At 37.7% G+C, this 144179-nt stretch overlaps 7 protein-coding genes and 2 long non-coding RNA genes across 11 annotated transcripts in view; 1 reads left to right on the top strand and 8 right to left on the bottom strand.

The window, feature by feature from the left end:
- Window positions 1-8828: 8828 nt before the first annotated feature.
- LOC109183781 (pectinesterase-like) lies at window positions 8829-10817 on the bottom strand. Its single transcript, XM_019333842.1, has one exon. The coding sequence runs from the start codon at window positions 10716-10718 to the stop codon at window positions 9054-9056; it is 1665 nt and encodes a 554-aa protein (XP_019189387.1). The 5' UTR covers window positions 10719-10817; the 3' UTR covers window positions 8829-9053.
- Window positions 10818-25758: 14941 nt separating this feature from the next.
- Window positions 25759-39271, bottom strand: LOC109183776. Its single transcript, XR_002054629.1, has 3 exons — window positions 39119-39271; window positions 32323-32325; window positions 25759-25771 (listed from the first exon to the last, which is right to left on the bottom strand). It is a non-coding gene; the product is annotated as an uncharacterized LOC109183776 (long non-coding RNA).
- LOC109183775 (60S ribosomal protein L8-like) lies at window positions 36259-38298 on the bottom strand. 2 transcript variants are annotated; one of them, XM_019333838.1, is made up of 3 exons: window positions 37753-38298; window positions 36480-36817; window positions 36259-36377 (listed from the first exon to the last, which is right to left on the bottom strand). In XM_019333838.1, the coding sequence occupies exons 1-3, from the start codon at window positions 38190-38192 to the stop codon at window positions 36373-36375; spliced, it is 783 nt and encodes a 260-aa protein (XP_019189383.1). In that variant the 5' UTR covers window positions 38193-38298; the 3' UTR covers window positions 36259-36372. The 2 variants fall into 2 exon arrangements, with proteins under 2 accessions (XP_019189383.1, XP_019189382.1); XM_019333837.1 differs by having other exon boundaries at window positions 36261-36817.
- A 9542-nt stretch (window positions 39272-48813) lies between the features above and the next one.
- On the bottom strand, window positions 48814-62481 carry LOC109183853. Of its 2 annotated transcripts, XM_019333909.1 has the most exons (3): window positions 62354-62481; window positions 61171-61843; window positions 48814-48966 (listed from the first exon to the last, which is right to left on the bottom strand). In XM_019333909.1, exons 1-3 carry the CDS (start codon window positions 62454-62456, stop codon window positions 48864-48866), a joined length of 879 nt encoding a protein of 292 aa, XP_019189454.1. In that variant the 5' UTR covers window positions 62457-62481; the 3' UTR covers window positions 48814-48863. The 2 variants fall into 2 exon arrangements, with proteins under 2 accessions (XP_019189454.1, XP_019189453.1); XM_019333908.1 differs by lacking the exon at window positions 62354-62481 and having other exon boundaries at window positions 61171-62345.
- Window positions 62482-65807: 3326 nt separating this feature from the next.
- Window positions 65808-68275, bottom strand: LOC109183818. Its single transcript, XM_019333880.1, has 8 exons — window positions 68165-68275; window positions 67746-68016; window positions 67564-67660; window positions 67354-67481; window positions 67165-67252; window positions 67089-67094; window positions 66884-67010; window positions 65808-65846 (listed from the first exon to the last, which is right to left on the bottom strand). The coding sequence occupies exons 1-8, from the start codon at window positions 68273-68275 to the stop codon at window positions 65808-65810; spliced, it is 867 nt and encodes a 288-aa protein (XP_019189425.1).
- Window positions 68276-68898: 623 nt separating this feature from the next.
- LOC109183854 (mitochondrial phosphate carrier protein 3, mitochondrial-like) lies at window positions 68899-72301 on the bottom strand. The gene is made up of 6 exons (XM_019333910.1): window positions 71845-72301; window positions 70735-71096; window positions 70526-70569; window positions 69575-69789; window positions 69368-69492; window positions 68899-69259 (listed from the first exon to the last, which is right to left on the bottom strand). Exons 1-6 carry the CDS (start codon window positions 72145-72147, stop codon window positions 69217-69219), a joined length of 1092 nt encoding a protein of 363 aa, XP_019189455.1. The 5' UTR covers window positions 72148-72301; the 3' UTR covers window positions 68899-69216.
- Window positions 72302-72759: 458 nt separating this feature from the next.
- On the bottom strand, window positions 72760-88504 carry LOC109183855. Its single transcript, XR_002054645.1, has 3 exons — window positions 88493-88504; window positions 76842-76845; window positions 72760-72844 (listed from the first exon to the last, which is right to left on the bottom strand). It is a non-coding gene; the product is annotated as an uncharacterized LOC109183855 (long non-coding RNA).
- Window positions 88505-115034: 26530 nt separating this feature from the next.
- On the bottom strand, window positions 115035-115610 carry LOC109183817. The gene has a single exon (XM_019333879.1). It carries the CDS (start codon window positions 115608-115610, stop codon window positions 115035-115037), a length of 576 nt encoding a protein of 191 aa, XP_019189424.1.
- Window positions 115611-131659: 16049 nt separating this feature from the next.
- The window catches only part of LOC109183836 (protein transport protein Sec24-like At4g32640), a 20694-nt gene continuing 8174 nt past the window's right edge, over window positions 131660-144179 (top strand). Inside the window, exons 1-14 of the mRNA XM_019333893.1 lie at window positions 131660-131953; window positions 132156-133059; window positions 133834-134052; window positions 134568-134642; window positions 134774-134872; window positions 136053-136164; window positions 136510-136637; window positions 137816-137935; window positions 139533-139613; window positions 140020-140097; window positions 140358-140450; window positions 140638-140692; window positions 142736-142812; window positions 143991-144062. Of these exons, the coding sequence (XP_019189438.1) occupies window positions 132220-133059; window positions 133834-134052; window positions 134568-134642; window positions 134774-134872; window positions 136053-136164; window positions 136510-136637; window positions 137816-137935; window positions 139533-139613; window positions 140020-140097; window positions 140358-140450; window positions 140638-140692; window positions 142736-142812; window positions 143991-144062 (2049 nt within the window). The 5' untranslated portion in view covers window positions 131660-131953; window positions 132156-132219. The remainder of the gene's footprint in view (window positions 131954-132155; window positions 133060-133833; window positions 134053-134567; window positions 134643-134773; window positions 134873-136052; window positions 136165-136509; window positions 136638-137815; window positions 137936-139532; window positions 139614-140019; window positions 140098-140357; window positions 140451-140637; window positions 140693-142735; window positions 142813-143990; window positions 144063-144179) is intronic.

The raw sequence follows: 144179 nt of genomic DNA, 5'->3' as shown, positions 1-144179 counted from the left end.
CCAAAATCCAAATACAAGCCAAAATCCAAACACAAGCCAAAATCCAACCATAAGTCACAATCCCAATACAAGCCAAAGTTTCACAAATCCTTTTTCCCAAATTGCCGAACTGGAAACAATGTTGAATGAGGAGATTCATCAAGTTGATGGACTTGATTTGGTGTTGGTGAGTGAATACCGAAGAGTCCTAAATTGGAGAAAATTGAGACTTGGTTCCTACCAAGATTTGATGACAAAAGGACCGAGTATGCAAGAAGAAGAATTATTTTCCTTGAATTGGATTGGTAATTTTGATGTTGGCCATGCAACTTTGATGTCTACGGTGAATGGAATATTTGTGAATAAATTGAAAGCTAAGTTGGCCGAAGCTACTGTTGATGTCACAGTCCAAGGAGATATGCCTACCGAAGATGACTTCCTAGTTGATATTGATGAATTTGTCACAAGGAATGTAGAAGAAGAAAATGTCACATGTGGTGCACATTTAATGGACAGTGGTTTATATGATGTGAGTGTTTTGAATTTCACTGAAATAAGCCAAGATCAAAATGCCATGCAAGCTAGCCAACACACGGAGGAAATTCAATCCATTCATGCAGAAAGTGGACAAGGTAACACGCACGTGTTACACACACCGGAAAGAGAAGGATATCAAGTGGAAAATCAAGCACAATCTCACATGCTTGAAGTCAATTCTGCTCAAGAAGGAGCAATGTGTGTTCCCACAACCCGAGAAAAGCAAGACATTGATGGCACAACCTCAAAGGAAAAATTGGAAAATCTGGAGAAAGTGGTACTAAGCCTTGTTGACCGAATGGAAAGCATGTTTCAAGGCATCTACACTCATGTGGATAATGTTGTCAATACTCAAGGTGGAAAATTCGAAACATCTTTTGATGAAAATCGGAGGAGTCAACAACATTTGATCGACACCCACCAAGCACTTGAGAGACAAGTTGGAGGATTGAATGCAAATGTCAAGGGGCAACTCAATGAGTTCTACATCCAACTCTCTCAAATCCTCAAGAATTCTGGAAAGGCAAATGAAGCAATTGCCGTGAGTCAAAGCCAAGGAATCCTCAATGTTGTTCATCAACATGAGAAGCAGATTAGTGATGTCCACATGGATCTCATCTCCGTCAACACCAAAGTGGGCTGCCTTTGGGGATCATATGAAAATATTTCCGAATCCATTTCATCTCTTCGTGAATCGGTTCATACACTCCTTGATTACGCCAAAAAGGGGGAAGAGAGATTCAGTCATTTGGAAGGCATGCTTGAGATGATGATGACTGCCATGGCCACCCAAAATGTTGGCACAAGCAGTAGTAGAGGTGGAAGAGGCAGATCTGCTGGCAGAAATGTTGCTAGAAGAGGAGGACTAGAATATTGGTTCGGTGGTGGTGAAGCTGGCAGTCCAGGAGGATCAAGTAGCACAAATACCACTAACCGTTCTTTTCGTGACATTGTTTGTGCAGGAGGAAATATTGAGCAAATTAATTGGTATAACCGTGCAGCTCTCTATTTGGAATCCACACCAAGAGATGGTAGAGTTGAAATGCCAAAGTTGGTGACTTTGAATGATCTACCAAAGGGTATGAAGAAGAGTGGTCCAAGTGATCAAAATTTGTGGGTTTCAAACGAGAATTTCAGAAGAATCCAAAGTTATGCTAGAGCTTTGATGATCATGGTTCTAAAGGACTATATCAAAGTCAATGATGCCGAGCTACAAAATGGAAGAAGCCTAGAAGAATGCATCATATGGTATGAAGAAGGTATACTGCCCGGAAACAACATCATCGAAGCATTCAACTATTATTCAGTTGGGCAGGTATGCAACAATTATGCCATTAGTGACAATTTCATTGATGTTCAAAATCATATAAATCATGTTCTTAAAGAGAAGAGAAACAAAGTCATTAGATGATTTGTATGATTGTCACACTTGTTTTTGTATGGTCCACGGGAACATGAACCCATGAACAATTTGGAATGATTCGAAATTTCTGTTTATGATGCTACTAGTTTTCCTTGTTATTTATTGATAGTTTATTTGTCTTGAAAGGTAACATTTTTAGCTTAGTTTGTATCAAATCGCATAAATTGGAAAAATGCAAAAATTCATTATCATTAAAGTCCAAAAATGCGAATAGGAATTTTAGTTGCTAAAAATACCTTTCTTAGAGTCAAAATCAAATGTTAAACTCGTCTTGGCTATGTCTAAGTTAATAAAATCTTTTGAAAAATAATTGTTTTTAAAAGACAAGCCAAATGACTGAGTATAGGTTTTGGCGTCATCAAAAAGGGGGAAAATTGACAGGAATATTTTTGTAAGTTTTGATGAAGCCAAATGTACTTTAGATCCCCTTAGTTTTTAGGTCTTTGAGTACAAGCATCATAAATCAGAAGAACGAATCAAAAGGAATCTACCATAGGAAGAACAAAATTAATTTGAGAAATTAATTTTGGTCCTACGAGTATTCATCCGAGAAAGAAGCATAAAGGAATGGCATTCCAAAGAATGACTGAATGAGCCTAACGGCGAAATGGTAGAAGTTCTTACTCAAAACAATTACACCCGAGATCGATTCCTCCCCCAAGGACTTATTGTTACAAGTCAAATTTTCGGACAAGCACAATGTGCAAAAGAGCAAGTCAAATTTTCGGACAAGCACAATGTGCAAAAGAGCACGATGTGTGCTAAGGAGCACAATGTGAACAAGCAGTGCCCAAAGAGCAACAATATGGCAAAGAAAAATCAAAGGAACAACATGCCACAGCACAATGTGGCAAAGATGATTCTCTACCCACATGCCACAGCACAATGTGCACAATGTGGCAAAGAAAAATGCAAGATGATTCCTTTGGAAAAGTCAAAGGAGCACAATGTGGCAAAGATGATTCTCTACCCACATGCCACAAGAAAAGTCAAAGGAGCACAATGTGGCAAAGAAAAATGCAAGATGATCAGAAATAAAGGAACAAGAAAAGTCAAAGGAGCACAATGTGGCAAAGATGATTCTCTACCCACATGCCACAAGAAAAGTCAAAGGAGCACAATGTGGCAAAGAAAAATGCAAGATGATCAGAAATAAAGGAACAAGAAAAGTCAAAGGAGCACAATGTGGCAAAGATGATTCTCTACCCACATGCCACAAGAAAAGTCAAAGGAGCACAATGTGGCAAAGAAAAATGCAAGATGATCAGAAATAAAGGAACAAGAAAAGTCAAAGGAGCACAATGTGGCAAAGATGATTCTCTACCCACATGCCACAAGAAAAGTCAAAGGAGCACAATGTGGCAAAGAAAAATGCAAGATGATCAGAAATTGAAAGAACAAGAAAAGTCAAAGGAGCACAATGTGGCAAAGATGATTCTCTACCCACATGCCACAAGAAAAGTCAAAGGAGCACAATGTGGCAAAGAAAAATGCAAGATGATCAGAAATAAAGGAACAAGAAAAGTCAAAGGAGCACAATGTGGCAAAGATGATTCTCTACCCACATGCCACAAGAAAAGTCAAAGGAGCACAATGTGGCAAAGAAAAATGCAAGATGATCAGAAATTGAAAGAAAAATGCAAGATGATCAGAAATTGAATCAATTCTCTACCCACATGCCACAAGATCAGAAATTGAATCAATTCTCTACCCACATGCCACAAGAATTGAATCCAGACATTCAATTCGAAGGAATTTATTCCAAGTCTACCCACATGCCACAAGAATCCAAAATTGCCTGAAAGACATATTCAATATGACAACAAAATAATATTTTGAACAAATCAATTGGAGATAAGATATTATTTTGTCAGGCAAGTTGACAATCAAATCAAAATTGAAGACCTACTATTGTCAACAATATCAGGCTATGAAGATTCAAATTTCAAATATCAAATTATCCCACTCCAACGGATATATTTGATTGCCTATAAAAAGCCATGAAGACTTGAAGACAAAGTGTGTGTGGAGCAGAGGTGTACAAGATAGACACAAGATAGAAGTGCAATACACACGAAAATTCAAAAGTGCGAGTGCTCAAATATTCTTAGAGACTTAGTCTGAATAGTCTCAAATCTAGTTGGAGAGAGATACAATTACCTTTGTATTTGTAATTGTAAAAAGAGTATAGCTGTGTGCAAAAGTTTAGAAAGTCTATTCACCCCCCCCCCCCCCCCCTCTAGACTTTCTACCACCCTATCGGGACCAACATATATATATATATATATATATATATATATATATATATATATATATATATATATATATATATATATATATATATATAAGATGAAGGACATTAGGAAAAGACATTTTTATCCTCCAACACCCCCCGTAAGCTGGAGCATGTAGATCCTACATGCCCAGCTTAGATACAAAAGAGCGAAAAAGAAGGAGAAACAATATTCTCATCCTCATCTAAACATCTGCTACATTACTGAATAGCCCATGAGTATACTCCCTTGCTAATTTGATATTTCAGCTGCTATAGTATAGCCCTCAGGGATAGACTTCAGCTCATTCAAAGCCAAATCATGAGGAATATCCTTCACCTTAAGTGGATCAACATCAGCTTTGCAGAAAACCTTTCAGAGGTCCAGCAGCAACTTGTGCAAGAACTCCAGCTTGATGGAATTTTCGGTAAGCCTCCAGTGCTATTGGATTCATATAATCAACAAGATCAGAATCCTCAATAGCATTGCTTTGCATAATCAACTTCCCAAGATCAACAAACCTCCTCTCTGATATATACATCCCAAAGACATTAGTATATGAATTATACCAGCTCAATGTGTCCTTATTAACCCCTTGTGACATTTGGAACATAGCAGCCTTCATAGACAAGGTTACATAACCTTCCCACCTTGTCAGAGCTTTTTCATTTGCAAGGGATGCAGCAGGGACACCACCATCTCTAGCCTTATACTCATCATCAACAGTAATTGGAATCAAATTTTCAGCAGACAAATTCACAATGATAGAGACATAGCAAACATCCCTCAGCGATGTGTCATCCAAATCATTATCCTTCATCATGTTGTACAAACCCTCAGCAGTTAGAGCCTCAGATATATAGTCCTTTATTAGCAGCAAATGGTTAGCAGTTTGCATCCTATAAAATTGATCTTCTAAAACAGAACACATCTTACTAACAGCAATGTCCCATAAATTCTCCACCTCCACTTTAGATATCAATCCACCACCAGTCCTCAAAACACGATCCTCAACATCATCACATATAACTGAAAGGTAAGTCACAAACATTCCAGAGGGGCAAACTGCAACATTGCTGCTTAACTGGAAGAAACGGATTGAAGTTATCTGGTCAGGGAACAAAGATCGAGGAGGAAAGAACGCCAGGCAGTTTGCCACATCAGGTTTTAATGAGCATTTTGTTATGCATATTCCCTTGACCAGCTTCTCTTTTACATCTTCTCTACCAAAGTCAAAAGAATCATCTTGCAGACAATGAGCAGAAGAATCAACCATAGCAGAGGGAATTACAAATGATGGAGCTAACAATTCTTGACCAGAAGCCAATTTGACACCCTTATAATTTCCACTGCTCTTGTCCTTGAGAAGAAAATGGACAGGCATCCGAAGAACATATATACATCCTTTCATAGCAGCACGACGGCAAAAGGCTTGTGAAAGTTCTCCATGGCCATAGATTGGGTAAATCATAGCACCAGGGGCATTAGAAAACCTGCCAACTGAAGAGTGATAAAGAGCTAAACGGTTTATCCCGTCCCTTGTCTTGAGAACATCTTTACAGGCATCCACATTTTCTTGATCATACGTTGCCATGGTTATTGCATAGAGTATAATCGATTTTAGCTTGGACGAAAGCCCCATTCTGTTGAGGAACTCATAAAACGGACTCTCCAGATCCTCCTCGGATATCTTGTTACTTTGAGTGTCATCGCCCCCCAAATGCGCCTGCACCAGCTTGAAGAACCTCATCAACTGATTCTTCTAAGGAAAACTCAAACTACGGTCGTTGAAAATCGCACTGCGCGAATCAGGCACATTGGCCAAATTGCCATCTCCATCATAAATGAAGATCGAGTCCACGCACTTCAAAGCCATGGCTCTCTGAACGCATTTTAGATGGAGAGATACAACCGCTGTGACTGAATCTGAAGATTGTTCCATCTGTTTCTGACTGAGAAGTCCTTCCTTCCCCTGCGGGTCGGCTACGGACGTCTGCTGCTCCAAACTCGGAATCCTCTGCAGATTGATCGGAATCCTCTGCGGATTGATCGAAATCGACGGACGAACTCCTTCCTTCCGCTGAGGAACGGCTGTGGAGATCGCCTGAACTGGAGATCGACTCGGAAACTCCATATCTTCTGGATTTTGGCTTCTGCTGCTACTCTGCGTAGCAATAATCCTCTGCGGATTAACTAGCATTTGGATGAACTGGTTATTCAGGTGTCGGCGTTGCTTCGCTTCATTGACTTCTCCGGCACTGGAAAATGCAGCAGCGTGGGTGAGCTTCCACTGCTCTGATACCATGTTGGCATAAGGGTTACATGAATGAAGCTATGGAGAGGAAGAGGAAGTAGATTGAAGAAGAAGGAGAAAAGTATTATTCCAGTCAACTCTCTCACTTTACACGTTGGCTTATATATGTATATATATATATATATATATATATATATATATATATATATATATATATATATATATATATATATATATATATATATAAGATGAAGGACATTAGAAAAAGACATTTTTATCCTCCAACAGGAGTCCACAATGAAAGGCGAAGGCAGCAAACCAACGAAGCATGGTAGCTTGACGAAGGAGAAAACTCGTTCCGATGCCCTTTTTGATCTTTTCTGTAGATGAACCTCGGCAAAGAGAGAGTCCGAAATGCTTGAAACGATGGTGCTGTCGGACAAGAAAGAACCACATGCAAAACCAGCGGGGATTATGAGTCACCTTTCCCTCTTTTCGGTTGTTGGGTGGTTGGTAGCTACTGGGGTAGACGGTGGCGGCGAGTCAGTGGAACTCCTCATCCGATCGCTCACCTTCACCAACGGTAGCGTAAGAAGAGGACTTTGTGGCAATAGCGGTGTCCGAGTTTCAGAATTCCAGTAGAAGGGATAGCCGAATGGAACTTCCCAGAACTGGCCTGGCCTTCGTTTTCTCTCTTTCTTGCTGATGGATGGGGATGGTGGACGGCATGCATGGTACTTCTAGAAGCGGCGATGAAGCACGGTGAAATTCCAGCATGATGATGGAGGTTTGATGTTGAAGGTGGGATCTGACGATGATATCTGCATGCAGAGCCTTCTTCCTCAAGAATTTCTGGATTCGGATGCTGCTAACTACAGAATTTTCCAAATAAGTTTTTCCTTCAGCTTTTGCCTTCATCTCCTACATCAAGAGAATAAAAACAGTTAAAGTCAAACATGAAGCAGAGTGGTGTAGGGGTTTGGGTACCAGCCCGGCGGCCTAAGCTCTTGGATTCAAACCCCTCCATAATCCACAATTTTCCAGTAGGTTTTTGCATGCGCCCAAACCTCTCCAGAAGTCACAATTTTCCAGTAGGTTTTTTGCTTGATGTGTATGGAGTATATGTACTGTATAAAATATATAAAATATGTATAAACATTATATGAACAAGAAGACGCCATATAGAGTAAATGGACCACTTTATTAATAATGGTTCTTGAGTTTGCATTGTAGAGAGAAGGAGGAGAGAATATAATTTAAGAGAGAGAGCCGAAAGATGGCCAAATGGCCTCCCCAAGCCCAAGGACCAAAAGGCCCTTAAATAGGGCCAACCGAGGTGGCGGGTTTGACCCTTCTCGGGTTTGACCCGTCACCTTTGACCCCCAACCCGTAGGCCAAGACCCGAACCGTGAGACCCCGACCCGACTATAAGCGATGGCACGAATCTGGGGTATATAACTTGTGATAATAAAATCAATCTCTCATATATTATCTTGTATTTATATACTTTAAATTACCGTTTTAAATAAACAAATTCAATATTATTTAGCTATGCATGAAGATCTCCGATATAATATTACATTGATATACATACTTTGAAATACTTATTTAAAAATAAATAAATAAATAAATAAATAAATATATATATATATATATATATATATATATATATATATATATATATATATATATATATATATATATATGATTATTTTCAAATACAAACTTCCCTTAAAATACAAGCCCACCTTAAAAACAAATTGTGTGTATGCAAGTATATTAATGTGTGCAGCTAATTCCAAATATTGTTGGCAATGTGGCACGTGTGCATGTAAGTATGTTAATGTGTGCACGAGATTTGATGCATGTAAGTATGTTAATGTGCGCGTTGTATTTTAAGGGGGGGTTTGTATTTAAGGAGGTTTGTATTTGAATGCAGTTGACCCTGTATATACTACAAGAAAAATGCACACAACAGTTTTTAACAATAGTGTTTTTCTTTTTTTGTTTTTTTTTTTTTTTTAAATCAAGAGTGACAACTGTTGACAAGAATTGAAAGATGTAAACCATACTAGTTGCAATGAACTCAATTGAAAGAATGTTGGCTAGAATTGAAAGATAGAAAATTTCATTGACCAAACCAACAAAAACAAAAATTATTACTTCGTGTACAATTAACTTCATGATTTACCAGTTCACATTATAATGTGGGTCACAGATAAATATTTATTTTTAGCATACTAAATGTTTACTTTTAATGTATTGGAAGTTTATTTTTTGATAATATACTTAAAAATGAAGGTTCAATACACAAAAAATGAACCATATGTCAATAGTCATCTTATATAGTCAATCCATAGTATAGGAGTTACTTCCAAATTCTATTCCTTCACTTTCACTCCATAACCTGATAAACAATGAGAGACTATTTTCATAGTATGGGTCTCCATAGGAGTGTTCAGATCAAGAATTTTTGAGTGGGTAGAAGTTGCGAAAAAGAATAAATAAAAAATGGAGTACAAATTGTATTTTGCATGGTATAATGATTGACAAAGGATCGGAGCCGTTGTTGCTTCTAACACCTTCATCATGCCGAGTCATAGGGGATACCGGTGGGCTTGATCCACTGGTCAGCCTGAATATACTGTCCGGCTGAATACTTGCTAACCTCTTGTGGAGAAATATTCTTCAGATATCCCTTCCAGTTAACCCTTTTGGAGGTGTCAGAGCCCGGTCCACGATTCTGGTACTCCGCGTACCAAAGAGTATCGAGTGCAAAATTTCCTTTCCACGGTGACCACCCTTCAGGCGCAATGAACCCGTCAATGAATGATTCCGCGATGAGCGTTCTGGCGTACTGTTTCCACGGGCGGCCGAGGAACACCCGGGCTGGTGGTTGAACAGTTTTCAACTGGGGCGCGGGGCAAATCTCGCAATTCTGGAGGACAATGCCACCCACCCCGCGGTGTTCCATCCTTCCTTGAGCTGTGACCATGCATTCTTGGGTTGCTAGTGGCTTTCTGACAATCATCTTGCAGTTTTGGAACACTGCAGAGGCGTCACCAAAGATAAAGTCGATGGTGCCGCTAATGCTGCAGTCCCTGTAGTACTGGCGGTAGGCGTGGGCGTAGAGAGTGTCTTGGTAGCCATCGATGGCGCAGTTGGAGAAGATTGCATGGTCGGCCGAGACCCGGAGTGCCACGGCTTGATGCTTCTGCGCTCCGGCGCTGTTCTCGAACCCGATATCTCTGGCTGTGAAATGTTCTCCCTCGATAGCAACGGTGGCGGTCTGGTAAGTGCCAATGCCATCAACTTTGTTCTTGTTCTCGGTGATCTTGGTCTTGGTAGGGCCATCGCCGATGAAGACAACGTGGTTCATATTCTTTGGAACAACCACGTACTCATTGTACACTCCAGCTTTGATCTTGATAACATAGGGAGCATCGTTATTAGGTGGCGCTTTATTAATAGCGTCATTGATGCTCTTAAACTCCCCGCTGCCGTCCTTCGCCACCACAACATTGGGTTTAATGGAACCCGCGTTGGCATTTAGAAGCCGGCGAGCGGTGGCGTCGATAAACGCCGGGAAATTAAAACCATCGTTGTCCGACAACAAGCGGCGGCGTTTCTTGGCTTCCAACGTGCTAGCGGCTTCAGTTAAGTTAGTTATTATGGCGAGGCCATTGCTGGTAAGCTCGCCGGCAGTCTTGAGTAGATGTTTCATTTTCTCGCCGGTGTCGCCGGTAGTGTTTTCGAAAGCGTCCCGGCAAGTCTCCTGTTGAGTAATGGCACCGCTGAGCCAAACCTTGAGATCATTGGCGTATTCTAGGATATTGTTGACGTCGAAATCACCTGCGGCTTCGCATGATTTTTCGAGATCGCCGATGGAATTGTTCAAGAGGGTCTTGCAGAGATCAAGCGCGTCCGATGCTCTTGGATCTTTAGCGGCTTCCTTGAGTAGAGCTGAGCGAGAAATGGCGTGGCTTATATTCTTCATGGTGACATGGAAAGCCGTTTTAATCAGTTCTTTGGGGTCGTTGGTTTTTGCTGCAGCGCCGGATAAGCTGGTCTTGCATGTCTCCTTGTAATCTGTTGGGGCGCAAATGGCTTCCACCTCCTTGGTGGAAGTTGTTACCTCGGATGAGCCGCCCATGTTGGTGACGGAGATAGTGGCGGCCACCACACAAGCCACCAACAGAATGGATGCCACTCCGGCGATGGCTACCTTTTTATTTTTGTCCCCATCGCCCATTTTTATTATTATTATTATTATTATATATTGAGCACAGACCAGGGGAAGGAACTATTCAAAAGCCATAGAAGGGCTTTGAAAAGTTGATTTCCCCTGGGCTCTGATGATTTGAAACTACTGCAGGCGACACTATTTATAGCGTCGAGAAATGGACGAACTAACCTATAATAATGGGAAGCCAGATATCATTTTTTGAGGGATTTAAGGTTACAGTTTCAGAAAATTAAAATCGATCATGTAAAATTAAATAAAATAAATCCTTGTGCTCAGATGATATGTAGTGACTATGGAGGGGTTGTTGACTAGTATATTTGAATAGATACTACAATGTAAAGTACGAGGTTTTTAATGGATAAAATTGCATGCATATATGAGTTGGTCGACCAAGCCAGGTAGTTTTCATCTATGGCAATCATTTTATATGTTTGTTGGTTTCACGACTACTAGGTAACCGATCTACAGGTCAATATTATCATAATTAATGTGAAAATAGTGTGAGAGATTTTATTGTGAAAAAGTGGAAGTCGAATCATTTGCAATGTGCCTCAAAGGTATTTATTCATATTTCATAGCCAACTAGCCTATGAAAATGTTTACAAATTTAACTTACGCAAGCTTCCTAAATCAAGTTTTAGTTTTCTTTCCGAAGCATGAGATTCCCTTTCCTAAAGTGACTGGGGGATATGGTAACAAATCAGCTAATATCCCTGGGAGGCCAATTTGAATTCTCAGTTCGCTACTGGTCATCAGGCTGTTTCTCTTAACTTAGCCCGCTATTATCCACACTTTCCCATTTTCCCACGTACAACACTTGTGTTTTGGTTAGGTCGTAAGTACGAGTGGAACAAGTCCGATCCTATCATTTTATAAGTTCAAGCATAGCAACAAAAATGTGCCTTATATTAAATTAATATATATTGTTATAACTAAAATTTAAATTAAATAAGGAAATAATACTAATGTCAAATAACTTGAAAAAAGATTCACAATTTTTTAACAATTATACCTACACATGAAAACTGTTGGAAATTTTAGCAAAAATGGCTATTTTGAGTCGCTATTTTGTGATACAAATATATGTGGGGTCCACTACTGATTTGGGTCGGGTCAAAATGGTTTCGGGTTCTTCGTAGTTAGACGAAGAAATTGATATATTGTACGTTCAAAATGAATAATAGGTGAATGAGAAATTGATTCTCAAATTGAACCTATTTGAGAGAAGTTAAAATTTAAGGTTAAATGCTAATCAAGATTAGGATTTGATTTGTGCTATTTACGATTCGTTGCAGCACTTACGATTTGTACCACTCAGGCAGTGTTTAAATAGTTAATTAAGCACTATGCATGTGCTGGCAGCACATCTCGTGCAGGCGGTGCAGCTTAAATTGGTAAGCTTTGGTTTAAGCTTAATTTTGAAAGCTTAATTTAGTGAATTGGGTGCATTGGAGAATGAGCACCATTCGTGCTCATATGTAGTAACAGCACGAGTTGGTGATTATGCACCGACTTGATGCTATATGCACGATTCTGTATACAATGATTCGTATTGCACCGTTTCGGTGCGATTTTCGGTCCTAATTCGTTAAATTTATTAGTTTGTATGAACTTTTCGATCACTCAAATATTTTGAAACAGATTATTGTGGTCGGTACGAATTTTTTGAATATTATTTTCGTAATCGCAAATATTATTACGATAATAAGTATGACTGTTTCAAACGTTATAATCTAATAATTTAATATGGATGTATTGTGCCATGAATACTAAAATTCAATTGCATTCCCCTATATAAAGCTAAGCTTGGGCAGTGATTTGAACACCAAGAAATAAGAAGCTAGAAAATCAGTTTTCTCTCTATTAGCTTTGTCCTATCACTTCCCAAAATTCTGCCCATTCTCTCTAAAAATAGCATGTGTTCAAGCTTGTTGTTCTAGTTCGCCGGGTCCTAAGTTTGAGTGCTCAAAACTTAGAATCGTAGTACGTTTTATCCTGGGAAACCTAGGCTGCAAGACTCCTAGTACCTTTGGGATGCGACAAATAAGATTTTAATGAGAGAGTGCTTCGCTCGACTCGTACTAACCACCTACCTGTTTATCCTTTCGTCCCTGTGGTTGGAGGCTCGTGTTCGATCCTTCGTGTGTTATCTTTTCAAGTAAGTGGGATTCTGTGTTAAGCAAATAAATCCATTGTTTTATATATTTGATATATATAGTTGCTGGTTGGAATTATAATCTAGAAGATTATACTAGATTATAAATTCCATTTTGTTATATATATATATATATATATATATATATATATATATATTTATACGGGGTATGGACCCGTGTATTGATGTGTATACTGTATGTATGTAGTAGCAAGAGTAGAAAATGTAGAATAATAGCTCAAAGACCCTTTTATTCATTGTTGTTCTTGTCTTGTTCTAGAGAGAATTGAGAGGATTCTAAGTTAGAGAGAGAGAGTGTGTGTGTGTAGTGGAAAGGGAGAGAAGAAGCCCCATACAATGAAGGGCTAAGGCCCTTTATATAGGCCCAAGAGTTGACCCGTAGACTTTGAATATGACCCGAACCGTTTAACTCTGACCCGACTACAAAACGAGAGCACGGACACATAAGGAAGTCAAAATCAAGGCATATTCCATATCAACTAGCCCCAGTTAATTCCATGACGTCGATCTTTTGGTCTCCTAACACTAAAGTGCTTCCCGAGCAAAGTGACCTCCCCGATCTTGTTATCGTTAGTTCTTTTGGTCTCCTAGCACTAAAGTGCTTCCTGAGCAAAGTAACCTCCCCGGTCTCGTTGTCGTCAGACCTCTAGGTCTCCTAGCGTCCCTACGCTCGGGCGCTCTTGGTTCGTAAACCGAGCATAAAAGGGGAAAACTCCCTATTCAGCTGATTGTTATTTTTTCAAAATGCATCTTGCTATCGCTAGACCTTCGGGTCTCTTAGTGTCCCTCCACCTGGGACTCTCAGTTCGTAAACTGAGTGCAAAAAGGAAGAAATCGCCCCGTTCAAGTAATTCTTGGTTTTCAAAACGCATCGTAGCGATTAATGCGGTAATCAAAGCCAACAAAACGCAATCGGCTAAGAATGGCCTTGTAGTCAAGTAATTTAGGTCAGGGTTTGACCAAGCTCAAACTAGTTACGACCAGTTAGCTCGAGTGAAGGGCATTAGGATAAGCGTTCCCGCTTGTGATCAATACGATCTGTTGAGGTCCCTAGACCGTGAATAAAATCAATCTCTTGATTGATAAGACTTGATCATTAGGTCTCCTTGCAAACCCAATCTCTTGATTGGTCAGTTCGATCCGTAGATCTTGAGTAAACTCAATCCCTTGATTAGTCAAATGGGATCTGTAGATCGCAAATAAATTCGACATCTCGAAGCCTGTTGCAAATCCGGTCCTTAAGTCAGCAAGGTTCAGACAACCCCTTATAGCCTGCAAGATTGTGCTTAAAGGTTGTGCTCTTTTCTCCTTAGCTAAAAATTTTTCCCATTGATTTTTTTTAGCCTAAGGCTTTTAAGGAGGCAATCAGCGTAAGTCACGGACTGTATAGTCAGGTTTTCCACCCCGAACCTGTAACAACCCAAAATTTCATTTTTATAAATCCGGTATTAAGAAATTCCAAAATAGTTTTTTAACTCCATTAAAAACTTTTTGCGATCAATCGGTGGTTGAATAAAATAATTTCGTCACATTTTAAAATTAATTCGACACCGAAGAAATGGATTCTATTCGAAAATTTCTAAGTTTTCGGGTACTTCGCGTACCAAGATTTAAATCGAGAATTTTATCTGAGTGAGACCCGGAGAATTCAAAAAGGATTTTAGAAAAGTGTTCATCCAAATAACTTTTGAGAAAATCCACTTTCAACCCCAAAGTAATAAAAGATAGCATTTTTAGCCTATGGTTCATGATGCATGGTAGACCACAAGATATCCAAAATCCCTTCTTGATTCATCTTTTAGCTTGTGGAATTACCCCTTTGCCCTCAACCAATCATTGTGAATCATCCTAGGGTTTTGAACCCTTATAAATAGAATGGTGTTGGACTCATTTTCTCCTGATCTCTTCCTTGGCTGCCAACACTATAGTAGTAAGCTTTTCTCCATTCATTTTCTCCTTCTATAAGTTTCTCTGCATATCATCTCTTCTTAAGGTTTAAGACTTAGGCCTTGTGTGGTTGTTTGAGATGTTTAGGTGGTGAAAGAAGTAGAGATCCTGGAGTGAAGTGGGACTGAAATCCAAGAAGATTAGACTACAAGAGGTATAACCCCATGGATTCCTCTTTAAATTTTGGCTCTGTGAAGCCTTAGTTATGAATAGAAACTATGAGTTATAACCCCATGGATTCCTCTTTAAATTTACCCTGATTTAGTGATTGAATTCTATGAGAATTTGTCCACAAAACATAAGAAAGGAGTAACTTCGATTGTCTCTAATGTGAGAGGCACGAAAGTAGAATTGACACTGCAGAAGTTGTCAAATTGGTTTGACTTACCATTGGATGGATTGGATATGTATGATCGAGATGATTGGGTTACCCACGCTGGGTTGACACATCAAGAGTATTTGAGATACATGACCGGGAGTAGGGAAGAGTTCCCTATGGAATATGGTCCCCAGAAACCTACTTTGACTGGAGAAAAGAAATTGCTAGTTTTGTTGATAGAAGAGTGCTTGTTTCCGTGTAGGAACAACTCTACGGAGATTGGTAGTTGGACATGTACCATTGCTTTTATGTTGAGATTTGGTCGTGCTATTAACTTTCCAGTTTTGATTCTTAAGCACATGGCTTACTTTAAGGCAAAGAACAGGAAGAACCTGCCCTTTGGCATGATGTTGAGTTGGGTTTTCAAAAAGATGAATTTACCTGAGTTGGGAGAAAGGATCCAAAGGACTACTAGGTCGGCTCTGAATGCCGTCAATCTGAGATACTACGAGTTGTACCAAGTAGCTGAGAACAAGTATTTGACCCTAGCTGATATCGCTAAGCAGCCCTTGGACGAGAAAATGACACTTGTGGTTAGTTTGAATGTACCACAAAGGAAGTGGTCGAGTGTTGGAATCGAATCAGGACACATAGCTGAGGCTAGTGGAGAAGGGGTTGCAATGGGAACCGATTCAGGAGTTGGCATGAGTCATGAAGGAGCACCATTTACAGCAACTCAGCAGAGAGCACCACAGGAGTATATGAGTGGGCCTCAGGAACCTACTTATGAGGATCTTTATGCTATGATCAACAACCGTTTTGACAATTTGAGTGCTCAAGTGAGCTATGGTTTTTCCAACTTTGATCAAAGGGCCGCAGTCATGGAACAAAGGATGGGGATTGAGAATGTACAGAGATGGACTCCCTATGGTTGGGATCCGAGCTACATGCCACCAGGCGACTCCTCGGGAGGCTTTAATCAAGGTAACTAGTTAAGCTCTTAAGTTCAGTTATAGATTCGTTGGTGCAGTTGTTTAGATTTTAGATGAGATATATAGGAACTCAGAGATTCCTAAATCTTACCAAAGTGTTCCAACAGAAATCCAATCTTTTGGTTATATTTTTTTTTTTCTCTTCGAGAACTTGATCCACCCGTTTCTTCTAAGTTTCGGGACGAAACTTCTTTTAAGGGGGATAGAGTGTAACAACCCAAAATTTCATTTTTATAAATCCGGTATTAAGAAATCCCAAAATAGCTTTTTCACTCCATTAAAAATTTTTTGCGATCAATCGGTGGTTGAATAAAATAATTTCGTCACATTTTAAAATTAATTCGACACCGAAGAAATGGATTCTATTCGAAAATTTCTAAGTTTTCGGGTACTTCGCGTACCAAGATTTAAATCGAGAATTTTATCTGAGTGAAACCGGGAGAATTCAAAAAGGATTTTAGAAAAGTGTTCATCCAAATAACTTTTGAGAAAATCCGCTTTCAACCCCAAAGTAATAAAAGATAGCATTTTTAGCCTATGGTTCATGATGCATGGTGGACCACAAGACATCCAAAATCCCTTCTTGATTCATCTTTTAGCTTGTGGAATTACCCCTTTGCCCTCAACCAATCATTGTGAATCATCCTAGGGTTTTGAACCCTTATAAATAGAATGGTGTTGGCCTCATTTTTTCCTGATCTCTTCCTTGGCTGCCAACACCATAGTAGTAAGCTTCTTCTCCATTCATTTTCTCCTTCTCTAAGTTTCTCTGCATATCATCTCTTCTTAAGGTTTAAGACTTAGCCCTTGTGTGGTTGTTTGAGATGTTTAGGTGGTGAAAGAAGTAGAGATCCTTGAGTGAAGTGGGGCTGAAATCCAAACAAGAAGATTAGACTACAAGAGGTATAACCCCATGGATTCTTCTTTAAATTTTGGCTCTGTGAAGCCTTAGTTATGAATAGAAATGAGTAGAAACTATGAGTTTTTGATGTGTTCATGTTTGGAAGTAATTTAATATTTATTTGGGAGTTTTTGAGATTGTTTTGGGTTTGTTTGGATGAGTTTTTGCAGGAGAAACATCAGTGGAACGACCCTAGCCGCGGCCCATCAGGAGGGCCGCCGGCTAGAGCCGTGGTGGCACAGGACTAGGGCACGGCCCTAGAAGAGGGCCATTGCCTAGTCCCGATGCTTTAACGAGGGCTCATGGGGCGGACCATGAGGAGTCCCGCCCCAAGTCCCTGAGTTTATTCTGTGAAGGATTTTGTGCAGTGGCCGGGCCCTTGTGGCTCAAATACGTGTCGTTTCGGACCGAGTGTTACGGGCCCTTGTAGCTCGGCTCTTCGGGATCGTCTCGACGCACGTTTTGACTTTGATTTCGTTGAATTTGGATTAAAAACGAGTATGTTATGAAAGGAAATTGTGAAGAATTGTTACATAGTGCATATTTGCTAGTTTTACTGTGTATGAAGAATTATTTGATTATTGAGATCTGATGATATTTTATTGAGTAAAGAAGCATGATCATTTGAGAATATGATTTATTATTAAAGCATGACTAAATTGTGATATTTGATCAATGACAAACGAAGCATATTTTGTTGAGTGAATTATATAGAAATTGTTATGTTGCAAACCGAGCATGATGATATATTTTTGACTACTCCATGTTAGTTTATACATGATTTAGAGGCATATTATAGAGCATTTTGACATTTCATATGTGTCATATTTCAAAAATGCATAAGGGGTCAACGTGAGCCCGAGAATACTTTCAAAAACCATGAGCATGTGATATATCATTCTTTGATGCATTGAGAAGTAGTAGAATTGTTGCATGCATGAGCTTGATGCATGAGAGATATATTTATGTATCATCTATATAGGTGAGGTTTTGGAGGGATACCGTTTGGACTATGTTCCTCTCTGGAGATATTTATGGACATTACGGTCCCAGTATATGTAACGCGGAGTATCCCACGTTACGAGGTTGGAAACTTCCCGTCAGGCTTTGAATCCTGGTTAGGGGGTGTGCACACTAATAGTTCGATACCTGATTCCACAGAGTTTGAACCACGAGATTGGTTCCGTGGACGGTAGGAGATATTGGGTCGGAATTATGCCGTTCCCGATGGGATAATTCACACTTTTGTGAAACCCTAAGCCGTCTACGAATATAAGAGAAAGAAAGAGAGTCAACAGAGACTCAAGAAAGAGAGTCAACAGAGACTCAAGAAAAAGAATCAATAAAGACTCGAGAAAGTAACAAAGAAACCTCCACAGAAAGTACTCTAATTTATAAAAGAGTGTATGAGTATATTGTTGCATTAGATTGCATATGAGTAGGAGTATATTGTTGCACTAGATTGCATAAGAGTATGATTATATTATTGCACTAGATTGCATGAGTATGAGAATATTGTTGCACTAGATTGCATATGAGTATGAGTATATTATTGCACTAGATTGCATATGAGTATGAGAATATTATTGCACTAGATTGCATATGAGTATGAGTATATTGTTGCACTAGATTGCATAAGAGTATGATTATATTGTTGCACTAGATTGCATAAGAGTATGATTATATTATTGCACGAGATTGCATATGAGTATGAATATATCATTGCATTAGATTGCATAAGAAGTATGATCATAATGTTATACGTGATTGCACGTGAACAGAGCATCGTAAGAGATTGTATAACGAGACGTTTGACTTAAGATATTCCTTGGAGCATGACTATTGTGTGGTATTAGAAGCTCTATTCATCAAGTTATGTGATGAGAATGTGAAAGTATGAGAATACCTGTTATATGGTATTTTAACATGATTCAATCCGTAAGCATGAATTGCTTGTTAAGTTATTTGAGAAGTTTATAAGTTGTTGAATCTATGTGAACAGTCTTGTACATACATGAGCATGCCAGCTGATACTATAGGGTGCAAGCATCTCGAAAGAATATGATAAATCTTAAGATGATTTGATATTAGCTTTTTGCTATAAAGAAATCAAATGTTTTCAAAGTATATGCTAGAATGCTTTACAGGGTTGAGTGTGGTTATACTTAGCTTCGTGCTAATTGGTGTTTTCCTATTTGTCTATGTGTTGCTTGCAAAACCCCTTTCAGGTGGGCCCAGTAGTGTGAAGAAGTCAAGTTAGATTAGTCTCGTAGATAGAGATATCTAAACTCTAGTACCTTTGATCTTATGTATGGATTTTAGACTTTTGACTTTGTGTTTGAGGATTGATGTAGACTATTTGGGGTGATATTTTTCCCCCTTACTTTTCTAGTATTTATATTTAGTTCCCATGCTTAATCTTATTTCTAATTTTACCCCTTTTAGCCTGTGCAATCACCAAAGAGTTGTGATTGTGGCGGTGACACTCCCACTATATATCTTTTAGTTTTTCCGCTGCTTAGTACTGTTAATGACTGATTAGAGTTATAATTAAGAGTTAGAAAAGTGGGGTGTTACAGAACCCTTCCTCTTTATCTCGACGTAAGGGCACAAACTGGGGGAGGGCTACTTGATTGGGAATATACCATGGGTTTTGCCTCCCTATATGTCCATGCTCTCATTTTGTAGTCGGTCGGGGTCAAATAGTTCGGGTTTCGATCCACGGGTCAAAGTCAAACCCGTCATGCTTGGGCCTATATAAAGGTCTTTAGCCCTCGATTTTAGGGGCTTCTTCTCTCCCTTTCCATTAGACACTCTCTCTCTCTCTAACTTAGAGTCCTCCGAACTCTCTCTCTTCAACAAGACAAGAACAACAATGAATAAAAATTTTTTTGAGCTATTATTCTTCCATTTCTACTCTTGATTCTACATACATACAGTATCCACATTAATACACGAGTTCATACTCCGTGTGTGTGTGTGTATATATATATATATATAACCTTTAAACTTTCAGCTACCTTTTCAGCTAGAGGTTTGCCAAACATAGCCAAACTAAATGTTCATAATTTTCTCAATTATGAACATTTAGTTTATAATTTATAGGTGATGAACACGTACTTATCACATACACAATGAAGAATAAAAAAAGCATCCAAAAAATTTGGCATTTGTGAACATATCAGGATGGACAATTCATCGTGAACCAAGGCTTGCAATGTACTAACCGGAAAAGCTTCCCTTTTTATTTCTCAACACCTTCCCTAAAGAGCACTATATTTGAGTTCTAGTAGGGGAAATTTCAATTTTGGTCCTATGATTATAGGAGTCTTGTTAATTTCAGTTATTGACTTTCAAAAATGTCAATTTATTAACTTGACTATGTAATTTTTATCAATTTTAGTCACTCCAGCTAAATTGCCGATCAATTTCACCGAAAAAACTTAATCCTTCATTTAGTATATAATCTGAGGGACAAAATCATCTTTTCGATTCTTAATTCGGACAACTTTTCAACATTAGGAGACCAGACTAGAAAAACATAGAAAAGAATACAAATGATCGCTAATTAATCCTTCAACACTGATCACTACTCGTTCCCGACTGCCCAATCGTTCTCAGGACTCAATTGCAGCTTCCCCACCGATGGACTCCACCAATGAATCCTCTAGGTCTGCCACCCGCAGTCGCCGTGGTAGGAAGTAGGAACCCAACTCATATACTTCCGATAAGGACAGTTCGGATAAAGGCAAACAGAAAGAACACGAGGTCAGGATTAGGGGAAGGGATAGAGATGCTGAAAGGAGCATTGGGTTGAATCTAGAATCTAGGGGAGGTGATGATGATGAAAATGATAGTGAAGGAAGTGTTGGAATTTTGCAGCATAAATTTAACGTCTGCAAACAGTGCACTTCAGAGTTTGCTCATGAAACTGGGTGCTGGGTTGGATGAGTTGCTTCCAAGCGTAGCAATGGGTTCGGACCACATTTTCAACATTAGGAGATCAGACTTAAAAAACCGATTTTGTCTCTCAGATTATAGACTGTTTTTCAGGTGAAATTTAGACGATAATTTGGTCGGAGTGACCAAAATTAATAAAAATTGCATACTCAAGATACTAAATTAATACTTTTAAAAGTCAAAGACTGAAATTAACAGAAAATGCTTGCATGATCCTCAGACAACTTCTTCCGCAACATCTCATTCTTAGCATTGGTATATATAGATTGACTTGACAGCGAACCTTGCAGTTTGAGCAAAATTGCATCAAACTATCACAAGAGTCACTTAAATATAAATATATATATATATATATATATATATATATATATATATATATATATATATATATAATTAAAAGTAAAATCCTCCTATAAGTAAATGTCAAATGAAAATTAAATAAAATCTATTAATTAGTAATATTGCATAATTGGTAATATTATGTATGGTATTATATTCTATAATATAATTGATAATATTATTGTTCAAGTATAATAAAAACCCTATGTAATAATGTAATAATAATAAAATTAAATTAAAATTAAAATAATAACAATAATAACTACAAGAACAACAATAACAATAAAAATAACAACAACAACAACAACAACAACAACAACAACAACAACAAAAATAACAATAATAATAATAATAATAATAATAATAATAATAATAATAATAATAATAATCCAAACAAAACTATATACAAAATAAAAATAAAATAAAATAAAATAATTAAAAAAAAAAAAAAAAAAAGGCAAAGGTGGCCCCCCTTTGTAAATGATGTGGGGTAATTTTGATCTCACATTGAAAATGTTTGGAAAGAGGAGCTCTTGAGCTCCTCTAAGACCTCTAAGTGGAGCAATGCTCCTCATACAAACATATAATTGCTTGCCCATCAATGTGGGCAAGTATTGAGAAGTCCAAATGCTTTTTTCTTTTCCTTTTTTTAAAGTATTATTGACCCGACAAATTATGCCGTGGAACTGTGTCCACTTTGCAAGGTTGACACAATTCAAAAATTGTTCATAATTATGAATATATAGTCAACAAATATGAACATATAGTTCTATAATTATGAACATAGTGTTGCAGTGAAGAAAAAATTTCTAATAAGGATATATTCAAGAAAACCTTGTCTACTAGGACTATGTGGTCCAATGGTACCTGGGTTGGACTTCCAATAGGAAGGTTGTGAGTTCAAGCCTCAGTGGAGGCGTTATTAGCTCTTTGTGTTTCAGTAAGTTAAAGTATATAAACAGATACTACAATCTAATAGAGGTCAATATTCTCAATTGATTACATGTCTACAACGAGGCATGTCCCACTAGTTCAATCCCAGTCCTTGAAGTGAATGGCGTGTGCCATATCATAATAAAAATATACTACAATCTAATAGAGGTCAATATTCTCAATTGATTACATGTCTACAACGAGGCATGTCCCACTAGTTCAACCCCAGTCCTTGAAGTGAATGGCTACAAAGGGTCGTAGTTGTGGATATGGACAATAGAATGAATTATTAGAATATCATATCGGAGTTTCGATCGTACTTCAAAGAGATTTGCCTCCTCTTATTCTAATATGATAAAATTCCTTTATTTTAGTTATGATAATATATTTATGCATGTGTGTGTGCGCGCACTAGTCATATATTTTCCAAAAAATTATCATTATTGCATAATTAAGCTTAGATAGATGAGAATATGTCATATATATGTCTTTACATCCAATCCAATTTATGTTTAAAATTTGAGAGCATAATTGAAACATAAAATATTGTGACAAGATTTCTAGAAATCATCATTTCTTACATTGTATGGTGAGTGTTCTAAATTCTAATTGTCATGTGACGCTTGTTTTTGTGTCACAATTTGCTCTCTTATGCTTTATGGCTATGTGAATCATCATCATGAAAGAAAATTTATTATAATAATTATTTGCTATAAGCCATGAATGTTGAATTTATCGCATATCTTATAAAATAAAATTTATCTTGATATGGTTTTCAAATCATGAAAATATATATAGTTATGCTCATCTTGGTGCATGCTATCTTTAAATATCACATATATGGAGAAAATTGGGTGTAAATCATGATATTCTATGTAATGCTATGATATTCTTAATTAAATATTTTCTTTGTTTCATTAAAGAAGCAAATGAATATATATCATCACTCTTGATTGAATCCAGAACAAATGAGGAAAAATATGTCTTGTGGATAGTGCAACCACACACAAAAAGAATAAGAGATTTGTTACTACAATATTTGGTAATACAAAAATGATTTAGGGCAGGCCCGGCTCTGGGCAAGGGCAGGCTAGGCCCTTGCCCAGGGCCCATGCTTGGAGGGGGGCCCACATAGCATGTATTCCCTTTTATATATAGTTTATATGTAGAAGTTATTGATATACATTTGTTTAACATAAAGCTGAAGTTGTCTAGTTGGTTAGTGCTTAGACTGAAACCCAAAGGACATGGGGTCGAATTTGTCCGCTCTCACCTTGTTTAATAAATTGTCTCTAATTTGTTGAAAACTGAAATCTAAAATGCCTCCTTCTGCTTTATTATTATTTTTTTTTCTAGTTAATGCTAAAAGTTTTCCTAAAAACATATAAATAAATAGTATTTCTAAAAACATATAAATAAATAACATTTGTCATATATAATATGCTTTCTATTTAAATTATTTTACTCAAACAATCATAAGTTCATAACTATTCTATATGCTATTTATTCAAATTTTTTTAGTCAACAAAACTCTCTGATTTGTGAGACTAGATAACATAATGTTTTTTGAAAACAATATCATAATGTTGAAAAGTAAAAGATTTTTTTTTAATGAGTATCTAGTTAATGGAAAAAAAAAATTATAAAAACATATAAATAAATAAGATTTGTGCTAAATTAAATGGATGGTCATACGTTCGAACCCCGGTGGGGATACAGATATTAACTTGTAAACAGTTTATTCATTTTTATAAATTATTTCTTGGTGAAAGTACCTAGAAATTTTTTCATGATTATTATTGTGAATGTAAAATTGTTAAAAATATGTTAATCTTATTTCAAGTTATTTGATATTAATTTTTTTTCCTTTATGTAATTTAAATTTTATGTATGAAATATATGTTAACAATAGGTAGGGCCTATTTCTTTTGTTATGCCCCGGGCCTATAAAATAATAGGACCGACCCTGATTGAGGGCTCCGTAGAGCCAACATATTATTGCATGGAGGAACAACATTTATAATACATAATGCCTTAGCTTGTTTCTTCTGTAAATTTGTTCAAGTTTTAAAGATATTCGTAATAACGAATATCATGTTGAGACTATTAGGACTCTATGTATTTGAGTTAGATTATGATTCCCAATCCTAGTCTCCCTATGACTCTCTTGTTATATATACATGTAATATGTTGCATCTCTGGAACGGACCGTCTCTAATCTTTCCATCTCTTCGGTCACATCGATCGTAAATTCCTTGTCCACCGCTCACCACTTTATCATCATCAAACTGACCTACAAAAACTACATGTTTTGGAGAGCTCGGATTGTTCCCTTTCTTGATGGTCATGATTTAATTGGGTTCATTGACAGTACGAACCCATGTCCGCCGGCTTTACTTTCTGGCGGCGAAGACGACGCAGTGGCGCAACCCAACCCTGCCCATCGAGCTTGGGTTCGCTAGGATCAAGCCCTATTATCCATGCTGATGTTGTCATTCTCTGATGATGTCATGCTACTCGCCATCGGTCACCGTACCAGTTGGGCAGTTTGGACTGCCGTCGTCGGCGCCCTTGCGTCGTCATCTCGGTCTCATGGCTTAAACCTTCTTGGCCAGCTACAGTCTCTTCACCAAGGAGATTCATCCGTTGTTGACTACATTGGAAAAGCGAGGGTATTAGTTGAGGAACTTACCATCGCCGGTCGGTCGTTAACGGTTGAGGAAAAAAATCTCTATATTCTTCAGGGTTAAGGCCCGAGTTCCAGGGTCTCACACCCTCTCTCAATGTTCAGGGTCAACCCGTCACGCTCCAAGAACTTGCTGATCTTCTTGGTGCGGAGGATCGGAGTTCATGATGGGCGGTGGTTCCGACGGTGGTTCGCCGGCAGCCTTGTAAACACCCATTTTTTCTTAAACTTTAAAACATAGAATAAGTGGTCTAAAAATACGAAAAAGCGGAAGTAAAGACTAAGTAGGATAAATAAATCCAAAGTCAAAACTAACAATAGAAAGAGGAAGTGTCAATGCCACAGCTACCCGTCCACGAGTAACTGCACAGGCTAAAGGACTACATAACTAACAAGAGTCAAAGCTTTACACATCAAAATAAGGGGATATGCACTCCCCAGTGTCCAAGCACCAACAAAATAAAGTAGTCAAGCTACACCCAAAAAGAGAGGGATAACTAGAGCTAACATCATCTAAGCCCTAGAGCTACACATACTACCACTATCTATGTGAGCTCTTATCATGCATCAAGATCACCTGAAAAGAGTTATAAAAGCACATAGGAAAATAAACCCGTTAGCATAAAATGCTAAGTATAAACCACTCAACCCTGTAACATAACTATAGATATAGATTTTGGAAAAAGGTTGACAATTAAATACAATGAATACCCGCACAAACAATAGGATAAACCAACAATAAACTTCAGTAACGATACAATATAAATAAACAAATATACTCATTCAATATATGCAAGATCAACACACTTTTAAGATGAACATTATGCCAAAGGTATAGATACCAAGTAAGAATCATACTAGCATGCGAATATACATATACAACAATATAACATGCTTCATTTCTCAAATACTCAACTTTCATATACTATGCAATAATATAAAGTCATACGATAGATGCAATAGTATAGATATATAGATACTCATATTCTCGATAAAAGATATAATACTTTTCTGCGGAGGACCTCTTTCACATCTCATGAATATCTTTTCTCATCTTTCTCAATCTTTCTCTTTTCTTTTCTTTCTTTCAAAACTTGGGTCTGTGAGGCAGGTACTCCGCCGCGGCAAAGCCCTAGCGACGGTGCTTCCCACACACCGCCACATTCGCGCACCTATGGAACCTCAAATTGGTGGAGAGGTAGTAAAGGAACTTAACGAATCATGAACGGACATATCCGGGATGGCAAACAAAGACCGGCCTAATACTCATCTCGCCCACAAAACCAAATCTCTAGGTTCTTAACCTTTCTTTCTTTCTTTCTTTCTCTTTGGAATCAGGTATCGTACTTTCAGTGTGCACACCCCCTAACCGGGATTCCAAGCCCAGCGGGTAGTATCCAACTTAGAAACTCAAGATTTTTCTACCAAGCTACTTCATTTGTCAGTGCTTAACAGATATTTTCTCTTTTCATCCGAAAGGACATAGTCCAAACGGGAGCCTCCAGAACAACGGTTTTCCTCACTTCACATAGATAGCATACATATATCTCATGCAACTTCTCTTTTCATATTGACAATTAGAATGGCATGCAAGCTTTATAAAATAATGTAGATATAGGTTTCCAAAATACATATACGGGTTTTGAAAATATCAAAAGGCAATAATATAGGCCATCTAAAGTATGCAAAAGCTTTTAATATGAAAACATAGGTTTTATGTACCAAAGATTATGAAATAGTCCAATATGCAAATGAAACCATATGATCATACCAATCTCAATACTCATGAACTAGATACACCACTAGTCATTTAATCAACTCCTCTCATAACTCAAATCCAACATGGTACACAACTTTCATGCTCAACAGTACTCAATAAACATTTAGTAAAATTATGAATCATGCTTCGTTTGGAAAAGTGGATTTTATTCAGAAATCACATAAACACATTTCATACTAACGTGTCGTTACGAGCCCAAGTCTTCGAGCCACAAGGGCCCACGATTCTCGATCCGAAACGAAAGTAGGCTGAGCCACAAAGGCCCTGCCCTTCCAGAACACCCAACGGAGCTAGGTGACGGAGCTAGTGGAGCTGCGCCAAGCCACGGTGCTAGGTAGCGGATCCCCTCTGGGTCTGCCACCTAGTTCCACCGGGTAGTAGAAATCACCAACAGATCCCTCCTAGGTCCGTTGGTAGTTTCGCTAGGCCAAACTGAAGCTTCTGGCAGTGAGCTTCGAAAGACCAACACAACAGAGATCAGACACATTTCCATATTTCAATACAACTCCAAAGCATCTTCAAACATTTAAAAACAACATGATAGCAACACAAGCTCATAATACACACATGAACATATAATCTATCACATTTTTAGGCATCAAAATACCAACAAACGCATTCATATCATCAGCAACAATACAAGATTAAAATGATAGGTTTTGGGAGTCCTTGATTTATACCTTGAGCGTATTCAACCCTAGTAGGAATCCCTCCTCTCCTTCAACCAATGTTTCCACCTTCACCTCCTAGATTTCTCAACAAGAACACATAGAAATACATCACACATACATACACAAACATAAGCTATAGTCTAAAAGAATATGCTAGAAAGGGATGGAAGATGAAAACATGGAAAGATAGATGAAGGAAAGTGAATAGAGATGGAGGAAAGATGATTTATTACAAAAGCTTCTTCTTCTTCTTCTTGAAAATTCTCTAGAGCTAAGAGTGATAGAGAGGAAATGGGAGGGATCGAGTCTAGACAAAGGGAATAGTGATGCTTAAATAGGTACAGCTCAAAACCCTAGGTAACCAATGCTAAAAATTTTCGGCCAAGAGGGGTTAAAAGGTCATTTCACGATTAAAAATCTCGGGTTATAATTTTGGGTCAAAAGTTGGGTCAAGTTAGGATTAAAATGGATTTCTAAATTATTAGAAATGAAATGGGTTCAATCTTACGAATATTTCTAAGCAAAAACACTTGAATCAGTTTCACAAGTTACTCTCAAGTTTCACTCAGATTGACTTTTTGGGTCAAAACTTTGTACATAAATATACTCAAAAGATAAGATTTTTAAAATATAAGTTTTTTTGGATGTTGAATTACCTAAAATGAAGGGATTAAAAATATTTAATTCGTACACCCATTTGAAAAATTAACGTAGGAGTGAAAATAATTTATTTTGGAATTTATAAAATAGAATTTGAGAAAATAAATTTTGGGTTGTCACAAGCCTTCAAGGCGCAGCATGGAGGGCAGCAAAGGGGACATGGCTCCCAGCCTCGTTGTGGAGGCGGTCTAGGTAACGGGTAGAACAACGGCCAAATCGGCCAGTTGCGCGGTGGCGGCGGCGGCTGGAATCGCGGTGGTAGGAACGGTAATTGGCAGCCTAAATGTCAGTTATGTTCAATGATTGGTCATACTGCGGTCACATGTCATCTCCGGTATGCCTAAGATCCTCAGGCTAACATCATTTATCAAGAACCTCCTTCGGATTCTTAGGGGTCTCATACTTGGTGTCTAGACACGGGTGCAACTAATCATGCTACTCCGGACATAGCTTCTCTTTCGGTCTTGGAGTAGTACAAAGGTAATGACACGTTACATGTCAGTGATGGTATGGGCTTACCTATTAGTCATATTGGTCATGCTACTTTTAACACCCTTTCTAGATCTTTTCAATTATCCAATATCCTTCATGTTCCTAGTTTGTCTACATCTTTATTATCTATCCATAAATTTGCGTTGGATAATAAGGTGTTTTTTGAGTTTCACCCGTCTTTTTTTGTTGTGAAGGATATCAACACCAAGGAAACTCTTCTACGGGGCAATAGCTCTAGGGGGAGGGGGGCTTTACAAGATTCCTATTCCAAGTTCGTCTCCTACTGTGTTTCTCTCAACTCGTGCATCCATGTCAATTTGGCATAATCGTCTAGGTCATCCACACCAACGTGTTATTATTCAAATTCTTTCTTCTTGTTCGGTTAGTGGATAGAAAAATAATATTCTTTGTGTTTCGGTTCTATGTAATGCATGTCAGCTAGGGAAGTCTGCACGTTTTTCCTTACCGCGTGTTGAGTCCTCTAGTTCATGTATTCTTGATTTACTTTACACAGATATTTGGGGACCAGCTCCCATTCTTTCTAATAATGGATATTGTTACTTCGTTATTGTTAATGATTACTCTCGTTACACTTGGTATTTCCCTATGCCTCAGAAATCTGATCTATATGCAATTTTTGACAAGTTTCGTGTTATGGTTGAGCACTCGTTCAATCGTAAAATTAAATTCATACAATCTGACCTAGGAGCTGAATACAAAAAGTTACATTCCACCCTGTCTCACCTAGGCATTATTCACAGACAATCTTGTGCATACACTCATGAACAAAATGGTCGTGTCGAAAGAAAGCATAGATATCTTGTTGAAACAGGTTTAGCTCTCATGAGCTGTGCTTCTGTTCCCTCTAAGTATTTGGATTATGCTTTGGAGACTGCAGTTTATTTAATTAACAGGATGCCATCTTCTGTGTTAAATAACTCCAGTCCTCATCTTCTATTGCATAAATCCCCTCCGTTTTATTCCTTTTTTCGTGTCTTTGGTTGTCTATATGTTATCCTTACTTGCATCCCTATAATCGTCACAAATGTCTTACAGGTCTTCCTCTTGTGTCTTTCTTGGTTATTTAGAGTCATTTAGGGGGTATAGATGCATGGACCTTCAGACTAATAAGACATAAGTATGCAGGCATGTTCGATTTGATGAAGGAGTGTTTCCTTTTAGTAAAAATGTTTTGCATGCACCACATGTCGATTTTGTTATTGTCCCAATCCAGCCCACGGCTACGGTTCATATTACTCAGCTTGAACCGGCATCGGCTCTTGCTGCCCAGCCGGAATCGGTCCGAGACGAGTCTGCTGCTCCCACCGAAGTAGCTATTGTCGCCCGCCCTCGAGGCTGCCCAAGGGGGCGATCTACGGTCCGGACGCACACTTTGGCGACTCGAAGTCATTCTGAGGCTCCGCTTTTAACTCTCTCTACTAAGGTTTGTCTTACTGAACCTACTTGTTATACATAGGCAGTTAAACATGATGAGTGGCGCAAGGCAATGGATGATGAGTTTAATGTTCTTCTTCAGAATGAGACTTGGTGTCTCGTTCCATCACATTCAGATATGAATGTTATTAGGTGGAAATGGCTTTTTCGCACCAAAAAGCTGATGGATCGATTGAACGATACAAAGCAAGGTTAGTAGCCAAAGGGTTTAATCAAGTACCTGGACAGGATTTTGTCGACACATTTAGTCCAGTAGTCAAACTCACCACAGTTAGGTTACTCCTATCTTTGGCTATATTCTCTGGATGGGCTATTAAGCAGCTTGATGTACACAATGCTTTTTTGAATGAGAAATTGTTTGAAACTGTTTATATGAAGCAACCACCTAGATATATTGATAAGCACTTTCCTAATCATGTTTTCCTGTTAAAACGTTCTCTATATGGATTAAAACAAGCTCCTAGAGCTTGGTTTAATCGATTGCATGTGTTTCTGATGCCAGCAGGGTTTAAAGCTTCGAAAACATATGTATCTTTATTTTACTACTCACAAGGTTCAAGCTTCATTTATGTTCTGGTGTATGTTGATGATATTCTTGTAATGGGCAATGATCAAAATCTTGTCAGTACAACAGCATTATCTTCTACATTCAAGATTAGAGATCTTGGCGAACCTGGTTTCTTTCTTGGGATTGAAACTGTTAAATATGGTGATGGAATTTTACTTTCTCAACAAAGATACATGACTGATATCTTAAAACGTGCTGGCATGATGGACTATAAACCATTAACTACTCCAATATCCGCTTCGAAAACCATTGTTTCTAGCGTCGATTTATATGATGATGCTACACAGTATAGGAGTTTGGCTGGAAGTTACAGTATCTTACGGTTACTCGTCTTATCCTTTGCAGTCAACCAACTCTGTCAACAAATGCATGCTCCTACATTCTCTCATTGGGAGCAATTGAAACGTGTATTGAGGTATGTAAAGGGAACTACTACTTATGGTCTACGAATACGGAAGTCAATGTCCAGAGAATTACATGATTTTTTAGATTCTGATTGGGCTGGCTATCCTGAGGATCCTAAGTCAACTAGTGGGTACGCTCTTTTTCTTGGTTCTAACCCTATATCATGGGTATGTAAGAAAAAAAAAAGAATTGTTGCTAAATCGTCTACTGAGGCTGAATATAAAGCTTTAGCAGATGTCTGTGCTGAGGTAATTTGGATCCTCTCTCTACTGCGTGAAATTGGCGTGACTGGTGTGTCTACTCCCAGGATGTGGTGTATAATCTTGGTGCTAAATACATGTGTGCCAATCATATTTTTCATGCTCGTACTAAACATGTAGAAATTGATTATCACTTTGTTAGAGACAGAGTTGCGAATGGAGATATACAAGTTAATTTTATTTCAACTAAGGATCAACTGGCAGATATCTTTACCAAAGCTCTACTTGGTCCTATATTTTCTTTTCTTAGAGACAAGCTACAAGTCACTACTGTACCTTGTGCTTGAGGGGAAGTATTAGGACTCTATGTATTTGAGTTAGATTATGATTCCCTATCCTAGTCTCCTATGACTTTCTTGTTATATATACATATAATCTGTACTATTGTAATTACCTCATTCAATACAATTCTATCAACTCTCATCGAGACTATAAGAGAAAGGAATCAAGAATTCCTTCAAATTACAAAAGCAATATCAGGGAAGAATATGTGTTGAAAAATTCACTACTCTTTTCTACAGTTTTTATTGCGCAAGAATGAGTATCATTGATGTCAATCTTACTGTAAATTAAAAGTTTATTGATTTGAAAGATTTTAAGATTTGACATGATCGATTAGATCATCCTGAATATATGATGTGATGATGACGGCTTCTTATAAATTGAAAAAAAAAAAAGAATTTTATAAATCATTAATAATCTCACCATTTATGCATTTATGTAACCTCCATATGATCATTTGAGTAGCATTATAATGTTTATCATATCAGAATATATATGTTATATGTTACTAGGACTATGTGGGCTAATGGTATCTAGGTTAGACTTCCATTTGGAAGGTTGTGAGTTTGAGTCTCAGTGGAGGCGTTATTGGCTTTTTGTGTTTCAGTAGGTTGAGGAAGTATATGAACAGATACTACATTGTAATAGAGCTAGTAGCATTCAAAAAAAAATGTTATTGAATTGCATTAATTTGACATATAATTGATTTTCTCTTTTGTGAGTAAACTGTTTGGCCTTGTTAATATGACTAGCAAATTATTTAACTATCTTATTAAGGTGCTACTAACTCTATTAGATTGTAGTATATGTTCTCTGTTCAAACATACTTTCTCAAGTTAATGAAGCACAAAGAGTCAATAACGCCTCCATTGAGGCTTGATCTTAAGGTCTCCCACATGGGAGAAGTCACTACATGCCATCTGAACATAAAATGCTTGGCAATTACTTTAGTTTTAATTAAAGCTATATTGACATTTTATGAGGTGATGTCATTTTGGTTTGCCAATTTTTGCTCTTAAAATATGTATATGCTTTCTCTATTTAAATAAATAAATAAATAAATAAATATATATATATATATATATATATATATATATATATATATATATATATATATATATATATATATATTGTTGGTGATAATGAACCAAAATCGATTTTATATCGTAAAATAATATTTATATATACACACACAAGTATATAAAATATTATTTGATATATATCCGAAATATATATATATATATATATATATATATATACACACACAAATATATATACACACAAATATATATATGACGGAACCAACGGTTATATATACATATATATCTACGAACAAGATATACCAATATATATCAACCGAAATTGGAACTAATAATCCTCATATTATAAGTCCAATCCAACGAATATATCAAAAGAAGGGAGGATTTTTGCTTAGAAGCATAATCCAAAACCGAAAGAATGAAAGATGGCTCGTGTATGGGTATAGGGTTTATAGCGTGAGTGAAGAGACCACTCTTTCCTTAAAACCTTATTTGCCACCTCCCACAACTGCTAGGAGCGTCGTGGCCTAGGTTTCCTAGGATAAAACGCGCTACATACGGTTCGACGCTTGAGCACCCAAACGAACGAACCCGGCGAACTAGAGCAAAGCCTTGAACACAATTAGCTTTAAGAAAGGAGTAGAAGCAGAAGAATTTTGAAGCTTGAAAACAAATTTTCGTGTAGAGCTCTTGTGGTTTTTCCTTGGTGTGTAAAGCTTCTACCTTCTACCCCTCCTTATATAGGAGTGGTGTACTAAATAGCATTTATCATGGCGTTAATTACACGTTGTGTAACATCTGAAACAGCAACCCCCATTAACAGAATTAAATTCAAAACTGGAGCTCATCACCAAGTTTCGGCCTTGGCTAACTTAACCTGCAAGGCCAGCCAATTTCTGGACGACATTCGTGCCCGTAGGTGCCGGCGCACACGAGCCCGGGCTTGAATCAAGCCTTTCCGAAGTCATCTCTAGTTGGAATTTGATTTCCACTTTGACCTGACCCAAATCAGAAGTGGACCCCAGTGATAATTGTACCACAAAATAGCCACTTAAAATGCTATTTTAATGCTATTTTTCCAACATATATATATGTATATATATATATATATATATATATATATATATATATATATATATATATATATATATGATTGCATATATTTTTTTGAGTACCTCATATGTTGCGAAATTCTTTAAAATTTTAAAAAATCCAAATTCTTTTAAATTATAGCATAGTTCAGCTCGTTAAAATTGTATTTTTTATATTATGTGTATACACCATTGAATAGGTATTGGTACAAAAGAGAATAATGGTATGATGTGATATAAAAGGAGGCTTGAAACTCATGGATTTACACAGAGACTCATAATTGATATTTGATATAATATATTCTCCCATAAGAAATAGCATTAAGTTTCGCTAATTATTATCATTGGTACTTGGTAGTGAATAATAAGCAATTGATGGACGTGACTGCATACTTATGGGTCAATGGACGAAATATTTGAAAAATTCATGATGAATTTAAAAGCTCTCAAAATGAGAGAAAGTGAAAATCACAACATGAAAGTATTAAGGCCTTTATATGACCTAAAACAATTAATGATTGACTGGGTATTTTTTACTTTTGAAGAATGGGAATGAAGTTAATATATTATTATGTTCTTAATAAAGAGTTGTTAATGAAGATATTTATTTATTAGAAACTCTCATTGTCCTATAAGGGGACAATAACACAGAACATAATTCGAACCCCTAACCATCTGTTTAGAATCAAACACTATCCACTAAGCTATGGACACATTAATATAAGTGTTCGCATGCCGTAAATCTTGACCTTTATAGTCAACAATATTTGTTTCTAAGTTCCAATAAAACTTGTAGGGTACAAAAATCACCCTAAAGATAAATGATAACAATTTTTTAATTAAAATAAAAGAATTGAGAAATAGAGAAAATAGTGAATAAATTATAAATTTAATGAGAATGTATTGACAATGATATATTGGTTGACCTTCAAAAAAAAAGTATTGACAATGATATTTTTATTTGTTTTATTACTATTAATAAAATAGACAAATATAGTAATTGGTATCAAACCCCTTATAGTAGGGTACAAAAGTCACCCTAAAGATGAAGATTTAAGAATAAAATTGGCTGTGTTTTCAATTAGTTACAAAATAATTGTCCCCCATTATTGTGCCATATAAAAAAGGGAATTCTCATTCCCCAACATTAATGGGTCGTTTAGTTGGATGCAATTACAATTCAATTACAACATAATTTTTTGGTCACCAGAATTACAGTGTTCAGTTGGAGGGAATTGTAATTTCATTGAATTGCAATTTCCTCATTTTGTTATGTTGCAATTTTCTCATTTTGTTAAATTGTAATTTTCTCATTTTGTTAAATTGCAATTCATACCTACCCTTGTATGATTGTAATTCAATGAAAAAAAAGAAAGGAAAAAAATAAGAAAAAGACTTTTTTACCCTTGATTATTCTTATTAATATTATCTCATTCATAATAAATAATAATTACGGACTATATTCCTCCTTACCAAACAATATAATTTGAATTCTTACTTTATTTTCCCAACGAATTACAATTCCCTACTCGTACTCTTCCAAAAAAAAATAAAAATTAACACTCCTATGAAAAAGCATTATGGATTTTGACGATTGATTGCTACAATGAAGAAGGAACATAGTAGAAGTACGTATTCCTTAACAACCTCCTCAACATTTTCCATTCTTTCGTACTAGTGATGTAGTTTTGATTTGCATGATTTGTAATAGATTTGGGTTTACCATAGTGATGATTGAAATTGAAATGTGTATTTGTTATTATATTAGGAATAATGTTCAAATTGGCCACTGAATGTAACATGAAAATGCAATTAAGTCACTGAACGGGAAAAAAAAATGCGGAAGATAGCAAAATACCACCAAATTTCAACAGGTTACCTACTTACGTGGAATGTGAATTGGCATTTTAAATCATTGTTAATAATAAATTTTAAAATAAAAAATATATTAAAATTAAAATAAATAAATAAACCTTTAAGGTGGCCCCCCCAACCCCACCTCCTCCTCCTTTGTCTCCGACAAATCTCTTCGTCTCTAACCAAAAACGAAAAGATCTATTCTCTAGTGGTAGACGAAGAGATTTGTCTTTGTCTCTAACCGGAGAGAGAGTATGTCTTCGTATCAAGACAGATCCTTCGTCTCACGTCCTCCCATTCCCCCTCCTTCGTCTCTGCCAGAGACAGGGGTGGGGGAGAAGGGGTGGCTGGAGACGAAGGAGGTGGGGGGGGGATAGGGGTGGCCGATCGCCACTCCAATGTTTATCATATTATTATTTATTTATTTAAATTTAATTTAATTAAAATTTAATTTTTCAAATTTTAATTTACATTTATTATTAAAAATTATTTAAAATCCCAACTCACACGTAAGCAAGCAACCTATTAAAATTGATGGTAACCTACTATCAAATGAAATTGTATAATTTAAAGTGTTCAGTGACTTAATTACACTTTTTTTGACCTAATTGCACTTTCAGGTTACATTCAATGGCCAATTTGGACCTTATTCCTCATTATTATCATCTAATATAGTATATTTTCATATGGTCTTACTTTTATGGAAGATATATAAAGTTTTGATAAAGATTATGCAACATCAACAAAGTAAAAATGACAAGTTTCCAAGAAAAGCATAACCAGTTGGAAGCACAGCATCAGAATCTGAATCCTTAAACATAACTTTGATAGAAAACTCAAGAAAAATTATACTGTAACTGCTTTAAAGCCACACTTAATGTGTAAATCAGGCCAGGGAAAACAAAAATAAAAACTAACAAGAATTCTGAATAAGAAATAATCAATCTAAGAACCTTTGTCAGACTTAGCAGCAGTAGCTGCAGCTTGACCACGAAGACGACCAGTCCTCCTTGCAGCAATGAGACCAACTTTCTGCCCGGGTGGTGCATCGCGACGAACAGTGCTAGCATGACCAATGTGTTGATGGTTACCACCACCATGAGGATGCTCCACAGGATTCATAGCAACACCACGAACCTTAGGCCAGCAATTCCTCTTAACACGGAACTTGTGATAGGCATTACCGGCTTTAAGGAGGGGCTTCTCAGTACGCCCACCCCCGGCAACTTGGCCAATCATAGCACGACATCCACTAGGCACAATCTTCTTGGATCCTGATGGCAACTTAATCCTGTCAAGGAGGAATGTGTCAACAAATCTTGATGAAATAAATACATCAACCCAATATTCAACACTAAAACAAGCAATCTCATGCTTAGCAGTATAACAAGCACACTTTCCCAGCAAAGCACTTCAATTAGTTCAACAATAGACAGCCTAGTCTAATTTCCATTTACAGTTTCTCCAAAGTCCAAACTAATTAACTACTTCAGCAATGGCTTGATTCAATATAGACATAACACTTTTCAACTCCAAAAGAAATAGAACTTAAGGGACAACCCCAACCAAGATGGCAAGAAAACCACGCTCGTAACCCCTTGCTTTGAGCCGGTAAGCTAGGGGTAACCTAGGCTGAGTCCATTGCTGGCTAGGGTAACAAGATGGAGTTTACTCACTCAAAATGGTTGTGGGGTTTCCCCCATCATCCAAAAATAAAAAAGACATAGTGATTAATGAAAGGAAAACCATCCCATAATCAGGGGTGCTTGTATAGATTGGGCATTGATACAACCAAATACTAATTTAGACATTATAAAAATATAAATACTTTTGCATCAAATGGCAAGTGACTACAATTTCAAAATTCATTTCCTATAACCACAATCCATATTCCAGTTTGTCATCAACATCCATAAAGGTGAATATTATGTTTAATCCACCCAGAATCACAACTAATCAAAGATCTGGTGCAGTTTTTGTAACTGCAAATCAATGTTCATCACAGCCAAAATAATACAAGCACATAATCAAGGGAAAGCTTATAAGGCAGTCAGACAAACAATCTAGAAACTCAAAGTACCATGAACTAAACAAAGCAGAAGATGAATTTTGCAGTAAACTGAATTCAAACCCAAAAAAATTACTGTATATAAAAGTTCGCATAAAACAAAGAGCCAGATTATATACGTGTACAGGCAGAATAGAAATCGCGGAAATAGCGTATACCTAGTGGTTCCATTGTCGGGGTTGTGACTGATGACAATAGCGTAATCGCCGGAACACCTAGCGAAGACACCGCGGTCACCGACCTTGTGCTCGACGTTGCACACTACGGCACCTTCGGGAATGGATCTGAGAGGCAAAACATTTCCGACGATGAGATTGGCCTTCTTACCACAGTAGACAAACTGGCCGGTGTACATCCCCTCGGCGGCAACGAAGAGCTCCTTCTGGTGCTGGTAGCGGAAGGGATGGCGGAAAGTGACGCGAGCAAGCGGCGCGCCACGACCCGGATCGTGAATAATCTCGGACACCACACCCTTGAGGTACCCATTGCGCTCGCCGAAATCCAAGGACCGGAACTTGGCGGGTCCTTTGCGGTGGTGGGTGTGGGACTTGAATACGGAACCCGCACCCTTACGCTGCGCTCTGATTACACGACCCATCTTCCGCCGAGTGTAAAAGGAGTGAAGGGTTTGGAGAGGAAAGGAGATGAGACTGTAATATACGGAGGAAGATGGAGGATGCCCAATTGCTAGGGTTTTAGAAGAGACTCGCCGTAACCCTAGTCCCTATGCAAGAGATTTTAGTATAATTACATTTCGAGCTATAATGTTCTTTCATTTGAATATTGTAACTTATAATTTTTAATAATTATAGTTTGTACTGATGAGAATGATTAGATCGACCCTTTTATTTGGTCATATTTACTACATGGATTCTCAATCTTTATTCCTTTGTTTCTACTCTTGATGTGGCAAGAGCTGATAAGTTATCTCCATTCTGTAAGTAAAAAGAAATCAATATCAAAATTTTGAATAAGAGAATAAAAATAGGGAGTAAAATTTGAGAGTCCAAATAGTATTTTTCATAATAAATATGTCGATTAAAATATATGTGAGAAATTAACAATTGTTAAAATTAATCGTTAATTTTAGTGATATGACACAATATAAGGTGAGATTTGATTTTATTTTACTATTCCGTATTATTTAAAGTAATTAATTTAATTATAATCAAGCTTTACAAAAAGCATTTTAATAAGGTTAAAGTGTCATCCTACACCATTAATATCAAATTGTTCATGTCGCACACTGACCTTTCATAACATATGTTTCGAATCATAAACCATTAATTTTTTTTCGCCTAGAATTCTTTACCATGGCGTTTGGTGGAAGGGATTCCCTTCCCACTTAATTCCCACCTAATGTGGAACTTATTTTAGTTTATCTAATGTGGAACTTATTTTATATCAATTCCCCATAATTTGAAGTATTAATAACTAAATCCCTAAGCCCTTTTCGACGAAGTTCTCCTGTTCGACGAAGCCGGATCGAAGCTTACCGATCCTACTTCGAATTCATCCGCGTACAAGAGTGTTGAAGATGTCATCTTCCTCGAATTCATCATGGGTGAGTGCAAATATGGAGTACGAGCCTAGTATTTATTGTAATTGTGGGTTGAAAGCTCATATTTGCACAACTAGATACTCGGACAAACAATTCTTCTGGTGTCAAAGATGGAAGGTAGGGGTTTTCAAATTTTTGAATTAATTTTTGAGTTTTCAATTGTTTGAATTTTTATTTTTTCAGGTTTGTTTCGTTTTATTCATAGGTTTTGATTCAGTTTTTTTTTTTTTTTTCATTTTTTCCTTTCAATTGTTCAAAAACAATGATTTAGGGTTGTTTTTTCCCTGTAAACTTAATTTGATGTATTTTTGCTGTTTATTTTTTCATTTTATTGGTTTTATTGAATTGTTTGATTATTTCAATTTTACTTGTCCGTGACGGAAATGGTTGTGGGTTTTTTCTTTGGAAGGATCAAAGTTCAAGAACGGGGGAATGTGAGCATGAAGACATAAAGAAGCTGGTATTGTCTTTGGGGTGTAAAATAAAAGGTGTGAGAGACCTAATTGTAAATGAGTATAGTGATATGAAAAAAGAAACAAAGTGTTGAGGAAAAAGTGTGTTGTTTTTATGATTGTAATTGTGGTGCTTGTAGCAAAAATGTTTCATTTTGACTGCACATTCAAGAGACACACAATCAAGATAAACAAATCATCCATAACAGTTAACATTGAGCCACATTGACCATGCAGTGGTTCTCTAACATGTCCAAAAATGCAACAGCCACACAATAAAGTGAGACATATCATCCATAGCAGTTAACATTGAGCATAGAATAGTAGCCAAAATTCATCCATATGACAATTAACATGAAAATTAAGTTAACCAAACCATCTTTATTGATGAGTAAAGATATTCAATACATTAATCATTCACAACATTCATTAGTAGGCAAAAATCACTAATCATTCACTAATCAGTAGCCAAGATTCACTAATCATTCACTAAGCATTCACTAATCAACAACTAATCAATAGCCAAAATGCACTAATCATCAACTAAAAACATACATATATCATTTGTTACACAAAAATAAGTTACTCCATCAGACTATGAAGTGACCTTCATGATTCCAACTCCTTCACTGTGTGCAACCTACAAATAATAAAGAAAGCATTATCAAGTAATCCAACACTCCTAACAGCAATATACATGAAGTGTTGTGTTAATCTATTTACCTGACATTGCAACAGTGCTTTCCTGAGACAATATTGTCCCTCTTACTCTTCCTCTTCCTCTTCCCCTCACAGCAATAGATGACATTCCTCTTCATCTAACAACAGAAGAACTACCAGATTCTGCTTGTTAACTTGACAAACTAGGACAAAATCTTTTGTTATGGCCCTTTCCCTTGCATAGTTGACACGTCATTATTCTTCATTTCCTTGACAACTTACTCACATTTGTACTCATTTTTTTCTTGTTCTTTTCATTCTCTTCAAGCTTTCTTTTTTTTTTCTTTGGTCTGCCAGTCATCTTCCTTGGAACTAGAGCATGTGTCTTATCTCATTTTGTTCTTGGCCAAAACATTTCTCCATTCAATGGTAGGATTACATACTCATAAGTCTTCAAGTATAGCTCCTTACTATACCATTCATGGATGTACTCTTCAGGTCAATGTCCTTTGTGAAATATGGCACAAATGTCATGAGCACATGGGATACCAATCAACTGCCAAAGTCTACAAGAACATGTTCTCAATTGTAATTTTACCTTGATTTGAAATCTACCATTTTTAATCTCATAGCCCTCAACTCCATTGAATACCACTTGCCAACATGCACTCCCAAGTATGTTTTCATTCACCTTCTTCATCACAAATGAGTCATAATTTCCACTCCGTTTTTCAGCACATGATTTCTTCTTTGCAATTTTCTTCATCACATATACTCGTATGTCCTCTTCATCACAAATGAGCCATAAATCCCACTCCCAAGTATCTTTTCATTCACCTTCGAATTCACTCCCAAGTTCATAATTTGTCTCAACTTCACTTCCCCCTTACTCACCCCTAATTCTGCCTGAAGTTCAGTCTCTCCATGTTTACCCCCTAATTCTGCCTCAACTTCAGTCCCTCCATGTGACAAGCCAAAAATAATTTTTCTAAACTCTATTTTATAAAATTCCAAAATAGCTATTTTCACTCTTTCAAAATTTTATTTTGAAAACGGTGTTTGAATTAAATATTTTAAACCAAGTTTTAAAATAAATTCAGCACCAAGATTTATTCTATTCCAAAAATCCTAAAATTTTGGGTATATTTATGTACCAAGTTTTGACCCGAAAAGTCAATCTGAGTGAAACAGAAAAGGAACTTGTGAAACTTGAACCAAGTGTTTTAACTAGAAACTATTTTTAGAAAATCTATTTTGACCCCAAGTTATTCAAAATCATCTTTTTAGACTATGGTCCATGATGCAAGGTAAACCACAAGCTTTCTACAAAACCTTTGTTGATCTATGCTAAAAGCCAAGCTAAGTTACCATTTTAACCTCCACAATCATTGGTAATCTTCCTAGGGTTTTGGACCCTATAAATACCTCCCTATTTCATTGTTGTTTCCTGGTCTCTTTCCTTTCCTCTCCACCCTTGAGTTCTCTGTTAGAAGAAGAAGCATTACAGTAAGTCTCCCAAGCCTTATTCTCATCCATTCATTCCATCTTATCCTTTGGTTTTCATCTTCTTTGCTTCAATCTCTGAGGTTCCATCTTTGTGTGTTGTTTGGGTGGTTTGTTTGTGGAGTTTAGGAAGTGAAGGTGGTGGAAGTTGAGTAGAGAGGAGGAAGGGATCCATACAAGGAAGAAGAACAAGCTCAGGTATAAATCATGGACTCCCAAACTATATTTTGACTTTGTGAAATGCTAGAATGAGAAATAGATGTGTAGAAATGCTAGATAAATGTTGTTGTTGAGCTATTTGTGAGTTATTGTTGATCTATGATTGATTTGTTGAGGTTTAGAAGTGTTGGATTGCACTGGTTTTGTGTACAGGTGAAGAAGAAGGTGTTTGGTGCACCAAATCACCCAATGGAGCTTACCAATGGACCCTGGCTTGGTCCGTTGGTAAGCTCCGTTGAGCAGCGGACCAGGGAAATTGACCTTGGCACGGTCCGTTGCCTTGCACCGCGGCTTGGCAGAGCCATGTGGCGAGGCTACCCTAGCCCCGTCACCAAGCTCTGCTAGGCCAAAGCCAGTTCAGGTCGGGCCCTCTGTGGCTCAGCTACACGTTGTTCGGACCGGGACTCGTGGGCCCTTGAGGCTCAGACACTCGGGCTCGTTACGACGCACTAGTAGAAGTTAGTTTCGTTGAATTTGGAGTTTTAAAGCATGATTTATAGTTGGATTTTGTTGTGAGAAATGAATGCTCAGTATTTGTAGTGTTTTGTAAATGTTATATTGTAAAGGAAAAATAAAGACATATGAGTTTTGTTAATTTGAGTTGAAAAGCATGATCAACACTTGATATTTTTTTATTGAGAAGCATGCCTAAATACTTGTTGGTATTTTGTTGAGAAGTTTTGCTAAGCATTTGAGAAATTGGTATGAGCAGTGTATATTTTCATAGTTTACAGAGAATGAGAATTTGAGTAATTTCCAGTAAAGAGCATGCTTAGCTTTTCATTTGAGTAAAGTGCATCATTGACTCTAAGTAAGCCTAAGTTCTATTTCAAAAACCTATATCTATTTTGGAAAATCATTATCTATTTGCATTGAGAAGTTGCATGATATTTGATTTCCAAAGTTGTGAGAAAGAGAAGTTGATTGAGAATAATGTGCATGAGCTTGCATAAGTAAAGTTTGTGGTATGAGAAAGAAGTTGCATGAGTTATATATATATATATATATATATATATATATATATATATATATATATATATATATATATATATACTATCTATTGTGAGGAAAATAGTATTTTCGGAGGCCCGTTAAGACTATGTCCTTTCGGAAGAAAAGAGAAAGAAAGAAAGTTTGAGAAAAGAAACAAATATTGTGCGCCGACAGATTTTATGAAGTAACGAGGTCGATATTCCCGAGTTACTAGGTTGGATACTACCCGCCGGGCTTGGAATCCTAGTTAGGGGGTGTGCACACTGACAAGTACGATACTTGATTCCACAGAGTTTTGAGTAGAGAACCAAGAGGGTGGTTCCGTAGGCCAGATGAGTATTAGGCCGGCTAGATACCGAGCCCGGACAGGTCCATTCACACATGGTGAAGTTCCTGCCTCGCCCGCGAGTAAAGAAGAGAAAGTGAGTCTGTGTGACTCAAGAGAAAGAAGAGAAAAGTGAGTCATTGTGACTCAACAGAAACCTCCAAAGAAAAAGAATTCTTTTTATGAGAGAGAGTATATATATTTATATACTTATAGCATCATGACTTTTCTTATCATATGACTTGCATGATTTGCATTTAGAGCATGTTGAGATGTACAACTTTGTTATTGATTGATGAGTTGGCATGATAGCATGAGATTGTATATTGAGCTATGTTTATAGATATTTGTTGAAGCATGAGACTTGTGTTTAGATTGAGTACTTGAGAAAGCATGATATTGTGATGTTTAGGTTGCAAGCATATAGAGTTGTTTATGAGTATGTTGAGATTGTCGTTTAAGTGTTGAAAGTGTTTAAGATTATGTGTGCTTGCCAAATGATTTTTAAAATCTATGTCTATAGTACTTTACATGGTTGAGTGGTTTTATACTTAGCATTCGTGCTAACGGGTTTATTTTCTACTTGTTTTTATAACCCCTTTCAGGTGGGCCCAGTAACTGATAGCGCACGAGTTTAGTTGTAGTGCGTAGCTGAGATAGTAGACTCTAGTGTAGTTTCTACTTGATGTTTAGATGACTGACTGTTTTTGGCGTTATTCAAAGAATAAGATTGATTGCGGGGTTTTTTCTCCTGCGGCATATGGAGTCGTATGTTGGCCAGTGTGTTCGTGATTGGGAGTGCGGTCTACTGAAGGGGGACACGATTACTTTGCACAAGCTTAGGCTATGTTACATGTCGGAGATTGTGAGTTCTGAATATAATGTGCACAGGCAGCGCAATCTTTCTCGAGCGTACCAGTCCATATTTGCTCCTCTTCCGCTCGTGTAGATATGCGGCCTATTTAGTTACTGATGTTCGGCTTTTTGATGTTGTGTGCACACGGATATTGATAACTGTGCTCATTTTTGGGTTTTGGGTTAGTAGTTGTTTTTCTTTGGCATTGTTTTGGGAGTGTATGTTGTTCTCAACTGGTGTTGTCTGCACATTCATGTGCTACTGTGGCCTTGTGCTATTTACTCAGTTTTTCCTTATATTGAACGCTTATTAATTTAGCTACTTGGACGGTATCCTCGTTACTACTCCCTAGAATGTTTGTGCGAATATGTGGGTTCACCTGTGCACTGGTTACGTTATTTTTGGATTTTGATTCATTTAGCTACTTGCACGTTATCCTCTTTACTACCCCGTAGAATGTGTATGCGCATATGTTGGTTAAAGTGTGCTCAGATGTCTGCTGTTATGTTTTTCTTGAATTTCGAACACGTTTATGTCTTTTGTTCGTTGTGTTTGAGTTTATTTTGTCCCACCAAAATGTGTGCGCATGCTTATTTTCTTTGTGTGCATGGTATGTACCCTTTTGTTTTTAATACAAAATGTCTTATTAATAACAAGTATGCTTCATATAAATAATGTAGTACGGTTTATAATTGTAATCTGCATTGCATTGTTCAGTATTTTTGAAATAAAGAGTATTCTAAGCTTCGTCTTGTGCTAGTTTATCTGGACATGTGCAATTGTTGTGTCCTAGGAGGTCGCATATATTGCACGTCCTTTTTTTTCTTTCTTTTGATTCTTTGTGATTGCTTTCTCTTTGTTGTTTTTGAGTCGCTTCCCACTTCCTTTGTTCTTTGCGACTTTCAGGGGTTTTATTTGTATGTCTCCTGGTCTGCTTGATCCTAGTAGTGTTTCAAACATAGATTCATTGTTGCCACTCTCTTGTGTTTGCTGCCTCTTCGTTTGTAGATCGTTTTTCAATTGTTGCAATGTTGCCAACATGTGGTCCATTTTCTTAGGCCACCCACTCACTAATCCCATGCAGTTGTAGAATTCACTCCAAAGTTGATTGGCTACTTTTGTTGCTTCATTTGTTGTGGCAATATTTGTTCTTTTTGCCCATGGTACACTGTACAGTGAGTGTGCACATGCGTCTCGTGTCCATCGTGGAACAATATACTTTTGTGAGATTGATACATACCCTGTTGCCTTCATAACAGCTAGCACGTGCCTGCATAGTATACCAACACGGTTGAATTTCTTGCATGCACACTCTATTTTCGCCACTTTTGAAATTTCTGTTAGTTCAAACATTTTTCCACCTGTTTCCTCAACTTTGTAAGTCCATGTATCACCTACGTTGTTTTTGTCGGTGATGTGACACGTGAAACTGGCCTCCCATACTTCTTATTGGAATTCATAGAATATGTTTATGGTGTACACTTTAGCAACGTGCTTCTCAATACTCAAAGGGGTTTTAGTTTCATGTACGAACCTCCATTCTCTGCGTTGAGTCTTTTCTGTTTATGTATCTTTTCTCCGATGACACTGTTGTATTGCGCTATGAATTCTACCAAGCTGCAATAGTGGTTTGTAAATTTTCCAAAATAGTTGTTTTCTGATTCTGATCTTGATGTTGTCCTGAGCAGTCCTCCCATTAGTATGTCGTTGAAGTACACATGTATCCATGATGTGCGCGTCTCATACAACTGGCCAAACCACCTATGTTCTTCAAGATTGTAGTCTTTCATAAGTTTTTTCCATTTTCTCTCGAAATCATCTATGGTCAACGTGTCATCCCATATGGTAATATTCAGTGCTTTCTTGAAGTCCATGTTATGCCACAAAGAAACCCCTACCTTTTCCCCAACTTTTGTCATAATGTGCCACATACAGAATCTGTGCCTTGTTGTTGGCATAGTTTGTGGCACTACTATCTTTAGTGCTGGATCTTGGTCAGTTATATTACATGTTGGTGTGTATTCCATCGTAGTTTTGAACTTCTTTACTAGCAACTCATACGACTCTACATCTTCTTTCACAATCAAGTCCGCACCAAATGTAATGCATCTTTTGTGGTTATCCACCCTTGTGAAAGGGACGAAAACTAACTTGTACCTGCAATGTAAGCACGGTTGGAATTAGTATTGAACACATTTCTTATGGTTGTACTACTTGCATCTTGCACGCTGCTGACGCACGCGTGTTCATTTTTTTCAACATTATCCTCTTATGCGCACACGATTATTACCATGCATGCACAGACAGTGGTCATCATATTTAATGTAATACGAGATGTACCTGTTTGTGTTGTACGTAGCGTCGAATGACATGGCATCGCCGAAGCATGCATAATTCCTCCGAGATTCAACGTCTGTCCAGAATAACCTAGATAATTAAGCTTCTTCGTCTATGTCGAAATCAAAATAGAAGTCCGGGTTTTCCTCTTTTCTTTTAAACATGTCTTCTATCACCATTTGGGCATCTACCTTAGCTATATAGGCCAATAGGTTGCGCCTAAAATTGCAGAAGTCAATGCATGTTGCTCCTACATCCGTAAAACCTCCCACCATTTCTTTGAATAGTCTGAAAGCTTTTGTGGGACTGATGTTTTCCTTTGCACAGTGAGCCAAAAAGGTTTTGTGGCCGATGTGAAGTTGCCTATTTATCTTTTAAAAAGGTTTTCCCTGTTCTAAGCATAGGCAGTGTGTATGTTGCAGCTCGATTGCGTGGACTTTGTATTCGCCAGTGTCACACTTTGTCCTTACCATACGTGCCTTACAGCCTATCCTGTTGGACACTCTCCGCCATCTCTTTCGTTCATTTGAGCTATTTTGGGAGTCTTTCCTTTCGGCCTTGTAACCCTCTCGTGAGCACAACATGTATTTAATTGACACTTCCCCCATTTGATTTCTACGCTTTGTGTCATGCCTAACATCAAATCCTGCCTCCTTAGCGTATGCTTGGTAGAAATCAATCCCAACCTCTACTGATTCGAATCGCTGTCCTTCGTACGGTGTCTTCTCTTTTTAGGTTGCAGGTCTCCAGTATTTTGCACCATCTTCGCCTATTCCCATTTCACATTCTTGTACACTGTGTCTACATTGATCTTCACATATTCATCACAACAAATACATGTTAGAGTTGTTCTCCAATTATAAATTACGTGCTCTAGCATGAAAGTTGTATTAATGGTGTATTTAAATATGTGCACGGTATACTCTGTCTGTTTCGATGGGTGTTCTCTTCTGTTACTGTGTATGTCTTTTTCGCAGCCACTTTATATGGGGTCTCGATTTTGTGCTCGATTAGCCTAAACTGTGTGCATGACCTCAGAAACGCGTACTACGTCTATAATTAATGTCGTATGACTGTATTAGTATTACGGTGGATTCTAGATTTGTGCATGGAGGGCTCCAGATGCGTGCATGAGATCTATTTACACTACGGTACGACACAACCCTGGCCTAAGTGTCTAATACTGTGTATGTCTGTTGTGTCAACCTTACGGGGGTTTCTATTGTGTGCGCGCTAACTACTTCTTTGTCTGTGGCATTCATTCACTACCGTTTAGTTTTTTATGTGTTATCGCCAAAAAAGGTGTGGGCTGGTATGTGTGCACCACACTATCCGTCTGTGTGCAAGGGTAATTACTGGCGTTTTTTGCTACCAAAATCACAGTGTTCATCTCTTTTTCATGAATAGGGTTTCCCATTACTTTTATTTGCATACGTTTTCCCCAGTACATTTTTATCATATTCACACAATGATTGAATCATAAATTTACTTATCCACATACTATTCAATAATTACTCACACTCTATCCTACACCTATTGTAATGAAGTTGGGATAATTACCTGGTAGTGATGGCGACGTATAATCCATTTTAGCCTCTGCTACTTCTCATTCGTTGCTTGCCGTTGATCGCCGGAGTTTCTCCTTTGTAAGTTGTTTGGCGTTGGCGTGGTGGGTGGGGTGGGAGTGCCGTGTATCATAGAATATATAATCCTTCTTTAAGTAGTCTATTTTAATTTAGGTTAAATATCAAAATCCTATTTTTACCGTAATTAAGATTCCATAAAATTGTCTGATTTGCCCTTTTAATATTTGATTATGATGCTGACTTATTTTTTTCCACTTAAATCTAATCCCTTAATCTAATCTAATTTAATAGCCCATATTTGTCCATAGGTTTGTATTTTAAGGGTGTTTGCATGTGAATGCTACCTCTCTCTCTCTCTCTCTCTCTCTCTCTCTCTCTATATATATATATATATATATATATATATATATATATATATATATATATATATATATATATATATATATATATATATATATATATACTAGTTTTTCACGCGCATTGCGCGATTGAGATAATGTCCAATGTTTATGTTTTTATATAAGTACTTTAAGTATATCAATGCAAGATTATATTAGAGTTGGTCATACAAATAGATAATCAAATGTTGAATTTGCATATTTAAATAGATAATATAAACGTGCGAATGTAAGATAATGCAATTATGATTGATTATAATTGTCACTAAAATAATTGATTGTAATTTTCTAAATACATAGTCTAAAAATAATAGTGTAAATAATGCTAGTCTAAAAATAATAGTGTAAATAAAATCTACATTTGGTTTAATAAATTTCTCTAAGCCTTCTTAATCCTCTTGAAGGGGGCATTGTCATTCTCTTGATCTTCACCTTCAGTACACATCCTCTTCTTTTGATTTGGTAGTGCGCCATGTTCAATTGTGTTAATTGTAATATCATAGTGGGAAGCATCATGCAATGAGATTATACTGTAGGAAGAAGTGGATCTGCCTTGTTGTGTATATGCCTGAGATCTTAGTTGTACAACGAACTCTTGATCTTGTAGGCGCTTGTTGATATTTAGCAGTGGTAGTCTTTTCCCCTACATGTTTCATTCATTATGAGATGTGTGCCATATATTCTCATGTGATAGAATTAAACGAAATATTAATATATTTGTAGAAGGTTCATGAATAGTACATCTTGTTCTAGTTCCATAACTTGTTTACTTGAATGTAACAACAATGACTCTGCAAGTAGTCCGAATATTGATGCCGCAATGTGCCCAGTTTCATCAACAATTTCCACATCCAATTTGCACCTGTGCATTTTGTAGTTCGTATTTTTGGAATTGGTATGAATGAGTATAGTATTTAATCTTGTGTGTGTGTGTATTTTTTGTTAAATTGGTTTGTAGAATTGATACTAACCTTGGAGTACCCACCGCTCTCTTTTTTCACCACAATGCATACAGTTAAATTGCTGGTCACTTTGTACTAACCTTTTTTGTGCATCTTATATACCAAGTGTTGTTGTTGTCAAGGTTAATGCTGATTTTGCCCTTAATCCAAGCAGGTCGAGACTATAAAATGAAAGTGATTGTTAATTTATACTCCCTCCGTCCCATTTTGTTTGTCTGGTTCGTTTAACGAGGCTTGACTGAAGCTATTTTTACTTCATTTTTTCATAATATTAAATTTATTTTTAGTATATAAAATTTATATATTTAGAAACTACATTAAAAGTACTATTAAACATAAAAAATCAAATTTAAAAATAATTAAAAATTACTAAAGAAAATAAGCAATGAAGAAAGAGTTGGATTGACCAATGAATAGTAAACAGGACATGCAAAATGGGACAGAGGGAGTATTAGTTTTGAGTAAATATATTTAAAGAATGCTCAATAAGTATTTTACTTACGGGATTAATGGATGGTGGAACGGTCGATATTTTTTTAATTTCTTCTTTTTCTGGATTTGCAAGTTTGATTGCAGCATTGTTGTAGTCTCGACATCTTTTCAATGCTTCAAGTGTGTCACAATGTTCTTTCGCCCTACATAGACATTTTTAATAATGTGTTTTTCAATATAGCTACGCAAGATAATGATATATTTTGCATGTACATAAATTATTACAAGTATAGAAGTATACCATTGTTTTAGGTGTTCTGCTCTAGGTACCTTTGGTTCAACCACTATTGTTGAATGGGTTCTTGTGGATAGAGAAATGCCTAGTTTATTCAATGAATGAGATAATATAAGATTAGGTATTTAAAACATTTTAAATCATATTAATAATGAAATATGATTTACCTTTGAAGTGAACCACTGTGATGTAATCCAAAGATATTACAGGGTAGTTTCCCGCTTCAATTTCTTGAGTGATTTGAATACCCTCTTTGTCAACAAATCCTCCCCAAGTAGTTAATATGATTGGCTTCAACCTGTTTTTTTTTTTTTTTTTTTTTTTTTTTTTTTTTTTTTTTTTTTATTTGAACATTAGGCATTTTAAAGGCAATATAACTTATGGAACTATATCCCTTAAGTATAGTATAGTATAGTATATATATATATATATATATATATATATATATATATATATATATATAATTTAAGAGTATAAATGGAGTGGAGGACTTACTTTTCATCTACAAAAATGAAGTCATTGATTTTTTGATTTTCATTAGCTGTTGAGACAAATTCTTTTGGTAGTTTGTCAATGACAATTGCTACAATTGCTGTCAATAGAGGATGAAGATAAATAATTTAGAATATATATGATTAGAATAGATATTGTTATAATGATATAGTAAAAAATAAACTTACACATTTCTCTAGAAGTTTTCATGCATTGATAAAATTCTTCGAATGGTGTATAAACTTGTTCAATTGGAGCCACTGTCGTGTCAACATTGTCAATTGCTAGTATTCTGGTCCTAGCATTTAGAATCCAAGTGTAGTTGTATTTTTGATCTACAACTTTGAAATCAGATCGCGGGGGTCTCACGGTGGCATTTGAAATATTGTACCATGAGTTTGGTTCTAGAACCATATCATACATTGGAATGTCATAATCAAACACTGTTGCTTGAACTCGAGTTCCCTACATTTAAATATATCATTTATGATTATGCATTTGATAAATGAAATAATAATAATAAGAATAATAATATATTAATAACAACAACAACAACAACAACAACAACAACACCAATAATAATAATAATAATAATAATAATAATAATAATAATAATAAGATAGATTATGTTTTATGAATTACTTACACTTTCATTTTCAAGGACAATGAGCATGTACTTTTTCCCCTTTGTTGCAATAGCAAATTTTGGTTCATTTTTCTTAATAATACGAACTTTACAACTCCATTTTTTTGTTTGCATATCAATATCAATTAACTTGAATTCAGTTGTCATGTTTAATATCCTGCTGCCACAAGAGTAAAGAGTAATAGAAATTCATAGATTAGGTAGAAATTTTTGAATATTTGATTTTTAGAGTTTGGTATTGTTTTCAAAATAAATAAATAAATAAACAAATATTAGGATTTAATATATACGGAGTATAAAATAACTACTATACTCAAACGGCGACACAAAAGAAGAAAGAAGAAATAAAGAAAAAAAAAGGACGCAACAATCTCCATTCTCCATTTTCTCTTTTTCTTGAAGGCAAGATGGAGAATGGTGGTGAGGCGGTGAAGAATCGCGGGAGGTCAATGGAAGTACAGGTGGGGCTGGCTGATCGCCAGTGTGATATGACTGGGAGGCTAAACAGAGAGGGGAAGGCTTTAGGTAGGTTAATGGAGGTTGGACATAACTATACAGAAACATACCTGTAGGAATTTCTGTGCTGTAGAAAAATTTAGGTGTCTCCGACTTTGATGCTGTGCTTCAGAATAATTTAGGTTTGTACCTCTAACCAGTGGGCAATGGCTTAATATACTGGTGTTTTGGGTAGACTAATGGTGTAGTTAGAATTGTATACGGATTTGTGAATTAGGTTTTTCTATAAGGATTTGTAAGTTAAAATTCTATAAGGATTTGTGGGTTAGAATCTTATAGGGATTTGTAGTTTTATAAAAATGAGAGTGGTTGGTTTTTTTAATTTTTCCCTTACTCTGAATTTTTTCTTCTTAAGGTAATGTGGTATTTATTATTTTCTGTTTGTACTGTGAATTCTTTGTTCTTTTGGATTCTAATATTGTTTTTTTTTCTTTGAGAGTATGGATTCTAATATAGTATGTCTTTGTTATTGCAAAATTTATGTGTGGCAACTGCATATCGTCCAATCAGAGAGATTTTAGAAAAATAGAAAAAGGTAATTAGTCCCATTGTGTCACTTCTCAGGATTTGTGAATTACAATTCTATAAGGATTTGTGACTTTGAATTCTATAAGGATTTGTGAGTTTGAATTCTATAAGGGTTTGTAGTTTTTTAAAAATGAGAGTTGTTGGTTTTTTAAAAGGTAATTAGTCCCAACCTGTCACTTCTCAGGATTTGTGACTTTGAATTCTATAAGGATTTGTGACTTTGAATTCTATAAGGATTTGTGTGTTTGAATTCTATAAGGATTTGTAGTTTTTTAAAAATGAGAGTTGTTGGTTTTTAGAATTCTAATGAGGATTTGTGTGTTTGATAGAACAATGAAGTAGAACCTTTGATAATTACACCAAAGTGACCTTTTAAACTGAGCAAATGTTGAGAATTCAGGGAAAACTAACAAGAGAGAAAGCTGAAGTCTTAATAAGTCATACTCAGCTAAATTGATATCCTGGTTTCCTGGTTTTGGGCTCATTAACATGCCTTTTGTGATTACACTGTACACATTTGATGGCCACCATTTTATTAAAATAGTATGCCAATCTGTTCTTCAGTTTTCTCAGTGGTTGATGATGAATGAGTATTGGAGCTGAAGAAAGTGATGAGGTTCTAAATATGGACTTGGAACAACAAATATCCAAAGCAATTGATCCAAGTTTTCTTCTACAGTTATGTTAAAATCTAGGACCTTTTTTGTTAGAAAAGCAGCAAAAGAAGAAATAAAAGGCTTCAATTGGAATATAGTTACTGAGCATCTTAATAAATAATGCAGAAGGTTTTAGCTATTCTGTTCACATGACTAAGGGTGTTAGGATGGATAGAGGGGAAATGATATAATGAGCCCTTGTGTGATCAAGCATGTAGAGTGTCGGAACAAAAAGTAATTGCATTTGTCTTTGTGAATTGTGATTAACGTGCATCATAACTATGATCAATATTTATGATTGTAATGTTCATCAGCTTTGAAGTAAATGCTCATCTGACTTGTGAATTATTTATGAAGGCTCATATAACTAATTCACCCTAGGTTCATGGAATATGCAGTACTAATTCTTTTTGGATGAATGCTGACACGTGATCCACATGCCATTACATTCTAAGGTTATTGTTCACAATCTTAGTTTCGAAACATTGTGAATTGTGATCACTGTGTGAAGACCACATCAATTAATTTCGCAGCCTCTCATAGGATAAGCCTCACATGACTAAGATTCAATAATAGATGTATAACACTTGAGTTAACATTAACTAAACTATTTATGCTTCAGATTAATAAATTAGTGTTGTGGTAGTTCACTTTTTAAATTTAACATGCTCCATTGTTCATCCCCTACTTATAGATTGTTGGAATCTTGCCCTACATTGTGCTCAAGGATAAAGGTTAATATTGTGTAGTTTCTCATTTCTTCTTGTGCTAATTCTTAAGTGTGTTTTGCCTCTCTTCTTTAGGCCTTGTGGCAAATTCTATGGTTGAATCCTTTGCCTCCAACTAAATTCAACAAATATACTACCGATAGATTTACTACGAAGAGGCATCATGTGGACTTTCTTCAGCACAAGGTTTGTGTTGTGGCCTCTGAGCTCCTCTCAAAGGTATATGCCCTTATGTATGACCCTATTCTGGAAAATATTCCATACTGTAGTAATTGGTACTATTTCTTGTCGTCATTTTATTTTTATTTTTATCAATATGAAATGTCATGTGCAATTGTTATTTTAACATGAAGTTAATAATAATGTAGTTGCCAAGTATTCATTGCAATCCTAAAATCCAATAAAGTGGTAATTGGTGTTTTCTGTAAATGGTAAATCTCTGCAGATTCTTAATGGTTCATATGTTGCAATTTTTCGTTAGATATTCACAGATGTTGATGAGAACATGTAAAGTAGATAGAGCGATGAAGCAAAACCTTTGATAATTACACCAAAGTGACCTTTTAAACTAAGCAAATGTAGAGAATTCAAGGCAAACTAACAAGAGAGAAAGCTGAAGTCTTAATAAGTCATACTCAGCTAAATTGATATCCTGGTTTCTGTGGTAAAACAAGCAGGAAATTTGATAACTTTTGGAGATGGTTTAAAATGAAACTCAACAGTGATATTCTTTTACTCAATGTGATTGTTTATCTTTACTATTCACTTTTGTGTTCATATATGTTGCATTGATATTTACATTTAAAGAGATAGAGTTGCAATTGCTTCATCACTTCCATTTCTTTAAATGCCAGAGATGGGAGTGATGGGGAGGTGACAAAACTGTGATTTTTCTATGAAGTGTGAACATTTTGGTAGATAACATTCATTGGAAACCTATATTTTGTTAGTAAACTAATGAGACTACTTCAGTATCCAGTGGATGTGAAGTGTCACCAAAAGAAAAAGAGGAAGATTGTGTTGGATATGAGTATATGACTGTCATTGATTCTTTCTGATCTTAAATTTTTTGGTGGCATTATCCTATATTTACAATGTGTACGATTAAATTTAGAGGGCAGGCCATGCATAGATCTTATGAATGTTGTCTAAAGCTTGTTTAAGAATTGAAGTACATATACCAATTTTTAATTTGTTTTCATTGTCATATATTACTGAATCTTTTATGTTACCTTTCATCATTCAAGTAAATAGAGAAGGTAAACTGTGGATCAAGTGTGAAAATGATTCTCTACCAAATATAGATTGGGTTCTTAAACTTGCAAAGGCAGCAGTTCTGAGACACGGGGTGAATGGACTTGTAATTGATCCATATAATGAGCTTGATCATCAACGTTCTCCGAGCAAGTGACATGCCTCTAATATGTTCCACCTCTTAAGGCAGCTTTAATATTCTTGACTTGGCCTAGAAAACTACGCCTAACAATTAATCATATTGGTGATTGAATTGGGTTGGTGTGTGTTTAGTATTTTATATATAAATCATATATTTTTTTAAGTTTATTTATTAATAAACACTTAATCTTTTTGACAATGTGAAACTTTCCTACAACGGAATAAGTTTCTACATATCCAATACATATATCTGTATATATTTGCATTAGAACAATCCAAATTACAAGATCTATGATCAAAAAACAAAAAGGGCATCACCAGTCCACGGAGATCATCCTCAGATAATGCATTCAACTGATTAAAAGCATCTTCCAAAATATGGTCTATTCTTATTCTGAGTCTATGCCTTGCCAAAACAGCATGATTCCCATTCCATTCTCTGGAAGAACCAAGCTTTGACTGGGATTTATTAAAAACCATATTAATAGCTAACTCAATAATTAGGCATGTTTTTCATAAATTAAAGTAGAAATATCTTGAAGAGGCTAGATCTAGTAAATTGAAGAAGAAAGTTACAACTGAATCACCACTCACGGTAAAATTTTTAGCTCTGCTGATAAATGGCACCAAGAAGGGAGATTGTTTTAGTATATCATTAGCTCTAGTATTTTCTATCATTGCCTGGGAGGAAAGTATTCATATTCAAATAAGTGACTACTGAACTTTAAAAGAAAAAAATTCAAAAGCAACAAAGAAAAACATAAATCAATTTTCAACTGTTAACAATTTTACCATAGAGATGAAGTGTTCATTGACACCATCAGCATGGAAGTCAGTATGAGATGTAAACTGCCTTCTATTATTCCAATCTTGCAACTACATTATAAACTTCATGTTAAAATAACAATTGGACAAGACATTTCATCATATTGATAAAAATAAAAATAAAATGACGACAAAAAAGAGTACCGATTTCTACAGTATGGAATATTTTACAGAATAGCGCCATACATAAGGGCATACCTTTGAGAGGAGCTTAGAGGCCACAACACAAACCTTGTGCTCAGTAACTATATTTCAATTGAAGCCTTTTATTTCTTCTTTTGCTGCTTTTCCAGTCTTCAGCAAAAAATGTCCTAGATTTTAACGAACTATAGAAGAAAACTTGGATCAATTGCTTTGGATATTTGTTGTTCCAAATCCATATTTAGAATCTCATCACTTTCTTCATCTCCAATACTCATTTCATCATCAACCACTGAGAAAATTGAAGTACATATTGGCATACTGTTTTAATAAAAGGGTGGCCATCAAATGTGTACAGTGTAATAAAAAAAGGCATGTTAATGAGAACAAGTACAAGAAGTATATTTGGCGTACTTCCTTTACTTCCCATGCTTGATTTTCTGAGAGATTGGAGAGCTTCCAACAAAAATGCAGCAACAGTTGCAAAATCAATAGCCTGGGGAGTTCAACAAATTAAAGGGGACTATTTAAAAAAAAAAAAAAACTGAATAATATGAAAATATGAAAACAGTTTGATTGATTGTGAAGTTGAAGAAAAAATTCAGTTGAGCTAACTATATGGTAGAAACTAATAAATGTTATGGCTAGATTTCAAACTTTGTAGAAAAGACATCACATTCAAGTCTTGATTTACATTTTTAATTATATTTGATTGGATAATGGGGCATAATGTACTATTGTTTAACAAAGTGTGCCAAACATCTTAAATTGAGATGAAGGCTTTGAAGCGTTGAGTTGAGGTGTGTCAAACATACTGCTACTAAGAATGTTTAACAAACAGAATGGAATTACAGAACTTGACAGAGGGAATGCACTAAACTAAAGAATTAGCATCATGTATCATCAGAAAGTGAATGAACATTAAGCGAAAATGGAAATCATATCCAGGTAGATGTGAAAAGCATAGCTAACCATATCAAATGAGTCTGGCTGGGTAAAAGCAAGGCTACCAACATCCAATAGCCTGATGGATAATTATCTTTGACACATAATGCCATCTGAACAAAGAAGATAAAACTTCATACAGATAAAAGAACTTAATATAAATAATCTTTACGTAAAAATCACTTAGCATCATCAGGTTAAAACAAAAAAAAAATGATTTGTAACTTTGTGTATTTTGAAAATAATAGCAAAATAAAAATGGCATTCTGTATACTCCAAATTCAAAACACATGCAGCATCTAGCTAAAATTTATGGCATGACATTTTTGCATCGTGACCACTGTTCGAATTTTCTTATATTACTCCTAACTAACCACACAATAATAGGTAGATGAAAATGCAAAAAAAAAAAAAAAAAAAAAAAAAAAAAACTATTCTCCACAATATAGATAGATAGATAAAACAACTTCACAAGAAAGCATTATAGTTTTATTCAATACATATGTAATGTTTTACAAACGATCACATCAAATGTGCAATAGACTAAACACGCTGAATTTTGCTTAAAATTCAGGTGTCACTCTAATGTCCATATTAACTCTTCTTGTTAAACTTAATCTAAAGCAAAGTTTTCTCACATAATAACTAATAAATTGCAGAGTCCAGATCATATAGTTTATTCACGGTTGAAAACACATAACAACAAAGAAAGAAAGTACTGCAACAACCTCATTCATGGTAATCAAGTTTTGATATACTAATAATAATAATTATCTACTGTACTATAAATATTGGATCCATAGCAGTAGTTCTGTTACATTTAAATAGACTGCAGAGTTTTAGTTATGCTCAAAATAGTGACAGTGTGGAGAAATAATAGTTTAAGAAATAACCTAGTAGGATAAATTGTTTGGCCGACAGGCTTCAGTCAGAATTTCTTCATAAACAATGTTATCGGTGACATTTGTAGAACTTGTATCCGATGATTATTGCAAATTAACATCTTTACACAATTTGCTTTTTTTTGTTCTTGATAAGGCTACATATAATTGACCGTGAGAAAATACTGGTTGTCTCAAATAAATCCCTACAAAATCAAATGTTTGCCCCGGTGCCTTATTTATTGTCATTGCAAAACACACTTTGATTGGGAACTGGTGGCGTTTAAATGGGATTGAGCATTTTTCATCCTTTGAGGCTTCAAGTGGGATCCTTGGTATGAAAACATGTTTACCGAAGTGTTCCCCAGAAGCAATGACACAATGTATAACATGATCATGAAAGTCATCGCATATTAACCGTGTACCATTACATAGTCCTTCTGTAGGATTAATATTCCTCAGCAACATTACAGGGCAATTCTTTTTTAGGATCAACTTGTGAGGAGGTAGACCAGGTACCGAGATAGTATGCAAGAAGTCAGCAAAATATGGGGGGAAGTAGAATCAAGCAACTCATCATAACTGACATAATATTTTTCCTCTCCAGGAAATCTAGCAATTAAGGTGTTGTTAATTTCATCCAAGTATTCATTCTTTGGTGTCAATATACCTCTCTTCATGAGTAAATAAGGATCACAACTGAAGTTCATTAAATCTGGGAAAACTATGTCAATTAATGAATTGTAAGATTGTAATTCATTTGTATATGGGACAAGGAATGTTTTTGGAATTTCAATTGAATTGTCAACAACATATTTTTCTGTCCCATTGCCCACGCGCATTAAGTATTCGCAAAAAGATGGATCTTCTTTAGCACGCATGTTTTCTGTCAAAACCAATCTCTCAACCACTGACCAAATTTTCCGTGATTTTACCAAACTTGCTTCTATGAAATCCCTTTTGCTTCCCGATCTTATTATAGGTAACGTTTGGCGAAAACCACCTCCAAAGACTACAACTTTTCCACCAAAGATTTTGTCACAATTTGTGATATCTCTCAAAGTTGTTTCAACATTTTCTATGTCTACAATTTGCCATTGTTGCTTCGTCCCATGTAATCAACTTGCACTCTCTAAGAAGGGCGACTTCGGCACTTTGTTTCCCGATATTGAATACAAATTTATCATCTCCATTAATTGGTATTTTAAATCGAAAATGAGCTGTTCGGCCTCCTGGTAAAAGAGATGCAGCTACACCAGATGTTGCAGTTGCAAGTGCAATGTCATGGTTTGATCTGAGTTTAGCCAAAAGGCACCTGTATAGAAACGTTTTGCCAGTTCCCCCAGGGCCATCAACAAATAATACTCCTCCAGAACTTGAGTAAACCCGCGCAATTATAGTGTCAAATGCTGCTCGTTGACTTTGATTCAACTTCGTAATAGCAAGTAAATCAGCTTCATTAGGCAACAAATTCTTTTCTGCTTGTATTTCTTTGTGTATTCTTTGTTGTTTTGTAAGGCCAATATGATAAGAAACTAAAGCAAAGTCATTGATATTTTTCCCCAAAGATTCAAGTACATCACTTATCATATGCAAACACTTATTTTCAGCATCAATGATATTCACAGATGAGGAAATTAGGTCTTCACAAAGATGTTCCTTGTATTTCATCCACAAACCACGTGGAGATGGAATATCACAAAAGACTAACACGTAGCAAATAACCTTCAAAAACTTGTAGGTATTTGCCAACACATAGCTTGTAGGCATTTGCCAACACATAGCTTCCTACAGACATTGATCTATCACCCGATCACTCTGCAACAGTCCCAATTTCTCTGCCGCTTCTCTAAAAGTTGTAGTCATAGATTCACCAACCATTTTTAAGTGTTCATATGATTTTGGTGCCCTGACATTCATCAACAACATTCTCAAATAATATCTCTCTCCTTCAGTGGGATTAACACTTACCAGCTGACCTACAACTTCTCCTCCTTTCCTTGGATACCAGTATTTATCTTTGTTTGACCAAACAAAGTACTCAGGAAACTCAGCATACAATAAGTTCAATCTCTTAGCTGTTTCATTAGTCATATTCATGAAAAAAATTGTGTTAACATCGTCTTTGAGCTAAGTTGATTATCCACAAGATCACTCAAAGCTTGTTTGCCATCAAACCTCATGTACTGGTAGTTCTCCAAATGAATCTGTAAGTCTACTACGCATGGTTTTATTTCAACAAGGCTAAACCCATATATTCTCCATGCAGCTTCAGGAGGTGATACCCATCTTGCATTTTGGTATTCTTTTATTTCATCAAAGTCAATGATCTCTTCTCCAGAAGATAAATTAAATGTAACTCTATCATGACCTTTATATATATACTTGTATATGTACTTTACACACTTAATAGTTGCACAAACTTCAACATTGATATGACAATCAAAGTTAGATAACAAATATGAGTTATATGGTATCACCCATTTGTTGTCCAATTGGTGGCCACGAACGGTAACAAACCTTGAACTGTCCCTGCGCTTATAAGTAGGATATGAATTATCTCCCAAAACTGTTGCATCAGAAAATCTCTTGGGATATTTACTTTTGCAAAGTGAAACACCGAAATTTTCAACCATACATGGATTTTGAGGATTCAGAGAACCACATGGTCCATGTATCATGTGTTTGGCCACTAAGGAGTGCAAAGAAGGGTTTTGAACTGCGTCAGGTATTTCTGCACTAACAATTGCATCAACATCCCTACCCGAGTAAAATTTGTGGTTTTTCCCTAAGATTAATAAGAAATGAGCATGTGGGAGACCACGCTTTTGGAATTCAATAACATAAGTGTATGCTATCACCACTCCAAAAAGTTTTTTCTTTATGAGGTCAACTTTCAGTTCTTCCAACTTAGCACGAACCACTCTTGAAATCAAATCAGGCCTATTTTGAGATTCATCACAATATTCAAGCGAATTTTTAATCTCAGGCCAATTTGGGTTACACGTCATTGTCAAAAAAATATCTGGCTTACCATATCGTTGAACCAATGTCATAGCATTCATATATCTTTTACGCATATCTCGTGGGCCTTCCAATAAAAGAAACCGGTAAAATTACTCTGCGTCCCACATTTGATGCATTTGTTTCCCCACATGCAATGGTATCCACTAATCCTTGCATACTTTCTGTTCGAACATCACGCTGCTGTGTTCAAAAATAGTCCAATCTCTGTGTCTCAATTTTGATATAGGTGTCAACAATGAATTGTTGAAAGAGTCTTCCTGAATGTAGGAGCATAGATTGATCATTTGGTCGAATTTGAAAACTATAAGCATAATATTCTCTGCATGAAACAGTGTTCTGCTTGCTCTGACTAACAAAGTTTTCGTTCTCTTTGTTTAACAAAGCTTGTATTGAAGAAAACCCCCGATGCTGGAGAATACCTTGACAAACAGAATAATTATTTTGATAAGATTTAGGAACCTTAGATATACCCTCATGCCAACCACTCTCTCCGTAGGGGAACAACAGAGGATATTGCAAGGGATCATAACAACCGTAATTGTATTTCACAGAATGTGATTGGCCAGTTTTTGCAAAAACTCTAATATCATGATTGTTCTGACCACTACCATCTTGTTCATCTACCCAAGTTGCTGCAACTTGAGAAGAGGTAGGCATGTTGTAAACACGTTGATCTAGACTTGCATTTGAACGAATCAGAATATTACAATCATCAAGACTTGATATATCCTTGAGATTTCTGAAGAACTGTGAATACGGATTGCTTCCAAGTACGTCAATAAGGTTTTCAACAACACTTGCATTCATTCGTTCTGCCCCTTTGATTCTATTCTCAACCTCATGGTCAGTATCATAGAAATACAATTGCAAGTTTTTAGGAGGTTGGTCCCCTGGCACCAAATCATTGATAAAATGATACATTTGTCCTTGAACCTTAAATGTATAGATCCCTTTATTCCTCCTAGATAATTGTTTGTCGTAGTTGTGTATGCCTAATGAAGTAAATGCAAATGTGTTGTTATACCTTCTAACACATGCTTGAAAATGACGTGACACTTCATCTTTCTCACAAAACAATTGTTTCAAGAGTGAAGGCATTTCATTAGACACCAAAACAACTTGACCAGATGAGCAACAAAGTCCAGGTGGTTCATATTGGAATCGCCTTGCATTACAATAGGTGCAAGGAGGACAATCTTTAAGAGCAAAAGATTGGTCTGGAATAGAAGAAAGAGTGTCGTTTTGTTGCAAACATTCCTGATTAGAATTATTGAGTACTATTTCTAATTGCATAATCAATTGCATCAATCAAAGGCATGTTAAATAAGTTAGCTCCCTTGTATATACGTTCATGAATTAAACTCATACAGAAGGCATATTTTAAGAATTAAAAAGCATACCAGTATTGACAGCATGAAGTTGCGAAGACTGGGCTTCCCTAAGTTTGGCTCGACGCTTTTCGTTTTTCTCATCTAACATCTTTCGTTTTTTATCAGGATCCATTCTTGAGTATGCATTTTGTCGTTTCAAGTTGCTCTATGCTCGTTGACTCTCTGCATCGCTAGATTCAGCAATTCCAGAATGCCCAGACTCCATAAAGAGAGATGCTAAAAATATGAAAAATTCAAAAAATGGTCATAACTATAAACAGAAAAAACCGACAAAGCAAATTCTCTCATCAGTAAGAAATTTGAGTATAGGACCTGGGATTACTGCCCCGGAATGAAACTTGAGGATCACACAACCTAACCCGAAACACAACATCACTAACACTTCGGAAGGATCACGAGGGTGATGCATAACATCAATGCCAACAACAGGTCGATCAACCCAAACCTTACCTTTTGGAAAAAGAAAATCCTCTGTGCACAAGTATTCAAAATATTTTGCTTTGAAGGTAATACCTTCTACCTTAACCGTTTTGGTTCTCAAATATACAATACCGGCCATATCTAAGAGAATACGAGAAACAATCGTTAGCTTGGCAGGTTATTGATGATGGAGATTCTTAAGAGATCGAGCAGGCAGGCCAATTATACCTAGTACTGCTACGCAAACAGGCATGACCTACTGTTGTCTATGCATCTGAACTTCATCTAAGCTGGAAAGGAGGAAAATTATGGATTTCTCTGCTTTGCAGCATCAAAATGAAGCTTTTAGAGTGGTGTTTTGATTGGTCTCAGTTTTGGATGGGAGATGACATATCATGTTGATTGGTCTCAGTTTTGGATTTCTAGAATTCTGGGAATGAAAGCATATACTCTGGAAAAGGGATGAAGTCTCTGGATCTCTGGGATTGCAGCAAGGAAAAATCAGAAAAGGGAAAGGAGCTACTGTGTAATGGGACTGTCTTGCTGTTGGAGGGTATAGGGGAAGGAGCTAATATTTCTTTCTTCATCAATAACATTAAACAAATGTGCTAAACCAATAAATGTAAGTTCTCTACCTAAAATGTCAAAAGCAAACTATCCCCATGTCATGTCTAAAATCTATAACTGCTGCCTTAATTGACATACAATAAAATCCCTGATAAAAATGTTTAGAATTATATATAGCCACATAATTATCAGATTTGAGCTGTTTATCATCATATTCTGCAGATGCAATCATCACCCATGTCCACAAAAATTACAATAAATAAAATAAAATAAAATAAACAGAAAAAAGTATATAATAGAGTTCTATCTCCCCTCAAACTCAATTTCATGAGAGGAAGGGGGAAATATTAATTGAGACAATGAGATTAGGGAAAACATTATCCATAACCCCATTTTCATGCTACCAAATTTAAAGAGCAATAATTTAATCTAATGGATCTTGCAAATCAATGTCTACAGGTGAATTTGAGGAAATTTTATTTCTTCTCTTCAAGTAGATTACACCAATGAAAGTAATTCAAAAATCATAGGCACAATGTGTATTTGACAGGTAGGATCCAGAAAATGTGAGGAAAATCCCAAAGCCTGGTTTCCAAAGAGTACATAATAATCCATTTAATAAGTCAAAGAAAGATCTATTTTCCAGTAAAATAAGGCTATCATGCAAACTCATATTGAATTCAGAATTCTAGTGAAGATAGGATATTGAAATGGCACACTGATACTACAATGAAATGTTGAAATTGAATGTTTAGTGCCTAAAGTTTGCCACTTGTATTACTGTGTGCCTAAAGTTTGCCACTTGTATTACTATTCCTAAGAAAGATCATGAATAAATAATTTCTACACAAAGATTATAACCTAGCCGCTTGTACTACCTGCTTGATTTTATAAGCCTAAAATCAAAGGAGTTTGCATCCACGACTTTCTTGACACCCTGAAAGCAAAAAAGAAATTTAGGATTAAAATTAAAAAGAAAGAGTCAAGAAGAACATTAAACATAAGATATTAACTAAGATTAATAGTGCAACTCAGTTGTTTCGTCTCGAAGGAGTTTGCTGCCCAAATACAAAGTAATTACAAGCAATATTCTTGTAGAAGTATAAACTGCTCATCCTACCTTTGCATTTTTCTCAAGTGTCCAACAAAGTCTTACTTTGAAAGGGAACACATATATATAAACATAAAGAACAAAGGAGTGAGTGTGGGAGAGAGTTCTTACACTGAGTTCAACGTAACGCGATGATCTGTTTCACTTGCTTGGTTTAGTTTGGCAGATTTATTTTTCACGAACTTAACCCCTAACAAAATTGGGGATTGATTTACAATGCAAATCATCCAGAATGTTAAAAAAAAGCCAAATCAAACCAGAAGGTTACATACCAAAGTCATCGTCAGAGCGAAAAAAAATAATAATAATAATAAATCAAACAAATAAAACAAAAATTGAGTTGAATTGTGATAGCACTCACAATTTCTCGCGCAGCTCCAATGCATATTATATTAAATCCAACGCATATAATGAACTGTTTCACATCAATGAACTGTTTCACGGAATAACTCATTCCAAGTTAACATATATTCTACTCTAGTTAAAATTCTGAACTAACTTCAAGAAGAAATCACTGCATTTTTAACTACTTCCTCTAGCAATGGAGATTCCTTAAGCTTGTTCTAACTCAAGATATACAAAATTGAATAAAAATGGAAAATCCAAGACTGAGTTTAGACCATTATTATGAAGGTTCGTATAATCACTCAATGTGAGGAAAACCCCACAGCCTGGTTTCCAAAGAATGCATAATAATCCATTTAATAAGTCAAAGAAAGATATATTTTCCAGTAAAATAAGGCTATCATGCAAACTCATATTGAATTCAGAATTCTAGTGAAGATAGGATATTGAAATGGCACACTGATACTACAATGAAATGTTTCAATTGAATGTTTAGTGCCTAAAGTTTGCCACTTGTATTACTGTGTGCCTAAAGTTTGCCACTTGTATTACTGTTCCTAAGAAAGATCATAAATAAATAATTTCTACAAAAAGAGTATAACCTAGCCGCTTGTACTACCTGCTTGTATTTATAAGCTTAAAATCAAAGGAGTTTGCATCAGCGACTTTATTGACAGCCTGAAAGCAAAAAAGAAATTTAGGATAAAAATTAAAAAGGAAGATTCAAGAAGAACATAAAACATAAGATATTAACTAAGATTAGAATGCAACTCAGTTGTTCCGCCTCGAAGGAATTTGCTGCCCAAATACAAGGGGAATGATTAGCATTACTCTATACAGTATGAATAATTCAATTATACATATTCCAAGTGAAAAACTATACAATCTTTGTATAGTTATGTTATAGATTGCTTAAAATTACATTCCACCAATAATAGAATAAATTACCGAAAAAACACACTTTAGTTTGATATGTAATCTATACCTAGAAGGTCGTGTATGCAACTGTGCCTTGCTTTGTTAATCTGAATTGGTTCTTTTTACACTATCTTCATTAAACTGAGAGGCAAAAAGAACAATGAATGCTGCCAATGTTGATCTCAATTGGTTCTTTTTACACATACGTTAAATTCCCCAGAATCTATAAACAGTCATCGAAATTACATCATAAATAAAATTTAAAAAAAAAACATCAAATAAAATTAATAATAATAATAATAACAATAAGGTTTGTGAAAACATGATATGAGTCATTGTTAATAACCTAAGAAAGAAGTCTCCAGAGGAAGAGAATCTGTACAGCGACGATTGGAGAAAATACACAGAGGGATTCCTGATATATACATATTTAGGAGATATGAATGAATGCTGAGGGGAAAAAAAGTACAATTTGGGAGCATACCGTCGGAAGAACGTCGCAGCATACCGTCGGGAGAACCTCCTTCTGTTCTCCTCTTTGTTCTCCTCTGTGCTCGAAACATTGAAATTTCTTTGAGGTTTGGTGAGATATATTTAACGAAGGTTTGGTGAGATGTACTTAACGGTGAACTAACAGCAATTCTTAAAATTTTAACGGAATTAGTAACGGTGTGTGGGTATTAAAGAAAATTTTAGTGTAAAATTTTAATTTGACCAATTTTTTAATCAATCTGAGTCATCTGATCAATCTTTTAATCAATCTGAGTCAATCAATCGATTAAAATCTGGGGTGACCGCCATTTTTTCTACCCATTATAGGCCTAACTCTCTTGGGCTCTTATTAGTATATATATTAGTACTAGTATTTGACCCGTGCGCTGCACGGTATGTAAATTAAAAAGTATTTATTGTGTGTATGTTATGTTACAAATTGTGTGAACTAATGCGCTTAAAATTGATAACATATAAATGAAATATGATTGGAAATTCAACAAAAACAATATGAAAATGGTATATTACAAATAGTTGCAAGGTCACGGAACTAAGAAATGAGGACTTTACAAAATTACAGATTATTGAAAACCTCATGATATACAACATTAGTGGTTTTAAGTACCTCCTTGTCTGCTGTATATTGACTAAGGTAACAACTAATAGGTTTTAATTATAGAGATTACCTCCTTGTCTCTGTATATTTCACTGATAGTACGGACTTCCATATCACCAGATAGGGAAACTGAATATGAGCTGCATTCCTTAAAACTTGATTGCGAAATAATACTGCGCATTGGAGTCTGTTCCTGACTGATACAGTGAAATATAAAATTCAATAAGAATTAGGGACTAATTGAATAAGTAGTGCAAGAATAAGCATTGACTAACCTTTTCCTAAAATATAAAATTCAATAAGAATTAGGGACCAATTGAATAAGTAGTGCAAGAATAAGCATTGACTAACCTTTTTCTAAACTCCTCAAATGGTGGAGATTCCTGATTGAACAGCAGTTGTGTTACATCATAGGAGCTACAAATCTTAACATCCCCACCTTTAGAAATTATGTTAGTACACATTAGACAAACCATTATTGGTAAATATGGACAATACTAATATAAGTTAGGCAGAAACTCAAATTTGTTATGTACTTACTTTTTAAACACACCCTAGCCCTACAAAATTGGATCAACACCAATAAGGGCTCTTGTGAAGTAGAATTGTAGAGTGCCTCGATCTTGCCTACGTGTTCATCCCACAAAGTACACATCAATTGTATACCACTGCAAAATGTTAGATAAGAGATTAGAAGAACAGAAACTCTAAAAATAGAATAGAAATAGAATGAAAATAGGAAAAAAATACTCAGTGTCTTCAATGGTGAAGTCAATCAGCCTAGAGTTCTTCCCATTAATCAATTTCTCCTGTGGGCAGTGAATCTCAATAACTCGATCAATCACATCTACAAAATAGTGGATTAGAGTATAAAATAATATTAACAGAAACGATTATTCAGAAAATTAAATAAAAAGATAGCAATTGATTACCAAAGAGGTGTTTCTCATCAAGGCCTTCATTAGACTTGATCTCCCTAAACGACTTGAGACGATACATTTTCATAGGAAATTTCGCATTCTTTAAATCATTTACCATAGTCTGATAGTTGAATTTTATCATGTACTTCTGTGGGCTGGTTTTGTATGAGTAGAAATTAGTGATCACACAAAAATTCTTTATAGCGTAAACTGAACCTTCAGAAAAATAGCTTAGGTACTTTTCCACATATTCTTTGGGTACATGAGCATGCAGGAAGGAACCCTGTGTATATGTAAATAACATAAATAGGAGCTTTATTTCTATATCTCATAAATAGCAACTGTAAAAAATAAAAAACCTGTGGACTAAACCCTAAACTGCACTGCATACTGTTGATGTATTTGAATATATATTTGTAAATAACACTTACCTCTTCATCATGAAAAACTATTTCTTTTGATCTAATCTTAGATGGATCACTTCTCTCAGGAATCTGATATGCTCGCACCACCCGTAGCCTAAGAGCTTGCCTGGTGTTCATTGGAGATATTTGGCTTGCAAGGATGAACATCTTGGTGTAGGGAAGAAGAAGGAGAGAGGCCGGTGTAAATTTTTCTGTGAAACAACTTTGTGTGTATATGTGCTGTATATATAAGGTCTGATGACCTTTCGTACTTTTCCCTTCAAAATTAATACCTAGAGAATATGTATGGGTTCGTGGGCTCAATGTTCCATATGGGGAAATATGTATGGGTTCGTGGGCGCAATGTTCCATATGGGGAACTGATGGGATTAAATACATTCTCTAATCCCATTGGATTGGAGAGTGATCTACCGTAGATATTTTAAAAAACCTAGGTTTCTATAAAGTTTAGGTATTACACTGCATAAACCCTTCGTTTTCCGACGCAAATACAATAAATATTTCGGCTTTGTCAAAACGACGCCGTTGCTGTTGGACGGGAGTTTTTTGCTCCTATTATTTTGCTTTAATATATATATATATATATATATATATATATATATATATATATATATATATATATATATATATATATATATATTACAGATACTAGTTATCACAATGTGCAATGCACCATTAATTCAATGTTCAATGCTCAAATTGCATGATTTATATATACATAATATCATATCAATAGAGTATGAGTACTATGTATTTTATATTTGATACAAAAATAGCAAACACTTCCCATTTACAGCATTATTCTCACTCATCCATAAGTAATCAGACATCTAACCTATGCTACCAAATGAAAAATATGATGAACCAAAACCATCCTTTTGGGTAAAAAAATAAATTCAGAAAAATTCCTAACAAAACCCGAATATGAACTACAAGACTTGAGATACGATACAGTTGACACCAGCATTAATTAGTTGCCCCGGTGCAACGAATTGATCAACCAACAAGGCAACATCCTATGATAAACCAAAATCATCCGTTTGGGTACTTCCTGAACATCATTTAGCAGCCGGAGCAGGAGCGGCACCGCCAGTTGTTGGCCTGCAAGATCATATCAACACCTCCCAGGGTTCAGTTACTGAATAAATTAAAGAACTTGATTATCCTATCCAATCCAAACGAACATGTGAAATGAAAGAAAGAACTTACAGTCCAACATAAACTTTGAAGGAATCATAGATGCCCCATTGAGCTCCTGTTAAGGTACCAATCATGAGTATACGCAGAGGAAGACCGCGAGTGCAGAGACCCCATAATCCCATCTTCTGAACGGCCTGTATGTAACAACCAGTGATATATAAGTTAAGAATCTATCTATAGTATAGATAGATTCTACGAAATAGAATGAATACTTACATCGCCCACAGATGCACCCTTGGCATTGTTGAGGAAAGAGACGAGGTTGTCAGCGGGGTGTGACACAATAGCACAGAGAATGCCAGCCAAATAACCACCCGCAAAGCTCACTCCCAGTTGCATTGTACTGCTGCATTGTTCTTTTGGAGTAGGGACCACATGTTTGTACAGGAGTTCGACGATGTTCTCAAATGATGCAAACTTCATCATTGTATCTGCAAACATCCAGGGGATCAAGATCATCACAAGGATAGCTAACACAACATAAAACTAAACTAGCTTAATAAGCTTTACGGAAACTAAAATGAAAAAGGCCAGGCAGCTCAATTCTATAAACTCGATCCAGCATTGCATTCTACAGATCGAGACCAGTACCATTTCAGGGTAAACTAATGTTCATTTTCCCGGCCTGGCCTTTCAAAGAAATTTTTAACAGAATAATACATTCCCACCTTCAAAGACATGCCTACCACCCATGATTTGTACATGTATGATCTATTAATTAAACAGATGAGAATGAAATCCTTGAATACTATCATTCTTGGGGATAAGGCCTTTTCGTTGCAAATGCATCAAACTATGACCACTGCACTTTCCTAACAAATCTAAAAGAAAGACTTGGGAATTGAATTGAAGGAAAATATAATTGCATTTCAGCTCCATTAACATTCTTAATGCACAAAACAACACCCCATTAATAAAGGTAGAAAATGCAAATTAAGCCCGCATGGGCAGCTCAACTGGTCACAAAGGTGAAATTTGTCACAAGAGACAAAGGACCTTCACAAACTGTCGAGGCGCCTGGGGTAGGCGGCTAGCCTCTGTTGATCAATTAAGTAACCATGAATTACCCTTTTGTAAAATGCAAATTACAAACTGTCGGGGAGCCTGGAGTAGGTGATTCCACCTTTTGTAACAAGAAAATGCAAATTAAAAGAAACAAAAACTTACATGGAATTTGTCGTCCCCATAGAGGACCAATCCCCTTGTAAAGCCTGCAGGCATAGGCAAGAATACACCACAGTATTATCATTAGCATTTAGATTAAGAACACATACCAACCAAAATCTAGGGTGGGGTGAAATGAATTGAAGATTCTAGTAGAGCAATAAAATAATACTGTGTTATGCAACCAACATAGACTAGCTAGACAGACATACCCAGCAACACCCTCAGCCCTGACGAATTTTGGAAGCCCGTCCGACAAGCCTCTGGCGAAACCAGGTTGAGTTTGGACTCGAACCTTAACCGCCTCAAAGGGACAGAGAGCAACATCAGCAATAACCTCGGCAGATGCAGAACCGGCGAGGTAGATCAGAGTCTTGTACTTTGCAGCATTCTCGGCTCCAGCAAGGTCTGAATAGTACTTCTTGAAGAATTCATAGAACCCATACTTGCAAGCTCCTTGGGCACTGTAACCAAGCAGGGTAGGTCCCCAACCCTTGAACAAACCCCTGACTCCCTGCTCCTTAAGCACCACTCCAAAACCAGAGGAAACGCTCTTGTACTTTGTAGGGTAAATCTGGAAAAATCAACAACATCAATCAATATAATGGTTTTAACATTCATAACAACAAAAGAAAGCATTCATTTGGAACAACCTTGTCAGTTCTCCTTAATTTTTCAGACATAAAGGACGATTAAAATTTTCTTCTAATTAGGGGTATGTCTATATAATTTGTGTCACATTTGGTCTTGCCATCGGTGCTCCTTCCAGGAGAAGGCAAATGCAGGGCTCCTTCTGGAAAGAACATTGATAACAGAACCAAATGTGATGCAAATTAAATATCATACACCTAATTAAAAATTTTAATAGTCAATAATTAAATATAATTTGTGTCACATTTGGTTTTGCCATCAGTGCTCCTTCCTGGAAAAGGCAAATGCAGAGAAGAAGCAAACGCAGTGCTCATTTCAGAAGAAGGAAAACAGTGCTCCTTCCAAAAGGAAAATTGATGACAGAACCAAATGTGATACAAATTAAATATCATACACCTAATTAGAAATTTTAATAGTCAATAACTAAATATGATTCATGTATAATAGTTGAATGATCAAAAGTGAAATTTATTCAATAATATTTTGTCTAGCTCAGGTACACAGGACAATATCAAATTATTTTCCAGATTATCAATTTATTAAATTTAGTTACGTGGATCCCTCACGATACACAAATCATTTCTGGGATCAGAGTAAATTCCTCAATTTTTGCAAAGAATTAAAAAAAAAAAAAAAAAAAAAAAAAAAAAAAAAAACTCAACTAATTTTACCTGCATGTTACACTTGACAACATCAAGAGGGGTGACGGCCGTGTGCGTGAGGCCGCAGCAGAGGGTTCCGCCGAAGGTGCAGGCGGCATAAAACGCCGGCGAGAACATCTCGATCTTCTTAGAGGGCTCCTTGGGCGCCGGGATCACGAAACCTTTCCGCTCCTCCACCGCCGGCGGCGGAACGGAAGTCGGAGATTGGTCCAAGCTGATGAGACTGGAAAACGCCGGGAAGGACGATGGAGAAGAATAGAGGAAGCCGGGGATCAGGGGCTTGGTGACGTGAGAGTTTTCTGGGAACGCCATACTTTATCGGAGCTTTGCAGTGTTGTTGGGAAAAAAAGGGCGGAGACGCGAAAATGGAAGTGGAGAAAACCAAACTAGAAAAGTTGGTTTTATGGAGGAGGTAGTCTCCGGGAAAGAGGGAGAGTCGAAGGTGTATGCGTTATTTTTGCGCGGAGGGACATACTTTATACTTATAAGCCAAAAATGGCTTGCTTTGATTTTCATTTATATTTAATTATTATTTATTATTATTATAGGGTTGAATTTTATTCATTGACTGCAGAAGAATTCTGAATTCGCACCTTCCATTCCTACATTGACCAATGATTTGCACGCAAGTTTACACTTTTATTTTATGACAAAAACATATGTTAGACCGTCAATACCATCTAAGGTTCTATGAGTATAGTAATTTTGTTATGTTTAGTCTTAAATTTTTAAATTGATTATTTGTGGTCCTTCAACTTTTAAATTTAACCGTTTGTAGTTTAAGTTAACCATTCATAGTTTTTCAAATTTTGAAATTTAACCAGTCGTGGTCCTCTTGAAAGAACCATGATTGGTTAAAATTTAATAATTGAAAGATCATGGATAGTTAACTTGGACCATGAATGGTTAAATTTGAAAGTTGAAGGAACACATATGGTCAATTTGAAAGTTTAGGACTAAATGTGACAAAATCAATATATTCGGAGGACTTCAAATGGTATTAAATCGTCTCACAAATTATTGTCCATGAAGCGAGTCGGGTCAAAATGAAATGTAATACTTATACTAGTAAAGATGTACTAAATCAAGAATAAAATATTTATTACTTATATGAGAAATGTAATACTCGTGAAGAAAAATATAATACTTTTACATTTTGATGTAAAAGTATTACATTTTTCATCAAAAGTATTACATTGTTCTTTATAAGTGCAACATTACTTATAAGGGGAAATATAATACTTTTGATGAAAAAAGTAATACTTTTACATCAAAATATAAAAATATTACTTTTTGAAAGTTACTGGCTCTATTACATTGTAGTATCTGTTCATATACTTTCTCAACGTACTGAAACACGAAGAACCAATAACGCCTCCACTGAGGCTCGAACTTATAATCTTCCAAATGGAAGTCCAACCCGGATACCATTGGACCACATAGTCCTGGTATTATGTTTCCCTGATAAGTAACAAACATTTTATTCATGATTTAGTACATCTTTACTACTATATACTTAAAATTGAACTTGTAACCTTGTGGTTATCAAATGAATAGCTTAATTGGGTTCTCGCAATCCCGCTACAACAACCATTTTTGTTCACATGTGATACTATACAGTAATTCTTACAGTCATTTGCTTATATGATTATTGTGCCTATAATTTTGATTGGAAAATAATTATTGATATGTTACGTTTTGAAAAAAGTCATTGCATGATATTTTACTTATTGCATGCTCTTAATTCTCATAATCATTTAAATCTTTCATAGACAACACTTTAAATACATTTATTCGATGTGCACTCTAAGTTATAATCCTCTGAGTATTGAATATTCTTATACTCCCATACTTATTATCATTTCTTAGAGCTAATTTTTAAAGTGTGAATATTTTAAATAGCTTGAAAAGTCTATTCACCTTCCCCTCTAAACTTTTACCATCTAATCGGGATCAACAGAACTATGCACTGATCCATCTATCTAATAGATTGTCGAGTCGGGATCATTTTTTTTTTGAATGCTACTGACTCTATTACAATGTAGTATCTGTTCATAACTACTTTCTCAACATTCTGAAACATAAAGAGCCAATAACGCCTCTACTGAGATGTAGAACTCACAACCTCCCATATGGAAGTCCAACCCGGGTGCCATCTAAGCACAAGGTGTTTGGCACTGGGCAAAAAATATAATTGAATTCAAATAATAAATAATTAGTCAGTTACGTTGATGTGGTTTTGTGTCGCCTATTTTGCTTATTAGTAATTCACTCGCGCGATGCACGGGAAAAAATTATGTTATTATAAATATAAATAAAAAATAGAAAAATTAAAATATTTTAAATTATTTAATATAATAATATTTTGAGCTTCCATTGGTCAAGTATTTATTATTTTTATAGAATACAAAATTACAATTAAAATTAAAATTTTGTATGGTTAATATAATCTCTAATTATGTGCATATTCAAATAAACTTATAGAGAGAATTTACATAACTACATTGATTTATTCTTAATTGTATTTCATCTATATTATAATTTTCACAATACAAATAATAACTTAGATAATTACATTTGGAAAGCAAATTTCAAATTTTGTATGAGTAAATTTAAATTCTAATTGAACACATTTTTTATATGATTATATAATATATAGCTATTTTATTTTTCAAATGTTGTGTTTTTTTTTATATCTACTATACTAATAAGAGCCCAAGAGAGTTAGGCCTATAATGGGTAGAAAAAATGGAGATCAAATTTTTTAATCAAATGAATAGCTCAGATTGATCAGATTTTAATTTTTTTTAAGATTAAGATTTCCTAATTTATCCTTAATGAATGTGATTTTCCGTTAACTTTTCCGTTAAATATTATCTTTTCCGTTAATTTATGTTAGTTTACCGTTAACTTACTCATTGATTTTAATAAGAATTTAAAAATCTTAGGTTCAAACATCATCCCAATCAAAGTTGGCATAATTAGTACTTTATTTTACTTTTATTAAATTAATTAAAAATAATAATTTAGTAGCTACAACAAAAAATAATACATATCATTTTTTTATTTAGAATTATGTGTCTACAATGCCTTTATTCAAAAAAATTATTCATTATCAATAAATTAAATAAGAGAAATAATTTCATTAGTTATATTGTATTTATTTTTCTCCAATATAAAAATTCTTTATATTCAAATTCATCAATTGATTATATTTGCTACATTGTCCCTACAATGTCTTTATTAAAAAAATAATTCATTATTAATAAATTAATTAAGAGAAATAATTTTATTAGTTATATTGTCTTTATATTTCTCCAATGTAAAAATTCTTTACATTCAAATTCATCAATTGATTATATTCACACATTGTCTATTACCTTTTTTTGTGCACTATTTTTTTTAATTAAATATCAAAGTTATAATACAAAATAATGCTATATATTTATTTACCAAGTATTTTATTAATACCATGAAAAAATTAAAAAAATATAATTAATAAAGCTAATCATATTAAATACTTGAAGGATTTGTTGACAAAGAGACTATTCAAATCACACAACAAATTGAAGTGAGAACAACTTCGCAATATCCTTGTTTGACAATCAGCAGTTAGCGGTTAGCGTTAGCGGATTATATTAGCGAATTTGACCAGCGAATTATATCAATGGTTGATAAAAAGATATTTGAAAAAATTAGCTGTTTAGATTAACATGTAAAATGACCTAAGGGTATGATATAATAATAATAATAATAATAATAATAATAATAATAATAATAATAATAATAATAATAATAATAATAATAATAATAATAATAATAATAATAATAATAATAATAATAGTAATAATAATAATTGTTTAAAAAAATTAAAAAATTAAAAAATATAATTAAGTCAATCATATTAACTACTTGGGAGATTTATTGACAAAAAGAGTATTCAAATCACACAACAAATTGAAGTGGGAAACTATCTCGCAATGTCCTTGTTTGGCAATCAGTAGTTAGCTCTTCAATATTAGTATATACGAAGTATTTAATAATTTATGCCCTAATTTTTATTTTCACTCCCTTATGTCCTGTATTTGGTTTCAACCATACCTATACAATTATTTTATTGACAACTATAATCAATCTTGACTATATTATCTTGCATTTGTAAACTTAGAATTGCCTATTTAAATACACAAATTTAACATTCAATTATCTATGCATGAACAATTCCAATATAATCTTGCATTGATATACTTTAAAATACTTATTTAAAAAAATATTGGGCATTATCTCAATCGCGCAATGCGCGTAAAAAACTAGTATATATAATAAAGGATGTTGTGACATTAATTGTAACATTAATTATTTCCCAAACCATATAGCTTTATTATAGTTAAGATGTGGATTCCATGTACATATATTCATGTTTAAATTTTTTTAAGACATAATAATTAATATTATCTGAGGTCCTCCGAGTATAAGGTCCTCCGAGTATAGTGATTTTGTCACATTTAGTCCTAAATTTTCAAATTGACCATCTGTGGTCCTTAAATTTTTAAATTTAACCATTCGTGATCCAAGTTACCACACATGGTCCTTTAACGATTAAATTTTAACCAACCATGGTCCTTTCAAGAGGACCACGACTGGTTCAATTTCAAAACTTGAAGGACCATGAGTGGTTAACTTAGACCATGAATGGTTAAAATTTGAAAATCGAATGACAACAAATGGTCAATTTAAAGTTTAAGACTAAACGTGACAAAATCACTATACTCGGAGGACCTCAGATTGTATTAACTCTAATTTTCTATGAAGATGGTCATTTATGCCTTTCTCTTTTAAAAATTTGTCAATTGTGTGGTTGTATTCGATTACGAACTAATTTGTGTATTTGATTGATTCAAACGCGTCTAGATGAATATTTAGTGTTGCATGTATGACTTTCTAATTTCACAGGTTAGGCGGCTAGATGCAAACTAAGCACAGTAGCACACCATTATTCAGTTGACTTTTCTATTCTTATGAGAAGTTTTTATTTATTTATTTTATACTTAGGTGATCGAAGGTTCACTAGATTAATTCTATACCTACAGAATTCTGTTTTTAAAGTCGTTACGTTTTTATATATTTTATTTATATTAAGGGATTGTTTAAAAGCCAAAAAAAAAAAAAAAAAAAAAAAACTTCCGAAAGTTTATTTCTTGAATTTGTTGTTACTTAATTATTCAAGGAAAATGGACTTAATAAAAACTCTCATTTCCTCTCTCAAAAAAAAAAAAAAAAGCTCTCATTTGACCAAAAGAAAAAAGATTCATTTTGGTGAAAAATATCTTCTTAAGATATTTACTTGAAAAATATATTTTAGATTCCTTTCTCATACTCTACTCTCTCTTTTCCTCTCCCTCTCCCTCCCCTCTCTCTCTCTCTCTCTCTAGTAGTATCAAATGAACAGGTCGACCCATTATATGTCCATTTACTATTGACATTGAACTAGGCTAACTCATCAGTTAAAATGTGAATTGGGTCAGATTGGGTAGAACAATAAAAATCTTGGTCTAAAGTTGTTTAGTTTATATCTCTGTTTTTCATTTTTCAAATTTCTAATTTTCAATTTTCTAGTTCTCTAGTTCTCTAGTTCTCCAGTTTTTCATTTTTATAATTTTCTGATTTTATTTTACAAACTTAATTTTAAGAGAAAAATAAATTAAATACACTAATTCTAAATATGTAAAAGGTAACAAAAGTTAATAAAAACATATTACTAAATAATTACAACTATGTTTGCTCAAAAAAATCATATTATTCCATAGTTTGAATACAAAACAAAATACACAAAACATCATTGATTACAATCCCCTCATATAGCATTTGCAATGTCTTCTTGGATCTCATGCATGACATGTTGTTAAGACATACCTAACTATATAGGTTCATTTCCACCACTACTTTCCCTACTGCTAGGCATTTCTATGTAGTGGCGGAGTAATAAGTGTCAATACAAGTTATGCCCTTGATTTGTGTCCCTTTTTTATATGCTAATAAATATATACATTTTGCTTTAATTGTTGTACATTTGATTTGTATTGGACAAAATCACCCTTACACCGTTATAACACCGTTAGTATTTAATATATCCACCAATCTTACCATACACCTACATCTATCATATCTTTTTTTATTTTAGTTATCATTTTATTAAAATTATTATATAACAATTAATTTAATTATAAATTATATTTTAATTAAATATTTATATGAATATTAAATTTTATATATATATATATATATATATATATATATATATATATATATATATATATATATATATATATATATATATTGTTTTGATCACTATATTCAAATATATGATAATTTAAAAGTATCATCACTTTAAGAACTTGTGAAACATAATTTTAACTAATTTTTTAAATTTTGTTACTTAACAATATTTTAATATTGGGCATAGGTTTTCGCGCATCGCGCGTACAAAATGCTAGTATATATATATATATATATATATATATATATATATATATATATATATATATATATATATATATATGTATGTATGTATGTATAAGTTCAATTTATGAATAAATGTCTTCATTATATGATTGTCCACCACACGTGCTCATCTTTAGAAAATGTTGTATTATTAGGAATATAACGGAATAATGTGAAAGCGAGTAATCAAAAATTGAGAATTATAGAAGTTAAATAATAGGGAAAATATATAAATGACATATAAAGACAATTGCTAATTTTGGAGATTATAATATATATATATATATATATATATATATATATATATATATATATATATATATATATATATATATATATATATATGTTATTAATCAGGTGAGGTTTAGGTGTTAGGTGTGCTTGTGAGGTCTGATCGACACCGTTAGATGACTAGCACCCACGGTCAGGATTGTGGTTGTGCAATCCCATCTTTTGTGGGATTCTTTCACTAATTTTGGGAAGGGAATATTTGCACCGGGGTATTCCCGGTATGACATCTTTCACATTTTTTTTATTTTTTTTTATTTTTTTTTATTTTTTTTGGAAAAAGGAAATGCATAGAACGGAAAAACTCAAGTCTTACATAGGGGATCCGAAAGTGACCCCCCAAACAAGAATGCTCTCTAACTCTATCTTATTCAAAGCTAGCTAAGTATATACAAAGGATGTGCATTATGTAAAAGCCAAGCAAGGCTCAAACTCATCAAAAATATGCTCTCCAAGAAGTTCCTAATTTAATCAAATATGCTCTTCAACATTTAATTGCAAAGATTCCCCAGTGGGCATTACTTCCCCTCATCCGTCCGTCATCAGTCCACTGTCGATGGTACAAACCCCCCCCCCCCCCCCCCCAATTCCGTCGTTCGTGTACCAGTACTTTTGATGGTTGGTGTGCGAATTCCGGCATCTAGGAACAACATTCGCCGGTGGTGTGGTGTATTCGACTTGCTGCAATGTTGGCCCTCAACCGTAAGCGGACTCAGGTCACCGGTACCGCCGGCGGATCTTCCGTCCCAGGTAAGTCATTTTCCCCTTAGGGTTTTGTCGTGTTTTGGAGCCTCAGCATGGGGCTCGCTGTATGTTAATATCTCGCATATGAAATAGGCATGAAGTTAGGTGTTACAATCTGGTGTTCGTGTGATTTTGTATGGTAGGGGCAATGTTTTAAGAGATTTGTGGTTCTGTTCTCTTAGTGTGGAGGTTGATTCGATACAAATCAATGTCATTATAAAAAAAAATGGCTACGTCTATTGCCCTGTTTTTAGATGTGAAAATTTGTGCAAATTGTTAACCATCAGTGCTATTAGCCTCCTAATGATGCGCGTCTTAAAAATTTAGTATTACTATAAGTTGGTTGTCGATTGGGGTGTGTTGTGATATGTATCACTGATCAGGGAAACCCGGTTTGTGGTTCTATGACAAAATCCTTCAAGGGGTTTGAATTTGGATTGTAGGGTTCCAGTTGTGGCTTGGGTTTTTTAAGTTTAATATTTATTTTTTGTTGTTAGGTTTTGTTGTGGGGTTATGTCTGTGCCACGTTGGAGGTTACAAGAATAATTTAATTGTGCCCAGGGGGTGGATAGCATGTGGTGTTGGCATAATGGATATTAGTTTTTATATTACATAGTTATGAACTTGATATGTTGTTAATAGATAGTTGTTTTCTTAACCTCCTGCTACACCCAGAACTGCCATAAATTCATACATTAACCCCCTTCAAAACCTGGATTTCTTATAGGTGGGCACTGTTTGATGGCTGATTGTTATAATAACCATCGGACCAACTTATTTGTTTGGATAGTGTGATGATTTGTATTTATTTAAAATTTGTGGCATTTTTTCCCAACTATTGTGCAGATATGTATATACATATATTTTTTTTTTGCTAAATTTAGGTGAATGTCACTCACATTTTATTTCATGCTATTTGTGATCGGTGATGCATTAGGGCAGCTCAATGATTTAAATGTAGAGTAATTTTTTGGTGGTGCAGTTCTTGTGTACAGAGTATAGGGTGTGTGAGTAATTCGACACTCGTGGTTATGAGGTGTAATTAGTGTCGGTGGTCATCACTTAGGCCACGTTTCTTTGCTTAACCCCCCCCCTCCCCCCCCCCCCCACACACACACAAATCATACTTTATTGTGTATATCGTTGCTGATTTTTACTGATGATGGTTAAATGTGTTCACGTTTCTGCGTTCTCGTGACTTCATTGTAGGGACTAAACGATTGTGCGACGGTGTTGCGGGGGATGAGTGCATCGTTACTCGCTCTGGTCGTAGTGTAGGAAAGATAACCAGGATTTCTGATGTTGAAGGCTGCCAACTGGCCGAGGGCACGACGGAAAACACTCCCGTCCCTGAACTTTCCCAGTAAGAAGAAATTAATTTCCCATCATTTAACACCCAATGCACACCCAAGGACCTTATCCGTGCTATGACCGAATTCAATGCACAGCAAAGACAGGCTGTTACCGACATGGGAATGGGCGTTATTTTGAGTCTGGAAGTTAATGAGATCCCATTGCGGCTAGGATGTTGGTTGGTCAGTGCGTTCAACCCTACCAATCTCACACTAAATGTCCAGCGCGAGATAGCTCTACAATTACAAGAGGAGATGTTGGTGCTGTTCTGGGGCTCCCATTAGGGTCAACAAAGATAGTATGTCGGCCTAGTCAGAAAGTGGGGAAGGAATTGAGGGATTGGCGAGCCAAAGTTGGAAAGCGAGACAGCACAATAACCTTGAAGAAGGTATGTCAGGTGATGCTAACCTGCGAGGATGGTGGTGTGTGGTTCAAGCGTCACTTCTGCGCGGCTATTGCTACTGTTTTGATTGAAAGCACCCAGAATGGCTACGCCAACCAGCAGTTTTTACACCAGCTTGAAGAAGTGGACAAGATATGGGACTTAGATTGGTGTGGGTACTTGCTTAAACGGTTAGTCAAAACCCACCGTGATTGGGCAGAAGACAAGATGCAACGTTTTACGGGGCCACTCCTATTCCTAGTGGTCTGAGATTTTTTTTCCAGTTTCCTTGTTTAATTAACAGACCTAAAACGAGCAGCTTTATGTAGATGATTCGTCATTTATAACTTTTTCGTTTGTTTTGATTTTGCAGTTGTTCTACGTGGACAAAGTAGCGTTGGGTCATCGGGTAATTGCTAGGAGCGTCACTGCCTTAATTGGATGGACTAGAAAGCTTTTGAAGGAGCGTGAGTCTGCTGAGATTCAAGCGGGGGGATTTGAGATTGGATTAGTGATCGAACCGTTGCGGGATGTTACCGGAGTAGAAGAGCATGGGGCTTTGGGCGGCAGTACAAAACAGGTCTGCAGTTTTAGTTGTTAAAACTGGGGTGGAGCGAGCATCGGTTTTTTTGCGGTGTGCCGTTGTACGGTCGCTGCTGTTTCTATCCGTAGAGCATATGGTTTATATTTGGGGGTTTTGTTGCTCATTATTGTCTAACCAATTTACCACAGATTTGTGTTTCGTTGTGTTTGTATTCTTGTTCAACGGGGAGTTGTGTTTTCGTTGTGTTTCTTTGCCTATGTTGGCACCTGCCCCTTGTTGTCATTGGTGTATTATGAATAATTATTGTGTCCACTCAGTTGTACTTTGGTGATGATTCGAGGAAATTCAAAATGTAGGGGTTTGCCGAGCTAATTGCTGCCAAATCAAAACTCATAACTTCCACCGTAGAAGAATTGATTGAGATAGCGAAGGAAGCCCCGGATGAGACGTTCGACAATCCACACTTTAAAGAGGCGCTAGATGCTGCCGGGAAGTTGTTGGGCATGAGACGAAGCCAACAAACACTGACTACACAGACTGGCACACAAGACGGTGAAACATTCTGGGTGGAGACTATTGCTGTAGCTGACGAGATTGAGGTTGGACACAAGAATACTGAGGAGGGGTTTGATCCACCTAGCTTTAGTTTAGGCTTGACACAAGACTTTGGTGGCCCACAGTTTGGTGTCTTATTCCCGAATCGACCGCACAGCACAGGTGGGCAGAATGGTGGCAGTTTAGATGTATCAACTGGTGGGTGTGTATTGCGAGGTGTTGTCGGCAATGTAGTCGGTGCAAACACCATTGAGGTTAGTCTGTTAGTTTTGCAGAATTCGTTATGCCTGTGGTGGTGGCTGTGAATTGATTAGCACTTTAAACAAAACAGAACCGTAACGTTGTAACCCCTCAAACGCAAGTGGGGCGCGCGTTTACTTCGGAGAATATTGGACTAGTAGTCCAGGTACTAAATTGTGGTTTTTATATCCTTTATGTGATTGATTATTGATTTGACTTGGTTTCGGTGTTGACATATCACAGTGCAAACACACAAACAGCGATGCATTACCTGCTTGTATTGGTGGATCGGGACCAAGGGCGCCTTTGCAGGAATTGTGCTGTGATGCAAGGTCAGGTGCTGAGCCTTTGGGGGGTTTGAACTTATTGAATAGTTATCCTAAGGGGCATACGACGGTTGCTGCAATTCCCGATCCCGACCGCTTCTCTCTGTAGCAATGGTTCTTTCACCATCAAGACCGGAACTAGTTAGTATCGTTTGCGTTACTGTCCTTTCTACATATATTACACAGCTAATTCACTGAACACTGTTTTTTTTTTGGGTGTTTTTTAAAACACTTTGCAGCACCGAGGAGGTTTTCTCGTTTAACGGATGGGCAGTTGAAAGACTTCATGTCTTTACAATTCGACAGTGCAATACGTATGCCAGTGGTGGAATGTTGAACGTGCGTATTGAATGAGTTGGAGAAGGGTAGAAAGCCGGACGCACCTAGGAGAGTGTTCGTTACGATATACACTTTGGTATGTGATATATGACCCTTTATTAAAGCATTATTTATGTTACCTAACTACCTATGTCTCTTTGTCCCCCACCCCCCCCCCCCCGCCACACATTCAACAGTTGAGCAGTGTTATTTTTTCCACGGGTGACTGGGATGTACGCTTGGGTTTGTTTACAGAACGGCTGGATAAGGTTTTGAGCGTGCACCACATATTAACTGTGCCACTGTAGACCTGGTAAAGTAACCATTTACTAACCTAGTGTTTCTTTGCATTTAAAAAGTAAGTGACCAATCAGATTCCTTTGGCGAATACAAATGTTTGAGTGTAGTTTTTCTTCCCCATTCTGAAAGCAGCTCACTATTACGTGCTGTGTGTAAACATGCGGAAGCACAGGTTTGAAATCATTTACAACTCCCCGGTAGCTGCTAAAAACAAGGATAGATATGGCTCCATCCGACAGGAATTGGTAAGTGTATTGATTGGATAGTTGGTCAGTTCGGATTGCAGTGCCAGATCAGTGTGTTATGTCGCCGTTAATTACTGGTTGATTTATCTGACTGATGTGCAATGAAACTTACTACGGTGGGCTTTTGGTCAGGGGGGGGGGGGGTGTGTGTCTGCAGTCGTGACTGCATATGGTGTGATGTTGTTGTGAGTTATGGTGGGGGGTGGGGGGTTGGTCAATCGTGATATCTGGTTTGATTGGCCGTTGTTTTGCATTTTGTTTTTTCCATTGGTATTTTAATTTGGTTTTTATTTTTTCACCCACGATGCACAGCTTGATCGTATGGCTAGATATGATGTGTTTTATTCAAATTGGTGTACTGAACTCACGTTTTGTTATCCCCCGCCAGCTCGATATGCTATCAGCATATCTTCATAACAAAGGGTAGGGTTTACGGTCAACCATTGTTGACAATATGAGGGCTATACGGATGCAGATGTCGTGGCGAGATTGTAAACACAAAGAAGACAGCGGGGTTTACACAATGAGACACATGGAAGTGTACATGGGCGAGAAGTGTAAGGATTGGGATTGTGGCTTGCAGAAGGGGGACCAGAATGAGCTCCGAAAGGTGCGCTAGAGATACTTGCACAACATATTGTTGTCCGAATTAATGGGCACTGGGAAACAATTGTTGTACGTACCAAAGCATACATTCGCCGGAAAAAAGCTTGGCGACAATGATCTTAGGATGGCGGTGAATTCGGGCAGCAATGAGATGCAAAGTTTAGGACCTCTGCATAATAAATGGCTAAACATTTTTCCAGCATAATAATGTTATTCCCCTGCATAATAAATGGTTTTTTTATTGATTTATTGAGTGGGATGTTTTCTTCCTACTGTTATACACAGTGTTGCCTAGACATCATTATGGGTTTCACAGGAATAGTAGTCTAGGCCAGGCAATCTGCACTGTGCTGCCATGATTTAATAGTGTTTTAATAAAGACTCTACAGTCTCATGGTTATTTGTAGTTGGTTAATTCTGATGTTCCTAGTAATTCGGTATCTATGGAATTTATTTCCACCTTGTGCCAATGTTGTTTGGTTGTCGTTGGACCGCACAGCTGGTTGTAATGCACTACAATTAAAACACCGTGCATTCCGTGCAAGTTCGACATCAGTTATGAGGGAATTCCCCCACCACAGAGGTCTATATTGCAATTCTCCCCCCAAGCCTTAGACTACTATAAAGATTACAAACTAACAGAGCCAAAAAAAATTACAGCAAGAAGCATAGTAACCAGATACATTAAACCAAGCCCACACTAAGCCATTAATCTAATGCTGTCACGTGGTCTAGGGTAGTGGCCTTTGTTACACAGCTAATACCCACTTGTATTCTGATGAGGGTGTTTAATGAACAAAAACAAAGCACAAAAAAAAAAAAAAAAGGTTACAAGGGACCCAGCCACCCAGTACAGATCCCACATTTATTTATTACACTAGTAACCGAGGTTCATAGTGTACTGCGTGCATCGCTGTAAAATTGCAATTTAAAATACGAGCACAATGATTTTTATATAGTGTCTAGCACCCATCTAAATAAAATTATATTGCTAGCAACTATCCAACTAACAACACCATCAGATGTGCTTGGCCATCACAAGTCCCGGGACTGCTCAAAGGCTTTCTCCCCCCCCCCCCTCCACCCCCCACCCCCTCCCCTCTTCCACCATACGCGTTCCTCGAAGAACTTCACAAGTGCGACTATTGTGTCCCCCGTATTTGCTACACCCGTGACATTTCCTAACCCCCTTCACAGACTGCTCAATGACTTTTTCCCTTTTCCCCTTGAATCTTTTTCCACTACCTTTATTTTTTTGCAACAATTGGGGGCTTGAATGTCACTGCCAAAGACGGTACCGACCCACAATATGCTTGAATCATTGGATTATTTTTTTTGTGGTCTACCGGGCCATTGGTTTCCCTACAAAAGAATCCTTTAGCTGGTGGGTCACTTGGGTTAACCGTTCAACATGTTATGAGCTATTAATTGCCAACCCCACGCATGCGAAGATCTCTGTCCACATCCTGTTCTCCTGAGTCTTGCTTTCATCGTCGTTGACATTTGAGTGTATTGTAAGGCCATCGATCTGAAATTCCCGCGCGCAAACAAACCTTGCGTGTCCAGCGGTCTACTATGTATCTTGATGGGATGTTGTCTACGTTGTTGTTTTTGAAGACTATGAAAATGTGGCGGCACAACCATCCTAACCTGGTACTGTTGGTTGTCACCGTCTTTTATGCCATAATTGATGATATCACCGGTAAGTTCTACGGACACTACCCCACACGAATAACACCCTGCATAAATTTCTGCTTGTACCTCGTGGAAAATTGTGACGGTGTACACGGCCAACGCAAGACGTTCCATTTTCAAGTCCTTTTGTCGGAGCAAAATGTCCTTCGCACACCGCATTAAGCGTGGTATGGATCTGCCGTTGTGCATCTACTGCAGATTCAAAGTGACTGTGAAACTCCACCAAACTGGCAGTCTGGATTAAATACCTTCCGAAGAAACTGTTCTCACCCTAAGATCGGGACGTGGTTCTAACTAGCCCATAGAGTAGCATACCCTTGAAATATGCGGGGATCCAATATCGATGTGTCTCCCACAATTGTGTGAACCAATTATGGTCTAACAAGCCATATTCACCTAGCAACACTTGCCACCTAGTCTCAAACACATCGGGCTGTTGAATTTCATCCCAAACAATAGCATTCAGCCTGCCCTGAAAGACCGCGTCCTTAGACAACTCCGGGCCAACCTTTTCACCTACCTTCATCATAATATGCCACATGCAAAACCGGTGCCGACTACCTGGGTAAACTTGTTCTAGAGCAATCCTCATAACCGGGTCCTGGTCTGTGACAAAACATGATGGAGCATCACTCATTGCCTCCTTGTAACTCTCGAGCACCCAAACATATGATGCGACATCCTCTTTGGTGATCAGCGCGGCACCAAAAGTAACACACCGTTTGTGGTTATCCACACCTGTGAAGGGTACGAAAATCATTTTGTACCTGGATCATTAGAACACAGTTAATAAGAGGTTCCTGCTATTACGAGGTAGTGGTGTGTGCAGGAGGCGTGCACCCTTGAAAGCAAAAGTGTTGTGCTAGATGGGTTGCATGTGGTGATGAATTGATTGGGTGTTGAGTTCCTGGTCGAGCCGCAGTTTGCACTGCTTGAACAGATAAGCCGTGAGAATCTCTAGATTTCAATACCGAATATAATTAATGTAGAAAAGGAATTACCTCTTCTATTGGGACTAGATATAGGAAGAAAATTTACTGAACTTCTATATATATATCAGAGTGCTTAAAATAAATTATTCAAATAAATTATGTGAATAATCATTTCTTCAAAGCCCTACCAATTATTAGCCAATAGTTTGCACTACTATGGAATTCTGTTAAACTGGACAACACTTTTATACCTTGCCATCATCAAATCTATATGGTTATTTTTGTTTTCCTGATACAAAATCCTTAAAAAAGTAATTCCAAACATACCTATTTGTCGAGTACGTTGCATCGAAGGACACAATGTCACCAAACACCGTGTGGTTGCGACGAGCTACCAGATCACCCCAGAACACACGTCGTAATTGGTCATTCTCATCAATGTCATGTTTATAATAAAACGCGGCACACTTGTCATTTTTCCTTGACAACTTATCAAGAAAATACTGCACATCACACCCATCAATATATGCACGGAGGTCGCATTTTGAATTATGGAAATCAACACAAGTTGCCCCAACATTTTCATAACTACCCACAAACTCTTTTAAAATCCTAACACCCTGACTTGTCCCCGCGTTTGCCTTTGCGTAATTAGCCATGAACGCCTAATGTCCAAAATCAAGTTTGCGGTTCACTTTCATGAACTGCCTAGACATAGGAGTACACAACACATGAGTGTGCCTCTCCTCAAATGAAACACCCAATACCCCCTGGTCTGGCCATTTTTAAAAATGATCATAGCCTTACACCCCACCCTATTTGAAACCCTACGACGCTTCACAGGCACAGGGCGACTATCATCGTGACCCCCTCGCCCCCCTATTGGGTGTGCCACCCGAGTCAGACTTATATCTCTCGCGATTACAAAGAAAAAGTCTCAAAACCACCCCCCCCCCCCCCCCCCCCCCTTATCCTTCTTCACAGAACCATGCCTAACATCAAACCCCACAAAAGCAGCATACTCTATATAGAATTTCTCACCCTCCGTTAGAGTTTTAAACACCCCACCCTATTTGAAACCCTACGACGCTTCACAGGCACAGGGCGACTATCATCGTGACCCCCTCGCCCCCCTATTGGGTGTGCCACCCGAGTCAGACTTATATCTCTCGCGATTACAAAGAAAAAGTCTCAAAACCACCCCCCCCCCCCCCCCCCTTATCCTTCTTCACAGAACCATGCCTAACATCAAACCCCACAAAAGCAGCATACTCTATATAGAATTTCTCACCCTCCGTTAGAGTTTTAAAAGTTTGGCCTATGACTGGCTTACTCCCATCATCACATTGTGGCCACCAATACTTTGATGACCCAGGTGATCTTTCGAGCCGACAACCTTCATCCACACCAGTAATGTTACCAGCAAGATCATCTACACCGGACAAAAAAATCATGTTAGAAATCAATTTAAACAGAATTGAAAAAAAAACAACACATCCTTTATTAAATATATTTGCCCACACATTTGATTAAATAAAACTATGATGACATAGTAAACATATTTGCACAGCTAAAGACTTGATAGGGAAAGGATTTTAAATCCACCTCATAACGTACTGAATTAAAACGAAAATAAGACAAGTTAGAAATTTAGACAAAGCAGAGAAATAAAAGGAAAACAACAACGTGGGTACTATACGTATAATTTAGATACACGGTGCTATCGAGGAAAAGAAATTCTAGAAATATTAGTAGAAGTTCAACAGCACTGCACCATCAACATAAAGAATAAGATACAAATTCATGGTTTTAGTTGTTGCTCTATAATTCCCCCACCCATACAAAAAGAGGCCTTTGAGCTTAAACTCTGTGAATTGTGAAGAAAGCATACGCAGATTGGCCGCAAGGCTGGAATACCCAGTGGAAAGAATGTATTTATATTTGTCCACACAGTTGAAAGAATAAACTAAGATGACAAACTCAAACAAATCAATGGCGTCAGACAACTTCCCCATTTCCATCACACCAAATACTAATCCTTTTTTGCCATACCACTCTGATATACGTTTGGTGCACCCCCCTAAAGCATCAATGTTTTACAGTGCTACTACGTACTAATACACATAGCTACTAATCCCTTCAGAATTTGCATTTACCCAGGAAAAGATTGAGATCAAATCATAACCTTATGAACAAAAATGAAAATAAGCTAGGCGTGTAATTTAGCAACAACGTGTTGTAAAGAGAAGTTAATAAATGATATATCACTATTCGATAAGCAGCACTACGCCATCACCGCCTAAATATAAGTTGAACTTCGCAGTATTGACATTAGGATAATTGAGAAAAAAAAGCATAGGCAATTCTTCCTCACATGCAAAGTGCACAACTTCAACAGAGAAGCTGTGAGAATCTCCGGTTTGAAATAACCAAAAGCATAACTGGGAAAAAGGAATTACCTCACCTATTGAGACCAGTTAAAGGCAAACAATTTAATGATCTCCTACATATATCCGAGTGTTTAAAAAAACAAAACTGAGTTCACTTCTATCCAAAAACACCGGAGAAGAACCATTACTTCAAAGCACTACCAATCATAAGCCAAAAGTGAACTGCAAACGGACGACGCCAAATAAAAAATTAGGAAAGTTAAAGAAATCATCAGGGAACATTAGACATTCATATACGAACCTAATCCATTTAATCTCATCTGCCACCCAGCTCCCATAGAGAAGCTATGATAAACGCGTATTCAAATCCAGTTTCAAAAAAATTCCCCACTATTTATTACCCATTGTCCCCCCCCCCCCCCCCCGCCCCCCACACACACACACCGTCCAGTGCAAACATCAGAAAGAATCGGAAATGAAATTTCAAAATTACACGCGCCACCAGCCAAAGAAATCACCAAAAAAAAGGGGAAAGCTTGTCGTATAGCGTAGCTGTGCACCAAAAGAAATCGCAAAAAAAAAAAAAGATTAAGAAAAGAAAATAACAACAAACCAGTCGCCATCCGTGATCAGAACCCTTTGCACGACAATAACAGATGAGGAAACCAAAACGATGGGAAGAAACCATGAATGACCAGTAGTTCGGGAAGAGGGACCAAGCACAGGACTCCTCCCGGACTAGAACTGTAACGGGGTCGCCGGAGGGGAATTTAGGAAAACGCCAATCCCCTAAGCTTTTGGTGCGTTCAATAAATAAAATAGCAATATTATGATAATACCCTCACTAGTAATACTGTGCAATAAAAAAAGCCAATCTACACAGCAAATAATAATACTGTGCAAAAGGTTAGGTCATAATGCACAGTAAAAACTAACAATTGGATTGCCTAAGATCAAAGGTCACCAACCAACCACACATCTCACCTAACAACTTATTCTCACCTGATTAGAATTATATATATATATATATATATATATATATATATATATATATATATATATATATATATATATATATATATATATATATATATATGGAAGGGTTCAGGTGCGGGTATAGCTTCCCGTGCGGTTGTGCGGTTAGATCTGAGCTGTTGATCAAATTTAGATAAATGGCTCAAATCAATGAAAATTAAAAAAAAAAAAAACAAAACAAAACAAAAAAAAAACGCGTGTCTGGAAGAAAGAAATGGCGCACCTGATAGAAACACGCACCTTAAGTGTTAGATCTTAAACACAAACTCACGCACATTAAGTACAAAACCCACACACATTAAGCACAACCTCACGCACATTAAACACAAAACCCACGCACTTTAAATATTAACTCATAGACTTTAAGTTTTAACAACTACTAACATTAAGCACAAACTCACGCAAATTAAGTACAAAACCCACGCACATTAAGCACAACCTCACGCACATTAAGCACAAAACCCACGCACTTTAAGTATTAATTCACAGACTTTATGTTTTAACAACTACTCACATTAAACATAACCCCACGCACATTAAGCATAACCTCATGCACCTTACGCACAAAACTCACGCATCTTATATACAAAACTCTTGCATCTTATATACAAAACTCACGCACATTAATCACAGATCCGCTCACCTTAATTTTAACATACATGCAAAAATTACAAAATTGTCACCGCGTTTTTTTTTTTTAAATTTTGATAATCCTGAACGTTGATTTAAGCGAGATGAATGGTCTATATATATACACTCAAGAGTGTAAATTGATGAGTGGATAATGATGATTTACAATGCAAAATGACAATGCTATTTATACACTCTAGAAAATAGAAACTTGCGGCATGCAGAAGCTGAGAGCAAAACTCGGTGACGATGTGCCGGAGGGGCCATGTGCATGCGTCAACGTGGACATAGTGGGAGAACATTCAGCAAGGATTTGAGGCACAGAATATTATTCCCTAACAATCTCCACCTTGGATCAAATCCATTGTGAAATTAACAACTCGAACAGTCGAATAAACTCAAGCACTGCATGAACTTAGTAATAGGAAAAGCCTTAGAATAGCAGGATGGATCATCATCGACCTCCTATGTGACTGAAAGAACATAAGCAACCAAGTTGGTTTCATCATCACTAACATACCTAGCAGGTTTTTTAATTATCCTCCTAGGACGATCCATAGCAATGGAATACTCTCGTTGTGGCTCGACGAGAGGTGCAATGCTAGTAGATGCATCATCTTTAGTATTACCATCAGAGGCCTGAACTCAAACTCCACCTTCTCACCAGCACTCTGTATCTCACCTGTACTGGGAACTTTTCCAGAAGAAAGTAGTTCATTTTCATCAGAAGTGATATCTCGACTCAGAATGATTTTTTTAGAATCAGGAGACCATAGACAATACCATTTTGACTCAGAGGCATAACCAAGGAAAATGCATTTGACAGCTCTCGGGTTTAATTTACCCGTATTGAAATGAGCATATGCAAGACATCCAAAAACTCTTAAGATAGAGTAGTCAATAGGATTACCTGACCAAACTTCCTCTGGAATTTTGAAATCAAGGGATGAATGTGGAGATCTATTTACCAAATAGCAAGCAGTAGAAACGACAACGGCCCAAAAATCACGTCGTTTCCATAACCCAACATTAGAGAGCATACAACAAGCTCTCTCTAATAGAGTCATGTTCATACATTCGGCATTACCATTCTGCTGGGGTTTACCCGGCAAGGTCTTGTGCCTGGCAATTCCATTTGCCGCGCATAAGTCATTGAAATCTGACTCACAGAACTCAAGCCATTGTATGTCCTGAGCTTCTTGACCTTTTTCCCTGTCTTATTCTCAAGAAGTATTTTCCACTTCTTGAAAATAGAAAATGTCTGATTTTTATGTTTCAGGAAATAGACCCAGACTTTACGAGAGAAGTCATCAATAATAGACATAAAATATCTACAACCTCACATAGACTGGAATTTAGTCGGTCAATCCCCATAAATCGGAATGTATATATTCCAATACATCTTTGGTACGGTGTGTAGCAGTAGAGAAACTAACCCTCTTTTGTTTCCCAAAAACACAATGCTTACAAAATTGTAATTTACCCGTACGTGAACCACCAAGGAGGTTTTTCTTGCTCAGGGGATGCATGCCTTTCTCACTCATATGCCCTAGTCGCATATGACATAATTGAGTGAGATCCGCATCAGACATCAATGAGGATATTGCTACTGAACCTATCATAGTATTGTCATACAAAACGTACAAGCTTCTAGAACGAGAAGCTTTTATGAGAATAAGAGAGCCTTTTCTGACCTTCAGAACTCCACCTTCAGCTATGTACTTGCACCCCAGATATTCCAAGGTGCCCAATGATATCATATTGCGTTTCAAATCAGGAATATACCGAACATTGATAAAAGTCCTGACAACGTTATCATGAGTTTTAATCTACACACTTCCAATTCCGCTAACCTTGCATTGGGTATCATTACCCAGGAAGACAACATCACCATCAACCGGTTCTAGAGAGACGAACCAGTCTATGTGAGGACACATGTGGAATGTACAACCAGAGTCCAGAATTCACTCGGTTTCGCTCCATTTACAATCGGAGCTAACAGATAACATAACATCGCCTTCTGAATCACTTTCAACAACACTAGCTTCAGTGGACTTCTTTTCTCTCTCTTGCTTATTCTTCAACTTGAAGCATTCAGTCACATCATGACCATGATTCTTGCAGTACTCACAGGATTTGTTGGACTTTCGTCCTTTGGACTTGGATCTAGATTTTTTATTGCTACTCTCTATTTCAAGTGAATGACCCCTTACAGTCAAGCCTTCACCTTTGTCCTCAGACTTAACTTCAAACTCAAACTTTTCTTTGGACAATAGGTTTGACTTAACACTGTCGAAAGTAAGGGTATCACTACTATTACCATACAATACAATTTAGGGAGAGAGACAAGCAATAAAACATCATGATCCTCATCTTCAATTATGACATCAATATTCTCCAAGTCCAATAAAATAGAATTGAATTAATCCAAGTGAGATTTAATAGAAGTACCTTCCGTCATACGGATTGTGTACAAACGCTCCTTCAGGCGCAGCGTGTTCGCCAGAGATTTCGCCATGTAAAGCGAATCCAGCTCAGACTATAAATCTGACGTCGTCTCACTTACTACCTCACGTAGAACCTCTTTAGACAAGAACAAAATAATGGTTGAACGTGCCTTGTCATCCAAATCTTCCCAATCTTCATCTGTCATTGTAGCTGGTTTCTTCTTCTTCCCAGCTAGAGCTTTTTTCAAACCGTTCTGGGTTAGAATGACTTCCATCTTAACCTTCCAGATAGAAAAACTAATTTTCCAGTCGAACTTCTCGATATCGAACTTGGCAACAGTCGACATCTTTGAAAATAATTCTCAAATAAACCGCTTTGATACCACTTGTTAGGAATATAGCGGAATAATGCGGAAGCGAATAATAAAAAATTGAGAATTATAGAAGTTAAATAATAGGAAAAATATATAAATGACAAATAAAGACAATTGCTAATTTGGGAGATTATAATATATATATATATATATATATATATATATATATATATATATATATATATATATATATTTTTTTTTTTTTTAATTTCTAAAAGAAAATACAAGAAATATATATATTATGAGAATACGTGAGAATAGCAAAAGCTAAAGACAAAAGGAATGAATTCAAATGAATTGAAATTGATGAGTGGATAAGGATGATTTACAATGCAAAATGACAATGCTATTTATACACTCTAGGAAATAGGAACTTGCGGCATGCAGAGGTTGAGACCAAAACTCGGTAACGACGTGCCGGAGGGGCCATGTGCATGCGACGACGTGGACATAGTGGGAGATGCATTCAGCAAGGATTTGAGGCACAAAATATTATTTCCTAATATGTATAATTTTTTCTTTATCAATTGTAACACCCCGTGTTACGACCCCTAAACCCAAATTAATTAATTAATTACTCAGCCCAAAAAGGGAGTTAAAGTCCATTAATTAAAAAGAGGTCCACCATAGTCCACGGGCCCTTATCCCTAAAGTCAATCCCTTAGTCCTATAGGAAATAGAATTAGTAAAGCCATACCACTTAGACCCTAATTGGGACTCTTAGATATATATATATAGGGACATAAGATGCACCTAGAACTCACACCATAATAACTTTCACCACACAAGAATTCTCCAAGAATTCCCATAGGAGAAATCAAGAAAGAAGAAATCTTAAAGAAAGACCCTTCATAGCCAAGGAAATTAATTAAGGCTAAGAGGTAACCCATGTCTCAACAAAACATATTTTCCTTGCTAAAATCTTCTTCTTTGGCTCCATCTCTATACTTGTGTCTTGATGACTTTCTTTATGATATTTGTGATATAATCTTGGTTGATTGATGTGATGATTTTATGAGGGATCTTGATGTCAAAAAGAGGTTCTTGATATTTATGTGATGATTCTTGATAAATCTTGATGGTTCTTGATAATGAAAATAAAATATGATTTTGATGATTTGGGGTGGGATTAGAGCCCTAGGTTGGATTGGGAATTGGTGTTGTGATGTTCTTAATTTATATTTGGGTGGGAATTTGCATTATCGGGTGTTGTTCGTGTCTAGAAGTCATGTTAGGATATGTTTAATATGATTCTTGCTTTCGATCCATTAAATGCCTATGTGGTGTCGTTAATTGCGTTTAAAAGTGTCTAAGCATGGTTTCGGGTTCCACAAAGGATCCCGGGACGCGTATTTGATAAAAGAGTCAGTGGAGGGTAGGGGTACCCGCCACCTACCCGCTGCCCAAAGTGAGACCGCCAGGCAGCGGGCAGCCGTCTGCCCGCCGGGCACCCGCTGCCCGGAAGTTGTCGCCGACGGGCAGCCGGCGGGTGGCCCTCCACCCACCGGCTACCCGCTGGTTTGTCACCCACCCCGGGTCTTTGGCTTCCCCGTTTGATGTTCCCCATTCCCCTAAAGGAGAAGCGGCCAAAATCGCCGCAACACTCAGCGGTCGGGTCGAACTCGACACTAGTCGCCAGCTTGGGAACGTCATCGAGCGTCACCGGGGAAAGTGGATCGGGTTGCATTACGACTCCCTGATGGCCCCGATCACTTTCCCCTTCTCGGGCCTTCTCACAGTGTTCCTGGGCTATTACCAGGTCGTCCCCGGACAAATCTGCCCGAACGCGCACCGGATGATCGCGTGCTTTCCTCAAATATGCGGTCGGCACAACGTAGCCTGCACAATGGAGCTGTTCAACTTCGTATACCAGGTGAAGGTCCTGGCAGCTTCATACGGGGGCGGGTTCCTGATGACCCAATCCCGAGCCGACATGTGCTCGATCGAGGGCCTGCCCGGGAACAACCGGTGGTGGAAGAATAGGATCTTCTCGGTCAAGTATGACCCGTGGATCCTCCCGGTTGAGAGGGCTTGGAGCCAACGTTTCTGGAAACAAGTTATTCCGGTCGAGACAAAAGCCCTCCAGGACGCGGTCACGAAGATCTCGGGTGAGATTTACGAGTACAGAATCTTCTGGACGGCCGAAAGCTACGAGGCGGCCCAATTGCCCGAGCCGATCTACCACCTCACCGAGAAATATAAGCCCGAGCCAATGGGCGTAACGATCGCAAGGGCGCCCGCTCGGGGCAAGCGGAAGGAAAAAGGTCTAACACTAACCAATCCTCCCTAACCTTAACACCCCGGACGCCCTTTTATTCCCGATTTAACTGTCTTCTCCTTTTTGTTTGCAGAGATGGCAGGTTTTGACGAAGATGATGCCCCCCCGGCCCCGGTCGCAAAGATCGTACTAGGGAAGAAGAAGCCCAAGACCAAACCAGCCGGGGAGAAAGAGATCCCGATCGCCCGACCGATGGGCGCCTCGACCGTCACTACGCCCGAAGGATACGTAGTCGATGCGTCCGAACTCCTAGTTGCCAGGGTGGCTGTCGCCATGGGCAAGGAGAAGGTGCCGGAGAATGGTGTGACTGAGAGCGGCGCTCTGAAGCCCCGAAGAGAGCAACACAGCCCGAGCCCGCCGGCCGGGGGTAGTAAGGGCAGCTCGTCTATTCTCACCCGGATCGGCAATGCCGGGCCGGTCAAGGAAGATGTGACCAAGCTCACCCCGACCTAGGTGGCCGAGAAAATTGGCCACGACTTGGCAGAGGTGAGAAACTTCCGTCCTCTCGTCCTTCAAGTAGTCTCACTCGGGCTGACTCCGATCGCACTTTGCATTTGCAGATCTCCCGAGTGGCTTAGTTTCTTCAACGTCGGGCTCTGTAGGCCAACGAGGCCGAAGCCCTGAAGAAGGTCGCCAACCGGCAATTACAAGAAGTCAAGGACCTCCAGGCGGAGTTAAAGAAGGCCAAGGAAGAGCGGGATCTTTCCGAAAAGGTCGCCCAACAAGCGGTCGGGGAAGTCGCAGAGCTGAAGGCCCGACTGAACGATCCGAACGAGCTGGCCCAATTCCTCTTCCGGGACAATGAATCGGGTACGCGATTCCTCCGAGCAGTCCGGGATACGAAGATCGGGGAAGAACTGGTCTGGACGTTCGGGCGGTGGGCGTTCAAAACCGGCCAGAGGAAGATGCGCGAAAAGACACAGAAGATCCTGGAGCAAGCGCTCGAAGGAGAAGATTTTCAGTTGGTCCTGACCATGCTTCCTCAGGATATTCCCGACCCCGGCCCACCACCGTTCGACCCGAAGGAGGACACGGCCGAGCAGAGCGGGGCTGCTGCCGCCACACCGAGCGACGCGGAGCCTGCGAAGAAGTAGATTTAGTTTCTTCTTCGTTTTTGTAAGTGAACTCGATCGGGAGCCCGGTCCCGAGTTGTACCGGGCACTCTTAAATTTATAAAACTCGTTTTTTGTCCAACTCGTGCGGCTCGTACTTATTGCTTTTTTATTTTCGCATGCATATCAATCGTCTAATGCCCGACCTCACGGCCTTATGGCCTGATCGTGCACCTTTCGACCGGAACATCGACGTTCTAATGGCCTACCCGATCGGGGTTTGCCCGACCTTCTGGCCTTGTCGATTTTTTGAAAAACTATTAAGCCTCTTCGCTCGGGGTGTTCCCGAACGACGGACCTATAGCACTTCCTTCATCCTAGCCCCCACATTATTGTGCGCTCAAGGCACGAGTGAGTGCAATAGTGGAAAGAAGTTGGACGGATCGGGGAATTCTGCTGTAACTCTGGCTTCCCCGATCGGTGGCGTGACCCTGGTGTCCGCCGAAGAGGAGCGTATTTGACCGGTCGATATATTCGCCCAGTTGAGTTAAGTTTAGCTATTAGAGCCAAAATATTGACGACTATTAGAGCTTGATTGCACGCCCCTATCAATAAGAACCGAGGGAGAGGTGTTCGTGGAGCGTAGAGCCCCCTCTTCCATGTTGATGTTGCGCCTCGATCGGGTAGGTTACGAATGAGGTTAAGATTACCCTACTTTGAATTAAGGTAATGAAAAAATCGACCAGGCCGCCATGTGCAAACGGTCGAGCAATCACCGATCGTATATACATTAAATTTTCACGCTCGCAGGCGCTTAAGCAAATATTTATAACAATAATGTACAATCAGACGACGAACGGAACCGACTCGCAGGTCGAGCCCTCACTTCGCCTAAAATTACAAAAAATAGGCTAATGCCTAAACATAACGAGGTGCTCGGAATTCCAAGTCCCCTCGATCACCCGACCGGTCGTCGTCTCCAGTCGGTACGTTCCCGGCCGCACTACAGCGCCGATGATGTACGGCCCTTCCCAATTCTGAGCTAGCTTTCCGCCTTCCAAAGGTTGACTGGCTTCCCGACGGTGTAGAACATAATCTCCCACCTGAAAATATCGAGGGTTGACCGGAACGTCCTTTGAACTCTTGACTCTCTTTTGATACTCGGCCATACGCCGAGCAGCTAGCTCTATTTTTTCCTCGACCCCATCGAGATCCACGACCATCGAGTGTTCATTCTCCTCTGCATTGTAAGTTCGCTCACGGGCGGTCGGGATCCATCCCTCGATCGGGAGTTGGGCTTCAGCTCCGTAGACAAAGGCGAATGGTGTCTCCACAGTCGCTTCCCTCGGGGTCGTCCGATAAGTCTACAAAACATAGGGAAGCTCATCGGCCCAACTACGACCAGCCGAGTGTAACTTCTTCTTCAAACCTTCCAATATTGTCCGATTGGCATTCTCCACTTGTCCATTTCCCTGCGGGTAAGCCACCGATGACCGGACGTGGGTCGTCCCGATCGTGGCCAAGAAATTTTGAAAGTATTGGCTTACAAATTGGCGGTCGTTGTCGCTGATGAGGTGCACGGGCACACCAAAGTGGGAAATCACATTGCGCCATAAGAACCGAGCACACTGCTGAGAGGTGATCGTGGCTAACGGCTCAGTCTCGATCCACTTGGAAAAGTAATCGATGGAAACAATGACAAACTTTCTTCGGCCGGAAAGCTGGGGGAACGGTCCCAAAATGTCCACCCCCCACCTTGCGAAGGGAATTGCAGTCGTGACCGGCTGGTAGAAGGTGGCCGGTCGTCCGGGCATCCGGGCAAATAGCTGGCACGTCTCACATTCCCGAGCGAGCTTCTCACAGTCCAGCTGGAGGGACGGCCAATAGTATCCAATCAACATAATTCGCCGAGTTAACGATCGGCCTCCTTGATGTGATGAGCAGATGCCTGAGTGCAATTCCTTCATAACAAGATCGGCCTCAAATGCGGTCAAGCAACGCATACGAGGGCCTCCATACGATCGCCTATAGAGACGACCATCCAAGACTTGGAACCTCGGGGCTCTAAGCTTGGCCTTCCGAGCACGTTGGGGATCGTCTGGGAGCCGACCGTGCTCGAGGAACTCCTTCAGATCGGTGATCCAGTCATCTTCTGCCGGTTGGATAGGATTGATAGGCAATCGGTGGATACTGTGTCTCGGGATCACCAAGATCTGAGCGATCTTCGACATATGTTCCGGGGCGTCTTGGGCCAATTTGGATAAAATGTCCGCATCGGCATTATCCAATCGGGGTATGTGTCGGACGGTGTACCCCCGGAACGAAGCAAGCTTCTCCATTGCAAGGTCTCGGTATAGCTGCAATCGTTCTCCATTTACTTCATAATCACCGAGTACATGCCCGACCACGAGCGCGGAGTCCGTTTGAGCCCGAATATATTCAGCCCCCAAGTCCCGAGCACACTGCAAGCCATTGACAAAAGCTTCATACTCGGCTTCATTGTTGGTTGGATGGAACTGATACATAAGGGCAAAGTAGACCTTGAATCCCTCCGGGCTCGTGACTACCACTCCTCCTCCTGCCCCTTTCTTGCTGCTCGACCCATCAGTAGCCAGCGACCACCACTCGGCCTCAGGGTCCGCGACCTCGGGGGGTCGGGTATCCCGAGCGGTGCACTCGACCAAGAAATCTGCAAGGGCTTGACCTTTGATGGCTGGCCTTGGTCGGTATTCAATCACGTACTGGGTCAGCATTAACGCCCACTTGACTAGGCGACCGGATGATGAAGCAGTTCGGAGGACTGGCCCGATCGGCTGATCGGTCAAAACGCGAATCACTCGACCCTGAAAGTAGGGAGCCAACTTCTTCGCGGCAATATACAAGGCATAGACGACCTTCTCAATCCGGGAGTACCGGAGCTCAGGACCATGTAGCGCGTGGCTTACATAGTACACCGGTCGCTGGACCCCTTCCGGATCGGTTCGACACAATACTGCGCTTACTGCTCGATCGGACACGGCGAAGTACACGTCTAGCTCTTCCCCGAGCTCGGGCTTCGACAGCACAATTGGTGACATGAGATACTCCTTTAGCTCGTCAAAAGCCGCTCGGCACTCGTCGTCCCAGACGAACCCATTGACTTTACGTAGTACCTTGAAGAAAGGTAAAATGCGCTCGGCTAATTTGGAGAAGAACCGGCTGAGAGCTGCCAACCGACCGGTCAATTGCTGGACTTCTCGAACGGTTGAAGGCGGTTGCATGTCCAGAATTGCCTTAACTTTGGCCGGGTTGGGCTCGATCCCCCTCCTGGTCATCATGTAGCCGAGGAATTTCTCGGTCTGAACCGCAAATGTGCACTTGGTTGGGTTCAGCCTCAATTGGTACCTCCTCATGATCTGAAAGCATTCCCGGAGGTCTCGAGTGTGGTCGGATCGGTCCTGACTCTTGACCAGCATATCGTCAATATATGCTTCCATCGTTCGGCCTAGCAGATCGGCGAAGAGCATATTGACCATCCTCTGATAGGTCGCTCCCGCGTTGTGGAGGCCGAACGGCATCACTCGGTAGCAATACAGCCCGTTCGGGGTCACGAAGGCTGTTTTGCTCTCGTCTTCATGGTGCATCATTATTTGATGATATCCCTTGAATGCATCCATGAAGCTCATCAACTCGACCCCGGCCGTCTCGTCGATCATCTGGTGGATGCTCGGTAGCGGATACGGGTCGAGCGGACAAGCCTTATTGAGGTCGGTAAAATCAATGCACATCCTCCAAGCTGGGGGCTTAGGAACAAGAACAATATTAGCCACCCACTCGGGATAGATCACCGGTCGGATGTGCTCGATCGCCGCCATTTTCTTGACCTCTTCTCTGACGAACTCGCGACGATCGGATGAAAGGTGCCGGGTCTTTTGCACGACCGGCTTAGCTGCGGGCCCCCATGCAAAGATATCGGCAAACTCCCGGAGTATTGCCAAGACATCCGCTCGGAGCTCGGGGGTGAGGGCCCGGCCAATCTTGATTTTCCTGTCCGGTCGGTCCTCGGACAGGGGAACTTTTTCTATTTCCTCGGAAGGCTCGGGTTGCTCCTTCCGATCGTTGGAGACCTCATTGGCGATCGTGTTCACCCGGGAAGACGTACCAGCATCACGCCTATTGACCGCTCGGGTGTAACACTTCCGGGCGGATTGGACATCGCCACGGACCACACCGACCCCATTAGGGGTGGGGAATTTCATGCACAGGTGGGGCATTGAAATTATCCCACCAATCTTCATGATCGCGGGTCGGCCCAAGATGATGTTGTGGACGCAATGCGAATTGACCACAACGAACTCCATCTCGGTCTTGATCGACTTCGGCGGGGTGGCGATCTCAACTGGGAGTGTTATTTTTCCTTCGGGGTAGATGAGAGCCCCGGTAAATCCCGACAAGGGTACGCCGACCGGAGTCAGTTCACGTTTGTCGAGCTTGAGCTTTTCGAACACGTCCAAATAAAGGACGTTAACACTCCTCCCAGTGTCTACTATAACCCTCTGGACGTCCATCCCGTTCACGTCAATAGTGACCACGAGAGCCTCCATACCGTGGTCACCACTGCTGGGTTGACTTTCGAGGGAGAAGGTTATGGGTTCCATCTTCTGTCTCTTCACGGTGTCTCGGGAATCCACTATGGCGACCGGGCAGTTCTCTCTCGGTCGGGAAGCATCGTCCAATCCACCAAAAATCACGTGGATGGTCGGCTTGCCTGCCGGTCGGCTACTTGATGGGGGGGGTCAGAATCTCGTCGGTCGTCTCGACGATCGTCTCTTCGGTCATCTCTACGGTCTTGACCCGACCGATCGGAACGTCCATCACAATCAGAGCGATCGGAGCGGTGATGGGATCGTCGATGATCTCTCCGATCGGTATTATTCTTTGTTTCTTCTCTCTTCCCCACACACTTATCCAACTTCCCACAGTTGAGAAGATCTTCCAAGTGTTGGCGCAAGTGGGTACACTCCTCAGTGTCATGCCCGGCACATTGATGGTAAGCGCAGTTCTTACTCTTGTCAGGGCCATCTTGATCGGGATGGGGGAATTTGATGAGATTGCAGGACTGTGCGTACTGCATGGCCTCCGTCGCAGATCGGTTTAGGGCCGTAAACTCACCAGGCCTGGTGCGGGATCGGGGATGGTCGTCACCCGACCGTTGCTCCGCCCGGCCGGCCAGTTTACGGGATGAAGACCCGACCTCCTGCGGACGTTTCACAGCGTTCGCCTCACCGGCGTTGGCATAATCTGTGACCCTTCGGAGGGCCTCTTCATACATGGCCGGGGGGTGGAGGATGAAATCCTGGTAGAGGTAACCCGCCTGGAGAGAAATGTGGAGCATGTGGGTGGCGGTCGCATCGTCCATTGGCTTTACTTCCCCGACCACAGCCTTCCACTTGATAAGGAAATCGGTCAAGCTCTCCCCTTCGAGCTGCTTGGCCTTTTCCAGATACATATAGGACTTCCTCACCACCTTGGAGGTGATAAACTTCCTCACGAACTTGATCGCCAGGGTATTGAAATCAGCAATAGACCCTGGCTGCAACGTTCGGAACCACTCTGCCGCTCGACTGGTGAGGGTGGAGTAAAAAGCCCTGCACATCACGGCGTCTGTCACGCCCTTCATCATCATATTGCCGTAGTAATCATTGACATGGACCTCAAGGTCCGTACGACCATCGTAACTCTTCTCCCCCGAAACTTTCAAGTCGAGCGGGTATGGCTGGGCCATTATCTCCGCTGTAAAGGGTGTCCTCAATAAGGACGACTGGTCGATCGTGGGTCTCACCGCATGCTCATTCCGGAATTGAGCAAACTCCGCCTGGAGGTTGTAGAGCAATCCCCGGGTCTCGTTGAGCTCGGCCGTCTGGGCTTTGACTCCCGAGCGCGTCGTCAACGGTGAGATCTCGACCCGCTATGCCCGGATGAAGCCTCCTGGCTAGCCTCCTGCATCTGTACATCTGCCGTTTGCCGGCTCGGGCCCTGTGGTCCCAAACGTTGTCGCAGGTCGGAGACGGTCGAAAGCCACCGCCCGGTTGATTTCTTCGGGGTCCTCCGCTTGGGCCGGAACCTTCGGTTGTGCTTCTGGGGCCTGCCGTGGTACCTCCATCGCATCAGCACCCCCCGACCCCAACCGCGAACGAGCCGAGCGTCGAGCCCGGGAAGTGGGCTGATGATGCGGCTCTACTTGAGCAGTCGGGTAAATTGGAGGGGCGGCGGCTGGAGCCGTGTACGCAGGCGTGTATGGCGGATAGCCGACCCGTGGTGTGTAGTACATGGCTGGCCGGGCCAGTACCCGTATGGAGGAGGTGGGACCGGGTAAGGATACTGCCCGGGAAATTGGGGCTGCGGACCGGGCGTTGGATATCCGGTTGAATGTAGTTGACCGGCTATTGGGGGGCCGGATACTGAGATGCTGGATGAGGTGGTGAGAGGTTGAGATTAAGGTCGACTGTCTGACCTTGATACTGGGTCGGCTGGTGATCGGATGAGCTCGCGGCATCCGCTTGATCGTCACGGAACAGGTCGTATGCGTATGGATACATTGTGATAGGAAGGACGGGTGCTCGTCAAGATGTTAGCTTTCGTGCACCGATCCCCACAGACGGCGCCAAAATGATAGTGTTAATTGCCACGTAAGCGGAAATACATAAACACAAGACCAATTAAAGCAATTAAATGTCTTTTATGGATCAAGGTGAAGGCCCTAAGTACAATCTAAATGGCTGTTCTGAGTACCGACTGACTGCGGTCGGGATTCTCTAACAACAACCTATCGATCGTCCAAAAGTCCCCCACACTGTTGCCATCGCGGGTATTTATAGCCGTGGAGCCGAAGACACAAGTCCGGCCGTCCGGCATGTCGCCCACGTAGCAACCACGTGTCGCCCTCCCGGGTGCCCTGCCTGTCAGCACGTAGCGTTGCCACGTGTCTCTCCTCAGCTTTCTCGCCTAAGGGCTACCGATCGGTAGTCGACAACGCCGGTCGGGTACTATCCGGTTGGGAACCGACCGGGTTCTTCTGCGAAATCCGACCTGTAACCTGCAAAAATAAGAACAAAAGGACGAAGGCATGTTGATCGGGATATTCCCTACCAATTGTGTTTGCCCCTAATTGCTGAGTCTTTTCCTGGTTTTAAAGCTAGAGTCTCTTAAGTATATATCTTCCTGCTTCAAAATGGTTTTCGTATATCTATATATATCTACCTATATTGTATTTCAACGCGTTGGAGTGGGTTACTAGCATCATTCGCTGAACAGATATATTTGGATTTCAGGCACCGATGAGTAGACCCGGAGCGCGCTAGAGATCCGAAGCATAGATTAGTTAGTTTCCCTTCGGCCTGCGTGCCCTGATTATGTATGGACATTTGTATTGAGGATTTTAGTTAGATAGCCTGTGCATCTTAGTTCTCCAGCTCAGATGTGGCATAGCACTCCGCACTCTTATGTTTTCTTTTGGGATTTAATGAGAATTCACCTTTATTATATAAGTTTTAAAAGTTTAAAAATTTTGGGGTGTTACATCAATACTTTCAAATACATCCCTTTTTAATAATGTAACCAAATAATTATTCAACAAACTATCTCTCATTCGATTGCGCAATTTATTCTTTGTTTGAAATGCTGGCTAAAAATGGCATATAAAGTAGTTAGTTTGTGGTATAATTTTTAGTGATGTCCACTTCTGATTTGTGTCACGTTAAAGCAGATTCAGGTTCTTCTAAGTGAGTTAAATTTGATATATCATACGCACAAAAGGAATAATAGGTGAATACAAACAATTCCCTTTTTAAAGAAGTTTAAATTATAGCATAAAAGCTTTCTCATGCACACAAAATAGATGCAATTCAAATCTCAAAATAAGTTTGAAAAAGGCTTGACTCAAGTGCACTCGCAACCTGCATACACGAATGTCATCCGAAAATATTTCAATATATTTTTTCTCTATTGAGAGAACAGATTCGTGTTGCTTAGGAGCAACAAGATTTTGTTGCACTCTTGCTGATGTCTTGCAACAAGAGTTTAGCGAAACACTTGTTGTCCGACAGCAAGAGTTTGACGCCAAACTCTTGTTATTCGGTAGTATAGCTTTTATGAGGAAACCTCTACTGTTTCGTAAAATCTTGTTGTTCTCAAACTCATGTTGTTTCTCCAATATACTGGAAAATAGTAAGTCAATTCTTATCTATTACATAATTAAATTTAATTGATTCCAATTTTTAAGATACTAATTGACTCTGTATTATAATTAAAATGCTAGTTTTGAGAGTTATAAAAAAAAAGAATTTTAAATTTAATTTTAAATGTCATTATTGCTAATAACTTCCTAATGTCCTTTAAAAACTTGTGGTTGCGCAGGATGAATTTTACAAAATACTACAAAAATTTTGGGTTTTCTATATTTTCTCGTAAGTTTCTAGAAATATTCTCCCAACCTTCCTAAAATAAGTTTGCAAAGAATAATATACGTTGTGTGCACAACTATGTTATTGTAATCCATTTTATCCTGAAAAATTGATGCTACAACGTTCCTAGCACCCATGGGAGGTAGCGAATCAATTTTAAGGAAATGTGTGCAACACACGATTTTCAATTTCTTTTGAGACCGTTTCGATTGCTTGTACTTTCATATAAATTTCTTACCAGCTTAAAATCGATAAATCAATATGTCTTCCCCTATACTTTCAGTTGATAACAACAAGGATAACAATGGACCCAATGGTGGGAAAGGCAACGATGTTGCATATTCTGATATCTCGGTGAACCTTGGTTTACAGACCGGTGGTGGCATCCAAGGGTATATCCCTACGATGCAAGTACCACTTTTGGTATGGCTTGGTTGAAAAATCAGAGAAGTTCAACCGATCAACTTCAAGAGATGGCAACAAAAGATGTTGTTTTACCTTAATGGATGGTATACTAAGGTCTGGGCTATGTGTACCGGGCCAAGAAAGTAACTGGATTAAGGAAGCCCAAGACGGATACACAGTACAGAGAAACTTAAGAGTCTAATAAGGATTGGGCTTAGTACTTAGTCATAATGTAATAGGATTAGGGCTTATTGTTCCCAATGTAACAATAACTCTCAATATGAAGCATTCTAGAATTATTATTCCTTATAGGGCTCTAGGCCTAAAATATGTATAAATAGACCCCCCATATGGGAAGGAGGGTGGCAATTTTCACTATACACAAGCAATTTTGAGCAAAACTGTAACACCTCGTGTTACGACCTCTAACCCAAACTAATTATTTAATTGCTTACCATTAAAGGATAATTGAATTCCCTTAATTAATTAAGAAGGGTCCACCATGGATCATGGACCCTTATCCCTAAACCAAATCCTTAGTCCTATAAGGAATAGAATAAGTAGATCCTTACCATTCAGACCCTAGTTAGGACTCTTAAGTATATATAAGGACTTAGGAGGCACCTAGAAATCACACCACAATAGATTCCACCAAACAAGAATTCCCCTATCACCAAACGTAGGAGAATTCACAAAGAGGAGATCTTAGAGAAAGAACCTTAGTAGCCAAGGATTCTAATTAAGGCTAAGAGGTAACCCATGTCTCAACAAAACCTATTTTCCTTGCTATAATCTTCTTCTTTGGCTCCTTTGATATGCAATTCGATGCTTGTGTCTTGATAAGGCTTTTATGATGATTATGAGATAATCTTGATGTTTATGAGATGATCTTGATATTTATGTGTTGATCTTGATGATTATGTGATGATCTTGATTTTAAGATAAATTATGATCTTGTGCTTTAAATATGACTAGAGCCCTAGGGTTAAATCGTGTATTTCGTATTGTGATATTCTTGGTATGTTTGGGTGGGATTATGCATGATCGGGTATTGAGTCTTGGTATGTTTAGGAGTCGTGTTAGAATGTATGTAATGTGATTCTGGGTTTTAATCCATTACTTGATTACGTGGTGTCGTCGTTTGTGTTTAAGTGTGTCTAGACATGGTTTAGGGTTCCACGAGGGATCCCGGGACCAAATTATTACATAAGAGTCAGTGGGGGGTAGGTGAGGGCAGGGGTACTTGCTGCCCCATGGGACCGCCTGGCAGCGGGCAGCCGGCGGGTAGGCGACTGCCCGCCGAGCACCCGCTGCCTCGTGATGTGCCGCCGGCAAGTGGCCCTCCACCCGCCGGCCACCCGCTGGAATTCCAGTGTGGAACATGGTGGTTTTTCCCGTTTGATGTTTCCCCGTGTCCCGTGGTGTCCCATTGGACCCCGTTTGTCGTGCTTGAGTCTAGTTTGATGTATCGGGTACCGTTCGTAGGATGAAAGAGTCTTGTGTGTTGCATGCTAGTCGAATTGGTATCCCATTGGCCTAGGAGAAAGGTGCATGAACCCCTTAGGTGTATCTCTAGTAATGTGGTTGACCACGCATAAGTTATATATGTATGATTTCCCCCTCCTTATGTGTTAATGTGGGTTGCATGTGCTTGGCTATGTGTTATTTGTGCATGATACCCCAATTGGTTGCGATCAGTTGGCTATATAGGCAGTTGGATGGGTTGAGAACGATCGGCTGTTAACCTGGCCGGTTGCGATCGGACGGGTATATAAATATATATATAGGGCTGCGGTCCATAATCTGGTTGCGATTAGACATACATACTATTCGGGCTGCGGTCCACCGTTTGGTTGCGATCAAACGTTATAAATGAGCTACGGTTCATCGATTGGTTGCGATAAATCTGCTTGTGCTGCAGTACAGGCAGGGTGCTTCGGGACCATGCCAGAGCTATATGCGCTGGTGCTTCGTGTATGGGGCGTGAAGGGTCTGCGGCACCACCAAATGTGTTTAAGTGTTAAGATAATGATTGAATACTGATATGAATGATGTGAAATAGTCTTGTGACCTTAGGTTGTATGATAGTATCTTTATATGCGTGATTATATCTGATGAATGTGCCTACCCTTACTTGTTGAGTCTATTCTCGGTTTTAAATTAGAGTTTCATAAGTATGTATCTATTCCGGCTTCAAAATGGTTTTTCTTATACATAATATATATATATATATATATATATATATATATATATATATATATATATATATATATATATATATATATATATTATATACACTAGTAATTCACCCGCGCGATGCACAGAAAAAAATTATGTTATTATAAATATAAATAAAAATAGAAAAACTAAAATATTTTAAATTATTTAATATAATAATATTTTTGAGCTTTCATTGGTCAAGTATTTATTATTTTTATAGAATACAAAATTACAATTAAAATTTTGTATGATTAATATAATCTCTAATTATGTGCATATTCAAATAAACTTATAGAGAGAATTTACATAATTACATTGATTTATTCTTAATTGTATTTCATATATATTATAATTTTCACAATACGAATAATAACTAAGATAATTACATTTGGTTAAACAAAAAAAAAAAAAAAGATAATTACATTTGGAAAGCAAATTTTAAATTTTGTATGTGTAAATTTAAATTCTAATTGAACACATTTTTTATATGATTATATAATATATAGCTATTTTATTTTTCAAAAGTATATTTTTTATATGATTATATAATATATATAGCTATTTAATGTGTTTTTTTTTTATAATAAAAGATGTTGTGGCATTAATTGTAAAACTAATTATTTCACAAACCATATAGCTTTATTATATAAAGGATATATATATATATATATATATATATATATATATATATATATATATATATATATATATATATATATATATATATATATATATATCTACCTATATTGTATTTTAACGCGTTAGAGTGGGTTACCAGCATTATTCGCTGAACAGATATATTTGGCTTTTAGGCACAGATGAGTAGCTCCGGAGCGTGCTAGAGGACCCGAGGCTTAGCTAGTTAGTTCCTTATCAGCCTGCGTGCCATAATGATGTACTTAACATTGATTTGAGGATTTATGATGCTTAGATAGTTTAGCCTGTGCGTCTGAGTTCTCCAGCTCAGACGTGGCATAGCACCCCAACAATTATGTTTAGTTATGCTCTGTTTTGGGATTTAATGATAGTATTATCTTTATTTCATAAGCATTCAAAGTTTTAAATTTTAAGGGTGTTACAAAAACAAGATATATTTACTCTCTCCATATTTTTTTTGCATATACTCGTTATTTTAACGTGTTGTTGGCCAGCCGTTCACTGCCCAAAAGTCATAAAACCAACATTAGCCCTGTCTGTGGGTCATCCTGGTTGGTCATCTTCACTGGTCATCCTAGTTATCCATCCTTGATGGTCATCCTGGCTGGTGATTGTAGTATATTCTCAAACAAATAATACTCGGAGTACGAGTTATCGATCCACAGGGAAGTGGTTGTATCAAGCACTAGTTATTAATTTATTCATGTGAAGCTAATCCTAACGAAAGACATGGATGGTTGATTAAAATAAAACTAATGTAAAAGCAAGATTCGGGTTTTGAAATCAATAAAGAGAAGATGAGATTCCTGGGATTCAAATATTTAATCACCTAGTGCCAAATCTTAAGGACAATATTAAATCTGGGTATAACAGGTGTGAGAATGCAAAGATGGTATAGAGCTGCTCCCGTAGTCCCTAACACTAGTGAATATCCACTCCCGTGATATAAACACCCAATAAAACAAGAACAAGCATTCATAATTTATTTCCAACTAATACCATATCTCGATGTGCAATAATAAAAAATTAATTCATTCCTTAACCAATTTGCCCTTTCCCAAGGCGCAACAATTAAGTGCAATTGTGTGTGCCCTAAATTGTAACACCCCGTGTTACGGCCTTTAATCCTAGATTAATTATTTAATTAATCCCGCTAATAATAATTAAATGTGATTAATTATGTCAAGTCCCCTTTAATTAATTAATAGGGTCCACCATGAACCGTGGACCCTTGCCTAAATTAGAGGCTTAAGCCTATTAGGAATAAAGATAGTAAACCTTTTACTATTCAGATTGTGATTAGGATCCGCTTTAATTAATATGGACCCTTATCCCTAAAGCAAGTCCCTGAGTCCTATAAGGAATAGAATTAGTAAACCCATACCATTCAGGCCCTAATTAGGAGTCTTAAATATATAAATAGGGAACTTAGGAGACACCTAGAACTTCCCACACGCCTAAACGCCCCATCGCCCCAGGAGAGCTCCAAGAATTCCCTTAGAAGAAATCAAGAAAGCAAGAAAGCTTAAAGAAAGATCCTTCATAGCCAAGGAATTAATTAAGGCTAAGAGGTAACCCATGTCTCAACAAAACCTATTTTCATAGCTATGATTTCCCCTTAGGGTTTCCCCCATATTGTTGTAAATGGCGATTGATGATGATTATTATTGATGTCGATATAATGATTCCATGAGGAATCTTGATAAACTTGATATTGGGAGTTTCTTGATAATTATGATGTTCTTGATGATTAATTGGGGTTTTGATGATTATGTGTTGTTCTTGATGATTATGATGTTTTTGATGATTAATTGGTATCTTTGATGATTATGTGTTGTTCCTACCGAATCTTGCAATTAGAAGACGAATTGTATTCTTGTTGATATAAAAGTGATTAGAACCCTAGGTTGTATCGTATGATATTATTCTTGGATTATCGGGTGGGGAAATCGCATGTTTGGGTGTTGATTATGTTTAGAAAAGCATGATAGGTTAGGTGCCGTTCGTTCCTCGTATTTGATCCGTTAATTGTCTACGTGTTGTTGTTAATTGCGTTGTAAAGTGTCTAAGCATGGTTTCGGGTTCCACAACGGTTCCCGGGGCGAAAAGTGATGAAAAGAGTCAGTGGGGGGTAGGTGGGGGTAGGGGACCCGCCACCTACCCGTGGCAACTCCGGGCAGTTCCGGCAGCGGGCAGCCGGCGGGCGGGCAGCTGCCCGCCGGGCACCCGCTGCCCGGAACAGTGATGGCCGGCGGGTGGACCCCCACCCACCGGCTACCCGCTGGAATTTTCCCCCCCTCGGGACCCCGGCTTCCCCGTTTGATGTTTCCCCGATCCCTGTGGTGTCCCAACGGACCCCGTTTGTCGTGCCTATGTCTAGTTTGATATTTCGGGTACCGTTCGTAGGTTTATGAGTCTATTATATTGCATGCTAGTTGAATTGGTGTCCCGTTGACCTAGGTGGAAGAAGTATGAACCCCTTAGGACTATTCTTAGTACGTGATGGATCACGCATAAGGTTGTTATACGCTTTGTCCCCCTTCCCAATGTGTAATGTGGGTTGCATGTGCTTGCTATGTGTTATGTGTGCGTGTTGCCCCAATTCGGTTGCGATCGGATTGGTTATCCTGAGCTGCGGTTCAGAAGCCGGCTACAGTCAGATGGGAATTCCTGGCTGCAGTCGGATGACGGTATCCTGGGCTGCGGTCCAGAAGCTGGTTGTAGTCAGATGGGAATTCCTGGCTGCAATCAGGTGACATCTTTCCTGAGCTGCGGTTCAGAGGCTGGCTGTAGTCAGATGGGAATTCCTGGCTACAGTCAGATGACACACTCTCTTGGGCTACGGTCCACTGTTTGGTTGCGATCAAACATTATGATGAGCTGCGGTTCATCGGTCGGTTGCGATCGACCTCCCCGTGTTGCGATACGGGGCATGGTGCTGTGGGGCCGTGTCAGAGCTATATGCGCTGACCCGCATGTATGGGCATGCGAGTGGTCCTGTGGCGCAACAACGTGCGTTATGTGTTGTGACATGGACGAGTTGTGATTATGAGTGTCTTGGGGGATGTGACTATGGGATTTATATTGGGGATTGTTCATGTTGGGTTATGATCATTGTTTATGCTCTGCCTTATCTGCCTTATCTGTTGTGAACTGCATATGCTCGTTATAACTGTTGCTTGTGTCTGACCGGTTTTAAAGCTAGAGTTCGTAGGATGTATTCTCATGCTCAAAATGGTTTTGTATATCTATATATATATTGCTCTATGTATTGTATTTCAACGCGTTGGAGTGGGTTACCAGCATCTCTCGCTGAACAGATATATTTGGCTTTCAGGCACAGAGGATTAGAGCACTGGAGCGCGCTAGAACTGGAGCGTAGAAGTAGTATAGTTTCCCTTTCGGCCTGCGTGCCATGTTATGCATTTATATTTCGAAGGATAGTAGTTAGACAGCCTGTGCACCTGGGTTCTCCAGCCCAAGTGTGGCATAGCACCCCGTACACTTATGTTAGGTTTTGGGATTTAATGAGATGTCACCTTTATTATTAAGTTTTAAATGCCTTGAAAATCAGGGGTGTTACATAAATTATGCCCAACTCCCGTTGTGACACAAAGAAAGCTATGAAACAAGTAATTACGGCCATTTAACTACTAGCAACAACAATATAAAACACAATTGCAACACAAGTTATAGCCCAAATAATAATATATTAAAGAATCTGAGAGCTTAGGCACATAGGTTCATAAACACTTTTACCCAAGAATCTCTAATGGAATTTAGCTCAGCATGGCTAAATTATACATAGCAAATATATAAAAGAAGTTACAAATCATCAAAGAGAGTTACAAGAATGAACTCGGTGATTTTCCCAAATCTCCCTAGTCTTTTTCTTGATTCTCAAGACAACTTGTGACTCTTGATTTATCTTCTTGTCTCCAAAGATCTCTGAATGAATATTAGGGTTGGGGAAGGGGGAATTTTATAGTAGGAATCAATCCCGGAGGAAATAGGAATTTTCCACACAAAACTGGGCCGAAATCGCGCCTGGGCCACCATTTTCGATGCGTCAAGTCAAAATCCTTAAATTTCAAAATGCACACTGGAAATTTTCGACGCGTCGAGAATTTCCAGTGTCATAGGCCCGTCTTGTAGGCTAATTTTGACCATTTTTCCCTTCAGATCTGGACTTCGATGTCTTTAGAAGAGTTGTAGCCCTTCGAGTCTTCTTTCCAATGGCGCAAGAATCACTTCATTTGGATATTCCTAGGCTGCGAGAATCACTTCATTTGGATATTCCTAGGCTGCGAGAATTTTCACTTATTGCTCTTTTGCTCCACTTTTGCCTCGATTTGCCTAAGTGATCAAGACCATTGAAAACACCACTCTTTGGCTCCATTTTGAAGTATTTAAGCCACCTCCTTAGCCTCACATTGACTTTGTTTTTGCTCCAAACTCGTCCTAGAACTTCCCTTGCTTTTGCAATTGATATATAATGGTTCCAAAACACTAACAAACACCGTAAAACATTCAAAACAAGTGTGAACCATGACTAAATAATAAAATAAAGGATTATGCAATTAAATTACCATGACTTCGAACTTAAGCCTATCAAATATAATCAAATCAATACTAGAAATATGCACAATTTGGCTCACATCAAATCCCCCACACTTAAGCCTTTGCTTGTCCTCAAGCAAAACCAAGAAATAAATCACAAGTCAAGCATATAAATTACTCCTACTCTCTCTTGCACAACCTTTCAAACCACCAACTAACTTGCTACAAAACAACAAGCTTCAAGAATCAAATTAGTTTGGCACATAAGACCCATTCTCAAGCCAATAACCAAGCACCAAGAATTTAAAGTATGTGAGAATCAAGTGTGCACAAATACTCAGTTGAGATTATGCAAAACACAGCTCATGAATGAGATCTCATAGGCTTGCCCTTCATACTCCTCTAGTTTAGATCTAAGAATGCATGCTAAGATCAAATAGGACTTTATTTAGCTTGTAATGGGGCTACCGGTGATGGCTGACAAAGAAGTGGTATGAAAAAAATAACAAAGAGAGAAAATGTCACAATTATCAATATTTTCAAAACTTTAGAAGAGATGAGATACTTTAGAAGAGATGAGATAATCACAATTTCAAGGAGCAAATTTCTTTTAAGAACAAAGCAACTCTTTGGTAAAGTGGGGGTCCAAAATCAACAACTTTCAATCTTTCTTTCTTTCATTATTTTCTTCTCTTTTCTATTTTTTTTTTCTTTTCTTTGATTCTTTTCTTTGGATTTATTTTGGATTCAGCAAGATAATTTTAATCCAATCAATCAATCAAGACCCCCACACTTGAACATTTGTATCATAAGTTGCTTTTTGGCACACCTCCATAGAACTCTTCTACAAGAATATTAATGATAAAAGTTCCATTCTTTCAAGGGTGGAAGGGAAAATATTTGGCCAAAAACTAAGGGTTTAATAATGGGGGTAACACAAAGAAAAATAATCACAATGAGGGGATAAGTGCTTAGCACTTATTTAAACAAACGAAAGGCATAATGGGGACACAAAGGATAAAAACATATGTAGGGACAGGTTTAAAGGCTATGACTAAACAAAAATGGCCTAAATCACTTCAAAGCATGCAAAACTTAGACATCACTTAGGGGGTAATGAGGCAAGTTCTAGCAAAACACCTATGACCGAAATCTCACATAAGCGTTCACTAGCAATGCATAACACACAAGATCAATAATTAATCCAATTATTAAGTGGTTAACAAAGCTATTGGCAAGAAAATAGATCAATTATATGTTACACCTCAAATCATCAATCACAAATTGAATTGTAACAAGCACCACTAAAACAAACCACAAACCAACATGAGAAAGTAATTGCAACTGCATGCTAAGACAAGTAACTTATTCAACAAAAATACCTCATGATTCATCCAAGCAAAAGCAAAAAATTTTAAAATTATCTCCAAATTATTTACTCTTCCATCACACTTAAAACTTTGCATCTTCCCTGATGCAAAACAAAAAGAAAAGGAGAACAAGAGAAGCAAGAAAGCTAGAAAGCAATAAATTAAAACGAAATAGAAAACAATAAAACTAAATAAGACGAAACTATAAAGCAATAAATAAATAGAGAAAACAATAAAAGATAAAATGGGGTGCCTCCCATGAAGCGCTAAGTTTAACGTCGTTAGCTCGACGTAACCTGGTTATAGAGTGCTCAATCAGGTAGATCATCGATAGTGAATCCATGCCCAAAAAAGTTTTTCCACATTTCATGCTCCAATACCATGTCAAGGGGCTTGCTATTAACCATAGAGCAATCTTCAACACCAGTGGACTTTGGCTCATTAATGACATTGAATTCTACATTTTCCTCTCCAAAGTCAAAAATCATTGTTCCCTTCCTTGCATCAATTAGTGCTCTAGTTGTAGCCAGGAAAGGTCTCCCCAAGATGATGGGAGTATCGGGATTTTCTGGGGCATCTATCAGAATGAAATCACATGGCACAAAATATTTGTCCACGCGAACTGGGACATCTTCAAGAATTCCAATTGGGCGAGTTGTAGATTGATCAACAAATTGCAATGTAAGTTTGATAGGTTTAGGCTCTTCCAAATTCAACTTCTTACACAGTGATAGCGGTATAACATTAGCACTAGCTCCAAGATCAGAAAGGGACCTTTTTATCATACGGCCTCCAATAAAACATGGGATTGTGAATCTGCCCAGATCTATATGCTTCAATATACTCCTACATTCACTACATGCCAAGTCCATATACTCTTGTGCCATAGCGACCATCTCATGATCAGCAAATTTCTTTTTCTTAGCTAGAATGTCCCTCAAAAATTTTCCATAAGATGGAACTTGTGAAAGCAAATCAAGTAAGGAAACTGAAACTTTCAAACTCTCAACAATCTCCAGAAACTTTTTCCACCAAATCTCTTTTGCTTTTTCAAATTTTTGAGGAAATGGCAATGGTGGTACATACCTTCTCACAGGCTTCTCTACTTCTTTTTTATCTTGTAGATTATTCTTCACAACAGCTGGCTCAACTTCTTCCTTCTCAAGTATCTTTTTCTATCTCATCTTCAACAGTTCTATTTGGAATTGATGTCTTGATTGGAAGAGGTGGTTCTTCAAGTACCTTGCCTCTCCTAGTAACAATTGCATTGACATGCTCCCTTGGATTCTTAGTACTGGCTGGCAACTTCCTGTAACTTTGGTGCTAGATGTAGAAGCTTGATTTGCAAGTTGATTTTCAAGCATCTTGTTATGGGCACTCAATTGTTCCAACCTCTCACTCATTTGTTTGATCCTTTCATCACTTTGCATTTGGAATTTTAATAGCATGCCCATCATGGCCTCCACATTTGATTGTGGTGGAGCCTCCAAGGCGGGTAATTGAGATTGAACTTGAGTACCTTGAAATCCCTGAGGACCTCTATTAACAAAGTGTTGAGGATTGGTAGCCCCCATTGGATTACTCCATGAAAGTCCTGGGTGGTTTCTTGAATTATTAGGATTGTAGGCCCCTTGAGGTTGGAAAGATTGTTGATGAGGCCTATTATATCCCACCAAATTAATTTGCTCCATAAGGGTTTGTGAATTTGAATCATTGAGACATTCCCCCAAATTATGTCCACCACCACACAAATCACACATCAAAACTTGGCCCAAAGGAGAAGGAGATGTAGGAACATGACTCACAATGTGTTTTTGGAGGGTGATTTGGGCAAGCTTTTGAACCATGGAAACCACATTATCCATCTTGGTTGACAAAGCGGAAAATTGCTTCGCCTCATGAATTCCTCCCACAAGCTTTAGTGAAGGCATTTCCGAGTACCAAGTAGACCCATTCATAGCAATTTTTTCCAATAATTCCTCGGCTTGTGTTGGCTCCAAGACTGTGAATGAACCAACCGAAGAAGCATCCACCAAGATCTTAGAATTATCAAGCAATCCTTCATAAAAAGCCATCATCAAATCCCAGCTTTGAAACCCATGGTGTAGACAGTGCCTCTTCAACTCCTTAAACCTCTCTCAAGACTCAGTAAGGGACTCAGTTGCCGGTTGTTTAAAGTTTTGAATTGCCCTTCTCATCCTTTGAGTCTTGGAGATTAGATAAAACTTCTTCAAAAATTCTCCATGCAATTTTGCCCAAGTGTCAAAATGGTTATCTGGGTGTGAGGATAACCAATCATCAGCCTTGTCCTTTAGTGAGAAAGGGAAAAGTCTTAGCCTAATAGCTTCTTGCGTGACCCCATTCATCTTGAAGGTGCCACAAATTCGTAGGAACTTTGTGACATGAGCATTAGGATCCTCCGTGGGTGACCCTCCAAATGAATCTGAAGCTACCATATTGAGTATGGCCGGCTTGATTTCAAAGTTGTTGGCCTCCACATTAGGAATATTGATGCTACCATGCTCCTCAACATCCGGAGCAAGGTAGTCAGACATTGATCTTTCTTCAGCTTGGTTTCCTTGTACATGTGCCATCCTTCTCTGTTTTCTAAGTAATCTGGCTAGCTTTTCGATCTCAGGGTTTAAAGGCAATAATCCTTCACTTCCTATAGATCGCGTGCGCATAAAAACCAAGTACTTAGATTTCAAGAAAAAATCACACTCAACAAGAACAACTCGTTATCGGTTAGCAAAATAAAATTAAATTAAATTAAATAAAAAATAGACTAGACTCCTAGAATAAAAATTTCACTAATGTTAATACTAAAACGCCACTTCCACGGCAACGACGCCAATTTGATTTTAGTATGTTTGACACACCCGTGTGTGGTTGTAGACTGAGGGAATAGGAATAGGAATATGGATATAGGGTAAAACGGGGAGTCGAAACCACCTCGAGTATCGTTCGCTTAAGGATAACAACTTGGAGATCGTGAAGGTTAGTGGATTGACTACCTAAACGCTTAGACAAGAGATTTCTATCGAACAATTTTGAAGTAAGGTTTTGATAATGCACTTGCATACAACGGTAAATGCTAGAAAGACTTAAAGGAAATTGTGAAAGTCAAAAAGATAGATGGAGGTTCGTGGGTGTGCTTGTGGTGCAATGGCGTTAGTTTAAGGTAGTGGGATTTAATGAAGTGACATGGAGTTGTAGTTGGACTCTACGATGCAACCGACTAGGGATGGTGGACAAGAAGAGTTGTGCAAACCAAGGAGTCGAGTTGGGAGCTCGTGCTAAGGACTCACAAAGGCCTTAAAGTCAAGCGCTAAGGATGGACCAGGCTTCCTTCAACTGTGAACATCGCTCGAGTAATCAACGGGCTCCTTACAAGTCGTGTAAAATCTAGAATGTCGTTGTTTGTGGTGCTAAGGAAAGAGTAAAAAGTACATTGGTGCCAAGGCCTCAAGGGTTTTTAAGGACAACAAGGAAATAAGATGACTCGTAAAGTCACCGAGTCATTCCGCAACAAGATTAGGTAAACAACTGCACTTCAAGAAGAAGAGGAGCATGCAAAGGCACCTTCACTATTAAAAGTAACACAAAAGGTACAACAAGCCGAACTCCAGGGAGGACATGAAGTCTTGATAAGAATTTCATTCACTAAAGAAGAGATGAAATTCAATAAGGAGAGAAAGCCAACCCGAAGTCTATTGACTCCCAAGAGACTTTGGGAAGAATTTGGAAGTGCGCCCTAGAAGATTGGCTTTGTTGACCAAACTCGGTCAAAACCTTGGGTGCATTAGAGAAGTATGTGTTGAATCATCGCGAGAGATTCCCTCAAGATAGAAAAGAAGGATAAGAATTTAGCTTGGGAAGCAAGGGCTGACAAAGATCTTAAAGTCAAACAGTGAACACCAAAGAAAAAGGATCATCAGTTTGTCAATACGTCGTGGTCAAAGCATCGAACCGGAGTAGTCACTTGAGATCAAGAACCCTTAACCCATCCGAGCCGAATTCCTTTCCTTCCCTTTGACAATCGAACCCCGTCTTATTGCACAACCCTTTCTACCCTTCAAACCTCATTCTTGATTCCCCATTTTAACGATTCCATATAAGGTAGCAACCTCACTTCCTAAGTTGCAACTTTGAAAACTTTGATCCTAATTCCTAAATTCACTTTGTCCTCAAGTTTGAGAACCGAACCGTTCACTCTCTTTATCTTTTTAACCCAATCATTCCCAAAAACCCTGTATACATAGATATATAATTATATTTTTTTTCCCTGTAAAATACTTTCTCTCTACGACCACCGTACTAGTTTTGACTCGTTATCCGTGTAATGATTCCTAAGCTTCGGGGACGAAGCTTCTTGTAAGGGGGGAGGGTGTAACACCCCGTGTTACGGCCTTCAATCCCGGATTAATTATATAATTAATTTCGTTAAATAATAATTAAAAAGGATTTAATTTGGTTAGGATTCCCTTTAATTAATTAATATGGTCCACCATGGATCGTGGACCCTTGCCTAAACTAGAGTCTTAAGCCTATTAGGAATAAAGAGAGTAAACCTTTTACTAGTCAAATCCTAATTAGGAATCCTAGACCTATATATCTATTAGGAATAAAGAAAGTAGGCTTTTACTATTCAGATTATGATTAGGATTCCTGATTTTATAAATAGGGGATTAGAAAGCAATTAGAACCCTTACCACCCATAGTTATATTACACGAAATTATTCCCAAGAGGTTCCCCACCACCAGGCCTAGGGAGATCAATCGGATGGAAATCTTAGGGAAGAACCTTAATAGCCAATGGAGGATTAATTAAGGTTAAGAGGTAACCCATGTCTCAACAAAACCTGTTTTCCTTGCTATAATCTTCTTCTTTAGCTCCTTTGATATGCAATTCCATGTTTGTGTCTTGATAAGGCTTTTATGATGATTATGAGATAATCTTGATGTTGATGAGATGATATTGATAATCTTGATGTTTATGAGGTGATCTCGATATTTATGTGTTGATATTGATAATCTTGATGTTCTTGATTTTAATATAACTAGAGCCCTAGGGTTAAATCGTTGACTTCGTATTGTGATATTCCTAGTATGTTTGGGCGGGATTTTGCATGTTCAGGTATTGAGTCTTGATTATGTTTAGAAGTCGTGTTGGGATATGTTTAATGTGATTCTTGATTTTAATCCATTACTTGATTACGTGGTGTCGTTGTTTGTGTTTAAATGTGTCTGGACATGGTTTCGGGTTCCACGAAAGATCCCAGGACCGAATTATTACATAAGAGTCAGTGGGGGGTAGGTGGGGGCAGGGGTACCCGCCACCTACCCGCTGCCCCAATAGGCCGCCCGGCAACGGGCAGGCGACTGCTCGTCGGGCACCCGTTGCCTTGTGTTGCGCCGCCGGCGGGTGGTCCTCCACCCGCTGGAAATTCCAATGTGGAATATTCCCCGTTTGATGTTTCTCCGTGTCCCGTGGTGTCCCATTAGACCCCGTTTGTCGTGCCTGAGTCTAGTTTGATGTTTCGGGTACCGTTCGTAGGATAAAAGAGTCTTGTGTATTGCATGCTAGTCGAATTGGTATCCCGTTGGCCTAGGTGAAAGATGTATGAACCCCTTAGGAATATCTCTAGTAATGTGGTGGACCACGCATAAGTTTTATATATATGTTTTCCCCCTCCCTATGTGTTAATGTGGGTTGCATGTGCTTGGCTATGTGTTATGTGTGCATGATACCCCAATTGGTTACGATGAATTGGCTATACAGGCAGTTGTATGGGTTGAGAACCATCGGCTGTTAACCAGGCCGGTTGCGATCGGTCAGGTAAATAAATATATATAGGGCTGCGGTCCATAATCTGGTTGCGATCAGATATACACATACTATTCGGGTTGCGGTCCACCGTTTGGTTGCGATCAAACGTTACTATATAAGCTGCGGTTCATCGATTGGTTGCGATCAATCCTTTTGTGCTGCGGTACAAGGCAGGGTGTTTCGGGGCCGTGCTAGAGCTATATGCGCTGACCCTCATGTATGGGCATGCGATTGGTCCCGCGGCACCACCAAATGTGTTTACGTGTTGAGATAATGATTGAATACTGATATGAATGATGTGGAATAGTCTTGTGACCTTAGGGTGTATGATAATATTTTTATATACGTGATTATATCTGATGAATGTGCCTACCCTTACCTGTTGAGTCTATTCTCGGTTTTAAATTAGAGTTTCATAAGTATATATCTATTCCGGCTTCAAAATGGTTTTCCTTATATATATATATATATATATATATATATATATATATATATATATATATATATATATATATATATATATATATATATATATATATATATATATATATATATATATATACCTACCTATATTGTATTTTAACGCGTTAGAGTGGGTTACCAGCATTATTCACTGAACAGATATATTTGGCTTTCAGGCATAGATGAGTAGCTCCGGAGCGCGCTAGTTGGACCCGTGGCTTAGCTAGTTTAGTTCTTTTATCGGCCTGCGTGCCATGATGATGTACTTAACATTGATTTGAGGATTCCTACTGTTTGGATAGTTTAGCCTGTGCATCTAGGTTCTCTAGCTCAAATGTGGCATAGCACCCCAACAATTATGTTTAGTTATGCTGTGTTTGGGATTTAATGATAGTATTGCCTTTATTTCATAAGCATTAAAAGTTTTAAAATTTTGGGGTGTTACAACTATGGCGGATGGAGCTCCTCCTCTCGTCGACGACAGACGCGGAACAGCGGTGGTCTCGACTGGCCTCGACGAAGCATAGCAACGGCGTAGCTTTGGAGCTCCGGCAGCATGTTGGCTTAGAGGAGTGACGGGTGGTGGGAGTACCCGTGGTTCCACCCTCTGCTCCCATGGTAGTGAAGGATCGAAGATGACGCTGGTGAGCTGCTGTTCTTTGTGCTTGTTGTTGTTTAGCTTAGATTAATTAGGTTTTGTTGTTAAGTAAGTTATTAAGTGTGTTATTAGCTTAGTGGTTTGAGGGGTGGTTGTGATTGTGGGAGGCTAGAGTTTAAATCTTAGCTTTGAAGTTATTAGCTTTTAATTATTAGTTCTATCCCTTAATACTTGGTTATTAGTGTATTAATGCATTAATTAGGTTAATAAGAAGTGTTTAGCTTAGTTGGTAAAGGGTGTGGTTAATTTTAACATAGGTTAGAGTTCAAATCCCCTTATAGGTTTAATCAATTTTGTGTAGCCTATTCGTTAATTAGTGAAGACCCGGTTTAATTCGCAGGTTCCCGTAACATGGCTTTATGAGTTGAGCCTATATTGGCGTTGTTTTTGGATGGTTAAGCGAAGGAGGTAACCCATGCTCTACAAAACCTATTTTATGCTTTCTAATGATGATTATTGGCTTCTATTGATGTTCTTGATGTGATTTGTGAGATTTGATGCATGATCTTGTGATGATGCATGTTTAGAGCTTGTATATAGGTTTCTTGAATGCCATTGCTTGGCTTATTCTTGGGTTCAAGTCATAGCTTTGTTGCGTGTGAGATTTTGGGTGTTTTGGACTTGAACTTGGCTTTGTTGATGAATTTCCCCGAAGGGAAAAATGTGTACAGGAGGTGTACCCCACGAGCGGAACAGCGGGCAGTGGCCTACCCGTCGCCCCACCCGCAGGGAACGTGGTGTTCGCGGGAAGGCCCACGGGTGGGGCCTACCCGTGACCCCACCCACGGGGAACGTATGTGGGGGTTGCGAGGATTTGTTCCCCGTGATCCTTTCTTCTTGGTATTTGATGTTTTGGCCTCCCGTTGTTGAATTATTGAGCTTTTGTGAGTCTTCTTGATGTTTCGTATGTCTAGAACGATGTGTTAGGAATCCATGTTAGGATTTGGTTTCTTGAATCATGCTAAGGGTCCAACCTTGTGATTCATTGGGCTAATATGAGTCTTGAAGGTTCAATGGAACCATTTTGGTTTACCCGTTTTGATGAGCATGCTAGTTTGTTGTTGTTGTGCTAGTATGTATGGTTTGTTCCTTCTTGTTGAGGGTTGGCAACTTGTGTTGTCAATCATTTTGATGTTGGATTGTAGTCATTTGTTGTTGAGTATTGCCTCATGTATTTGTTGAAATCTCTTGATTGATTCTTATGATGTGATCTTGTACAAATTGTTGTACCCTTTGTTGATACTTGATTGGGGCTATTGATGAGCCTTAATCTTCTTGATGATGATGACTATGTGTGAATATGAATGAGATTGGTGGTTTTGTTATTTGAGCTTTGCTCACATGATCGGTGTTATGTTACTATGATTGAACGGTACCCTCGTGTACTATGAGTTCGGCGGTATTGTTTGGCGGAAGTTTGGCGGGGGACGACGGTGCCAGACCGGGAAAAGGTTGGACTCAGAAGTATAGGGTGGCACTCGGAGGTACAGGTTGGAACTATGATAAGGCCGGAGGTAGCCATAAGGGTGGTACTAAGGTATAAGGTTGGAACTGAAACTTGTCATTATGTGATTGATGCATTTCCTTGCTTATGTGCATGTCTATGATGAACTCTACCTTGTGCATGGTAGGTTGCATCTAGAGTTGTGATTGTCGTTTGTAGTTGTGGTCTCTATTGATTCGATTGAGTCGTGGGTCTTGATCATTGCCGAAAATGTGTTATGATCGATTGTTGTCTCGTCTCTTGGTTTTCAAATGCTATATATTGTATTCCTTAGTTCCAAATGGTTTTGATCATATCTATGTATATATAATTATATATATTGATATTTAACGTGTATTGGTGGGTTACCAGCTTTATTCGTTGACCGGGTGTCATCCCTTGTCTTTACAGGTTTCGATTAGATTGGAGAACGCTCTAGTGGATCTAGTTAGCGTAGCTTGCTTCCTTTTGTTTAGATGTGGGCCTGTGAGCCTTAGATAGATGTGGCATGTGTGCCTTAGACAAATGCTTTGTTATGATGGATTTTGTAGACTTAGCCTGTGCACCCGTAGTTTTATGGGGGTGGTATAGCACCTTTCCCGAATGTTAGCTTCTGCTTTATGTTATGCTTAATGATAGACTGTTTCCTTTGAATTTAAGTTTTAAATTGTTGGTAAAATTCGGGGGTGTTACAATAACAATCCATTACATTAAGCATAAAAACGAGAATAAACCGAAGAATCGAAATCGTTACCCAATAGCTTCACAATCTTAGCTCCAAAACTTGGTATTTGAAGTAGACTTTTCAACAATTCTTCAAAGCAATTAAGAACCCTAGTTTCTACAATTATTCTCTCTCTAAATTCTGAAAAGTGGAAATGTAAAAATGTGTAGAACTCCCCCTCCAAATCTGCCTCCGCCACCTATTTATTTCGAATTCCCATTCACGCTCGGCGTCACAGCGTGACTCCGACGTGGATGGGTTTTAAGCTTCATCCGTTTCTGCTTCTTTTGGTCGCGTTATGTCTCATTCACGTCGGCTCTCACGGCGTGATGCCGGCGTGAATGGGCAATAAGATTGTATGTTTTCTCCCTTTGTGCTCGACTGGCCTCCGGACGCGCTCCTTTCTTGGTTTCGTTTCATCAGGTCCGTTTTCCGTCCTTTTTCTATCAAAAACACCAGAAAATTCATAACGAGTTCAATTAGTGTGGTGCTTTTATATTAACGGTGTTTTCCAGGTAAATGTGCCTTAAATCATCATGTTTAGGGACTAAAACCGTTCAAACACTCCTGATAAGCTATTGAAATTAAGCATATTTTGAGACTTATCACAAGTTTCCACACTTTAGCTTGCTTGTCCCAAGCAATTTTACTCATTAAGAACATATAAGCTCTAGATATGCACTCTACAAGTATTTTTGGCAATCACAAGACGTTCTTCCAAGGAAGTCTGCACAAAGGGTTAGAACAAAAATGGGATCCCTTGTATTATTAAGCAAATGTGCAAATCATCTAGCAGTCAACAATCCATGGAGTATTCAAGGAAATTGGCCTCTTAAGCAGGTAAGATCTTTTTGAAACGAAACTGAGGTGACTCACTCTATACACCACAAGTCAAACATGCAATCCAAAACGGGAATTCACCTCTTATTTTACCTAGGCCTATAGTCGAGCCACACTAGTGGGAACGATGTGCACAACCCAACCGACATCCAACCTTATAGCGTCAAGGCCTTCTACAAAAAGTAAGTGAAAGGTTCGGTATGGACCGCTCGCCAGCCTTAAGCCAAAGTCCAGTCTCCTCCGGCATAGAGCTCTGAGTTTTAACCCGGGGAGACTTTTAATGGTCCCGACTTAAGCACTGGTTCTCACCTTCTTCCACCCTTATGCCCAAGATCGGTTCTCCTCAGCATAAATCTCTATGTTTTGGCCCGGAGGAATATTTTGTGATCCCGACATAAGCAATGACTCCCTCATTCGTTCATATATTTTTTTCTTATATATTTTTTTCGTTGGGCAGCCATTCAAGGTCTTTGCCTTTTTCTTCTGTAATCCCCTTCTTCTGTTACTCATACTTTTCATTTGGGATTTTCTTCTTTTTATCCACAAGGCTCACCTTTTGCTCCATACATAACCAAGAAATTTGTTCATTTCCGACCTTGCATTCTTATCTTTCTACGGTTGGGAAGTGCACACTCCCACTTCGAGAGATCGTTTACTGTTATGGGTTGCGTAACCCGTTGTTATGATTTTGCAACCCATTGTTGTGGGTTGCATAACTCATTGTTATGGATTTTGCAATCCATTGTTGTGGGTTGTGCAACGTATTTTGATTTCATTTATTTATCGTTGTTGTGAGTCATGCAACGTATTTCAATTTCATATGTTTCTGTGTTTAGGTATTGAAACCCTTGTATTTGAGCATGCATTCTAGGTGGTACAATTGTGCATTCACTTGTGTTTGTGCTACCTGTTGTTGTGAGTTGTGCAACCCATCATTGTGGATTGTGCAACGTATTTCGATTTCTTTTGTTCCTTGTTTTCCTGAGTTGTGCAATGTATTCCAATATCATATGTGTTTGTGTTTAGGTATTAAAGCCATTGTATTTGAGTGTACATTCTGGGTGATACCGTTTTGCATTTAGTTGTGATGGTTGTGCAACCCATTATTGTGGGATGTACAATGTATTACAATTTCATTTGTCACCTTTGTCTATGATTTTCTAGCGGCACTGCGTTTGATTAGAACTTTGAGTGTGGGTGTTGGCAATGGTTTATGGTAGGTTTGAGTTTCAAAGATGGCAAGTTACACGGTGTTTTCTTGTGTGGGTTGATTATTGGACGCATCATTAATTTATTTGCCCTTATTGAGGGTTTAGCTACGCACGCGCTCCTCAATTAATGTGAAGCAGCCGTCTTTTTCCTTTAAAATCCAGCAATTGATCATTTAAAATTTATGGTCTTGATTAGTTTACCGTTCTCACATGCGGTTTGGTTCTCATAGGAGCCAGATATATATATATATATATATATATATATATATATATATAATTAAGCCAATCATATTAACCACTTGGGGATTTATTGATGTATTCAAATCACACAATAAATTAAGGTGGAAAACTACCTCGCAATATCCTTGTTTGTCAATCAGCAGTTACCTCTTCAATATTAGTATATATTTAATATTTTATGCCCTAATTTTTTTGCTCTCCCTTATGTCCTGTATTTGGTTTCAACCATACCCATACATTATTTTATTGACAATTATAATTAATTTTGACTATATTATCTTGCATTTGTAAACTTAGAATTACCTATGTAAATACGCAAATTCAACATTCAATTATCTATGCATGAACAATTCCAATATAATATTGCCTTGATATACTATAAAGTACTTATTTAAAAACAAAAAAAAAAACATTGGGTATTATCCCAATCGCGCAATGCGCGTAAAAAACTAGTGTGTGTGTGTGTGTGTGTGTGTGTGTGTGTATATATATATATATATATATATATATATATATATATATATATATATATATATATATATATATATATATATATATATATATATATATATATAGGGAAGAGATAAGGTGCGGGTAGTGTTTCCCGTGCGGTTGTGCGGGTGGACTTACATTAAGCATTACATTGGCGCACTTTAAGTACACAACACATGCATATTAAACACACAAATAAAATACATTCAGAACACAAACTCACGCACCTTAAGCACAAAAGTCACGTATCTTAAGCACAACACTTACGCACCTTAAGCACAAAATTCAAGCACCTTAAGCACAAAAACACACGCACCTTAAGTTTTAACAACAACTCACATTACGTACACACTCACGCACATTAAGTACAAAACTCACGCACCTTATGCAAAAGACTCACGCACCTTAAGCACAAAACTCACGCACATTAAGCGCAAAAATCATGCACTTTAAAGTTTCAACAACAACTCACACAACAATTCACATTAAGTACACAGTCACGCGCCTTAGGCACAAGACTCACACACCTTGAGTACAAAACTCACGCACATTAAGTATTACACACTCACGCACATTAAGCACAAATCTCACGCACTTTAAGCACAAGACTCACGCACATTAAGTACAAAACTCACGCACATTAATCACCCGCACAACCGCACGGGAGACACTTACCCGCACTGGAACTTAATTTTATATATATATATATATATATATATATATATATATATATATATATATATATATATATATATATTAAATGTCCGAATCAGGTGAAGACCTAACCATAAGTGAGGACGTGACGACTAATATAGACCATTAAATCAGAATTATGCACGGTTAAAATTAAAAGAAAAAAATTACACGGATTAAGGAAATAAATCCCTTTAAAATATTTAAAAATAGAAATATAAGGGTAAACCAGTTTTCTTACAAGATGTGCATTACTATACAAAATGTCATGCATTCCTATAATGAGTGTTGTGCATCGATAACTCTATAGTTGTGCATTCAAACACCACACAAAAAATCCTACACTGGACCCCAATGTCCTGCGATGCACTGAACTATATGCACTAATGCACATCTCACCAGCCTACGGTGCACAACTTACAGCACTAGGTTGCACAACCAGCACACACGAGTGCACAATCGTACTACCCAGACATTTGTACATATGCACGACCATCCAAATATAGTCAATATTATACTCAAAAGAACGAGCGAAAAAATTAAAAAATACTGATCACTTTGCATGGGTGAACACTCAATCAATGATGAAGAAATCGCGGCTCCAAATCGCAACAGTGATAATCTAAAAAAATAGGAAACCAATTTGACCATAGATTACAGATGCGTTCACACTTAGAAAAAATAGAAAAAGACACCACTACCTCATTTTAACAAAAAAAAAAAAAGATCAATCCATGTCATCTTAAAAAATCAATTCTCGGTCATCCAAATAAAAAAAACGAACACACAAGATTAGTCCTCACGTCCTCACCTAAGGATGGGTCATCATTTGATCCTATACACACACACACACACACACACATATGATCGCGTTTAGGTGCGAATTGCCCGCCCAGGAGAGAAGTGAGAACCATTCAGCGTCGTCCACATGTCCAGATCTAAGGGATGAGAAACACTGATTTTTTTTAAAAATGTGATGGCATTTTCGTAAATAATTGAACATCGACGTGCAAGTAAAATATATTACTAGTGCAAGTAAAATGTATTACAAGTGCAATTAGCAGTTTCATAGAGTGCACCTCAATGCACGTAAAATGTATTACAAGTGCAAGTAAAATGTATTACATGTGCAAGTAAAATTTACACTTAGCATCAAAACTAAGTACACGTAACGTTATAACTAGGTGCACATATAGTTATAAGTAGTTGCACCTAGGTCCATGAATGTTAACAAATGTAAAATTACATGCACTTGTAAGTGAAAATATGTACACTTGTAAAAGATTTTACCTGCACTTTTTATTGCAAATGTGCACTTGTAAGAGATTTTACCTGCACTTTTTACTTGCAAAGGTGCACCAGCTTCTTGCACCAATAACACATTTACATGCACCAAAGTTTGTGTTATTTATGAAAATGTCACCGCGTCGTTTTTTAAAAATTACATCTGATTCATTCATCTAGACACGTGGACGGTGCTGGTTCTCATTTCTCTCTTGGGCGGCCGTTCGCATGATAGTGCGCCCATACATACACACACACACACACACACACACACACACACACACACACACACACACACATATATATATATATATATATATATATATATATATATATATATATATAGAGAGAGAGAGAGAGAGAGAGAGAGAGAGAGAGAGAGAAACAATCATACGAGAATAATTCTTTTTTGTAAAAAGGTGAAATAATCTTATCCGTCTATGAAGTTGATGAATGACTAAAAAATGAAAAAATGAAAAAATGAAGTGAAATTTTTGTAATTATTATAGTTTACTAGACAAACCTTCATAATGGATCCTCTGATATGTGATAGTGCCTCATGATTTGTAAAACTGCACTCAAGTAAAATGCACAATAACACATCATCAAATATATTGTGAAATTTTACCGAATACATCGTAATAATTACAAAAATACAATTACATTTTTTATATTTTTCTTTATTTCTAGTGATTGATCAAATAAATGGATGAATGAGATTATTTCATGCATTTTTCACATAGAGCATTGTTCTCACTTGAATTTGACACACATACACAATAACTAGTTTTTCACGCGCGTTGCGCAAATGAGATAATGCATAGTAATTATTTTTAAATAAGTACTTCAAACTATGTCAATATAAGATTATATAAGAGATGTTCATGCATAGATAATTGAATGTTGAATTTGTTTATTAAAATAAGTATTCAAAGTATATAAATGCAAGATAATATATGATAGATTGATTATAATTGTCATTAAAATAAATGTTTGCAACTTTGTAATAACGCTAGTATAAATACTTAGTCTAAAAACGGTAGTCTAAATAAATACTACTTTTGGTTTAAATTTATCTAAGTCCTCTTAATTCTCTTTTGGGTATCATTGTCATTGTCTTCGTTTTTAGTACTTAGTCATCTTCTTTTTTATTGGTAGTGTCATGTGCAATTGTGTCACTAGTGGTATCATAGAGTGCAACGTCATGCAATGATATTATGGCGTATGAAGTTTTAGATTTGTCTTGCCGTGTATATGACTGAGATCTTAGTTGTATTATGAACTCTTTATCTTGCAAACACATGTTGATATTTGGCAGTGATAGTTTTTTTCCATACATGTTTCATGTGTATAGTAGATTATCATGAGAAAGTATTGAACAAAACATTAATATTTATACATTTATATAAAATACTTGGCAAATAAATATATAACATATTTTGTATTATAACATTGATATTTAATTTTCGAGATAGTGTAAGAAGAAGAGAATGGATAATGTAGTGAATATAATTAAGGAATAAGGGTCAAATAGGCCACTCAACTGTACACCAAATTACAAATGGCCCATCAAACTAAAAAAAAAAGTGCAATTGGATTCTTGAACTATGCAAACTCATACAATTCAACCCAAAATGACTTGTTTTACCTGAAAACATACTGATGTGGCAGTTACCGAAACTAAAAATAAATTTGAAATAAATTTATTAAAATAATTATTTTTTCTTTAAAAAAAACAACCCTTCGTCTCTCCCTGGCCATGGATAATATAATTAATGAAATTAGATATATTTTCTGACTTTCCCAACCTGCTGAAGCACAAAGAGTCAAATACTGACCCCACTAGGACTCAAACCCATGACCTCTTATTTGAGAGAGCCACTTCATGCCACTAGACCACAAGGTGATTGACTAGCTACTAATTTATTTCATTTCCAAAGGAAAAACGAATTGTACAAATAGAAAATTAATTTTATAGACTTTTAATGATTTTTATGAACTTTAAAATTTTAAAGGTATAATTCAAACTTTTAGGGAGTCTTTAAAAATCAGATGGTATGCGATTAAGATTTTTAAAGCTTTAAAAGTTGTGTGATAAGAGTCTTTAAAAGTCGGGTGTTATTCAACCGGTTATGAACTTTTATAGATTTTTAAATTTTTTTTATAGATTTTTAAAATAAAAAAATTCATAAAAGTCTCTGAGTGTTTATATATCTAATCTAAAAACATAATAAGTCTCAATCAAAGTTATATCTCTCATTTATGTCTATGTTTTTAATGCAAATTATTTTATACATTGTGCTTTTAGAGTTGTACTATATAATTTTTTGAACAAAAATACCCCTACCGTTATAACTTCCGTTATCTTTTCCATTATTATTACCATGCACATGCATCCACCATATATTTTCTTATATTCTTTAATGATAATAATATTTGTAGACATTATATATTGAATTATTATAATAAATAAATTTGATTTTATATAGATTTTAATTAGTAGGGATTTGTTAATTATTTTACAAAATATAAATATTGGGTATATGTTTTTGAGCATCGCGCATAGAAAAGAGTATATATATATATATATATATATATATATATATATATATATATATATAAACTATTACAAAGTTTACAAAAATTTAAAACCACTTTATAAAAATCAATTAAAATATATCTTTTTAAAATATGTACATCCTGTTAAGGTATTAGTATATTCTCAAAAAGGAAAAAATGATAAGAGTTGTTTTTAGCAGTAAACATTTTTCTTTTATTATACTCCGTTATTGGTTAAATTATGAAGTTTGTATTTAGACTAGTAATTAATCATGTTGCAGTAAGTCAAACAAAATTTGTACAGACGTACAGTAATATTAGTAATTTAATTATGTGTACAATCCTAGCCTATAAGTTGGCACTATCCGCGAATTCAATTCCCCTTTACCAATTGTAATATGCTATAGATGAGGCTGTTAGTGGCAAATTTATAAATTATACCAACTTTAGAACCTTCAATGCAAAACTCTCATTTTTCATTATTTAATTAAAATTACATCTCCTGCGTAAACCCCTCCGTCAAAAGGCACAAATCTTTCCTTGTATCATCACCCCTTCGCTGTTCGCGTTACGTTTGCCTTCAGATCTTCAGGCATAACCTCCCTCTCGTAACCTCTGATTTGGTGAATTGGCGATTAGGGTTTTAGTCGATCTAATCTTCTATTGAAGTTTGGCTTTTTCAGATCGAAATCCGCCGGATCACTGGACCCCGGTCGGAATTCATTTCTCACGGTATTGAATTACCGCATTCCAGGTAGGTTCCTTTCATCACATCCATGGCTACTTCTGTTTTAATGTGTGTTTGTGTATATCTGTTTTTAATTTGAGATAGAATTGAAATTGTTTAGAATTGTGTAATCTACGCATTTTCAGTTATCTATATCAAGTGTTTGCATTTGCATGTGCATTTCTTGAATACTGCTGTTGTTTTTAATTTTTTGGAGTTTGGTGTGTAGGATTTTGAATGATCTGAGCTACGGAGATCTAGGTGTTTAATTTGGTTTTTGATCGTTGAGAGTTATGGCAGCTCCAGGTGGAATGAGACCGGGGAATGCACCCCCGAATTATAATCCCAACTCACTTGCTGATAATATGCAAAACCTTCAAATCAATAGACCTAATCAGCCCCATTCAAATCCCACCAGTGTGCCAAGGCCTAGCTCAGGTTTTGGTCAGCAGCCTCCCCATAGCTCACCGTTTGGACAACAGCCACCCCCTTTTGCTGCTGGTCCTCCTGTGGGCCGTCCGGGCCCACCCCCACCTGGTGTATTACCAAGGGGTATGACTCCTCCAGGTGTTGTGCCACAAAATGCATTGCCTCCTAATGCGGCTATTAGACCAACAGGTCCTCCTATGGGTCAGACTCCTCCACCTTTTGCAGCTAGACCTCCACCCGGTTCGCTGCCTTCTTCTATTGGTGGTCCTTCTTTTCCTCCACCTCCTGGCACTTTGCCTTCATCAACTCCAGGTCCTCAACAGGGCCCTTTTATGGCCTCCCCATTTGCATCAGGTTCTATTGCACCACCATCAAACATGCCAACTGCAAGTAGTAATGGGCCACCCATGCTTGGGTCAGGGCCAATGCAGAGTGGACCACGATTTCCTCCTGCAGCCGGCATGGTGCGGCCACCCGTTGGAGCTCCACCATCAGCTATGGTGTCGTCTGGAACTCCTTCCCAGTTTCCAAGCATGCGGTCTCCCTTTGGAAGTCCACCTCCCACAGCACCAGTTACATCACAACCCCCAATTCCATTTTCAGCACCGCCTCCTTCAGTTCCCTCACCATTTTCAGCACCGGTTCAAGGCACAACTCCACCGTCACCCTACAGCATGCACACATTGCAAACACAATCCCATCAGGTGATGTTTAAGCTTTATTCAACAATTTACTATCACATTTTGGATCTAGAATTCAGTAAAGTGTGCAGGTGGGAAGTTCAGGAAATGCATGTTTTTAAATTTTAATGAAGCTTTTACGGTTTGAAATTATTCCTAATGTTGGTAATGTTCTAACAATTAATAGTTGTTCACAAAGCAAAGGAAATATGCTGATATAAATATATTCTTATAGGTCTATATATAATTAGACTTTATGGGTCAGGAGTAGATCAAGCTTTACATGCTCCTTTATTACCTGATAGATAAAATAAATTTTGTTGTATAATAATAAGATTTGATGGCACCAATTACAAAATAAACATTATGTAACTTAAAATTGAAAATTTGAGTATTGTGGGTGTCATTATGCATACTATGAGTAAAGCCCACTGTCTTGCACCGAAGAAAACAAAAAGGACTATTCTGTACCATATATAACCAGATGGCTTATTTTCTTGTAAACATTTTCAATACTTTCATGTGCTATCATGACTCATTCCTTTTTTTTTTTTTTTTTTGGTTCATCTGATGGGGAATGGGAGTGGTGGATTTGAACACATACCTGGAAAGCAGTGTAGCTTACCACCTGAACTTCCGTACCCGAAGTCTTGCCTAAATGCCTTAGTCTCTAAATAGATACTGAAGAAAAAAGGTTTTCTTAAGTAAAATTGAATTAAAAAGATTTGAGGGTTGGGCATGCTTATATTTCTGCATTTATGTTGAGCAAACTTTCTGAATTAAGAATTTAATTAATAGGTGGCTCCACCTGGTTCCATGCAACCTCCAAGGATGTATGGAATTCCGCCTCCACTTCAAAGTCAATCAGTGGCTTCTATTGCACCTCCTCTAAGTCACACTGGTGCGTCTGTGACGGGACCGTCAAAAATTGATCCCAACCAAATTCCGCGGCCAATTCCAGGTTCTGCTGTGATTCTCCATGAAACTCGTCAAGACAACCAAGCCAACCCCCCTCCGGTAATTTGTTTTCACTATCATACTTAATATATTTATAGTTGAGTAGTTACTTATTTGGATGTTGACCACAGAAGGAAAGGAATTGCTCCCTCTATACTGTTATATGTATCACCTTTTTCAGGACTCATAAACATTCTAGACACCTGACATTTCTATTCCTGGAAACACTTTTATCTTGCTTTTCTGGTCTAGCTATCTTACACCCACCCACCCACCCCCTCCCTCTCTCCAAAACTTCATATACATTTTTATGATCAAATTTACATGACCTAATTTTAGAAGATATGCTTGAAGGGCATTTTTAAATAGTTCTTTTGGTTGATCTATCAAAGTATCAATATTGTACTCCATACCCAGTGAAATTTTGCCACATAATTTGGGACAGTTTTGATTAGTTATTACTAATTTTGCCACATAATGCTGCAGCCTTTTCTGAGAGATATTTCTCTTTAGTTGTAAATGTTCTTGTAGGGACTTATATATGTTACACTGATTCGTATTCTTTTCTTTTGAAGCCTGCTACAAGTGACTACATTGTGAGGGATACTGGAAATTGCAGTCCACGCTACATGAGGTGTACTATTAATCAGGTAACTAATGTTTCTGTATTTATGCATGAGCTTTTTTGTTTTGTCAGCAAAATTGGTGCTTATGCATACTATACTAATTTAATTGTGAGAAATAATTCTAATATGCATTTTCTATGGTGCTTGTGCTGCAGATTCCATGTACTTTTGATCTTTTGACAACATCTGCGATGCAGTTGGCTCTGTTAGTCCAGCCCTTGGCTCTTCCGCATCCCTCTGAAGAGCCGATTCAAGTAATCCTTTCCTCCACCCAAAAATAAACCTTTCTCACAGACACACAGATTTCCCCCTTCACTTTGGAACTAAGAACCATTAATTTAACCTACCAGCTACAACTAAAGCCTCAAGCATTGACTTAATTATTGCCAGAAATAACGATTTACTTTGCATGGCTGCAGTAACTATTCTAAGACAAACCAATTTGTTTTCAGAATTTGTTTATGATATCTTCTAGTGCTAATTTTAATATTTACTTGTGTGACGGTGCTTCTAACTTCAGTTTTCTTTCTTGCCTTTATTCCTTCAGATTTGAATCTACCTTCTGTAGTAATTTGGGTTTGCTATATGTTAATTGCGATTTATCCTTTACAAAATCAATGTGTTTGACCAAATGAAGAAAATGGCAATAATGTGAGCCGTACTTTTATTTTTTGGACCAGTGATGATAAGAAGACTGATTTATAAGCTCTGGAATTTATTTCATCTTAAATTGAGGGTCTTGGTTCCCCTATCCAAATAATGCCACTTACCAAAAAGGAGCATTTACGTTTCATTTATTAAAAGAATTTAGTACTTCAGCAATAGTTTAATATAACCTCTGTCCTATATGTCCTTTGAGTGTCAATGTTACTAACTAAAGACTAAAATTTGCTACTGCCTGTATAAATTTTGTTAATTTGTCCACTTATTGATAAAAAAATCCATGTAAAAGACCTAAACCTAAATGAAGTTGAACTTCTTAGAATTTCAGGAACACACTGATAACCTAAGAAACTACAAAACCTTTAGAAAATTTGAAGCAAACATTTAGTAAGATGGTGCTAGAGTTTTGCTTGACTTTCATGAAGAATATGACAAGTTAATTTGGGCACAGCAGATCATATGTCCAACCTATGTTTACACTTAATGATTCTTATCATGAGTTGTGGCATTGCATATTCTTCTACATAGCATTAAGTGGTGTAGATTTTTCAACATTATACATTTATACATATACCTCTGCCATGTAATCAGCACAACTTTTTATCTGTTCTCCAATTTATTTGATTGTGAATGGATGGTTCACTATTCCACACCTTCTTGCCATTCAAAGGAAATAGTAACTTGTAACCTTGTTTTTTTTTGTTTGTTTATTTATTTATTTTATTTTTTTCCTTTTTTATATTTTCTGTGACACAGTCTGCTATTTCATAGGTTATTGATTTTGGAGAAAGTGGTCCTGTTAGGTGCTCTCGTTGCAAGGGCTACATAAACCCTTTCATGAAGTTTATTGATCAGGGAAGGCGTTTCATCTGCAACTTGTGTGGTATGTATCATTTGCATTACTGAACTTGACTTTAAGTTAGATATGTACATTCCTTTTGATCCGACAGTTCTACTATATTGGTAGCATGGTTTTTTTATTTATTTTTTATTATTATTTGTTTAATTATTTTAGTAAGTACTACATAGTAATGCCATAGTATTGTTGTGCAACAGACCAAGGTGCTAAAGTTTTTTATGGTGAAAAATTGTTGTGGTGATTAGCTTTAGTGCAACATCTTTATGTGTGCACCACTGATTGCATCCTCTTGTAGTTCATTTCTGTTGGCATATGAAATAAGGAGAAAATGCAATTGTCAAATCTTTGTTTCATGTCACCACACTGCAGGATATACGGATGAGACTCCTCGAGACTATCATTGCAACTTAGGTCCTGATGGCAGGCGTAGAGATGCTGATGAAAGGCCAGAGCTATGCCGAGGAACTGTGGAATTCATTGCTTCCAAGGAATACATGGTGAGTAACATATAGGTACACTTTGACATGGATTTGGCTTGACTATTTGACTATTTGAATGCATAATACCAGCAGGGATATGAAATTTGAAATTAGCCAGCCACATCACATTTTTGAGTGGTTATCATAAGATAATTACATATTGAATAGATCTAGGTTTGTATGCTAAACCTTTTGACTTTAAGTTTTGCAATTTCAATCTTTATTGATTTTTTTGGGGAATCTCACCATATGACAGTGCCTCTATTCATCCTTAAAAGTCCGAGTTTCAGATATGCATGAACTGCTTCTTTTGGTGCATGGATATGTCATGTATAAGTCTATATATTCTTCAGTACTTTTTGGGTGTTTTTTAGGTTTTGAGCAAAACCTCTTCAGATTCATATAATTTTAAGGCTATGGAACTAAGTTTTACTTCTCCTGTTGTTATATTGGATTTATCATCAGAGAAACTGAAAGGGGACAGGGGATAGGGGCAGTGTGGCATAACATTTTGTTTTTTTGTGTGCGCGTTTTTTAAAAATATTTTTTCCTCTGCGTTTACATTCAATTATGTAGTGCTATAAGCCAACCAGCTTATATGTCCCTCACTTTAACTTCAACCTCACTCCTCGTCTTGACCGAATGTCATATTTGCCATCTCACCTATTCCCTTATGAACAAGTGAACAACATATGAAGCCAAACATGTTTATTTTTTTAGTTCTATATTTTTATTTATTTATTTTATTTTATTGACCTCTTGGCAACCCTTAAGGCCTAAACATACACAGAAGAAAAGCATTACTAAATGGCCCATAATTTCAAATTGCAGCTTCCTGTATGCTGGTAGATATGAGCTGCAATATTTGTGGGGACTTGGTACTTCTGATTCTTGACTGTGATTATGATAACTCTAACTTTAGTTGTTATTCTCTGACAAATGATGTCCTTCACAGCACATGAGGAATTTCTTGGCGACTGTTTGATCTGTTCCATAAATGTTGAAATGAATTATACATTCACATTAATTTTCCTTTTGAAGAATGGAGATACATTTAGCTGATATTTTCTTCGCATCTAGAGTTGCTGAAAATGGCTCTCAATGAATTCCTTGTTTGTGTTTGCCTTTTATATAACTTTGGTTTCATTGCCTAGATGTGAACAGACAAATTTTTAAAGAAGTCTTTCTTATTTCAGGTCAGAGATCCAATGCCTGCTGTATATTTTTTCCTTATTGATGTATCCATGAATGCAATACAGACAGGTGCAACTGCAGCTGCTTGCAGTGCAATCAGCCAAGTCATCTCTGATCTTCCTGTAAGTCTGTTGGATTTTGTGCACAGATGATCTGACCTCTATTTCTTTTCTTTTATTTAGAGACAAGGACTAGAAATTAGTTATATTAAGTAGTGTGCTAGAGTTATCATGAAAACAAAATTCCAAAATTCATTTCATACTTGAACACTCAAAATTTCTGCTAGTTTCGTGTAGGAACTAGGGGGAGATGATATAAACAAATTATAGTTTCCATTTCTCCTTTAACATGATAAAGAAGGTAATTTTGTGCCGGATTTAGAGACATTTGATTTCTATGAGTTGGGGACTTCAGGTTTGCCTTTTACTTTAGTGCTGAGTTCAGTGGGATGTTTTTGGCTGATTTGTGTAAGGGTGTGCTGCTTACAGTTGTGCCTCCTCTTCATGTTCTTTGCAAATAGGGGAGCTAGGGTGAGGGTTTGAGGTTGCTAGTAGCAAGAGCACTTCATAGAAGAATACAAATTGTGTTAGTGCAATTTGGTTTTGTGTAAAAGACTATAGGTGGAACTTCTGCATACTGGGTTGGCCTGAACTTTCAGTATTGGAACTACCTGAGATGTTTATTAATGTCTTGGATGCTGGGCAGAGATTGGATTAATCTGTTAGGACTTCATTGTAAATGAAAACCCTTGTCCACACAAGCTTTTTAAAGCATATCTTAAGTAATCATGATGAGATGAAGACTCTTGATGATCATTAAATTACCATGACTCTTTAATTATGAAAAGTGTCTTCCTTTTCCTGGTTGGTAAAGAATTTTCACATAACAGTGCTTCCAAATTCTCATCTAGCGCTATCTGGAAAAATAAAACCTCAATAAAGGCCTACTTTTTCTGTTATGGTCTTCCTAATGATGTTTTCTTGGGAAGTTAATTCATTTCCTGACATTTGGAGTTCGTACCTTCATGAAAAACTTACCTTTCTTGGCATCATGGCTTGAGTGCATGTGTTCTGAGAGTCATGGGTCAAAGCAAATCTGAGTAATTGAGAATAGGTCACCTTAATCGCTTATTAGGTTCAAGGAGGGGTACCTATTCTTCTCCAATTACAGGTACCCCTCCTAACCTAAGGATAGGACTGCTTAAAGGTTTATTTGGTTGATCCAATATGAGATTGAAAAGCAAAAAAGTATTGGGGTGCTTAAGGGGTTATTTGACTTATTTCGTTCTGGGAGGGAATGGAAATAGAAATGATGGTTAGATATTCATCTTCTGATGGAGGTCCATCTCCAACTTCTTCTGTTGGTTGGTTCAATATAAGAATGAGAAACAAAATAGATACCTTTCCTCATTATGCTCAATGTTGGAAGGGCACAAAGATGTGACCTGGAGGGTAGGGAACTCCTTGCTAAGGGTAATTACTTATTATATTCCTCTTATCATCCCAAAAAAATATATGATGGGTTCTGGTCTAGGTGAATTTTGCTCTTCCATTGGGGGTTGTATTTAATGGTACCCATGGTTCTTTTAATATATTTTTTCTAATGCATATTCCATATTCCTTGGTCTCTCTCTCTCTTTCTTCACAGCTATTTTGCAAAGTTTTGGTCAACTATATAATTGTTGATAACACAATGGGACTCTCTTTAATTTTGTTGCAGGAAGGTCCTCGAACTTTTGTTGGCATTGCTACATTTGACTCAACCATTCACTTTTACAATCTAAAGCGTGCATTGCAGCAGGTTTGTTTCATTGAATTGAGTTTTAGCTGTGTGGATTTTGGTTCTCACTGTAAATGTTGCATTGTTGAATTCTCACATTCTGCCCTTGTTGTGTTCGTCTCAGCATTTGCTGACAATGGTCAACACTCTATTTTTAGTTAGGTGAATGATGGAATGTGAGAATGCTTAATACAATTTATATATTGGATCTGATGATGCTGAGTTGGATTTTGCATTGTACTTTGTTTGGCACTTTGCTGTTTCTAATTTGATTTAACTATTATCTATTTTTTAGTGTTTCCTATACATGAATAATAACAGAATTTGGGAAATATGTTATCTTTCATAAGGAGATGACCCTATTATTGCAGCATGAAATAATATTGATTTTTTGGGGAATGCGTATGATTCTTGAACTATCTTGCAGCCACTGATGCTTATAGTCCCTGACGTGCAAGACGTCTACACTCCCCTTCAAACTGATGTTATTGTTCAACTCTCTGAGGTCCGCTCTGCAAAATGTTCTCTATTATCTTTTCCTTCATTTTTATTATTGCTATCATAATCATCATAATATTATTGTTGTTGTTATTGTTGTTAATGTTATCATCATCATAATCTAAAAGCATATCTTATTACTCCGTATTATTATTGTTGTTGTTACTACCGCTACTACTGTTTTTATTGTTAGTGTCATCATCTAATTGATTCAGTAAAATCTAATAATTTTTATTTTTTTATTTTATTTTATTTCTGTGTTCTCAGTGCCGCCAACATCTGGATCTTCTCCTGGAGAACATCCCTACAATGTTTCAAAACAACAGGACTGCCGATTCATCTTTTGGTGCTGCAATCAAGGCATGTATATTTTCTAGCTATTTTATGGTCAATTAATGATATGAGTTGGGAGGCCATTAGTTAAGCATGTTTCCCTAACTAATTGATTATACAAATCTTTGTTTGAACCATCTTGGAGTGTTGTGTATATTTCTTTGCCTTGTAAATAAAATTACTGATAAGGAGTAATTTTGTTGTGTTATATCAGGCTGCTTTCTTGGCAATGAAAAGTACTGGGGGTAAACTTCTTGTATTTCAATCAGGTATGCACCAAATCCATATGTGTAAGGGGATGTCTGTTGCAGGTTTTACTTAAAAGAATGATGACTTCTATCTCTTCATATTTTGTTTGCATGTATTAGTGTTGCCATCACTTTTGTTTTATTTTTGGAATTTGCTTGGGATGTGTTAACTAGAACAATTTGAATTGGTGCCTAGAGGCATTGCTTATCTCTCTCTCTGTTTTAACTACTACATTCTAGACCCTTCTTTTTGTATATTCTTATTTTCTCTGTTTTTACTAGGGAACCAATTTACATGGACCCATTTCTTCTTTAATGCATCCACTCTTTGCTTCACGAGAGAAGTGAAAAAAAGCTGGACCAGCAAGCAATTGCTCTCACTCACTGTTACTCAGCTTCTGGCTCTTTGTCCTTGTTGTTATATAGCCCTTTTGGGCCATATACCTTTAAAAAAAACTTTTTATGTCAGCATTTTTGAAAGCCGGTGTAACTATTTCTGTTTTAGGGTCCGTTTGGAAAGCAGGAAAATGACTTCTGGAAAATGAGTCATTTTCCCGAAAACATTTTCCTTTCCGGTGTTTGGTTGCACATCAGAAAATTGTCTTTGTGTGTTTGGTTCATTTTCCAGAAAATGAACAGAATTATATACTTTAACATTAAAACATTACAATTCACAAACAAAATAAGGGAAAAATTCATAAACAAAATTCACAAACCAAAGATCTGGTAGAAAGTTTCACTTTGGCTCTAACTAAACTGCTTCCCTAATGGATGATCCAGTTAGACGCCTGACCTAATTGCGTAATCCATTTATTTCTTCTGGATTACGAGCTCACTCTCACAGCTTCTTAGCCCAACAATGGTGGCAGTGCCGAGCTTTGGACTCCGCCGTCTACCTTCACGGCCATGGCTACACAGCCTCTGTTCCACGAGAAGACCCAGCTCCTTCTCCACGTTCTATCTCGATACTTTCTTCTCTTTCCTCCGTCGAAGACACACTCCGTTGAACACAACAGCCGCGAAGAAGGGATTTTGGCAGAGATTGGAGTATGATTTGGTGCCCCGATTTTGTATTTGATGTTGTAGATTTGGGCATTTCTTGAAAGAATTGCAGCGGAGAAGCAATTGCAACATGGGGAAATTAGGGGGTGGAATTGCAGTGGAGAAGGCAGGCGAAGGTGGTGAATAGGCGGAGAACAAAGTCTGGAAAATGACTTCCCCCCCCCAAAAAAGGGAAGTCATTTTCCAGAAAAGAGAAGCTATTTTACATTGACTACAACTTATTTTACTTTGACTTCTATTTTCCTCCCTTAGCCAAACACTGGAAACCCGGAAAATGATTTCCAGAAGTTATTTTCCGGGTTTCCAAACACAGCTTTAGGAGCAAATTAAATTAATTTATCACCTTTCTTTATTAGTAATATGTAAAAATAGGGGTGGTTGATGGGCTGCAGAGTTGGGATACATTTTAATAACTGTATCCTACCAGATGTTGTCTCTGGCTTGGAACACAGAGAACAAGATTAACTGTTTTTATATCCTGCCTTGATATTTACTCAAACTTCTATTGAATGAAGAAATCATATCATGATTCTTTAAAGTTGTTTATCATTCTTCGTTTTTGCATTATTATCTTCTCATAGATGTACATCAATTGTTCTCTGGTACTTTTCAGTTGCTTGTATTATTTGTTAAGCAGTGGGAATGATATAAGACAGAATGATAGAATAGACTGTGAGAGTGAAAGAAACTAAGAAATAGCTTGAAACCCACTCTAGGAGTTGTACCTAGAAAATGATATATAGCTCTTCATTGAACCCAATCTTTGTTGTAGGTGCACAATTCATGTGTAACTTCCACTTGGACCAAGGATTTCTAAAAACTAATTATAACTTTAAATGTGGAGTACAAGTAAAAGGAGTTCTAGCAATGGAAAGCAACAAAAGAAAATTAATATTTCGAACATTTCCTATACTTTAGTAAAACTAACAAATTCTGTAGGAATGTTTTGATTATTTTGACATTCATAATCTGATGGATTATATGCTTTACCATGTTCTACAGTTTTGCCATCTATTGGCTTAGGAGCTCTTTCTGCTAGAGAAGCTGAAGGAAGGACCAATATATCTGCTGGGGAAAAGGTATTTTGTGTTGTTTTTACGTGTTTATCGTTGCAGCTCTTTCTACATGTTCCTTTTTCTCCCTTGGGTCCCGTGTTGACAATCCACTAATGGTTGTCTTTCGGTCCTTTTGCATATACTATTAGGGCAAATTTTTCTGTGGCCCATGAATACAATGTACATTTTTAATATACTAAAAGTACATTGTTGGTATATTTCAGTACTCAAATAAGGTACTTTCAAATAATGTACTTTTAGTATCTTTTTATTTATGGTCCACGCAACTGTGTGGACCATGATCCATGGAATAATGATTGTACTATTGGAGTATTGGCCTAATAAATAAACAGTTATCTTAAAGTGATCCAGTGATTAATTGTGGCCAATTTATCCACAACTAAGATGAAAATAATATTCTTTTTGCTTGCAATGGTCTCTATAGGCACTGTAGTTCTAATTTTAACATTTTCTTCTGTTTCTGTGACTATCCACTTATGGAGTATTATTTAATGGGCTTGAATTCCCAAGGAACAGAAAGTGAAAATCATAATACTTGCAATCATGCATGCTTGCCTAAAGAAAAAGAGGATGGGAGAAAATCAAATAATGCACACCTTCTGACAAAGCAAAGCAATGCACAATAGAAAATTCTTTGATTTCTGTTCATATCACTTATTAAAGACAACATGGGCAATGTTTGCAAGACTTGTATGTGGGTCTTGAACTACTTGATTAAACTTCAAAGCCTCATATGCTAATAACTAACACGGGCTGGCTAGACATGCTTCCAGACATTAGAGCATGGTCGCACGTACAGGATAAGAAGTGTATTACGGTATTACCCACAATGACAAAATGTTAGTGCAACTACTAAGTTTCTAAATCAACTCCATCAAAGTGAATCCTTTTGATGACTGTTGGATATTACAGTATTGATAACATATAGTTTCTACTTAAAATCTGCAAAATATGATCTTAATGTTTTGCTTCATTGTTGTACACTGCATTATATATCAAAGTACATGCAAAGCTTAATCAATTATGAATGCTTACACAGTAAATGACTGATGGGCTTAGTATATGGCATTTTAGTCTTGTTGATTCTTTTGCTTGCAAAAGTTGCAGAGCATTAACATCTACTTTTCTATTGAAGATTGAATATAGCTTGTGTAGAAGTGACTTCTGGTATTGGATTTCAGGAGACTCACAAGTTACTGCAACCAGCGGACAAAATTTTGAAAACTATGGCTATTGAGTTTGCTGAATATCAGGTGAGTTTCACAGTATTGCCTAATGGATATGAAGCTGTTATATGTTGGGAAAGGTTTGGTTCGACCATTATAGTTTCATGATGGACATTTTCTTAAGTCAATGTTTTGATTTATTTT

This window comes from Ipomoea nil, unplaced genomic scaffold (assembly GCF_001879475.1).
Source record: "Ipomoea nil cultivar Tokyo-kokei standard unplaced genomic scaffold, Asagao_1.1 scaffold1179, whole genome shotgun sequence".
Classification (NCBI taxonomy): Eukaryota; Viridiplantae; Streptophyta; class Magnoliopsida; order Solanales; family Convolvulaceae; genus Ipomoea; species Ipomoea nil.
Note: the sequence above shows the minus strand (reverse complement) of the source record. Positions and strands in the feature narration are given on the sequence as shown.

Coding starts and splice junctions, on each gene's coding strand:
- LOC109183817 (XM_019333879.1), bottom strand. CDS start 115,610: ATGGCACAAGAGTATATGGACTTGGCATGTAGTGAATGTAGGAGTATA.
- LOC109183818 (XM_019333880.1), bottom strand. CDS start 68,275: ATGAACACCAGGCAAGCTCTTAGGCTACGGGTGGTGCGAGCATATCAG. Junction 68,017..68,164: donor TAGTTTTTCATGATGAAGAG/GTAAGTGTTATT, acceptor ACATATACACAG/GGTTCCTTCCTGCATGCTCA. Junction 67,253..67,353: donor GGCTAGGGTGTGTTTAAAAA/GTAAGTACATAA, acceptor TAATTTCTAAAG/GTGGGGATGTTAAGATTTGT.
- LOC109183775 (XM_019333837.1), bottom strand. CDS start 38,192: ATGGGTCGTGTAATCAGAGCGCAGCGTAAGGGTGCGGGTTCCGTATTC. Junction 36,818..37,752: donor CCCGACAATGGAACCACTAG/GTATACGCTATT, acceptor CCTCCTTGACAG/GATTAAGTTGCCATCAGGAT.
- LOC109183781 (XM_019333842.1), bottom strand. CDS start 10,718: ATGGGCGATGGGGACAAAAATAAAAAGGTAGCCATCGCCGGAGTGGCA.
- LOC109183854 (XM_019333910.1), bottom strand. CDS start 72,147: ATGGCGTTCCCAGAAAACTCTCACGTCACCAAGCCCCTGATCCCCGGC. Junction 71,097..71,844: donor TTGTCAAGTGTAACATGCAG/GTAAAATTAGTT, acceptor TGATTTTTCCAG/ATTTACCCTACAAAGTACAA. Junction 69,790..70,525: donor ATGGGGACGACAAATTCCAT/GTAAGTTTTTGT, acceptor GGATGTTTGCAG/ATACAATGATGAAGTTTGCA.
- LOC109183853 (XM_019333908.1), bottom strand. CDS start 62,258: ATGCAATTGATTATGCAATTAGAAATAGTACTCAATAATTCTAATCAG. Junction 48,967..61,170: donor ATTGTTGACACCTATATCAA/AATTGAGACACA, acceptor TACAATTAACAC/AATTGAACATGGCGCACTAC.